We start from the raw sequence: 144,179 nt of genomic DNA, 5'->3' as shown, positions 1-144,179 counted from the left end.
AATACAGGCATCCTGAAGGATGACTACTCCTCATGAACCTAGTAACCGCACTCAATCTGGTATCGCAAAGGACCAAAACTGGTCCATCCCTACCAGAATTTGATGTAGTAACAAACTGCTCCATAATATCGAGTCACAGTTTAAGAATTAGAGCTGTTGTACTTCCAAATAGTTAAATAATCCAATCCAATTACGACTGATGTTTTCTTGCACCCAATGCAACCGTTTTCCAGTGATGAGAGATCTCTCAAGACTGGCTCGTATTGTATTTAGTGATATATCTAATCTCTCTTTAAATAAATTTGTGTTAGCTTCTCTTAGGCTGAGAAGTGTTATCTTCTCAAAAGCAGAATAATAGCTTTGTCTCCACATCACGTGATTTCTTCCTCCCTTGGCATATCATCTAAGTCCCTAGGTTTAGATGAAATGGCAGTTCTTGAATCACTTGAGGTTGCTCTTCGTCCCAAATGCGGCAATTTTACTTATTTACATACACATTGAGCCAGAAATGCTTATCGCTGAACAAAATTTGGCTGGAAAATGTCGGATGTTTTTTGAACTTTTCAAGAGCCCATAGAGCGAAGTGATGTCACTTGGGAAGGTCGAACGGCTTCGCTTTTTACACAAGCTGTATTTCGTCCTCTTTCCGTATGTCAGTCCGAGTTGCTGCGAACCGCGCCGAATCGACTTTTCACCATCTTCGTGTACATTCTCTTTTACGGCTGCTATATTTTCTTCATCGCGTGGTGGTCGTGGACTTTTCGGCCGAATATTATTCAATAATTATTGCTGGGTCTCAGGATCTCAGTAGGCTGATTATGTTGGCCATAAGTGGAGCGAAGCGCGGGAAACACATTCTTTACAGAACGTGAATTTTCGCAATAAAGTCGAATGATTTGTAAACGTTAATCAGGCGTAAGATGAAATACTAAACAATATAGAACAAAAAAAAACATGACAACTTGGCGCGATTAACGCATGCTCTGACAAAAAAAGGCTATTGAAGAAGGTACCTGTACCTGTACTTGGATCACCCGTTTCAACTCGTATTTAAGTACTTTTAAAGTTTTTTAATTGTCTATTTGAAATCTTTTAGAATGCTTCATTCGAAAGATTGCTCCAAAACGTTTCTTTTACTGAGCAATCACTTTTATTGTTTCACGGTACAACGTGACACATTAGAAATATCGAAAAAATTTATCAGCATGTACGCGCCCTTGATTTTTTTTTGGACGCATTGTATATAAAAAGTCGTATAACTTCAATTAGGATTGCAAGCAACTTTCTCACTTTATAAAAGGTAAAGGAAGGTTCCAGCAATGTTTCTTATTCAGACAAGAAATTATTATTTTAATAATAAGGAGTGTCGATGAAAATAAATTCTTTTTTTTATATGTAATGTACAAGTGGCGTTCAAAAAAAGCGCACTATATTTCGTTCGTAGTCTTTTAAAGTTTTTGAGAGCAGAGCTATGTACCTAATCCTGATAACGGCGGTTGAGTTGAATCGAGTGGATTATGCAAACCAAGAAAGTAGTTAGAAAAGAGTTAATTGTATAAATCACGATTGATTTATCTATTTGCAATATATTACCTACAAATTTAACATTATACTTTGTCTACCTAGTGGTCGGTTTATTTAACTCCAGCCTCCTTCATGACGGGTAGTCAATAAAAGAGTGCTGTTTACTCTTTGTCTACTTTCTGCGAAGCTTGCCTTCATTTGATTTCAAAGTCTCTGTCGGATAGTTAATACTCTCTGAATGCCGTCGTGTAATGAGCAAACAATGAAGGTTGTAAGTTAAAAATTAGAATGCCTTTGGACTACTTTTCCCATTATTTCTTATATTATTCCTCCAAATTGGACAACCTTTTAATTTTATACCTTACTGCCCTTCTTGTAAGATTTTTGCATTCATCGGCCCACTTCAAGCTTTTCTTTTTATTGTCATTTCTCTTACTGTTCCTCAATTTCCTTTTTTTCTTTTATGTAATTTTATTTTATTTTCCTTCTACTCAACTTCATCATTATGCGATTCGATTTGTTTGCCAATTCGTTACATGCCATTTATTTTTTACCCTTATTTCATTGTACTTTATTTTCGTGTTAGCCTTTGTTATTGTTATTGCTGTTGTTGTAATTTTATGCTCATTGAAAACTGTTTGTGCATTGTTGATAAGTTGATTTGCGGTCATTTACTGAATTGAGTGCCCATCCAGAATGACCTTTGGGCCAATGCGCATCCTGCCGTCTCCTCGTTCGACGCTCCCAGACCCTTATCTACATCAGAATATGTATGGACCAGAGCGCGTAATTTGCGTTAATTTGATTGTTGCCAGTTGACTGCTGCAATTTGGTTGCTTTTGGTGTTCCCTGGTAATTGTTGCCTTTAGTTATTGTCTGTTGTAAATTGATTTCAGCATAAAATTGCTGCCAATAAATAATGGCAAAAGTTGAAATGCGGAGAGTTCTGTTTTATTGTGAAAATTTTCGGAGTCTATTGTACTGCTACTGAGCAGTTATTTTAAAAGAGACGTTGTTGAGTTGGAAGAGATATTTACTAGGAGTGTTCGTGCGGAAGCTTCATTGTAAGATTGATATGATTTTGATGAGATTTATATGATGCTCGAAGAACTTTTAAATTATATGTGAGTGGTTGCTATCCCGTAAGTAGATTCATTTTCACATTTGGTTTTTTTTTTTTTTTATTCTTTATTTTGTTGCTTATGAACGACAACAGTCCCCATCTTGTTTACAGCAGGTTCACCATGTGAAATTTACCGTTTCGACTGTTGCTTCATTTCGGTGACGATCACGAAACGACCGAGAAATATACTGGCAGTTTTATCTTACTCAATATTTCTTAGAGGTTATGACACACGACTTTTTTAGATGCTTATTATTTATCTCTCGAGCACATTCAATTGTCGGTCTATCAATCAGAGATCGTGGGCTGTTGTCACATTATCCTGCGTGTAGTTATCAAAAATAGAAGTGTGACCAGGTTGAAACGCGTTAAACAATTTTTGACAGTCCAAACGAAGCAGGAAAATCACCTAGCCATAACTTCAAGTTCTCTTTGTTTTCCCTACGCGGTTTTCATTCTATAATCGAGAATCGAATAACGGACTAATATTGCTATTTTCTTATTTTTCTGCGAACGGCGGATACACCACATCCCCACTTTGTCAAAAAAAATGTGTCCGAAATTCTAAATAAAAAATTTAATTATTTTTCAGTATTTGTTTTTCGACGGATATTCTCACGTAAACGCCTTAATACGGTCAAATAGAACTTCTCATTGATGCCTGTCCCTCCGGAACAAATTCATGATGCACCATGCCTTGAATATCGAAAAAAACAGTGAGTATCACTTTCATTTTTGAGCGGCTGTAGCGTGTTTTTTTTTTTGGTTTCGGCTCGTTTTTTTTTTTGGTTCTATTCCGAAGATACTATAATGCTCTCCATGAATGTGGGATCGGAATGCGCACGAAAGAACTTAAATCGGGACGAGTCGAGCAACAACGCATTTTATACGCGTTATATCCACCAAAATCATTCGAACGCATTCGCGAGAGATGTCAAGCTCTCTTGCCATCAATCAATTTTCAAGCACCATATCTTTGACTTTTTTAATATTTGGAATATCTTCAACGATCTCTCGACCGTCTTTGAAGGCTTTGTACTACTCTCAGGCTTCTGTTTTTGATAAGACTGAGTCACCATCCAACCATTCGGATAGATTTCGCAAACGAAATTTGGTTAGATATACAAAATTTGAGACAAATTCTATTAAAGTATAGAGTATTGAATATCGCACTACTGAGGTAAACCGGCTTAAGCAGCTGCTGTAAAGAAACCGGTTAATAGCCGTTGTGAAAATTGACGATGGGCGTGGCCCCGCCCACTTTTTGGTGGAATCCCATATCTCGAAAACCGACAAACCGATTTTGATTTGGTAGTGGCATTTGTTTTATAGTTTTATGTAAAAAATTTTGCATGAATAATGCCTTTTGTGTGTGCCACCTTATGACCAAAAATTTTTTAAATCCAAAAAAAACTGTTCAATCCCCTAGGTACCCAGTATTTAGACCCCGTTACCTATAGCGATGTGTGATATGTATGTATAACCGAAATTAAGGCACAATCCTTTTCTTATAATCCCATGTCTCTATGTATAATTGAGTTTACTCGGACCAATAATTCCCTTAGCTCCCAGATACCTAATATAAAGATTTTCGAACTGCGGGGTGACTTTGTACGGCATATATCGGCCAATATGTGAGTTATCCTAGAAAAAACGATAGCGTGTTTTATTTAAAATAGTGTATCTTCGTGCATAAAATAGATAAATTTGAGCGAAACCTGGACTAGCCCCCATATAACTAATATCAGTACCTCAAGTATATCCATGGCTTTGATTCTTCTAAGTTGAAATAGTATGAAATGTTCGGTTGCATCCGAACTTAGCCCTTCCTTACTTTTTTGTATATGACATTGTCATTTTCTCTGTGCTCATAAGTAGGGGCATATACGTGTTTTTGGTAAGGTATGCTACTAATCCGAGAGTGTATAGATCGTAATTGTTACTTTTCCGAATTCGTTTAAGACCATTAGACGATTAGCTGTGTCTTCAGACAGAGCTTTTGGCTTTAGAACTATGCAGCACGTTGTCCACTGGGGCAAGCAGTTGAAGAGAGGAACCTGCTTATTATTTGTAAAATTAACTAGCACATCCTGGCTTCGCTCATGTTAGTCGGAAAGAGGGAATGAATAATTTTACGAACTTTGCAATGAGAACAACGAAGTTTAATGAACCAGAAATGAATAAGCTTAAAATATAGTAACATCCCACTTACGAAAGTATTCAACATACTAGCAGCATGTTAGCAGGCTGTAGTTTTTTGGAAAAATCGCGTAGAAAAGGAACTAGAGAACGGAGTGTTACTTCAACTAAGCATCAAAAATGGAAGAATCAGGTGAGCAAAAATTAAATAATAGTCAGACAATGAATATTATTACTTAGGACCTATTATACCGCTCCCTAGAAGTAGTTAGTTTATATAGTCGTGCACAACTACCAACAAAGCACATCCTCCGCTTATGCTTTATTGCTGGACGGCGCAGCAAATTAATGATGTCATAATGTTCGCATAATAATTTACAGCTATATGATAAAGGCGTAAACACTGTAGTTAAAAATAAATAAATAGAATAAAGAACGAAAATTTATACACACACACACACATATATATATATATATATGTATATATAGTATATTTGAAAAAACGCATTAAAAAGTGGAGAGCTCGGGTCTGCAAAAGAAAAAGTTTTAAGTGCGTGGCTGTAAAATAATTAAGATTGTCCACTTAATGACCGACAACACACCAGCGCGTAGAAAAACTACTACAAGCACACTTATAATTATGTTTGAGGATGAGTGCGTGTGAGTGAATACGGTACTTGTGTGGTAATAAAATAGTAATTGAGGCAAAAAATAAATGGGTCATTAAGTTTTATGTGAAGCTTTTCGCACAATATTTTATGCATATGTATGTGTTAAGATAGCCGTTATTTATTTCATGTATATAATGTGCGTAGGAATGTGTAGTAAGTTAGCTGCTTGCAGCAGGAAGATATGCAGCAATTAAAGGATTTTTAACATAAAACAACAATTTTAATGAGCAGAATTTTAATTGTTATAATTTAAATAATAAATATGCAGCTGGGCAAACAAGTTATTGTTTGAAATGCAAACACAATTAAACTTTGTTAAGTAAAATTAGGTTATGGGAAATTAACTGAGATTTATTTCAAGAAGTTTCTTGAGCGCCAGTGTGTGAGGTGGTGATGTAGTTAGTTCATATATGAAATATACTGAGTGGATTATCTCTTATGACATTCCTTTGATTTAAAAAAAGTAAACTTAACCTAAAATAAGTTTAATTTGATTCTTTTTAACTTATTATTATTTTCTTTACTAAAAAATCTTCAAGTGACAACCTTCGTGTGCTCATAGCCCTTTTGTTGCTGCTTCTTCTAACTTTTGTATTATCTCTGACGATATCGCTATGATTTCATAACGAATATTTCTTTTTGCACGATAATGACCCAAATTTGGGTTTTCAAACATCTCCTCAAATTAAATTTTAGGGTCGTCAAATATGGATTTCTGCGTCACCAGTCACTGTAAAGTATTCTTAACGTCTTAAGATATCGATTAATTTATTGTTACCGAAACTGAATATACAGATTTTTTAACAGTTCAAGCAGTTGCCAAGCCGTAAAAACACTTTTTATCCAGCAGGCGAAAATAAACGTTTTGGTATCGCTATTGTTATTGGTATCGGTATGGATAGCGATCGGCTATTTCGAATAGAAAACTATCGCTGAACTAAGGTTTTGACGCAAACGGTGGTCCCAGCGTGGCAATTATGCTTACTAAGGAGTTAGGCCAACCTGTGTTTTATAAAAAATTATACTTTTTGTTTTTATATGCAGAGTATATAATTGTACTTAAAACATTACCGAAGTGGTAGAGTAATAAACCAAATTGCTTTCTAAGCCCAGCAGGCTATAATGTCGAAACACTCCGGTCAGCAATAAAACCTTAAATGAGTTTTCTTGAGACTGTGTCTTTTTAACAAAAATTGTTTTTTAAAAGTATCAAGTATATCATATATATTTGTATATCCGGTGATCCAAGTGGAGGTACCTTCTCCAACAGCCTTTTTTTGATAGATTACGGGCGAGTCGTGTCAGGCTTTCATGTTATTTTAGTCATGGAAGAACTTTCTTCAAAAATAATACCGCTGAGAACGTAACGGTCAATGGTGATTATTATGGCGCCATGATAACCGAATATTTGATGCCAGAATGATGAAGCTCGTGATTTCGGCGACTTTTGGTTTCAATAAGACGGCGCCACTTCACACAATTCGCATCAATCAAAAGCGATACTGAGAGAACAATTCACTGAACAGATAATTTCACAATTTGGGACCGAAAATGGCCACCAAGATCGTGTGATATCACACCGTTAGACTTTTTCCTATGGGGATATGTAAAGTCTAAAGTCTATGCGGACAATCCCCCTTTAATTCAGACCTTGGAGCAAAACATCAAACATGTCATTCGCCAGTTACCAGGCGAAATGCTCGAACATCCAAAATTGCAATCAACGGATGAACCATCTGAGACGTAGCAACGGCATTTGAAGGACATAATCTTTAAAAAATAAATGCCAAAGGACGTTATTTCGAATTTAAATAAAGAATCCCCATTAATTTTGAAGTTTCTGTGTTCGTAAGTAACTACGATATACATATAACCTTTTATTTCGCAGAAATATTACCGTGTAAACTTTGTATTTTTATTTTTCTTGTTAATATTCAGTTTTATTTAAATTTGCTGATAAAAGCAATGTTGGTGAAGTACAGTGAAAGATATTTTACAAAAACTAAACTTCTATTGTTGACTATTGTACAGCAGATAGATCGGAAATAAGTTATCATGGTTCTCCAAACGACTAACAGTTTTTTACAGATGTAATTTTTAGGCCTCGATGAAGGGCGTCATTTCCAACGTCAACAAGTAAAGGGGAGCTCAGTTCGAGTAACCGAACATTTCACGCTCTTGCAACTTGCAATTTTTAAAGCCGGCGAAGTACCTTCAGGCCCATAAAGCTTGTGTTATATGGAGCATAAGGCGAGTTTTATCCCAAGTACGTTCATTCTAAGCACAAAAGTGCACCGTAGTGAGCAGAACACGTTCCCTAATTTTCATTAGGATAATTCACATGTTGGTCCATATATGAGGTATAAAGTCATATGGAAGTTCGAAAATCTTTATATAAGGTACATATATGGGTGCTAAGGGAAGTATTGAACCGATTCAACCAATTTTTGACTCACAGGCAGACTACTATCTGGAAATATTCTATCTTCATTTAAGTTATATATCTCAGACATTCACCGATATTTTCGGTCAAAAGTCAACTATAAACACTAAGTTGACATATTCAGTAGCTGGGGTTTAAATAGTTTTGGTTCGATTTATGCAATTTATCGTAATAATGTTTCACACCTAAACTGCACTGTTCGTGCAAAGTTATATCCTGATATATTAATTCATTCTTGATTTGAAAGATTCAAACGGAATTGAAAATTCTGTCATATGGGAAGTAGGGTGGCTGTAGTCCGATGTTGCTCATTTTCAGTATAGTGTTACGTACCAAATCTTGACACCAGTTATAAATCTTTATCCTATCTCGAAGGTAAAATATAAGGCCTCTGGCGTATTTAGTTATTGATTTATCACGCTTGTAGTAGTTTTTACCAATACCGTTATATGAAGAATGAGCGGGGTTATCCGACTTCATCAATTTTCACACTGTCGGTAGGACTTCTTATATTTAAAAATTTTATGCCCACAGTTACCCCTTGCTACTGCCGTTCTCTGCGCAAAATTAAAATTTTATATCTTTAAGGCTAAACAAGAAGCATCCTTTATTGCAAGCAAGTCCTATGGCGATTACGATCCCATTTCCTACTTTGTTTCAAATAGCACGAGGTGCTAGTATCATTCTTAACCTTATTGTCCCTATTTAAACAAAGCATTCTGAAGATTGGAAGACGCCCTTTAAAGCCATTACAAACGTTTAAGTAGGCATCGTCACTCATCTAAAATATATTCCGAAATTTGTTTAACTAATTTTTTTCTTATTCATATGCTGCCGTAAAAGTGTCCGCACCCTGTATATCTTCATTAATGCTATTTTATGTGCCTGTTTATATAAATTTCTGCCTGCATGCGTATATTTGTTCTACTTAAGCTAGTTAATAATCTGTCTGCTGCATTGATGCATGCTAATATGCATGGCATCCATTAAGTAAGCACTAAAGTACACTTCTTTGATTTATACTTAAGTGAGTTAAATAAATCAGGCATGAAACTTATTGCAATTTATTGCGGTCATTCGCACAACAACAATTATATGCTACAGCATATACATAAGCAAAATGTATATGGACAATGAAATTAACTTGCCAAATAAGTAATAACTAAAGCAAATACAACTAAAATGCAGCAGAGTTAATTTAAAGCGCTTTACATGTACTTACTGCGTATATATGTGCATGTTTGTGTGAATGTAAGTGTGTGTGTGCGCTGGTATAAATAAACTTATATATAATCGTTATAAATGCCGAAATTAGTTTTGTAATTAAAATGCAATTTAAGCCGTTTGCACATTCTTATGCAGCTGCAAAAACATAACCAATAATTTAAATTAATTACAAATGCGCCTAAATGCACACTGAATATTTGCCAGCGCTTCGCAAGGGGGTGCAGTGGCTAAGAAGCTGCAAAGTGCCGGAGTAGAAGGAGTGGCTGACATGCATTAGCACTGCAAATGTAGTTTAATAGCGCGTGGAGCGTGTGCGCTTAAAAGCATTACAGCTGCATAGCTGAGTGAATGTATGTGTGTAGTTCCAGTGAGATAAGGCATGTGTAGCACTATGCCGGCGCAAAATGATAATAAAACCGAATAATTCAATTAAATTTGTATGAATGTCTAATGCACGAACACACACACAAAAACACATGCATGAGTATAAACCCACACACATATGATTATATGACGCACTGCTGAATGCCGTCTGTGGCGCCCGAAAGTATGCACTTGTGCTTCAAATTAACATTTGCCGGCAGCAATGCAGAAAAGTGCATTTTCGAATTATTTGCGGCAAAACAACAGCAACAACAAAGAAAAACAATTTTAAATCAGAAAAATTTAAACAGATATGAAATTGTCTGTTCGCCACTTTAATTAGATGCTAAATAATTTAAATTGCGTAAAACTCGAAATTGAAAGAAAAGCGTGCCAACGAAATACGCAAGTATTGGCTGTGCAAGAAACGGCAGCAGCAAAAAAAAAATGAGCAATCTAAGCAGCCCAGCGGTAGCGCATAAAAAATTCAATGCATAGAAATGCGTAGCAAATTTTGGATTGCACGCCATTGAAAGGCGAGTGAATGAAGAAGAAAAAAATGAAAAAGAAGAGGAAACGTCAACTTTGGCGGCACCAATGCTATAATACCCTCTAAAGGTGCATTTCTTAAAGCATCAAAAGAATAAAAAAAACTTTATTTGGATTTCGAGCGGTCAGTTTGTATGGCAGCTATATGCTATAGTAATGTGATCCGAACAATTTCTGCAGAAATTATAATGTTGCTTTAAAAAAATTATTCGAACCAAATTTGGTGAAGATATCTCGTCAAATAAAATATTTTTTATACAAGAACTTGATATTGATCGTTCAGTTTGTATGGCAGCTATATGCTATAGTGCGTCGATACCGGTGATTCTGACAAATGAGTAGCATTTTGAAAAGAAATGCTTGTGTGCAAAATTTCAGATCGAAATCTCAAAAGCTAAGTAATTAGTTGGTATAAATACACATGGACATACGGACATGACTAAATCGACTAAGTTCGTCATGCTGATCATTTAAATACAATATAACATTTCTCTCTGTGTTAATATGGTATATGGTATAAAAAAAAAACAAAAATAAATAATATTGCTGCACATGTGGCGCTTACGTATTCACCCGGTGAAATTACGTCGCTGCGCTCTGCATTAAGTTGCTAAAAATTTATGCATTGAAAAAGTACTTTGCCGCATATAATCAACTTTATTGCAAACAGCATCAAGTAAGACAATACGTTTACGCTTTTTTTTCGTTTGCTTTTTCAGCCAAAAGCGAGTCAAAATAAAAAGGGAAAAAATGCCGAAAACATTAAACAAATTATAAGCGAAAAAAGTTGGCCGGCCAAAAAACTGCTTCCAATGAATATAAATAAACGCAGAAATGCCCGATTGCTCGCTATGCCATAAAGGATAAAAAGGCTAAAGACAGCAGTCCGCTACAGTCGCGTGCCTTTTCATGCAGCCACTCGGTTTGCTTGGCTTGTTTTTCCTGCCTTCTGTAGCCGCTACCGGGCGCTTGTTTTTTACGTTTCACTTTTTTCTTCGTTTTTTCTTCTTTTGGTACGCATAAAAATGCAAATTTATGCACTCGAAAAAAGCGCTTCCACGCCGCCGTAGCTTGCTGCACCCACTGCCACCGCAACTACTTCAACAAAGATTGAATTGTTTGAATGCATTCACTCGCGTCTGCTCATTTTGTTGGACCAAATAAATGTTTGTTGTGCGCACAAAGGACATAAAAAATATATATGGGTACATTAGGATGGTTCTTAAGAGATATGATGCGAGTCTTATAGCGGCCTCTCGGTTCCAACAAACATTATCCCAGACATTAGTTTCCATAGCGTATTTCACAGTGAACAAACAATATTAGTGCGATCAAATCAATGAAAGAAGCTTTTACAGTATACCTAAAAACGCTATTATTTTAATCGGAGATTCCATATATACAAAAAAATTGCATTTTTGACGTATATTTATATATGAAAATAAAAAAAAAAATTAGTTTTTTGCTCTGTACCTAAGCCGGTATTGTAGCAGTCAGGCATATCCTCCATATATCATGATTTTTTGTGCACAGTGATCATAGTTTATCTATACATGGACACATTGATGCTTGTACCATGTTGCTCAGTGGTCAAAATCTGTAAGTATGGTAATATCTCCTAATTGTAAATTGTACCTGAAAACGGTACTATTGTAGTGGAAGATTCCACATATAGATACTGATATTTTCCGTGTTTATATATTTTTGAAGATTTAAAAAATTAATACATAAATAAGTTATTGCATTCAAAACCGGTACAATAATAGTAAAAGGCGTCACACATGAATTTTAATTTTTATGACATGTTGCACAATGTTCAAAGTTTGCATGCATATCAAATCAAGAGTTAGAATTAATAAACTTAGCTTTTCAGTTTTTACCTAAATACTATACACTTATGGTCAAAATGAATAAATAAATTTAGTTTTTCAGTTTGTACCTGAATACGGTACTATTACGGTGAAAATGTCGAAAGCTTAGTTATAACATCAAAACTCAAAACAAATAATTCCTACATTTTGCTTTTCAAATTGTACCTAAATAATACCGAATAACGGTATAGTTGCATATTATATAGATTTTTTTTCTTGTTGCGCAGTGATCAAATTTTCCATGGAGGGTATAATATTATAATACAAGGAAAAAAATTATAATTTCTACACGTTATACCTAATTCCGGTATTAATATATATATCGACTTCATGTTTAAATATTAACGGGTCTACCTTCAAGAGTTTAAAGTAAAACTGAAATAACAAAAAAAAATTAAAAAGCAATTATATATATATATATATAATGGTATGACATGTTCCGCTCTACTCTATCGCCCAGCGGCTTGGGTTATTAAACCTGCTATTTTTCACAATTTAAGCACCACCCTAGTGCAGAAAAAAGTCGGCATGGCAAGTCTACTGCAAGTTTTTTGAGCACTCATTTCATTACTTTATTTAACGGGATTTTTTTGCCCTTTTTATTGCAAACCAGTCAGTCGTTGGAAATTGTCAAAGCGGAAATCAGCAATCAATTAATTCGATTTGTAAATGCAAATGATAATTTCGCTCGGTCAACCATTATCGGGCATTGTCTGCCTTGCTGACTCTTTATTATTCATTGTCTATTATTCCTTAAAAAAATATTATAATAAGGCATAATTATGAAAACAAGTGTATCACAAATTGATGAGTCGAAATGTGGCGAAATTAAATTAATTCTATTGGGATTGCTGCGGCACAGTGCGGCGTTGTGATTGCCAAGGAAAAAAGGAATCAAGTGGAGAATTTTTTTAAAATTGTATAATGGTGCTGGAAGAGTGCTGGACGACATGCAATACCAATATTTTAAAAATTGTAAATGTTAACAAATCATCGAAATAGAAAAAATATAAATTTAGTATGCATTAATTCATCCCTCTCTACTTATACTACTTATGGGTTACATTAAAAACGGTTTACTTTTTTTTTTGGATTACTTAAAGCGTAATGTTTTATTGAGAATTTCTGAAATGAACATCTTAATGCAGCATAGCGAAATCAGTAGATTGCCAACAAACTTAGAGAGAAAAGAAAAATTGCCAACTGTTTTGATCATACGAGGTGTGTTCAAAAAGTATCGCGAATTTTGGGTTTTTTTTCAAAAATTATTTATTTATTCATGAAAATCTATTTTGTCCCCTTCAAAGTAATTCCCATGAGATATTATACACTTGGGCCAACGGATTTTCCAATCTTCGAAGCACTTCAAAAAATCATTTTTTTTTATCTTCTTCAGCTACTCCTTCGATGCCATCTTTATCTCGTCAAGAGAAGCGTAGCGTCGTCCTTTCATGGCCCTCTTCAGTTTAGGGAACAAGAAAAAGTCAAAGAGGCCAAATCTGGGGAATACGGTGGCTGCGGCATCATTAGTGTGTTGTTTTTGGCCAAAAAGTCGCGCACAAGCAACGATGTGTGAGCAGGGGCGTTATCGTGGTGCAAAAGCCAATTTTTGTTCTTCCACAAATCCGGGCGTTTCTGGCGGATTGCTTCGGGTAAATTGCGCATAACTTGCAGGTAATATTCCTTATTGACCGTTCTTCCCTGTGGCAAGAATTCATGATGCACCATGCCCCTGCAATCGAAGAAAACTGTCAGCAAAACTTTCGCGATACTTTTTGAACACACCTAGTATATGTTAATGATAAGACGATTTATAGTTGAAAAGGAAAGGAGTCACACTTTTGCACATGTGTATTTCTTTTTAAACATATTTATTAAATTCTTTGAAAGTAAATTCAATAAAAAAACATTTGAAAATACTTTTGATGAAGGTATTGGTAGAAAGGGGTTGCCGTTGACGTAATTATCAATTATTAATAAAACTGTTTTAGGCATAAGGTTCATGTATGTTCAAAAACAAGGACAAGCATAAAAGAAAATAATATTAATAATTAGTTTTTAATGCTAAGCAAGTTCTTTCTAGACACGTTGTTTGGTATAAACAACTTTTTAATAGAAAGTAAAATAACTTCATTTAAACTAGGAAAATATATCTATTCTTATAATGTCGTTAGTTTAATTTTCATCGGCCAATTGGAACGACACATGAGGTCTGATATCAATGGGTTTGAGTAATGAGCAGCTTCTTAGATGGAAAAGGACGTGTGCAAAATGTCAGATCGTTATTCCAAAAGCTGGGGAGATTTAGTTCGCGTATACAGACATAGTTAAATCGACTCAGCTGGTCACAAATTTTATGGTTATTTTTTGCCATTTATCCTATAGTCTTCAAGATCACAAGTTTCCACAGGCCTTAAAATATTTAGCTATTTGGATTATGATAAGATCATGCAAAATGCTTCAAATACTTCTTTTGCAAACTCTATTAATCCAATTTTAGAGTAAACCAAGTCGTATGTCATGCACTGTCAATATTAACTTCTAAAGCTTGAAGAGAGTGGCTTGCTAAAGGCCAATGACTTTACATAACCACACAAAAAATAGTCTAATGGTGTTAAATCACAACTTCTTGGAGGACATTCAATGTTACTGTTTCTTGCGATAATCAAATCTCCGAACTTTTCTCGCAAAAATTTTGTTGTTGCGTGTGCTGTGTGGCATGTAGCCTTGTCATGTTGTAATCAGATGTTTTCAAGATCAACTTCTTCCAATTGCGACTATAAAAACTTGGTTATCATCGAATTATAGCGTTATCCATTGACAAAACGCTGTTACCATCTTCATTTCGAAAGAAGTACGGACCGATGATTCCACCAGGCCAAAAGCCACACCAAACTGTCAATTTAAGTAAATGTAATGGTTGTTCAAGATTAACTTCGAGATTTTCTTTGCACCAGAATTAAAAGTTTTGTTTATTTACCGCACCACTCAGATGAAAGTAAACCTCATCGAAGAAATGATCTTCTTACAAAAAATCGTTTTTGCTTTCAAGTTATTTCAAGTAAAGATCAGCAAATTCACGATGTTTATGGTGTTTCAACGGTTCTTGAGTGAGAACATTTTTACACGGATGCAGGCCCAAATCCTTTCTCAAAATACGCGAGGTTGTGGTATGAGAACGTCGCAGAATCAAGAAATAGCGGCCTTCAATAAGACTTGCCTGAACGGCAGCAGTATTTTTATTACATTTTGCGCTTCTTTGCTTTATTGGCATTGAATATTATGCAAAGAAAATGTACGCTCGAAATTTTCAACAATTTGTCGAATAGCGAGCACAAAGGGATGATTATTATGACCATTTTTGCACGAAATGTTGCAATTGGAGAACGTTTATTTTGATAATAATATTGAATAATTTGTAATCGTTAGTCTTGCGTATATCTTTCCATTTTAAAGTTGTAAACTTTAGTAAATACAATGACAAAAAAATATGAATCATGACATTAAAAAATGACCGAAATGACTGTTAGAAATAATATCATGAGTATGGAAAATCTCGGAACTTAAGTGAGAGGCAGTGCGTATAAGCAACACAGTTTTTATAAATTTGAGTTCAAAAATGTTTCATCACATACAGCAATTTTATGATTTTTTCACTTTAGTAAAAGGTGGTGGCTTGACCCCAAAACCTCTTGACCACAACACAAAAAAAGCTACGTGCATCATAGTCGCAGAAAGGCAGCAAACTAGTATTATGGTTTAGAGTTATGACAAATTACTTGACTTTCTGACAGTATACAAATTTATATTTATAATTACAATTATAACAGTAAATGGATTATTAGTACAATTATTATTGCAATAAAAAAACTTTACAACTAAAATTACTGTAGTAATTAGTGTAGTGATTAATGTATCAAGTAGCTAATGAGCACCTTAAAACGTATTAGAATTATCGAAGTAAGGGACGCAGAAGTGAGATAATTTTTATATAACAATAATGAAAGTTAGTATTTTGTGTAGTGATAGCTAAAATAATTATTTAATGATAACTCTAAAAATTATAAGCGTTTTCAAAGTGAGATGTGCAGAAATGGGAAATTTCTTGTAAAACAGTAATAATTGTAATTACGCTTCCTTTCACTATTTTGGTTACGCTTAATCCTGGACGTGCTTTGTTAGTCGATCCGACTAATAATCAACGTGTTTTGCAAACAGGAGCAAAATAACGAAGCCCGTCCATGGTTGAATATTACATTAAACTGGACACCAGTACGTATGAGTAATGCTATTTTACATGCTGATAAGTTTAATTCATATATCTCTTCAACCACTTAAGCTACAACAACGAAATTCACCTAGCCTAAATATTACAAGAACTCTCACCGACAGTGCGAAAATGGATGAAATCGGATTATAATCCCGCTCACTTTCCATATAACAGTACCTGGTGAAAACTATAAATATTGCGATAAATTAATATTTAAATACGCCAGAGGCAGTAAATTTTACACTAGAGGGTCTGAGAGGACTTTATCGAAGGCGGAGTAAAAATTGAACGATGGACGTGACACCCCGCCTTTTAAATTAAAGCACATACCTCGAGGCGCGCTTTACCGATTTCAATCAAAATCGGTAAATCGGTAATTTGGATTACAACCACACCTGCTTCCCATATAACACAACTTTAAATTTTACTTGATTCTATCACTTTCCTGTATACAGATCAAGAAGCAATTAATATAACGAGATAAAACTTTGCACGAACAATGACTTTAAAGACTTAGCCCCATATACCTAATTAAAAGATTTTAGAATTTCCAGCTGACTTATACCTTCCCTACTTTTTTTTAAATACTCTTTGTAATGTAGTTCTCGAGCTAAAATTATTTTAAAGTTTATTTGTCTTATTAAAATTCGAAAGCCATATGGGCGAGTTAAAGTTCCACGCTTTGCATATGCAAGTTTTGCTTTCTAGTCTCTTTGTGCTCGTTTTACTCATCGGCCGCAACCCGTAAATCAGCGTCGACTTGATCCTGGTCTCTAGATGGCGTTGTGTCTGTGGCTTATTGCGGTCTGCGCTTATCTGCTTATGACAGCTTTCCGCCCAATATGTGCGAATCCAAAACGAAAAAAAATAGAAAGGAAAATATTAAAATGTAGAAAAAATCTATTTTATAGCTCTTTGTGCCTGGCGTGCATTTATGTGGAGCGCATAACCAAAAATATGGTTAATCCGAAACAGACCGAAGTTGAATAAACAGACAATGGCAGGCAAAGTGGCTGATATGCTGATGGTGTGTGTTGATTTAGTATCATCAAAGGATAAAAGTGTGCATAAGTGGTTGTTTTTGTGTGTTAGAAAGAGAGTGAGAGTTAGAGAGAAATGAGAATGAGGCTTTGAGGGTTTCGAAGAACAAATTTTTCTCTAGGATCAACTAAGACTTAAACTCGAATTAATAAATTTTTGTTTTTTTTTTATTTGTAATTCATTGCAACGCTAACCATCACTGAATCACTCACTATGCTAATTTCATCTATTGTTGCATGCCATAGCCAATCAGCAGTACATAAATAGTTAATAACATTATTGCACACCACTGGATTAGCTCTATGGCATCTTGCACGCTCACAGCCAAACACACACACATTCAAAAACAACAAATATTACACGTTGCACACATTCAACCATGGCAAGTAGGCAATCAACACATAGTCAACAGCGAAATCACCGAGATTCACAAGAAATACGTGTAAAATACTAGGGGAAGCAAAAAAAAAAAAAAAAAACAAAAAAACACAGCAACAATAACCAGAATATAATAACAGTCGAGTTATTTACGAAGTAACCACAAAATCACAAACTCGCAAAACGCTTTTACATTATTCAATACTCGCTCAATCCAGATTTACAAGATTTTTTCTACTTCACTGCTGCTGTCCTCCTTATTATATGCTTCTCCGTCCATCTGCAGTGTATGTGCATCTAGCGGAATTCGCGTGCGTGCCACATTTTCGGCAGTTTCTAAAACAGTCACGTAATTCCGTCAGTAATAATCACTAAAGTTTTGCTGTTGTTGGGCCAAAATTTCGCTAGGCATAAAGCAGCAGCAATAACAATAACAACAAACAGAAATCTTCTTTTGTTGCGCACGGAATTGTTGTGGGTTTGCGCTGCTCCGTGCAGCGTGTTGCATATTGAGTCGTGAGTAGTCGAGTTTCGATTTTTCTGGGGGGCACCTCGATGTTTAGTTGTTATGTAAACGGTATGACGTAAGGTGGTCGATTTTTTATATATTCTGTACTTCCGTTTCAACGGTGTACGAGAGCGAAACAGTTATATATAGATGATGGGCAAAGCCTTTGGGTACTTTTGAAACTAAAAACAAAAAAAAAAGCGTTAACTTCGGCTGCACCGAGGCTAATATACCCTTCACAGATTACATTGGTGCCTTAGAAAATAATCTATACCAAATTTGTTGAAGATACATTGTCAAATGTGAAAGTTTTCCATACAAGAGCTTGATTCCGATCGTTCAGTTTATATGGCAGCTATATGTTATAGTGGTCCGATATCGGCCGTTCCGACAAATGAGCAGCAGAGAAAATGACGTAGGAAAAATTTCAAAACGATATCTTAAAAACTGAGGGACTAGTTCGTATATATACAGACAGACGGACGGACAGACAGACGGACATGGCTAAATCGACTCAGCTCAACATACTGATCATTTATATATATACTTTATAGGGTCTCCGACGCTTCCTTCTGGGTGTTACAAACTTCGTGGCAATCTTAATATACCCTGTTCACGGTTTAAAAATTGTCAATGAGAAACATTAAGCAAACTTGCCTATGAATGCAGGTAGCGATGATGCTGGCTACTTCGTCGATGGAAAATGGAAATTAATTTGTAAAAATTCAGTTGTTTAGCTGAAATTAATAGAAGTATAGTCACCAATTTTTTCTAACAGATCGTGAATTTCTCCGGCTGTGGCTCTTTTTAACAAAGTTTTTCTCGGACTAATTTTTTTCATCTTAATCTGTAAATCTTTAAGTTATTTCGAAATACCCTAATCATCTTTTCATTGCTTATGTTTTTATTTAACTGTCAATTTACAGTTTATCTGGCCACCTTTTTGATGTTATTCCCATCATTTCTTTAATTTCGCCAGAATTTATGAGATATTCTTTGCTTTTAAAAGGACTTTAGGTAAAGAAAAAAAGGTAATAAATTTAGAGTTCTGGTTATTCAGTTAACATTCCAACTTTTTGAAATCAGACGTTACGGTAGTTTTTGTGACAAAACAGAATACTTTGATTTGCAATATGACGTAAAAGTGACCAATAATCATCAAGAAATCTTTCACCCAATCATTTGTTCTACCATTCATTGATCTTAATCTCTATCGTCTGTTTCTGTTTGTATGAAAACATATCGATCATGATTATTTTTCTGTAAATAAAAGATTTTAGTGCAACAACCCCCTTGTGAAGTTCTATGTACAACTAAATCAACTAATTTTATGTTCCTCCAATGCGGTTACTAACCTTCATTAAATCATCATTAGTTGGAATTAGTAGGGCTTAAGATTGGATATTAGTTTTAGGATAAAAATACTTCTAGAATTGGCATGCAAATTATGTTTCCACTGTGTCGAATGAAAAATATGACTGAAATATTAGATTAAAAGAAGATTGAATAAACTTTGACTTCAACATCAAAATCAAAATAAATTTGCACCTCTACTTGTTGTTTTCAACTAAGATTGTTGTCTTTTTGGTTTTCGTTGTAACTCATACTCGGCACCTTGAAAATATGGAGAACGTTAAAGGATCACAAGAATAATATTAATTACATTTCAAGATGTTATTAAACATCTAACCTCAGAAATAGAGAGCACAATATATAAAAGCTATTTTTACATACTGAACAGGCTTAGTTTGCCACGAAGTTTGTAACACCCAGAAGTATACGTTTGAGTATTGATATATCAATCCGAAACCCTACACACCTCTTTTTATCACCAAGAGTGTAACAGATTATCACGTACAGCAACGCTACCATCTCCAAATAAGATACAATTACTATACTGATACAATGATCAAAACTTACCGATATTAGAAAATATATAATCGATTGCACTGGCCTACACTCATTTTGGTGCCTAAGATTTTATACTTGATTTTGGATGTATTTTGTGAGTTTATACGAGAAAACAAGTCACATTTTCCATATCAGCTCTTATTCATAAGAAAGAAGAAAAATCATCTAGTAGCGGGAATGTGGTTCATCCTACCTACTATACCGACTACTGATGACTATATAATTTTTTTTGTAGGGCAGTGTTATTAATAAGATGAATATCTCGTAATTTAATACAATTGTTCCCAAAATAATAACATATTTGTAAGTTTTTACAGTTTTAGTAACAGTTGACCCGTGATTTTTTTAATTTTTTGGAAATAGCTTCTAAGTTCTTTGATAATTTTTTTCTATATTTATTCTACCCGTATGACGATATAATTTTGAAAGGTTGTTTTATATGGAAATAAACTTAGAACTGTTTTACCTTAACTTTAAATAAATTAAATTGTTTCTATTCAACCATGACTTTAATAGAAGAAGACAACTTATCAAACTTTTTTTGATTTGATAAAAATCGCCGAGCGCAACTAAGTAAGTGTTTCAATTGTCAACAGAGTTATAAATCTGCAATTACTGTAGAACTTCGGTGGTTTTAACTACCAAACAAAGAAAGTTGCCATTATTTTATCAATACTTATGTATCACAGATGTGGTTCTGAGTGCTGCAAAATTTTGGTTATCTGTCTTCGATTAACATTAGTCATACCATAATTATCATGAAAACTTTAAAAAGCATAGGTTACTTTAACTACAATTTGAAAGTTATTTTCGCTTTAATTCTTTCGGAATTTGTGGGTTTCGGACAATATTCGAAAATCTTTTCCAGGTTATCTTTTTGACATATGTAAATAATGATTTGGTTTGAGTGGAAAGACCTTCAAAAACATATTTTATGTGCCACAGAAAGTTATAAATTTCTTTTTTATGTGAAAGTGAGATTCATGAGAGGTTTTGTCGTAATAAAAATTTTTATTTATAATCCGCAATTTACTTTATTAATCCTTATATTTCAAACAATTAAACATAGCCGATAGCCTTAATATATATAAATTAAATTCTGACTTGTTAATGCACTCGTCCGCGTCCAATATTTTTTTTAATAGATAAAATTAAGCTAAATAAGTTGCGTTCCAAAGTAAACAGGACCAGGACCCCTGGTGACGCGATCTATTTGTCGACTAGCGCGTTATAATCTACTATCTTTATCGATTGTCCAGTGAGATTTTCATGACATTTCATAGATTGGAAGTAAAGTTATTGCATTTTAAGTGTCAGTATATTTGTGTTATCGGTGCGAAAATGAGCTTCGAACAAAGAGCCAACAATAAATTTTGTTTTAAAATTGTTAAAACTTTTACCGAGACATTTCAATTGATGAAACATGTTTATAGCGATGATTGCCTATCCCGTAGCAAAGTGCACGAGTGGTTTTAACGTTTTCAAAGTGATCGTGAGGACATAAATGACGATCAACTAGTGGGCCAATCAAAATCCGTGATCGCCAGAAATACCATCGAAACTGTGTGTGAATTCATCAGAAATCTGCCGAAATCATCATTGAAATTCATGGAAATGGAATTGAACATCTCCAAAACATCGATTTATCGCATTTTGACCGAACATTTGGGCTTACGAAAGGTGTGTGCACGGTTTGTTCCACACAAATTGACTGACGACCAAAAATAGCTCAGAATCTAACATTCGAAGGGCGATTATTTGACCAAAAATCACATTTTAACCATTAACCACTGCCCGTATTCACCTGATATGGCACCGTGCGTTGTTCTGTTCGTTTTTTAAAGTCCTGTTTACTTTGGAACGCTCCTTAAAATTATGACAAAAAAATTTGATTAAATTATAAAGATTCAAGTTATGGGCGCAGTGCTTTGAATACATATATTCCAGACGAGTTCTAAATATTCACAACTTCTTGCATCAATTGCGATAAAATGTCACAAATAACGCACGGAGTATTCTTTACCAAGGCATCAATCGCCTCGGGCTTATTTGCGTAGACAAGCGATTTTACATAGCCCTGCAAAAATAGTATGGTGTTAAATTGCATGAGCTAAAAAGCCACGTGACAAATCCACGACGCGAGACAATTCACTCACCAAAATTTTTCTTTAAAAACTTGATTATTTGATTGGCTATATGACATATAGCGCCGTCTTTTTGGAACCAAGGGTTATTCTCTTATTCATGTAAGAAAAATTCATCAAAATTTGTGATGGTTTCGCAGCATTTCTCATTGACTGTAACATTATGTCCGTCTTCATTTTTGAAGAATTCTGGTCCATAGTGTGCTTCTGCCAATAGCGAACACTAAGCAGAAACCTTTTCAGCCTGTAACGACGTCCCAACAATGGCTTGTGAATTATCATCACTCTAAATGAGAGAATTTTGTTACTTAGCGGTCTATTCTACCAAAAGTGCGCCTGATCGCTGCATAAAATTTGCTTTTAAATCATCATAATTTTTGGGTATCTTCTCCGAACGTGTGATGCACTTGTTGGTCGTTCGACTTCAATTCAATGATGAGTTGGATCCCGGAAATAAAATTGCTCCCGCAAAATCATTTTTAAGGTGGATGGGCAGAGCTCCAATTTTTCCGCGGATGGTCTTTTTCGGGTCTTCTTCGATAACCTCCTCTAGTTACCGAATAATGAAATGGCAAGTTTTAGAACAAATCTGATAACATCAGTCAAAAATACCAACTGCGAAAAAAGTATTGTCTCGATGAAAATGACTCTTTGATAAAAAATACTCGTCATGAGCGAGCAACTTTATAAATAGGGTGAGTTTACACAAAGCAAACGATAGGTAAATAAGGCTGCAAACCATTATAATAATTAGATTATTGTGATTTCGCAGGCTTAAAAAAACATGTCACTAATAAGAGGAATATTATTCTAAAATAACGGATCATTAATATATGAGCATACATTATCTGATACATATTTTATATTAGCTGATGAAAAGCAATGAAAACAGAAACCTTACCTACCATAAACATTTATTTATGACGATGTCCTTATATTTATTTCGCTCGCCCCAAGCGTACTTGCATAATTATTTCAAATCTTTCCGACAAGTAGTATATGTTTAACTCATTAGGACACTTGCAACATTAAACTTGAATTATTAGCACAATTTGATGTACTTAGAAAGTTCATAAACATATAATATGCATGTACTAGAGTATAAGTGCAACTATTTGCAAACAACCCAGGAATAAAACAAAACTTTATACTCGTCCTTTTGATGCCATACACTTGCAACGCCGCCAAAGACACCTGCCCTAACCTAGACACAGACCAGCATCGTCGCATGCCATTTAAGTGCTGCGCTCTGCAACTTGGCACTCCGCAACTTATTTACATTTCTAGTAGCTTTGGCGCGCTTTGCAGCGCGTGATTTACTTTGAAGCTTAAATTCATTTCAAACATTATTTTATTTTATGGGCAACGAGCATTTGGCAAAATGACGACGAGTCCCAAAGACTCTTACACGCACACATGCAAACAGGCATACTAAATATTGAAAGACGTACGACGCAGAAATCGTTAGCAGTGAAAAGTAATTCCACATAGACAAGCAGCGCGAACTTCTAAAGAAGCTAGCGGAGCGCTCGACTGCCTTGCCACCAATTCTTGACAATGCCACAATCTATGCGCCGCGTCTTACACGCACACGCCACGCACCAAAGTACTATGGCTGTATGTATGTGTGTGTGTGTGGCTTTGGCTTTGTGTTGCTTGTGTCATTGGTTCGGCTTATTTATGCAACTGCACGTACGTTGAGTTTTTTATGACTCGAATGTTGCGTGATCTAAATTAAAGAAAAATTTATAGTTTATGACTTCGTGTTAATGGCTGCTGCGGGCGCTCATCGCCAGCTCAGCTCCGCTACACGTTCGTACGTCCGTCAGGCTCCGCACAATGGACTACGTAAATAATTTGTGCCCGCCACATACTTTGCACCAAAACAAAGACGTCGTGGCCTGTGTCACTCCGATTTTCACTAGTTAACACGTTCGAAACGTCGAAGTTTATGCACTTGTGTTGGCCGCATGTTTGTATGTGGAGGAAAGCTTTAAATGTTAGCTTAATGAGCTAAAAAATCAACAGTGAAAATTAAGTAACCACGTAATTGAATACGAAAATTATGAACTCAGTTAGTCGCAACTGGGGCTGCACTCGTTACTTTAATGAATTGTAGAAGCTGTTTGACAGCTGTAAGTCGTTTGCGATTTTAGGATAAAATAATAAATTGCTGGTTGTAAGAAAAATTAATTTATCTTCCATTATGGCGATCAACTGTTGGACAAGTTGATTCATGTCTTGCAGTCTCATGGTCTGTAACGTAAGTCACTATTGCTATGTGTGAGAATCCCTTTTATGTCCAAGGTATTGATATTATTCATAGCTTTCATTTAAGCTGAGAAAGAAGATTTCTACGCAAGTCTCTACCAATTCACAGTACAGAATTCAAAGCCTTTGTATTTCAAGAGATTCTTCGCATACCTTATGCCGAGGGTTTTGTCGATCGTATAAATGGATTATATGTAGATAAGTTAGCTGCTAACTTAAACTTCTTGAAAAAGACTTCCTATATCACATAAAGTGATTTCTCTTTAACTCGACCAATATTATTTACCATTGCGCACCTTTCGATACCGCATCACTACAGACCCATTGTACTTAGACTTAGAATATCTGTAATATTTGGCAGATAATGCTATATTATTTTCAAATTATTCATCCGCAAATGAAAACTTGGATTGGTTTCTTGCTTGTGCCTTTTATTGAGGAGTTTCTGGTGAAGAGATTGCTTAGCATGTGTAGCTGTGAATGTCGCAAACATCCGATTGCATTCTCAATTTTTTCCAAGATTCCCTTAAATCATTTTTTAGTCCACGAAAGTGCCAGCGCAATACGAAAACTGTGTGCCTTAGTTACTGTTGTCTCGTTTTGTGATCAGTGTGATGGCAAAATAGCTGAAACTCGTTTGCCCAGAGGATAGTAGAGCAGAACGGCAACATTTTTAGCAAAGTGAACGCCAGACTGTTTCTAGTTGGCTTATCTGCGAGAACTATTTAAATTCAATATACTGAAATTGTACTTTCCTGAGCCCCCTTATACTTAATATACAGATTTTTGAACTTCCAGGTTACTTTATACCGTGTATATCGGCCAATATATGAGTTACCTTAATAAAATTCTCATAACGACGCAGATTTTTGATTGAGAACTTGCTCAAGACCCCATATAACTAAAAGCACTTATGTACATGAAAGTATTACTCCGGCTATAATTCTTGCAAATTGCATGAGTGTGAAATGTTCGGTTACACCCGAGGTAAGGAAGGGCTAACATTACTTGATGTAGCACGATTTGTCATTTACTTCAAGATAAGTCTCAGTTTCTCTGATCGCCTTTTCATTCGTTAAACATTTCTTCCCAGCAAGCATTCTTTTGAGACCTGAGATCAGTATCTGCAGGCGGTGAATGTGGCAGCAATTCAAAGCCCAATTCATGGGTTTTTGTCAACGTTTTTAGTGAGTTGTATTTAATACGGTACATTGTTTTGGTAAACAGCAGTTTTCTTCAAATGTGGCCGTTTTATAGCGATTCCGTCCTTCAAACAGTCCTATAACGCGATGTAATCGCTGTGTATGATACTTCCTTTTTCAAAGAAGTAAAAAAAATTATTCCATGCCTATTAGAAAATACTTACACCATGACTTTGCCATCCGATTGTTGCGTTGGTCTACGCTTTGGAGCGGGTTTATCGAGTAAAGATCTCTCGGATGTCTGTCGATTGGAATTTGGAGTGAAATGCTGTTTCATCTGCTGTCATATATCCACGCAAAAACTTGGGTTTAGTAAGCTTGAACATCTCAAACATCTCTAAATTTTTGGTCAAAAGCGAGCTCGCGCGGCATCCACTTTGCACAGGGCTATTTCATACCAAAATATTCTTGAATGGCATGATATACATATACGTTCAGTTGATACCTTTAGAGAGCCTGCTATCTTGAACTACTTTAGGTTACAATTATCTAAAATTATTTTGTGGACTTCTATGATGTGTTCGTCGGCAACAAGCTTTTTTGGGCATCTAAACTTTTCATACCAAACTAATTTATATATATATAGCGTATAGATGACTATGACTAACCATTAGCATTCTGAAATGTCTCTGCATAAGTAAGACAAAAACAACTTTTTTTGAGAGAAATCAGAATTCTGCGAGAAAATCAAACGAGAGCATTCCAACAATTTTCGAGCTAGGTAGTTAAGGAGGTAGCAGAAAAGCAAGAAAAAGAAGAAAAACGAGCAAAGCAATTAAAAAAGTGCAGTAACATAGAATTGAATTTGAAGTAGTAGTTGTTATTGTTGTTTTAGAAGCAATATAAACAAAAAGCGCACTCACTGTATAATAGACGGGCAATCATGTATGTAATACGCATGTGTATGTGTGACTGCGTGTAAATGAAATTGTTACACCTGCATTTGTGTGCATGTGTGTGTGTCACTAACATGGAAGAAATAACATTGACCAATGGCCAGCGGTCAATTGGTGATGACGTCGCCAACAATAGCAGCAATGCCAACAAGAACAACAACAAGAAACGACATTGCTACTACTGCTGATAACTACTAACGGCAATGTCAACAAACACACCCACACGCTGCGGCACGCAGTTACATATAAAAGCAAATGCAAGTGCCCCATATCCACACACATACACATCTGAGGTAGTGCATAGTTTGAGTTGTCCAAAAATTTCGACTGACTGACTGCAAACGAGCGTGCAATGTGTGCACGCATGCGTACAAGTACAAGTGTGCTGGCACACAAACACACACACACGCAGCCACTCATGGAAAGCACGCGTTCGTTTGCAGTTATGTGTGCCCGTGTGTGTGTGTGTTTGTGTGAGTTATTGAGTGGGTGTGCGGCAGTTTTGTTGGCTTTTAATTAACTTTTGGCTGCAGGTTAAAGCATATTTTGTGAAAATTAACGCCACAAAACACAAACACAATTACCAAACACACACAAACGCACTACGCATATGTGTGAGTGTGTTTGGGCGCACATACATATCTGTGTTGCATGCTGAGTGCAATATGCAGTGGCAGCCGCAGGGCAACCGCTAACGCCACAACTGCTGTCGCCGCCATCAACTGTACTAAGCGCCACGCTGCGCTGCCCTGCTGGGGTCGGCGCTGCGCTGCTCGCTGCTCGCCTCTGCCAACATCATCTTTTGGTCATTTTGTGTGAAATTATGAAAACAAACGATAAATTGCTACGTTTTTTTTTGCGTTTCTCTCTCATTTTTCTGCTGCTGCCCGGTCAACAGTATAAATGTGTTTGTTATTATGTTGTTGTTATTGTTGTTGACTTTGCTGTAGCTGTTATTGTGGGTGTTATTGCTGTTGTGAACTTGTTTGCTGCTTTTTATTGGTTGTTGCTGCGGTAAATATGACAAGTTTGAAAAAATTAAATTTGTTCTTTTGAATGCCAATGGGTGGCTAGCGGTCGGCTAGTTGGTCACCACTTGCGGGCCACGGCACTGGGGCAACCGAATTTGGGGTCCATATCCATGTGTGTGTGCGTTGGTAAGTGTTGAGTTATGGTCACTGCAGGCGCTGTATTCTAATCAAACTGCGCATATATGCTTTGTTAATTTGAAAATTTTGTTAAAAATCGTAATGGAAGTTAGTTTCGGGGTAAATATATAATTTCTATACTTTTAGCGTTCCCATGAAGGCGGCTTATATTTAAGGCCGGAAAATAAAACAATGTAAGTGAGGTGCTAATGTCTTATTTGTTCTACACTTCTATTTTCTCTCAATCATCTAAGCGAATGGCAACTACTGATACTGAGTTGCCGAATATTTTTTACTCTCGCTATTTGAAACTATCATCGCTATATTAGGAGAAGTATTGCTCTGCTTGTAAGCATTTTTAACACAAGGTCACATTATTATCTGGAAAATATTATCTGAAAATTTCAATAATATATCTCACAGATTAAACGATATTTTCAGTAAAAAGTCAGTGGACACACTGAGGTCTGGTTTCTGGGTGCTTAAAATGTTTCCGGATTCTTAGAATTCTTCCCATTTTGCACTGTGAATAATACAAACATATTCTTATACATTAAATTTACTTGAAATTCTTCGAATAGTTTTAATTTTCTAATTTTACCTAAAAGTGGGCGGTGCAATACAATTTTGACAACGATTCCTATAAAGCCCTTCCGAATAATTTTGACTGTAAAATATTTCTATGTAAGAAAGTTTTCAATATATTGGGGTGGGCTTGGTTATCATCCGGGTTCGCACTGTAAGAAGAAGAGTTAGAAGGAATGGTTTTGAGCAACTTCAGTTGATTGAAATTTTGGAAGTTTGTAAGATATTAAGGGTGATCCATTTCCAGGTTTCCTACTTGTGCAAAGAAAACACACAGAAGCTTCAAATTTAATGGAAATATTTGTTATCATTCGAAAGAATCTCCTTTGGCATTTATATTTTGAAGATTATCTCTTTCAAATATTGATCACGGCTACGTCTAAGGTGGTCCAGTCGCTGAGTACAACTTTCGAGGACTCGTTCGAGCATTTCGACTGGTAAGTGGCGTCATGTTTTGCACAAAGGACTGAATCGAAGCGGGATTGTTGCATAGACTTTAAACTTTACATATCCCCACATAAAAAGGCCTAAGGGTGTGATATTATACGATCTAGGTGGCCAATCGACCGACCGAAAACGTGAATTATCTCTCAATAATGTGTAGTAGATGATCACGTCCTTCATTTTCAGGTATCACGGCGCGATTGACGGCAACATTTTCACCCGCATCATTTCTGAAGAAACATGAACCGATGATTCCAACGGACCACAAACCATACCGAACTGTTGCCTTTTCTGGATGAAATGGCAGCTCTTGAATCTTTTCAGGTTGCTCTTGTGCCAATTTTGCTTGTTTACATACCCATTGAGCCAAAAATGGGCCTCATTGCTGGATTTTCTTGGAAGTTGGAACCCATAGAGCGAAGTGATATTGCTTCAGTTTTTACACAAGCTCTATTTTGTATGCTTTCAATTTAAGATCTCGACATAAAATGCTTAAAGTCATTCCATACGTCAGTCCGAGTTGCTGCGAACGTCGTCGAATTGATTCCCCACAGTCTTCGTAGTATTTGTAAAGAGCTGGTCGGACCTGTATGGAGAACCTGGAAGCGTAGATAGCAAGCCAGGAAGCAATGAATTTGAGCGACTTTACGATTCATTCAACAATATTATTACAATAGAAGCTTCTTTGAAAGTGACCTCTCTGTTATACTATTCGTTCACGTTTTTCTGGTACAGGATTTGTCTGGAAAGTGATATGACTGGGTCGACTCAAAAAAAAAAAAATGTTTGAAGCAATCGTTACAATTATTTAAAAACATTCAAAATAGGCTCCTTCTGTGTAGATGCAGCGCGATTTCCAAGCATTGAAGGCGTCACAAAAGGCATTCTCCGGAATAGCCTTAAGACAAAAAAGTCCGGGGGACCACATCTGGGCTGTAGAGCGGCTGCGGAAGAGTTGGGATGCCGGCCTCGGTTAGGTAGCTGTTCACAACTTCTACGTAAAACTTGGCTTTTGTCCTCCTGGGCAGAACCAATTCATGGTGGACGATGCTTTTGATGTCAAAAAAGACAATGAGCATCGTTTTCACTTTGGGTTTGTTTATTTATCAGCGACCACTTTCCGGCCCTCCAAAAAGGCCAGAAATACGCCAGTTCTTGCTTGTTCATATCGAACGTCTCTGTTTCAGATTTACCGAGTTTCCCACAAAATTGAATAGCCTACCTCTGCTCTAACGAACACTGTATTTTCGGCTTGTGTTTTGTCCTGACGGAGAGTCAGGTGTTCGGAGGCAAGCCGCTGGTTCGTTAGCTATGAATGCCCTCTACCGAATCCAGTCGGTGCGCGCACGCTCTGAAATACAGTCGCGGCGAAAGAAAATCAGTTCTATTACTTTCCGGGCAAGCCCTATATTTAAATCTTTACTGCCAAAACCCTTAAAGAACAAATATAAATGTTGCACTGAGCTTGAAAACAAAAAACTAAATCAGCATTGCTCGATATAAACTGTCGAAGGCCAGCAGCATTTTGGTTAGACTTCTTCTTTTCAAAAAAACTGGGAACCTTACCTTAGTAGAGAGGACGATAGATCCATTACTGAACGCTTTCGGAAAGAAATTTTCTTAACCTATGTATGTATGACATCAAAAATTTTCAGTTATATCAGAGAAGCAAGACCGAGATTAATTTCAAAACTATCTAGAAATCTGTATGATGAATCTTCACATGTTTGGGCGTTTACCGATAAGAGTTCCTGAGTCTCACACATACTGGTGTGAATTTAACTGCAATCTTCTCCATATTTCTTGAGTAAGAGTAGTTTTTAATAAATTTTTATAATTTTACTTGTTGTTTGGTTGTTCGACAGTTTCAAAGTCATATCCATAAACCCACGTTTCGCCAACATTAGTTATGCGTTTGCGGGGTTCTCAGCTACGTTGTCATGCATTAACGTTAACCAAAATGTATTGAGTCCATCCATAACAGATGCTGAGATCTTTTGATATCTTTCAGCTGCCAACACTGCGATTTTTAAGCACTGTTTCTTAAATGTTTTCTATTTTATCGTCGTTAGTAGAGGTTGATGAATGACTCACGTAAAACAAGTATTCGGTGACTTCACGATCTTCACTGAATGCTTGGTTCTACTGAAGAACTTCTGTTTGTTATAAAGTAGATGCTAGAGAATATCGTAATATTTTCGATGAGTCCGTAGCCGTAATTTCATGGGAATCAAAATCAATTTTATTTAATAAAAATATTATCTGAATAATTTTAATTTATTTAATTTAAGTTAATTAGATAGCGCCAGACCGCAAGCACCAGCAAGCGATTGCCAATTCAACTTTTAGCTCTATATCACAAAGTAAATTATTTATGTATGTAAATGCATAGTAATTTATATAACAGTGCTTAGAGACATGAGCAAGAGCACACCCCAAATCCAATCAAAACTTTTAATTTCAAACACCGAAACATGATTGCAGCAGAATTGTGTATTTTCGCAATAAAAATATATAGACACATATATGTACATTCACATACACATGAATATTTGAAAAATAGTGGAAGAGCATGCGAGCAAAGCAGCAGTTAGCCAAGGGATTGACCCCTTCAGCAAAAACGACAAATCATAGTACTTGCCAGCAGTGGAAGCTACAAAAGAGCGGTAAAAGGAGGAAAGCGTGAAAATCCCCACAACAAATAGAACAATTAGGACGTGTAAGCAATAATTTTTAACTTGACCAACACTTCGGGCCGCAACACATAGCGCTATAACAAGCAGCAATACGTTTTATGGCAACAGCCATTTTTCTATTGCCGCTGCTCGTTGCTGCCTCGGTCACGCTGACCACCACAATTCGCTTTATCTGCGCATCGTACAGCGCCAAATGACATTTTGGTTTCTAGCTCCATTTCAATGATCGCTTTTTCATACGATTTACATTTTTTTGTATGTATTCTTTTTTTTTTTTTTTGTTTTTCCTTTTTATATTTTTGTCCGATTCTCTTTCAGTTGGCTCGAACGCCTCGTGGTTCGGGCGCTTGCGTCAACGAAACCAAAAATGCAATGACAGCAATAACCGCAGCGACAACAGAAGTGGCTACATTGCCGCATGTGGGACCAGGGTAAGGCTGTGCGAAGAGTGTGGGCTGCTACTATGTATACCCGTAGCTTGTGCGTTTGTGGCAACGTTGATTTCCCGTGGTGTCAGTTTGTTTTGCTACTAATTTTTCAGCGATTTGCCGTGCGTAAAACGATATTATTTTGTTTGGATTTTATTAATGGTTTGTTGTTGCTGTACAAACAACTTTTTCCAGCAAACTCTGAGTTCAATGTTATTTTTATGGTGTTATCGCATTTGTTGAACTTTTTATTTTCCTTGCAGTGCCCTTGTTTTGTAGTTTGTTAGTAAAATTTTTGTTTTTAATTTTGTAGTTGTATAAGCATTTTTGTTTTAATTGCAATTGGTGCAACCTTAAAGTTAATTAATTGCGTTCAACAAAACAACAAACTGTATTCAACGGAACACACATGTATAAGCCGCAAACGCACACTCTCACACACACACACACATACATCTTTATAAAAGCTCGCCAGCGTGCGAAAAGCTCGTAATGCTATTTATAATTGTTGTTGTAGAACGTAATTTTATTTTTTGTTGCCGCGTCCTTGTTGCAGCGTTCCGGCGTGACCGCTCTCCCCCATCTACCCGAGCAGACCACCAGCGCGTTCACTTTTTTGACACAATTATTAGTTACCGCTTTGTTGTTGTTTTTGTTCGGCAGCTCGGCTTGCTTGAGCAATTAATTTCTGTTAAATACCGCAGTGAAGTCATCAACACTCCACGTTGTGGTTGTTGCAAAAATTATACAGCCTGAAAAAATTATTGGTGGCAACTAGTGAGCTCACAACCGACCGACCGACCGACAAACAACTAACTTGTAAAGTTACAACAACTGCAGTGAATTATTGCTACTTCGTTTGTTGTAATAAAAGAGCCATTTGTTGTTGCTATTTTTTGTTAGTGTTTTTATTGTTACTGCAGTTTATGTGGCATCAGCAAAATTGACATTGCGGTATTGCCGTTTTTATGTTGTTTTTGCTTTCTGTGTATCTCTGTTGCTTTCTATTCAATTTGCGGCATGCAACATCATGCATCCTGTGGCTTTTTGGGTCAACGCGGTCGTAGTCGAAAATAAAGGAACTCAATTATTGCGCGTTTTTTCAGGTATTCCCGAAAAGCTGCAGTTAATTTATTAGCTGTGTGGTGTTGATGTAGTTTGCGGTGTTTTTCATCATAGATTATGAGTCATTTATTGCCTGGTTGAGTGGAAATGCGAGTTTATTACTAGGTTTAAAGTAATTTTACAGATGACGGAAGACACATAATGCCAAATTCTCTTTCAAAGCTAAATTAAAATTGGTGCTGGTAACATCTACATTTCAGAGAATCACATTCCTTATTAATCTTATGAACTTCTTCTTCTTTACTTACCCGATTATAGCCGAGTTAACAACATCGCGCCAGTCGTTCCTTCTTTTCGCTACGTGGCTCTAATTGAAGATTCCAAACGAAGCTAGGTCTTTCTCCACCTGGTCTTTCCAACGGAGTGGAGGTCTTCCTCTTCCTCTGCTTCCCCCGGCAGGTACTGCATCGAATATTTTCGGAGCTGGAGTGTTTTCGTCCATTCGGACAACATGACCTAGCCAGCGTAGCCGTTGCCTTTTGATTCGCTGAACTATGTCAATGTCGTCGTATAACTCATATGTACTCGTAACGCCGACTCATCAGATGTTATCATCGTCCATGCCTCTGCAGCAAATAGCAGGACGAGAATAATGAGTGACTTAAAGAGTTTTGTTTTTGTTCGTCAAGAGAGCACTTTACTTCTCTCCTATTCTGCCTAATTATTCCGAAGTAGCACCTGTTGGCAAAAAGTATTCTGCGTTGGATTTCGAGACTGACATTTTTGGTGGTATTGATGCTGGTTCCAAAATAGACGAAATTATCTACGACTTCAAAGTTATGACGTGGGAGCCAAGTAGCGAGTGCGAGGACTGTTTGTTTAATGGCAGCAGATATTTCGTCTTGCCCTCGTTCACCACTAAGCCCATTTTCTTCCCTGCCTTATCCATCCTAGAGAAAGCAGAACTAACGGCGCGGATGCTGAGGTCAATGATATCAATATCATCAGCATAAGCAAGCAGTTGTACACTCGTATAGAAGATGGTACCTTCTCTATTTAGTTCTGCAGCTCGAATTATTTTCTCCAGAAGTGGGTTGAAGAAGTCACACGAAGGGGAGTCGACTGATTTGAAACTTCATTTGGTATCGAACGGCTCGGAGAGGTCCTTTCCGATCCGGACGGAGCTTTTGGTGTTGCTCAACGTGGATTGGGTAGAGTGCATTTAAATTCCAATCGTTGGGCATGCTTTGGTTCGACCATATTTTACAAAGAAGCTGATGCATGCTCCTTATCAGTTCTTCGCCGCCGTGTTTGAATAGCTCGGCCGGCAATCCGTCGGTCCCTGCCGCTTTGTTGTTCTTTAGGCGGGCAATTGCTATTCGAACTTCTTCATGGTCGGGTAATGGAACGTCTGCTTCATCGTCATCGATTGGGGAGTCTTGAAAACTTCTGTTAGTCGCCGAATTTTTTATTAGAATTTCCAACACTACAGGTCAGCTTGTCAAGCTCTTCATACTCACGCATTTCTTTTCTTTTTCTGTCTACAAATGCGTCTCGCTTCCCTCTTCAACTGTCGGTGCTCTCAGAGAGCAGGAGTGCTAGTCGAGTGGAAAATCGTTCAGCTATCTGTTGTGATTGCAGCTTCTCGACGTCGAACCTTCCTTATGTTTGTTGACGTGCGGTTGTTGCTGCACAGTGGCGGGTGGGTATCTTGGCTGTAACAAGATAATGGTGCGAGTCGATGTTAGTCTCGGAGCATACGCACGTCTAAAACAAGGAAGATGTGTCTTCCGTCTATCACAGAATGATCGATATCTTCCCAAAACGCGGCACGCGAAATCTCTGAAGACAATTTTTGCTCGGATTAGGCTGAAGGATGGGAAACTCTTTTACTTTGGAAACCATCTTCACCAAATTTGACTTGGATAATATCCAAAGCAACGGTCCAATATGCGAAGAATGTTTTCAGATCGAAGCCTTATAGCCTTACCTAATGATCGATTAAAAAAAAAGCTTTTGTAAGGAAAACTTGAGCCAGCGTATGGTAGGCTTTATAGCCGAAGTAAACGTTTTTTTATTGTTTTTATTTCTTCGCTTTACACATAAAGTTCTGTTATTTACGAAACAGAACTTTTTTATCGTTATTGTAATGCTTTACACAGTACTTTAGCTCAGAACTAAGAAACTTGATTATTCAAATAACTTGTTTAAACCAATGTTAATATTTTAAATTAATTTCGTTCGACTATAAGTAAGCTTTATATGAAACAATTGTGAATACTATCGACTTAATTGTCCCTTACATTGGTTTAACGGTTTCTCTTTCACACCAAAACCATGCGCTCAATCTCTTATTTTATTCATTTTATTTACTTTCCCATACAATCAATGATGGAATTAGCGTAAGATTTAAGGGGATTTCGTATATATTATTATACGAGTGGCAACACCACCAACAAAACCAGCAGCATTCGGCAGCATCAGCAGCGTTTTTAAGGCATTGAAATAGTAGATCACTCTGTTTGCTCTTCGGCTCTAGCCTCAGTCATGGCAATAACGGCAGTTACACATATATTCATATATGCGGATTTCGGGGCAACAGCTGGCGTATGTTCAACAACAGTTGACCAGCGGTCTGCCACAAACGCTGGCAATGGCTACCCATTGCTGTTGCCGAAGCGGAATTTATTTCTTCAACGCGGTTAAGGATTAAGGATAAACGTTCGCAACACTTTATTGTTATTGTTATTGTTGCATGCCGATATTTGTTTGCATATGAAACATTCCCTTAGCTGGGGTTTCAGTTGGAAAATATGTCGCTGCCATTTCGTGCATTCCACGCCACATGTGTTTGTGGAAGCAGGGATTGTTGCTTTGGCAATTTCAAGATAGTTTTTCTTTAACTCACACACACACATACATTTTTGTTTGGTGGAAAAAAGTATTTGCAATTTTCTCATTTTTATTTGGCTTGCACATATCTACCAGCCGCTGGTTGGCGCTTTTTACGAGCGTGTGCCTTTCGCTGCCTTGGATTTTTATGTGCCACAGGCAACTATTTGGTGGCTTTGGCGCGATGCAGCGGCAACGCTGGCGCTGGGGATTTGCATTGTGGCAGCCCATTTGTTGTCAGCTATATTTTTTGTTGTTGACTTTTGTTGTAATTTTGTGCTGTTGTTGTATTTGTTGCTGTCACTGTGCGCTGTCGTTATTATTATTATTTTTGCTCTTTTTGTGTTTTTTTTTTGTCTCTGTTGCCATGGTCTGTGTGACTATTATTGCATCTGCAACATGGGCCGCATCGCATCACACTTGGCAAATTTATTGTTTTTAATTTGTGAAAAAAGTCTAGTAATTCCTTTAATGGTGCGATGTCTCAGCGTTTTCAGCTAACCCCTAACCGCGCTTTGCTCGCTGATTTCTGGCGCTACGTATGCATGTGCCACATAACATGCCACTCATGCCACGCTCGCTAGCACCTTTATCACTTGTGTTCTAAAAAAAAAAAAGAAATCTGTTGTTGTTTTTCACTTTCAGTTGCACTTCGAATTGCGCTGTTGTTGCTGTTTGTGTGGCACATAAAACACTGCGCTTGTTTATGAGCCGATTTGTGCGCTTCAAAGTCGTTTTGCGGCAACTTATTGAAAACCATAAATAAAGATTTTGCGGCACTTAGCATACGTGTCGTCGCGCTTCGTGTTGCCGCTGCAGATCTGTCAACGCTTGTCACAGCGACAGCAGCGGCGCTTGTCAACCATTCCCATTGCCACAGCAACATCCATGGCGGCGCAACAGTAGCGACAGTGGCAGCGGCAGCGACCGCGCCATTGGCCATATTGAAATTTAATTTCCGTCACAAATTGTTTCATACAAATTCCTATGCAGTCATCGTAAATAAGTTAGAAGCGCGAATTACTCAAGCGCCACGCTTGCATGGGAGGTGTTGAGGCAGAGCGAAAAGAAAAAATTGTTGCGCAATAATTGCTTTTACTAAAGCATGCACTTTGCTGGCGATTTATTAGTGGAAATTATTTCAGCTGCAGTGCCGTAACTACTTGATACAAGTTTTTTTTTGTGAAAGCCTCAACTTTATAAACTTGGTTAAGAAAAAGTGTGTAGATTATGGGACCGGTGTTGCCATTTGGAAGGAAGCGAAGGATTTTGTTATATCTTACGGTGATACAATTTTATCAAAAACAAGCCTACGAGTGGTACAAAGTCTTCGAAAGCGGTCGAGAGATTGTTGAAGACATGCCTCGTTCTGGACGACCTTCAACCGCTTCTACTGACGAGAATAATGAAAAAGTTAAGAATATGGTGCTCAAAAATTATGAGGCAAATGTTAGAGAGATGACAAGAGAGCTCTACCTTACATCTCTCACGAGTTCGTTCGAATGATTTCGATGTTAATTTTGGGTATGAAATGCGTTCGTGTTCGACTCGTCCCGATAAAGCTGAATTTTTTCAAAACGAGTACCGTAAACAGAACTCGTTAGTCCAAATACGCAATGAATATGAGCGATTAACCACCGTATTCACCAGACCAGGCACCGTGAGACTTTTTATAGTTCCTCAAACTGAAATTGCTGCTTCGTGGAACCCGTTTTCAGTCTATCGAAGGGATAAGACAAAATTCGCTGAAGGAGCTGAAGGCCATCCTGAAAAGTGCTTTTGAAAAGTGTTTCGAGAGCTGAAAAATTTTTTGGCATAAGTGTATTACAAATCGTTGGCATTTCTTTGAAGGCGTGAAAATAAATATTGATGAATAATTAAATATTTTGCGTTTTATTTACAATTTCCAGGTACATGTATGTTCCAAAGTGTATTCAGTCATATTCTACATTATGTTCGTTTCGATCGTCGGTATATATTTGCATCTTATAAACTCAGAATGAAGAGCATGGGAACATTTCTATTTACTTTAATTTATCGTCACCTTTTACCTCAACTAACAATATATTTGAGATCTGCCATATATTAATTAAAGGTATAAATTTGATCAGATTTAACCCAACGAATAAAAAAACTACATTCAAATTAGACTCCTTTTGAACGAATACAGGTCATTAGTTTATACAATTTTTTTTACTTTTATTTATGTATAAACCTCGGCTGAGACGACCTTCTGGGTCGTAAGTGAGCTCTGTTTTTAGGTTTCGGATTATTTCTTAGCACCATTTGCTAAATTTCGAACAGTTTTATCGTCGTGTTCATAAACTTAATCAATCAATGATGCGTTTGATAAATGTAGGGTCTTCGACTGCGTTAGCAAGAATCCCTTTGCGACTTCTATTAGAAAAATTTATAATAAAAAATTTGTTGTTTTTCAATGGTAGAAAATGTCCAGTTCGCGTCCCTAACAAATAGTTACCAAACATATACTAATTGCTATATGGAGATCAAACTTTACGCGAACATAAATAAACATGACCAATCCGAGTCAAGTCTGGACTTTTAGTTTCGTATTTTCGGTTTCCTTGCTAAGTGACAATCTACCTCACTTGATGTCACTTGCATAAGTAATGGACAATATATTAAAGCAGTATGCTTCGATTGATGAAGGATGATTGAAGATGTGTTAAAAGAATTATCGAAACAAATTTTAAATACACACATTGAAAATATCTCATATATTAAAGTGGATAGTTTTAATTTTACTTCACACCGGGCATATACTATAGCTTAACGTCGGCTCTATTTTAATAGTAACTGTATGAGGGGTTTAAAAAATGTTTATTGACTTTCATAATATCCTCAATATCTATCAACGCTTTGTTTTCGCTGCCCTATACATATGAATGTGTGTAAATACTGTTAAAATATTTAAATCTGCATAAAATTTGGTTACTTTCGCCTGTAATAACCCAGAGGAGATAATTGTATATCGAAACTCACTTTGAATAAAGCGAAAATACTAAATGTGAAACCAACACTTATTATGAAGATCTCAGATATTAATTTATTAGCAATTGTTTCATCAATAAAAAATGTGAAATAAAGTTTTCTTCATCTTCTCTTTGCGAGGTCACACTTCGCTGGATCATCGGATCATCGTGTTACATGAGTATGGCTCGACCTAACCGGCGCATTTATTGTATTTTTTTTGCGCTCAACGATATCGATATCGTCGTAAAAGTCTAACTGTATGACTGTATGGGTTCCATCTTCTTCGGGACTCATTGCACAACCGGATTTGAAATACCTTGCGGAGAACAATTCTCTCGAGAGATCTCGTCTTGGTTATTCAACATGGATGTCGTGTCTGCGGCGTATAATAGGACCCAAATTATAAGAGACTCCAAGAGCATAATTTTTATTCGTCAAGAGAGGGATCTTCTTCTCAATTGCCTAGCGATCAAAAAGTAGCACCTGTTAGCAAGATTTATTCTGCGCATGACATCAATGCTTACATTATTGGTGTTATTTATGCTGGTTACAAGATGGACAAATTGTTTAACTTTTTTTAAATTTATAATTGCTAATAGTAATTTAGTTCGTAGATAAATATTTGTGAACAGCCTCCAGGTATTTTGTCTGGCCCTCGTTCACAACAAGACCAGTCTCTTGCTCTTCCTAAATTAAGTTTGTCATGATATTTATACTATCGAAAGCATCTATTGTCGGAGACCTTAAAAAGTGCATATGCATATTTAATTGTGTAACGTGACTAGCGAAGTCGCTTTTGTCATATCTGTCCATAGGTCTATATACGGGTGAACTAGTCTCTCAGGTTTTAAGAAATGGCTTTGAAATTTTGAATTCGTCCAAAAATCTGTTCCTTTCTCGGAACCGCCGATGTCGGACCACTGTAGCAGTATAAAGATCTTTTTATACCTTTTTATGCCATGAAAGATGCCCTTGAAAGGTATTAGGTGCAGCTGAAATTAACTGGGAGCTGGTGGCTGTATTAAACCTTATGAGTTTGGAAGGTATATCCGTAAAATAAGCTTCACCTATTAAAAAGGAATTGGTTGAGAATTAGCCAGTTTTTTAAGAATTTTACTTAACATCAACAAATTAACTATGCAACACGCCAACCCGCAGCGAAAAACATTTCATAACTGGTTTCTCACATTGATCGGTGTCGGCTACGGCTTTGGCCAGCGTCTATGTATCCACACAATTTAGAAGCTGATTTCTTGCTTTTGTGAGCTTTGCGCTCGGCTCGGCTTTGAACGTCCACTCTGCAGATAAGTTAAGATATTCCATCACAAATATCACTCTTAATCATCTACATATATTGAAAACCTATCTGTTGAAAGGAGAACTGCTTTGACTTACCTTAAGTATAAACTTCCGTTGTGTTGACAGTTTTTCACAAGCGCTTTCTATTCATTATTATTAAGTGAGCGCAACATGAAGATGTCGCCACTTACGAAATCACTTCAATTTCACTGTAAATATTACAATTTGACTTTGAAAGCACCATTTAATTGCATGATTGGCTCGAATACCCTTATCAAAATGCTTGCGGTGACTAAGGTACCAACAACAACAACGACAGCTAAAGAACTGCAGACAAAAGTTAAAGATACTTAAACATTTCCACCGACACACGCACACACACATACACTACGGGCGCTGAGTGGAGTATCAATGCAAATAACTGTGAAAATAAAATACTTGGAAACTTTTGCAAATGCAATCTTTTCCGTGAAAATTATGAGAATTTTCAATTTGTCTGCGGCTATAAATGCCAAAGTAGGTTGAGTGAGTGCTCAAGTGCGAATAAAAGTATATATGTAAGTATGACTTTATGTCTGAGTGTAGGTGCTCCACAGCTGTGCGCGGGCAGCAAACCGTGGCGTTGAAAGTAAAATAAACTTTTTCTGCAGATTTCAATTGCCGACGCTGCGGCAGTAAGGATATGGCAGCGGCAACATAAGTCGCGAAGGAGCTTTTATTTCACAGTAATGGCAACGCCAGCAGCCGGCAACACCTACATAGACAATAACCATAAACTGATTGTGTTAGCATTCAAACATTTCAATACCAATTTACAATACGTTTAACAACTCAATATCTGGTGAAAAGGGTGGCACAAACTGACGCACTAAACGTTTTTTGGGAAGGGAGGCGGTAAGCTGTAATGTTAGGGAGACAAGCGCAGCTGGGCAGGAATAGACAAGCGTTTGTTGAATCGATGTCAGAGCTTTAGTTAAGTCAATTGCTAGAGGTTAGAAAATGTTCGGGGTTTTATGCTCTTGCAGCATGTTGCGCTAGGGTATGGAAGTTTTGTTCACTCGAACTAACGCTTGGTGGTTAGTGTTACCTTACGATAGTAGATATTAATATAGTAGTAGATATAAATATATCCAGAGGTGAGACATATAGGTTTTAAAATTTTGGAAAAATGGGCGTGGTACCGTTCCGTAAGAGGGAGCCAGGCCGGAATAATTCAGAATGAATTTGTATTTGTTAGATCAAATTATTATTATTATTAATTATTGATTATTAACGCAAGGTGGCGCAAATTAGAGATTCCAAGCGAAGCCAGATCCTTCTCCACCTGGTCTTCCTCTTCCTATGCTTCCCAGGGCGGGTACTGCGTCGAATATTTTCAGAGCTGGAGTGTTTTCGTCCATTCGGACGACATGACCTAGTCAGCGTACCCGCTGTCTTTTTCGCTGAACTATGTCAATATCGTCGTGTATCTCATACAGCTCGTCGTTCAATCGAATGCGATATTCGACATGGCCAACACGCATAAATCTTCCGCAGAACCTTTCTGTAGAAAACTCGTAATGTCGACTCATCAGTTGCTGTCATCGTCCATGCCTATACACCACATAACAGGACGGGAATAATGAGTCACTTATAGAGTTTGATTTTTGTTCATGGAGAGTGGACTTTACTTCTCAATTGCCTACTCAGTCCGAAGCAGAGATAAAGAGATCCCCAACTCGCCTGTCACTGGAAATGTGAGAACCGCTCACCTACCGAACTTTGACAGTTGACTGGATAGGGTAGGTTTTGACGTTTTGCAATTGGAATGACTGGAACGGCCAGATTGAAATTATACCAAAAATATATGTGAACGGAGGAATTTGTTGTCGTCGTTCAAGATCGCTAATAAAAAGTAAAAAAAATAAAAATCAATGAAAATGCGAAATTTAAATATATTTCATGAAACATTTTGCTATTTGATGCACAGAATAATTAACTTTTCAATTACAAATTATTAAATACATTTATTAATTGAGAACTAACAAGCTTAATTCACCTTATTAAGTAGTGAAATATCAAAAGTCAGTTGTTTTAATATATCATAAAATCATAAGAAAGGATTTAAGTAGGTTCGCCATATATTAAAAGTCCATTATATAATAATTTGCAATTGTAATAAATGCTGGGTGTTTTAATTTAAATGCCCAAAAATTCTTACTTTGTTCGAAGTGGCCACAATGAAAAATGTTATAAAAAACACTTATTTTGAGGCGTTCTCACGCTGGAATAAGTTGGGCATCCCATTATCCCTGGTCCGAAGTAGCACCTGTTGGCAAGAGGTATTCTGCGTTAGATTTCGTGGCTGACATTGTTGGTGGTGTTTATACTGGTTCCAAGATAGACGAAATTATCTACGACTTCAAAGTTATGACGTGGAAGCCAAGTAGCGAGTGCGAGGACTGTTTGTTTAATGGCTTAATGGCAGCAGATATTTCGTCTTGCCCTCGTTCACTAGCAGACCTATTTGCTTCGCTTTCATAACCATTCTGGAGAAGCAGAACTAACCAAAAACAAAATCAGCGGCTTAGGCTAGCAGCTGTACACTCTTTTAGAAGATGGTACCTTCTCTTCTTAACCCTATAAAATAGGAGTAAACAGATTTCTATTAGATTAAAACTATATTCCATGAGGAGTAGTTTATTTCGATCCGCTATTTTTTTTTTTGTATTTATATTTTAACCTTAGTCTCTTAAAGGCTGGATAATGGGGGAGAAAGTGTTCATAAATTTTAGACAACCTTCGCCCGACAAAGGTTCGTTCCTGTGTTCTAATTTATAAAGGGAGTTCCTTCCGCCTAGCTCATCGGCTTTGCACTTACCAGAGATTCCGCTATGATCGCGCACTCAAACGAGTCTGAAGATGAAGTACCTTGATGCTATTTCTAGTGAGGATGGACACTCTTTGACTAGCTTTAAACGCACAGGTATTGAGGCGTTCAGTACTTGGTTCCAACCATACTTTTTTTTAACGTTTTAAATGATTTGAGACTTGACGTTTGTTATATTGTTATGTCTTTCTCCATAATATTTTGAGCAGACAATTAGTTTTCTCTCTCTTGTAATGTATATGAATCGCGAGAGAGTTTCGTTCTGCCCGATTTAAGTTGGCCCTTATTATTTTTTTTAATTTTCGCTTTTTTATTTTATTTTTGCCTTTCTTGACTTTTCCACACTTTTACTTTACTTCAAACAGCATACACTTTTCTCTGCCGCTTTTCATCATACTCCTTGCAATTTATAATGTGAGTTCGGTGTTAACTGTCAGTTGCAGCTGTGTTTGTTTATCAACGCAACTATTGGCCGGACGAGCGTTAAAAAACTTTTGCGAAATATGCAGCCGCAGACAAGCACAAATTGACACATACACACACACAGCTACTTATACAAATATGCGAGTTATCGTGAAGAAAACTAAAAATGCATTATTGTTGCTGTTGTTGTCATTGTTCGCCATTGACATGATAACTTTGGCTTTAGCTGCTGCGCGTGTGCCCAGTCAAGCAGTCGCGGCGAGACATCTCACAGCGTTTACTGGCACGCACACTTACACACGTACATATATGTATATATATATATATATATATATATATATGTCTTTATGGATAGGTATGTGTATATATGTATTACTATATGTATACGAGTATAAGTAAACGTATTTTCTTCGTAAATGGCGATTTTCCGCTCGCCGGTTCTTTGCTCTGGCGGCAGTGCGTTTGTGGTGTCTGGTGCATCGCTGCCCGTTAGTCACTCCCCTGACTAGGAAGCAAATTTTTATCGGCCGCTTTTATGTAGTTGTGCGCGTGTAGACATCGCATGTCAGTACGTGCTTTATCTTGAACTTGTTCAACTTAAAATAGTTTGGCGTTCAAGTTCTTTTCGCCGCAACGCAATAACTTTGCACTTCACGTACTGCGAGCAATGACAGCATGTTGTTGTTTTGTTATTATGGTTATGTAAAGTAAATGACTTCTAGATATTAGTACAAAGAAAGTGATAATTATAACAAGTAATTAATTGAGAAAAAAGAGAAAGTTGGACAATGAAATGAAATAAAATTGGAATCTTCGTGAGGAACAATCTAATGCTAAATGTTCTCTCTGATAATACATATATATATGTTGAAGGCAAATACTAGCGAAACTCTTGGGGTATATGAGAAATCATGCCCCTTTAACTGCACAAATAGTTAAATAGAATGTTGGATCTGGTGAAAAACGGCGGGAATTATTAATAAAGCAAATAAATAATTCAACTCTAATGTGGAATAGAATTGGACTAAAAAATGCTAGCGGTTTAAGGTAATTGTGGTTCTACTCACTATCGCATTCGATGGAACGATGAGCTGTACGAGATATATGACGACATTGACATAGTTCAGCGAATTAAAAGACAGCGGCTACGCTGGCTAGGTCATGTTGTCCGGATGGACGAAAACACTCCAGCTCTGAAAGTATTCGACGCTGCACCCGCCGGGGGAAGCAGAGGAAGAGGAAGACCTTCACTCCGTTGGAAGGACCAGGTGGAGAAGGACCTGGCTACGTTTGGAATATCCAATTGGCGCCACGTAGCGAAAAGAAGAAACGACTGGCACGCTGTTGTTAACTCGGGTATAATCGCGTAAGCGGTGTCTACGCCAATTAAGAAGAAGAAGGTTCTATTCACTATTCACTAAAGGTATTTTCCAACATTTGCGATACCTATCAGAAAACTGGATTTCATTGTATGTTACACAGTATCCTATCCACCTCATTAGCCGGAAGATCGATCGGAGTGGATTTGGCCTGACAAAAGAAGGTTCCATACAACTGAGTCGACACCCACAACTTTGTCAGTTGCTGAAACTCAATACTGCTTTCAGCAAAACTTTGAGTAACGCGTTCGACTATGTTAAAATCGTTAAGGTCTCCAATTTGTTCAGATACAGATCTCACTGATCATTGCGTTTTTATGTTAATTGTCGGCTCAGTGAAAAAATTCGATATCTTGGCAAATAAAATAGTTAACCACATAAGAATTTGATTTTGATCGATCAGTTCGAATCGCAACAATTTGATATAAGGATCGATCTAAATTATCTGCTTGAATATTGTAGCCTTACCTAGAATAATAAACTTTCGCGAAAATATTGTTTTTTTGAAATATCTTTTTCATTTATTGAATCTGCTTTTTGTTTTAAAAGCCTAACAATAAGTAATAAAATCTTAAATCTATTTAAAAACTAGACAAGCTCAAGCAAGTGATTGAGCTGTTTTGGTGATACGTTACTCGTGTTTGATCGCAGGAATGTATCAAAGCATTATTCAATGGGCTTGTCTGTTGTCTTCTACTTCTTTCTTTACCATAGAAATACCAAGGTCTTTATGGATATTTTCATTACGCATGTGCCATGGTGAACACGTGATTGTTCTAAGCATTCTTGATTGGAATCTTTGTATTATATCAATATTAGTTGCAAAGGTCGTACCCCACAGCTGAATGCCATACACCAAATCGGCTTTATGACCGCATTATTTAAAAGCCTAGACAACAGGCTAAGTTTGAGTTTTTATTTAAAAGCCAATTTAAATTTGCAGCTCTTATCTTCTTGCAAATTATTTTACTAAAAATGTGTTTTCTCCACGTAAGTCTTCTATCTAGGTGGATACCAATATAAGTTACTTCATTCGATTGGGATACTAAAATATTGGTCATTTTTACTGCGGACAGATTTTTGGTCTTAGCGAAAACGTAACATGCTTACACTTTTATTATATAAAATTATATAAAAGGCCTTCATTCCACACCTTATCAAACGCCTGAATCACGTCCAGAAAAATAGCTCAACAGTACTCTCTGTTCTCAAATGCTTTTCTTATTTTGTTAGTAATTCTATTTACTTGCTCTATCGTGCTATGTTTTTCACGAAACCCGAGTTGGTGCCAATACCAATTATATTCTTTTTGTGGAGGAAAGGAATCATCTTTGATAGTAACATTTTTCAAATATGTTAGAATGGCAGGGTTGAAGACTGATTGGTCTGTATGAAGACGGCTGTGTTAAGTCTTTCCCAGGTTTATCTATCAAGATAATCTGCGACTTTTTCCATGAACTAGGATAGTATCCGAGATTAAGAATTGCATTGAAGAGCAAAGACAGCACTTCTACAGCAATATTTGGTAACTCAATTAGCATTTTTAGGGTAATAGTGTCGTGTCCTGCTGACTTTTTTGGGTTAAGTCCTTTTATTATTCTAATAATTTTAGAAGGAGAAGTCTTGAACTCGAGTGACTCGTTAACTCTGTTGGGTAAGCTGGACAGCTCAAAGTTGTTCTTTGAGCAATTTGGTTGAAATACCTTTTCTAGGTTATTTGTCAAAACAATTAGCCTTTTTCTCGTCAATACGAGCTCAATTTCCACCCATGTCACGTACAGGCATGTAGGAGTTAGTTGATGGCTTCAGGGACTTTTGGACTTTCCAAAGGGAATTTTGCTTGCTTGAATTTGGACACAGCTTCTTTATATACATTTCAGTGTTGAATTCTTCTTCACGTTTAAGCGATTTTTTTAATTTATGTAATAAATTGACAAATAAAAAATTTTTCTCAGAAGAACTTTTTTGATTTTAAACGACTTGTTTGAGTTGCAGCTATATGCTATATTCCGATATTGGCAGTTTTGTCAAATGATCAGGATGTATTATAGTATTTATCACTGCCAACAACCTTTTAGAGCAAGCGACAAGATTAACGGATTTTTTGTAAATAGCTTGACACTTATTGAACGGAATTAGAAAGAATATCGTCTGAACCCTTTATGACTTATTCTATGAACACAGGTTTTTATTATAGAATAGCTTGAAATCAGTAACTATAAGGTCTGCAGTGTATGAGCAAACATTGGTAAGACTTTATTCATCCTCATTGATTTCATAGACGTTAACGCGACGTGCTTTCACTTTTCTTAGGCCCAAATTATCTTTCAAAATGGTTTTTACTGATTCTTCCGATACTCCCACGGTGCCAGTAAGATCTCTGACTGTTAATTGTCGATTCTCAATCATCAATTCCTTTACTTTATAGACGTGTTGATCATCAGTTGATGTCGTTGGCCGTCCTGGTTCGTCGTCCACGCGAAGCACGTGTAGCAATTAAAAAAACTTGCTACCGCCAAACAATTATCAGCGAAGTCCTTTTCGAACATTCTGAACGTTTCGGCACCAGAAATTTTATTCCGGACACAAAATTTAATGGATATTCTTTGCTGAATAATTTCACTCATTGAAAAAATTGCCGAAGTTACTTAAAGTACTTCAGAAAGCCAAGCGTATACAAAACGCTAATGATGTGACATTTGGCACAGACCTCTGGTTTTTACTAGTCAAGAAAGAGGGTTTTGCTTTTGCCTGTCATAGAAAATATAGAAACTGAAAAGTCCGCAATATTTCTGTGAGAGACATTAAGGACTGATTCTTTATGTTTAGGTATATAGTATATACGTGACGCATGACTACCGGTGAGCTTCAATGCAAAATTAATTAGCATTATCTTTGTACAATTGCGAGCAATATGAGTGCATAAATCCCTTTAAAGTACACACATGCAAACATAAACGCATGCTCACACATACATACCGACGTAATATAGTGCTATGAGCATGCACAATTCATCACTCAGGTTTTGACCATGGCCGAGATGCAAGCGCACGAAGTGTGTAAGTACCGTTTAAATCCCCTTCAAGACATTTGCTAATTGCCTGCAGTTTCGCATGAGTAATGTACTCGGATTTATTACCTTTGAAAGTGGACACAACAACAAAAGCCATTGCAGTGAAAATGCAAAAACAACAAAACATGCACTATTGCTATATATGAGCATTTGAAATAGAACTTTTAACTTGCTTACAATTGGTGTCGTCAACTATTCGCTTTGGAGTAGTTAGTCTGAGAGTAGTTAGGTTTCAAATTAATGATTTCTCGAAAATTAATTTCAGCAAATTCAATTTCGAGCTGAGTTGTTCACTGTCCGTGTGCTTTTAGTCTGTACGTGTTAACTGCCCTTACAGTTGTGATCCAAAACCTTATCGCGATTATTCGAAGAGATTGTTCAAAACTTAGGTCGTTCGTCTTTAGAAAATCATTTTTTTTGAAAACTTAATAATACTTATATTGTTATAGACACGAGTTCTTCTAGACATGAGCTCTTCCGTTACGACGAGAGGGACTTGATTAGGACATGTACTTTGCTGCTAGCAATGAGTTATATGATTCGTTTAGGATATGCTCTGAGTCAGAATGATCTTCTAGTCTGCCAAGTACTGGTGATCGACCAATGATCACCGAGTTTACGTAAAGCTTAGTCGCTCAGTAATAAAACTCATGATGACAAAGAAGCTCTGACTCATATAAAAGAAAAGCTGACCATTATATCTAGCTTAGTTGAAGACTAAAGAAACAGAGTTTTCGATTGTTATACTATTTAGAGGAAACTTTAAATTATTTATATTTCTTCTTCTTACTGGTTCTCATGTTAATAAGATTGCTTACTAATAATATCCTTAGTATCTTCGAAACATTGCCACCAAAGTATGAAATACCTTGAAAAATCCTAACATCGATTCTTGGTACCAACTTCAGCAAGACCGTACAATTCCGCATTACCACGGGGAGAATTGCGAGCAAGTATTAATCTTACATTGTCGCCTGACTGTCATTGCGCCCGCCTTGTAGCGACCCTTCAAATTCACGTGGGTGTGCATGTGTGTGTGTGTGTGTGTGGAGCATGCAGCCATTTTGCTGCCGCCATATTTTGCTATCTTTGATTACATTAAATATGATTTACAATTAGTTACCTAGCGTTTTGTCTGTTTGTAATGCATTGGACGTGATTTATTTGGATTTAGTGCATTGTTGTGGAACGGAGAAAATATTGAGTAAGCAATATTACTTAAATTTTAATTTGTTTACACTTCATTAATTTATTAATTTATATTTATGTGTTGGAGATTTATGTGCACTCTTGATTTGTGCTTTGAAAAGCCAGTCGGATATTGAAATTAAAGTGCTTTGGTGGCAAAATCACCCATAAATAAGATAAATGTCAAATGGTTTGCTAAGTGCAAATACTCATAAATATTCTAAAATGTTTTCGTCACACATACATACATGCTTATATACATATAAAGGCGAGAATTGAAAAACAAAAGCCTTGAACTTATGAATATGTACAAAAGGAAAACTTGGATTCTACTATAATACATATAGAGAACACTAATCAAAAGCTAAAATATTACTGATCTGGAAATATTTTTGTAACTCAAAGAATCTGGGTTTTCAATTTCAATCTCATTGCCTAGATAATACTTTGAGAACGACACAATTTTTATTACACTCCTCAAGGATAACATTTGCTTGAGTCATTTGCCAATTATAAACTGAAATGCCTTTCAAAATTTCTAAAGCAGGAAATATAAACTTATAGCGGATTTTACTCGTATACATGGGAATCCCCATTTAATATTTATTTTTTTTATAGAATAAATACCTATCAAAATAAACTCTCAAAATAAACAAATGGGCTTGAAAGTTATGCTCAAAATATAATCTAGTTTCCATTAAGCTGAAGAATAAAGATTTACACTGGAAAGCCTTTGGCTGTGTATGGGATATATTTACATACCTTCAGATATCAGTAACGGTGAGTCAAATTCAGACTAAAAGGATAATAAAACTACATGCTACTACTATTTGAATGCAGTCAGTAAGAGATTACTTAAGTGTCTTCAAATTTGAGCTCCCTACGTAAATACATACCAATTAATTGCCAAATATTTACAGAATAATGGATACAAAAAGCCAAAAAGCTCCTTATATAAAATTTTGCTGAAACGAAATTTTACGAAAGCGGCGTGAAGTATTTTTCGAGATGTTGTGATTAGAATCCGTTGGACTGGTTTTTGTTCAGCTATGTGTGAACTTATAACATGATAAAGAAGCTATGATAAGAGATAAAACCGACTCTGGTTGAAAAATTTGTAGAAAATTAGATTGGATTGTTTTTATGAGATGCAGTCGGAGTGGCCATAACTCTTACTACTTGCATTTCTAACTTCGTCGCATGGGGCATGACATTGCCTTTAAATGAAGGTATTTATTATTGAAGTCGAAAATATAAAAAGTATACATACATATATACATTAGAGTGATTAAAAAAAAAAAATTTTCGTTTGGTACTCGGAAAAATAGGTTCCTAGGCACCTCTAAGAAAGCCTCTCCAAACATGAGTTCTTACTTGTAACGGGAAGGTCGTCCTACATACAGTTTTCTATTTTTTCTTATTATCAGATAGAAAAATTTATATCTCGCTTCCAACTACTTAAAAAAATATATTGTTCCTTAGATTTTGTACGAAATTGAATGCTCTACAAAAAAGGTCTATTATGATTTTTTCGTAAACCCAAACGTTTAAAAGATATTAACAGTTAAAGTTTGATTATTTTTGGGAATTTTTTTTTATTTCTTATGAATTTTATAACTCAATGAAAAAAAAATTATTAGAGATGTGTACAAATTTGTGAACTGAGATTTTAGACATACAAACAAACGTAGCTAAATCGACTCAGCCTTAGGCTAATTATTTATCCACATACAAGGTGTGTTTCAAAGTAAACAGGACTTTTTGAATCTAGCGCCCCCTGGTGGCGCCATCTATATGTCGACTTATGCGAATCTGCCATCTTTATCGATTTCCAGTGAGAATTTCATGACATTTCATTAATTGGAAGTGAAGTTATTGGGTTTTCAGTGTCAGCATATTTGTGGTATGAGCTTCGAACAATGAGCCAACATTAAATTTTGTTTTGAAATTGGTAAAACCTTCACCGAAACGTTTCAAATGATGAAACAAGTTTATGGCGATGATTTCCTATCCCATAGCAACCAGACAAGTGGCTTCAACGTTTTCAAAGTGGTCGTGAGGGCATAAATGAAGATCAAAATGTGGGCCAATCAAAATCCGTGATCATCGGAAATTCATCAAAAATCAGCCGAAATCATCATTGAAATCAAATTCATGGAAATGGAATTGAACATCTCCAAACCATCGATTTATCGCATTTCGACCGAACATTTGAGCTTACGAAAGGTGTGTGCACGGTTTGTTCCGCACAAATTGACTGACGACCAAAAATTGCTCAGAATCCAACATTCGAAAGACGATTATTTGGCCAAAAATCATATTTTAACCATTAACCGCTTTCCATTTCGGAAAAATGCATTTGCTCATGAAAAACAAAAGTCTTACTTTGTAAACTTGGTCTAACCGAAAGAAAAAATCGCAATATTAAAACACTGAAACACTGACAGCGAATCGTATTAAAAGAATGGAGCTCTCAATCAAAGGACTCCAACTGTATGTAAATGAATATAGGACCGTGATCACTTCTGATTACTTTTTAGAACTTCGTAGACATATATGTATGTGGGTTTGCTTCTGCAGATACTTCACTTAATCTTTGGTTGTCATATAAGGGCTATTTGGAAGCAATGTCAGTCGTTATCAGAAGTTTTGACCCGTAAACCATAAGTTGCATTCAGGGTAGAAGCATGATCCAGGGTCGCTTGACGAGAAGAAATAATCGCATATTATTTTGTCGATTTCTTAAACCAATAACAGTGTGTTAAGAGACTTTGGAGCCGAAACGATTGAAAACGTAAACTGAGTCATTCTTAATATTTATTTTCGTTCAATTAAGCTACAAAATCTTTGTTAAAAAGTTATAGTTTAATTTTAGGAATTATTACCATATTGTATACAAAAACTTTGAAAAATGTTTTGTTCACATTAATATCAACAGTATTTCGACTAAATCTAAATAAATTAATTAAATTCTGAGTAACTCTTGAATCAATAAACTCAAGTTATTTTTAATGATAATGTCGTTCAGTTGCGAAAGCGTAATTATTACAATATTCACGAAAACTTTTGAAGTAACTGAAGCTGGCGTATTATCAAAAATACATCAAATGCGAATGCAGTTAATTACGCGGTATTAAAATTTACCTACACCTCGCCCCGCTAAGACGACTCAAAGCGTTGCGCAATTACAAAAGTGCCAAAGAAGTACACTAAGTAATATCGTCAAGGCAACGCAATAATGGCGGGCTAAGGGCCGCGGTAAAGTGGCTGCAACATACCAAATAATCAACAGTAAACAGAGCGATTTATGTTTTCACTACTATTGCTGTTGTTGTGTTATACAATATTAATGCGCTGCGCAGAATAAAACAACTAATAAAGGGATAATGAAAATAACCACAACAAATAAACAAACAAGCAACCACAATAAACAACTCAAAACTGAGATTAAATGCCAATGTAAGTAAAACACAAGAAAAGCGAGCGAAAACACACACATACATACACGCACACTAATATCTCCTCTCATACCTCATTCATAAAAGGAGCAAAGTGTTGCAACAACGCGCTGCATGCAGCAAGCAAAAGCCGAAATTGGCTCGAAATTATATTGCCTCGTCACCCACAGAGCGCAGAGCAGAAATGAAAATCCGCTGAAATACGTTTTGGTGGGAAAGAAGTCGCTGAAAGGGCGTAACATTTTAATTTCCTCAACACTTGCTGTCCACGGAGAGACACATTCACCGCGCGGCATGCAAAAATGGCATATTTTTCGTCACTGTTTTCTTCGTTTTTGCGAGCTTAAGCGAATCTGTTTGTACGTTTTGTGACAGTTGCTGTTGCTTTTATTGTTGCTGTTGGTGTTGTTGTTGCAGACTTTCAAAACAATAACAAACGAGCAAATTTTGCAGGGATTTATGATGTTTAGCCGGTGAGCAATGGCAAGTGTAGCACCAGGCTGACACATAATAACGCTTGTAAATCTGTGTTTGTGTATGCTGCGTGGCGGCTGAGCTCAGATTGACAACAATTGTCGAAAATTGTCGCTGCTACCATAGTGATTTTCAATATATACTGAGGCACACACACAAAAAGCTTTGTGCACAAAATTTACTTAAGAACTTGCAGTGATGGAATATAAGCTAATATAAAGGGTGAAGTGGAGGCCGAATGTTGCACAGTGCTGTCTAACTTGGTATTATTTTGCAAAATTTTTTTAAGGTGCGCTTATAATAATGCTAGCGTAAATCCACCAAAATACCAAATACATTAAGTTCAATAAAAATTTTACCAGGAATAAGCGAGATTTCGGAATCTTTGGCCTTGGAATTTATTAATTTTTTAAGTGACTGAAAGTTACTGCGACCGTATCGGAAAATAAGTGGTCAACGATTGGGCAATTATTAAAATATTTAAAATGACTGTAAAAACGGTCAATAAACATTTTGGTATTAAGCAAAATTATTTCTTGATTGATTTCAATAACCTAAAGCATTTATTAAAACAAAATGTTTGTTATAGAAGATATAAATCATGACCGCTTTATGAAGTCATCAACTTTACCGTTTTATGTCCCAAACCCGCTTTGTTTTTATTTAAAATATTGGTAATCGAACAAATTTTTTCCTATTTTTTATCAATTAATATTCACTTTGATTTTAATCCACTCACGATTTCATCGAACAATGACGTTGAACCCTGTTGCTGCATTTTCCAATATAGCAAAGAGCTGAAGGTATTTAGTAGCCTGCGATCATTGCAAGTTATCATGTTCAGCTACACCCCAACTTAGCCCTACCTTACTTATTTAATACAAAGTTTTGACAGTACCTGAATGTTTTTCTCCATCTCGCAAGTTGTAGACGATCCCTACTATGAGTTTTTTGTTTTGAAATGCTATATAATCTGCTCTATTAGCCTCCATTTTGTATAATCTCCAGTATTTAAACAAAAAAGATATTTATGATTTAGAGAAAAAATTTCCTTTAAAAGTTATACGCGATTACAGCTATACTTCAAATGATCAGAGTGTTCATACAAGTGAGTCATACATTCTGTGTTCCTCATGCGACATGGTGTACTATATGAATTCAGTACATTTGTTGCATAACGTTAGTTGCTTATAAAAGAAATAACAATTTGGGGAATAATAAACACCTTAATGAGACTTGTTTAGAATTTTCATTAAGCGCTGTCTAAAGCTAAACATTCCTTAAAAATTCGCGTTACTTATCAGAGGACTGTCTTTAGTTTGCATCGACGTCGAGATTGGTTCTATTGGTAGATAATATATTTGGAAAATCCCCAATTTTATTCTATTTAGATTCTTAGTGTAATATTACTTAACTTTTAAGTACTTCTCTCGAAAGTTGAATGTGATAAATAGAGAGTTAAAAACTACATGGATTCTTACGCTTGGTTTCAGTGTGGTGAATCGAACAAACATCTGCGTTAAATCTACTAGAAAAAAATTAAAAAAAACTACTATTCTCCGCATCATATCATATTATTCAAAGTACCAGCATGGAAGGTGGTAGGTAGGACTCCCAAAAATGTTGAAAACAAAGTGATAAGGGACTTTGTTTTACTAACTTTATGAAATATTTGAGCACAGTACATAGCATATTCCTGATTTCAATTCTCACTGATTACAGGTTGGTGGTATACGTCTGCAGAATGGGGCTGACATATCAAGAAGACTGCAGGAAATATCAAGAGCGGAACACCAGGGCAACAATGCAATATCTCTTGTGCGGTCTCACGATATGAGATACTGGAAGAACTATCGTAAGTGAAATTGCAGAACCTATTGAAATTCGCGTCAAGCATTGGTATCCTGCAGGATGATTATATTTCTGGAACTACGTAACGGCACACCATCTGACACTGCTAAGGACCAAACAAGGTAAATGCTTGGCTCATTAGACTATCAACTTCGAACCACTGTATTATCGCCATTGCGCAGAGAACAGAGTTATGAATTCAAAATTGTAACGTTGCTTCCGGCAAGTTAGCAATATTGATGTGGAAGACTGGTGTGAATGTGAGGTTATGTGAATATGGTTGTTTTTGTTTGTATTTGATTGCGTTATGGTTATGTTCAAGGGATTTTCATCATTTGCACTGTCGTTTGTTTGCCAATCTTTGTGCTCACATCTTCTTATTTTCTATTTGCCGCTTTCCAACCGCCTTTGTCGCAACCATTCGGCCCCAACACTCGTTGCCTGCTGGCTCAAGCACTTGCCACCCTTTCGCGTGTGCTGTGGCATTGCTTTGGCGTTACAATATTTGTTCTTGTTAATTAAATTGTGTGAATATTACAATTTTCCATATGACTGAATGCTCCATTTATTGTCTTTCAATTTGTTAAGAACACATATGTACTTACATAAATATACATGTGTGTGTTTTTGTGCTTAAGCTTGGTGTTAGTGCTTGTGTCGCGACTGAAATCTGTTTTTGTTTATGTTTTACACCAATTGGTAATGATTTGCATGTGTAATTATATATTGATGTATATGAAATTATCAAATATTCAAAATTTTTTCTGTAACTCTGCAAAATATATTACTGTTAGATAGAGTTTTTATTTCAGTGACGTAGTAGTTTGTCGGCACCTTTTTACAAAGTTATAAGTTGAAAACTACAAGTATTGATGCTGAGCTTACATTTTTATTAAAACATGACATTTTTTGTTGGTAAATACAATTATTACTATTCTAGTTTTTAATAATTTAGAACAAAATTTTTCTCAGAATATATGAATTAAAAAATCTCAAATTCTCTTAATATTATAGTAAAATATCCAACAGAACAATATGAAATTGTATAAAGTTGCTCGGTGTGACTTCTGGTTGACTTTAACAACGACGACGACATAAATTTTGAAGAAGAAATTAAGAATTTTAAAATTATGTTTGATCAAAATCTTACTATTTTGGGCTCATAGTAGTATATGTATATATATAAATATATTAATTGGTCTTTGCTTCATATTTTGTATTGTGTGTATGTATGTATTCTCTAATATATATATACATTGAGAAAATAATATAAAAAATCGATTTTTTGAAAATTCTAACTGTATATAACTCCTTAATCAGTCAACAATATTGGCACTAAGAATGATTCAAAACCTAGAAGACCCGGCAATGTTTCTCCCGAATTTGAAGCACTTTTATTAGAGAAATCGTCGAGTCTTGAGGTTGTTAACAATTCTTGAGGGTATAAAATAAGAAGCGACGGATTTCAAAACTTTATTTCTGGGTTTGATTGGGCAATGTTTTGTAAGCTTAAAATTAAATAATACCTATCGAAATATTTTGGTTCTGACTACTGCATGCTAAACTTCAATTTCACCTTAAGCAAAAATAAGGAGAACAATTTTTTCTGATTAAAATTTATTTTTGTAGAATTTTTTCATAGTTCTCTTGTATTCAGTCATATTCGTGTCATGCAAAAACGAACTTTGAATAAAAATTCTAGTGATTTCAATATCTAAAATCTGAATTTGGGGTTGAGAACCGAAACCAAAAATATTTGAGTTTTTTACCGGTGTAGTAGGTAGTTTTCCTCAAATCTTAGCTATTTTGACCACGTACCTGTAGCTAGACATATACAACGAAAGCCAGCTGCGCCATTTAAATGACATATTTATAATAGATATTTTAAAATACATATATACATATAAATACACATTAGAAAACTGAAAAGACAACAAATAGGTACGAAATACAAAGTAAAAAGTTAAATATGATATATATACTCGTACATGGCGTATGAGTAACATTTTTGAATGTGATACTAATTAGGAAAACAGAACTGAAAATCCATAAAAAGTGTAAAAGGGCATTTAAATCTTAATTAACGCCTAGAATACTGAAGAATGGAGTCATGTGTAGAAGTTCACGTAAGTTCATGTGTAGATTGTTATTCACTTGGTAGTGGACAGAAATGATTCTTTTACATATGGCTCGAGCAGCTCACGACTTCCGGTCTTTGACCAAGTATCCTCTGGGTAGCCAAAGAATATATATTTGAAGGTGAGCTTAAGTGAGGAGGCGAAACAACCGTTTCTTAGGGTTGTGCGCTGGTTTGGGACCCGCCACGTAAAATACAATGAAAAATTACCAACCGCCTCGGATGAAATACGAGTATTTCCTTCTATTCCTACATACCCGCGTGCTCAGATGATATTAAGTGAGTTATCTACTGAAAGTGTAACAACTGCCTGCTTGCATAATCTAAAGCAATGAGACTCAGTATTGAGATAGTATATATAGATATCTACATCTTCGTTTCGCTTTCCAAAACAAGCCAAATTTTGTGTGAATATCTTATGAAATAAAAAGCTTCAATCTGAATTTGGATCGGTCAGCTGCTTATTCGGTGAATAGTCTAAAATAATGTTCACAGTACTTAAGAATTTCTTTAGTTTCAAAATTAAGTTTTTGAAAATTATGCTCGAGCTTTGCTTACAACTGTTGTTAGCCTATAAAGAAACTATATAGTGACCCAAGCACGCCCATAAAAACAAGAGCTTAGAACGCTTTTATGCTCTCACTTTAAAAAGAAAATGGCAGTATGGCAAGTATCAAGTCATTGCTGATTTTGATTGTTCTCAGAACCCACCAAGTAACTAAAATGCAATAAGTTATTGTACATGTTTATTGCTATTGTTGTTATCTCCGAAATGCTATGGCCTAATTTACAGCTCACAACTCATTTAAAATTTATTCGCACCCTACACACATACACACACACACATGTACCAACACATAAAACATTAAAAGCTTTTTGATTTGTACTTTTACTAAAATTGCTTTTTGACAAATCAAATTTATGTGCGCAAAGAGAGAAAATGCGAGGAAAAAACAAAAAAAAATCTCACAAGAAAATTGCGAAAAATGGAATGGTCATGCGTAAGCAACATTTTCATTGAATTGTTTGACCATTAAATTTTCCAAAGTGCAGCAACAGCACAACAGTGGCATGAAAATGTGCAGAGCCAAAAGAACAAAAAAAAAAAAACGAGAAAAAAACAACCGAAAAGGCAAAAATATTCTACTTACCGAGTTAGAGCAATGAGCGGCGCAGAGCAGAACAGAGCAGTGCATTAGAGGCGGCGGCAAAGTAATTGCGTAATGCCCAAAATTGTCGACATGTTGGCGACGACCGCTCGACAGTATCCACTGCAATTGTGTTAACAACAAAATGCACATGCACACACATACACACACAAATGAAGTGCGAACCTGTACGTGTGCGTGTGTGAGCCCGAGTGCAGTTGTAGCAGCAGTGAGTGTGTGTGTGTTAACACGAATGCGTGTGTAAGCACTTACTAAGCAGATAATGCATTGTAGCAGCAATAAGAACAACAACAACACACAAATACAGATATCTGGATGACAACATAATTTGAAAGCAATTTTCTCGCCAAAATGCATTGGGGAATTGAATTCAACTGCGACTGCTGCTGGTGAGAGAAATGCCAAAAGCTGCATAAGCAGCCACTGGAAGGAGGGAGAGATGCGGCAGTAAGTGTGGTATATATGTGTATGTGTTTGTGTATCAGCAAAAAACAATAAGAAATTCCATGCAAAACAAGAACAATGCAAAAAGCTTCGAAATGAAACAAGCGAAAAAGCTAGAAATTAGGAAAGTAGAATTCGGTGTTGTTGTTGTTGGCCGACACTTTCTTGAGCTGTTGCTGCTGTGCGTTTTTGCCGCATGCAATTATTTGCAGCATGTGGAAACATATCCATATACCAGCATGCACATAACCTTAATCCAGTTGAGAAGCTGCATATACAGTGGTGGTGGAAATAATGGAAACACATACCCAATTTTATACAAAAAGAATGTGCTTTTTTCATGTATGTACAATGTGTTAAAAGTTCGAAAAAAACCACAACACATTTACTTAATTGAAAAATCATTGGAAAATTTCTGTATGAATGTTTGACCTGAGTTCTTCATTGGGTTGGTTTAAATAACCCCATAAAGTCAGCATGACGCAACTAATGTTTCAGGTGATTAATAAACCGTCACCTCTTTTCCATAACCAATATAAAGGAGGTTTGGCTGGTTGATTGAAAAAGGAGGCGCATAAGCGCCGGACGCACTTAGGCATCATTAGGCTCATTATGCTCCCGGGTAGTAGTCAATACAACCCCTATCCAGCAAATCTGTGGACGTGGTAAAAACCCAAATATTTTCCCACCACAGCTGCCAATTTGCCCAATGTTTTTAAGTTGGAGTATTGTAAGCCGTCGAATAGGTACCATTTCATCCGCCTGAAGGCCTGAGTATTCGCATAGATAAGCTTCCAGCGTCTCGTCATTCTACGCATATGCCCTGTGTTTCGCCGAATCAACTTTTCCCATTTTATGAAGATGACATCTTAAGGGTAGGTGTTCTGTGAAGACCTCGACAATGTTGCTAAGCTTTCTCTTGCCTATATTTTATATAATAATTATATAATAATTACCTGCTTGCATAACTTAACGTAATGAGACTTAGCATTGGCGCTACAGATGAACCTTGAAAGTAGTTACTAGCAGCAAAACATTTATGGATATCAATTCCCATATAATGTTTAGATCTTCGTTTCGCTTTTCCAAACAAACTACATTTCGTGTAGATATCTGATCAAATAAAAAAGTTTTCCATACAAGCAGTTAATTATGGTCGATCAGTTTGAATGGTTGTTATACCCTATAGCTTATAGCTAAAGTTTCATGAGAAAAAAAGGTGGTGTGCAGAATTGCATATCAATATCTCAACAACTGAATGACTAGTTCGCGTATATACTGATTGGGCAGAGAGACAAACATGGCTAAGGCGAATGAGCTCATCACGCATATCTTATATAGGATCGCTGACGCTCCTCCCTTGGTGTTACAAACATGGCAGCAAACTTCATATACCCTTTTCAGGATACAATAATTAAACAACATACAGTTTAATATTATAAAAAAATCAAAACTTCTGTGGAATTTTTTTTTTGGTTGAATGTCTTTCAGAAAAGGGTCTTTAACTTTATATTCGTCACTCCATAAATCCGACTTTTCTTTTTGTAGGCACTCCTTAACATGTTTCTATACAAGTTTGAAGCTAATATAATTTATCATATAACTCCAGATAAGTCAGGGAAACCTGGATGGTCGAACCGGAAACTAAACTAAACCGGTATTCTTTGAGCCTCGCTTCATTGATTCATTTTGCACTAACACGTTCGTATTATTTTTCTCAACACTGTATAGATACATATAAAAATCACACATGTATGTATATACAATATAAGCGCTATATGTTAAAATGCAACATATACATATGAAATTTGGCGAAATTCAAATTTTGTCGAAATTTTTGCGATAATTTCCCCAAAGATTATATGCAAGAGTGCAGAAGCGATTAGCCTGTAACCGCTTTGACACGCAAGCTTAAACGCACACACACACACAAAGCCAGTTTAAGCACAGTTCTAATGCGTAGTATTGTTGTTGTTATTATCGTTCCCTATATTGCACATATTTGCATTGTTACAACGCAAATAGACAGTTTTATTGTTGTCGCTGCCACAAGTATTGACTGCTGGCCTGTGGGGCATGAAATGCAAATGTGGTAATGCAAAATTGCTGTAAATTGCAAGTGCATTAGAGTATTAGTGCATCCATGTATATGTATGTATGTATATACACATACTTTGTATGTTGGCTTATTGACTGATGCCAGAGTAGTCGAGCTGTTGGGCACTTGAGCCCTCACGGCCATTGGAAAATTGGTTGTGGCAATAATTTTTTGATGCCTCCAAGGATGCGGAATGGCAGTATTAAGTATGTGGAATTGTGTGTTTGTGTTAGTGATGGTGAAAATGTATTTTTCGCTTACAGTTGTGCACAAACGTAATGGTGTGTGTATGTGCCGTTATTGAGACCTCTCTCAAGCAGCAACCTTTATCTGCAACAAGCACGTGCAATAAGCCGAAGGCTCTTATGTTATATCTAACTACAAAAAAGTATTACTTGGGAAATTACTCAAATGCTCTAGTTTTAGTGCTCCTTTAGGAAAAAATATATCCATAAATTGCCAGCAGATAGCACAAGAAAGCAGTAAGACTAACAAGACTGGCAATAATAATACAAGCAGCAAGTGCAATAAGCTACAATATTTAATGCACTCATATTTACCTTACGTAACGGTAACGGTATATGTTGTGCACTAATGAGTCCCACCGGATGTGACCGATGGATGCACAAACGTATGACAAACTAATGCATTCTTGCATTTCCAATGATAAACGCATTGCTAGAGACATTATGTCGACCTATGTGATGTACAGTTATAGCTTTTACTGTAAAATCTCATATTGATATTTATATACAGTTATTATTTTTTTTAAACCAAATTATTTGTCCCTGTGAAAGACTATAATTTAATTTATTTATGAAAAGATTACTGAACTTTGAAGTACAAGGAAGTTGAACCAGATATAAGTCAAAAGGATCATGTCAAAGAACGTTACCTACGTTTGCATTAGATTCGTTAAGTCATGAAAGAAAGTAGAATTCAACTCTCATGGAAAACCCTGATCGGTTTGATACTCCAAAAATAAAGAAAACAAGAATAAAAATCGAGTGTAACCGAACATAATATTTCATATCAAACGACAAAACAAATTGAACAACCTGGTACTAGCAAAGAATTAATGTTATTCGCGACATTTTGATATTTATTATGCAGCAATGACATTCGATTGGTTCGATCCCAAATATTGCTAAGGTTTGTTCGTTTTGATGGAGCACCACTAGTTCTATACTTGTGATGTTGAGTCAATCAGTAGCACTTTACCATACATGAATTATGATGAAACACAATCTGCTAGAAACATACACGATAAAAACAGCAATAACAGGAGACAAGCAGCTATTTCCTTAGCGTGGATGAACAAGGTTTACGCAGTACATATATTCCGTCTAAGCCGGCAAAGTACGCGATTCTTGTACAAATTACCCTCTTAAAGGCAGGGCCGGACTTAAATTTTTGCCGCCCTTGGGCACTGGAAAAAATGCCGCCCCGTCACTGAAATTTCCCTCAAAATTATTTAGATTTGATATTATGTTTTTAAAAATTTAAAATATTTAACGTATTGCAAATAATTTATTATATATATAATACTTCAGTATAATATAAAAAATATAGGTTCTTGTTCTTAAAACTACAAATTTTGCACTGAGCTTGACTAATAATTGTATTAAAATAATTTTTTTCACAGGCAAACAAACCTGACTTTTTGAATTGCAAATTTGTCGATTACATCTTCACAATGAAAACGTTGAAGGACATCTGATTCGATGCGTAGAATAGCTAAGCTATTGAGTCTATTTGCACTCATTTTAGAACGTAAGTAGTTTCTAACTCTTTTCAAACAAGAAAACGATCGTTGTGCGGTACAGTTTGTTACAGCTAAAGTAATAAATATTCGATATGCAATTTCTACGTTCGGAAACTCTATATAGAGGTCGTTTGCATGCAAAAGTTTCAGAATATCGGAAGGTGAATTTTGTTCCATCTTTTTTTCAGTGCAATAAGCATGGAAGTGCACAAATTTGTCCTCCAATGAGGACCCAAGATCTGAAGAATAAACATTTTGTAAACGTTTAGCTCGGTTACGAATCTCTCTATTATCCAAATTGCCAAACTCAATAATAACTGAGAACTTTTCATGAATCTTTTCATATGCAACAGAATTTTTCGCAATTCGGAATCTAGATTGTCAGGAACGACATTAAAAGTGTTGACTCTAAAGTGGTCTCGACCTGACAGTTGTACATCTCCACCCCGTGATTCATTAGCATGTAATTTTCTCTTTTTTTTCTAGAAACTGTCGTTTTATATTCTTTTCTGAAATATTTAAAGCAGTTTTTTCATAGATTTCGAATTCTCGTATCAGCAACAACTTTGATCAAACCACTATAATCGTCGATCACGTCAGCAATGCTACAATCAATTTTCTGCAATCTTTGACTAACAGCATTGAATTGTGAGAGTAAAAAATGCCAAAGTATCTGCATAAATGCTGTTTCAAGTCGCTCCAATTGAATTCGTAAACCTTTAGCTTCTTGTCTTGTAATTGCATTTTCTTCCGTATGTTCCTCAATAGTAACCAAAGTCTCGATTATTTCGTCGAAATGTTGATTAAGTACATGAACAGCTTCATAACGAACTGACCATCTGGTTGTAGATAAAGATTGTAACGCAATTCTTTTTCCAGTATGAAATTGTAAAACTTCCCAGTGGAGCGTCGATGCAGTAAAGTTTGTACAGTATTAAAGAAAGAAGCAGCATCTGGCGCGCATTCTACTGCATGAACTCCAACTAAATTTATAGAATGAGCAGCACAAGGAGCATGTTCTGCAAGCTCATTAATTTCATGCATTCTTGCCTGTAAACCTGAATAAATTCCTGATACAGACAATGTTAGAGCACATATGACTGACTTCGACAGTCGGTGAGATCAAGATCAAAAACTCGACAGCAAATCTTCAGCTTTATATCCAGAATTTTCAATTAACATCAGAAAATGTTCAACAGGCGTTCCATCTTTTTGCACATATCTGATCTGAACGAAAGTTGGACGGCATGAGATATATCAGGTGTGGAATCTACAATAATCGCATAATATTTCGCTGATTTGACTTCTTGAACTATGATAGGATACGTATATACTTTTTCTGATAAAAGCTGTATAAATTCTTCGTAGATAGTTTTTGATAAGTAACTCGTACTGCCAGATCCTTTATTGCCAAATTCGAATATGCGAAAGAATAGTACTGGATTTCCCGGAAAAGTATCGGAGTTCAAATAGTGTATTCCGATAGTTTTTTCACATCAATCGAATTACCGAAATCTCGGCTACAAACATTCAATTTCGCCAACTTATGTCAGAGAAGAGCTTTATGGTATCAGGTGAATTTTAGATGAAATCCTATGTCGCAAAAAGTGCTAAGCTCATTTCTACTTAATTTTGTGTGTGCACTAACCCAAACATTCCTAACATATGCTGCAAAATGAACGAAATCGGATACACCTTAAAATTTCGTCCCTTCGTTCATTTCCAGTATACAATTACAACACCAATAAAGTCATCAGAATAAAAATTTAACGAAATAGTGCTCTCAAGGTATTGTACTTTAGGACCAATATTTGTCGAAATCAGACTATAACTTTTCAAGGATCTAAACACTAAATGTATGCATGCATTGTGACAAAGAAGTACCCGGAAATCGTAAATAAATAATAATAAAATAGACTTATGCAAACGATTTTTCCAGTCCTTCAGTAAATTTTGTTTTATATCTTTGATCGACTGAAATCGAATTCCATGCAACGGCAATTTCAGTTTGGGGAATAAGCAAATATCACACCTATCGGTGGGATACATTGCTTTTTTGGCTTTGAATTCAGTCACAATCGTGGCTCGATAAGATTGTGCATTTACACCGTGTAAAATCCATGAACAGTTCTTCTACAATTTTGGCGATTCGACGGATTTTCTAACGCAAACGCCTCAACACTGCTTAATAGAACTCCTTATTGTCCGTATGTGAATCCGCAACAAATTCATGATGCACCAAACCACGAATATCGAAAAAAACCTAAATTCTGGGTGTGAACAAAATTAAAATTAATGGAAAATATGTATGAATCTGCCTGCGTACGCACTTTTCAAATATTTGCTTCATAAGTGGGAATCGGAAGCGGAATCGACGATTTTATTCAAATGATCCTACATGGATGTACAACTGCAGATTGGATAGGCTAAGTTAGGTTTCTGAAGAAGTGTAAAATATTTCCATGCAAGTAAAAACATCTTAATGTTTACCTCTTATAGCGGTTAAAGCTCCATGTAGTAAAACTGCTTCTAATTGAAGACTGATTTGTGTACAAAAAGAGTGACTTAACCCATTTAGACCTACCGTCTCATATACGATACACCAGAAGTAATAAATTATTTTGAAGTACCCTTGATAAGAAATTGTTTTTTGTTGTATTATTGCATATATATATGAGCCCACTGTATCACATACGATACGGCCTTTTCTACCTAACCTGTAGAAATGTAATTTTTTTAAAAATTTTTTTTATGTTCTGTGATACCCTGGACTAATAAAAATAGACAAAAAACACTTCAATTAAAAAAAAAATAGTTTCAGGTCTAAATGGCTTACCTTTTTGTTTTATTCTTGACTGAAGCACTTTTCTTTCTTCCGCTCAAAGTTCTGCTGAGAAATCGAGTTTAGTCTGAAAATGTTTAAATTTATGGATACTTTTGAATTCTGTAGCGACCGCGATACCAACGTATCATCGTTTGTCAGGCTGTAGACGAGTAGATTTCGACGCAGGGCAACAGTTTAAGTACACTATAAAATTCTAGTGACATTGCACAAACATTTTAACAGTAAACTTTTCTTCCTCGAATACACTATGATATTAGAAAATACTGCAAATGTGTATGTTCTAACACAATGACAATGTATTATTAAATTTACATTAATGAACTGCTCTTACATAGAAAGCAATAACAAATATTTTTTTAATTTCAGTTATGCAAAACATTTGCTTTGGTCAACGACACGGCCACTGAAAGTAAGACTCTTAAATATTTTTCAGGTAAAATAAATATTTTCTCTATCAAATTGGTGCATAAAATTGTGTTTAAGCATAAAATTACTTTTAACGCCATTGTGAGTGGGGATGCTCATATTTTATGGAGTGTTTTTATAGTCACTCGACAGATGTAACAATCAAAACAATTGAGGAGCTGTCAAGTAGAGAAGTTAGTTTGACAATGTTTTGCATATTTTATGGAAAATATTTTGTGCTTTCAAAAAATTAAATGTCAGCTATTTGAATACAGAAAACAAATATTTAAAAGAACCTAAAAGCATTCGACCATAAATGCCTTAAAATGCCAAATAAAATTCAACATTTTATATTTTTTTTCTTTTTGCGTTTCAGACAGACCCTTTTCAAGCCATAATTCATCTTTACACATTTAAGCCAACAAGTTAAGTTGGTTGGCGGTGCCGCAGCCAAAGAGTTAAGTAGCGGCTAAAGTGGTGCGGCGCTTACTCGCTTGGCAATAGGTTCGCAATTCAGCTGTCATTGGCCTAGCTGGTGATATGTTGATGTACTCGCAAAGCAGCACTTAAGAAAGTAACTTTGCCTCGAGCACACGCACACTTCTAAGCCAAATGTATGCATATGAAGAGGCATATATGGTATACTTAGACACGGTTAACGTGACAGGCATGTGTAAAATATCGTGGTCCGGTAATGCCAATCTTAAAAATGCTGTCAGTTTTGGCAAGTATTTCTAGGCCTCAAACCGAGAAGAAAAGGCTTAACTTTACTTACTTGTTGTTATGACTTTACTAATATAAGGTAGTCGAAAAAGTCTTTTCGTATTTCTAATCAACTAAGTTTTATATATTTATAATGAATTTTAATAAACCAAATATGTACCAATTTGGTCGACCCCTTTTTTGCCATTTTTCCTTTAGAGACATTAAACCATCAGTGTAAAAGTTTTCTGGTTTTTCAGCAAAAAACTGCGACATTTCACATTTTCACAGGCTTCTCTTGAAGCCAACTTTACTCCACTAAGGGAGTTCTGCTTTGACCGAAGAAAATGGCAGTCCGATGTTGCAAGGTCAGAGCTATATGGTGGATGCATCAAAACTTCCCAGCCATGCTCTACCAGTTTTTGCAGAGGCATCAAAGATGTGTGTGGTCTAGTGTTGTCCTGATGGAAGACGAAGGCCTTTTTGTTAATCAGTTCTGACCGTTTTTTTCGATTGCTTGCTTCAATCTGATCGGTTGTTGACAGTAACCATTCGGGGCATCAATCTTGGCTGTGCGACCCTTTGTTGAGCTTCACCAAGTTTGGGCCATGATTTTTTTTGCATATTATTGTAGTATTTGATCCAGTTTTCGTCTCCTGTTACCTTTTGCTTTTTTTTGTAATCAGCTTTTTTTAAATGGTTCAAAACTGTTTGATGATCAATCTTAGGCTCTCTAGCGATGTCATGGTTGCTTACGTGACGGTCCTGGTCAATCTTTTCCATAATTTCATCGACGTTTTCAACGATAGGTCGACCAGGGCGAGGTGCATCTTTCACATCGAAATTCCCAGAACGGAAGCGAACGAACCATTGTTGTGCTACCCGAACTCATACAGCATCGTCTCCGCAAACTTCACAAATTTCATGGGTGGCTTGTGGTGCATTCTTCTTTTTTATACAAAAATTTCAAAATTTAGCGCATTTCGTCATTATTTTCCCCCATTTTTGAACAGCTGTAACTTTTTTTTAATGTCACCGAATTTAGTTTTTATATGGTTAAAACCTAGTTTAATATCTCACCTTTCCACCACTGTATGGTACGGCACAATGTGATTAGTAGCGAAATTTATTGACAAAATACGAAAATACTTTTTCTACAACCCAATATATTATTCGAAATCCATAAGAATAGGTGCTCCGAAGTAGAAGAGACATATAATGTGAGTATTAAGAAAACTACCGACTACATAATTCCAGGATTCTTCTTTAGAACTTTAACACTTGCCTGTGTTTACACTCTGATAAATAGAGACAATTTTTTTTTTGCTTAAGAAAGACTAATTGGCAAAAGCAAGAGTTTCAGGTTTATAAATTTCACTAATCAACATTTTTAATTCCTCGCTCCATGTTCATCTTAGATACGCACATTAGTACATGGAGAAATGCACAGTTAAATTCATGCCATAATTTTCTAGTTCTCCACCAAAACATTATTCTTAATCTCTCGCATCATGATGCAAAGTGTACAATAGTTTAATTACTTAACGGTGATTTTTATATGTTTGGTTTTGAAGAAAAAATAAAACACATACAATTTAATGCTATGGTCAAGAATTCAGTCTTATTATTAAGAACCTATTCACTAGATTTTCAGAATAATTTCGACCAAGTGATCGGTGCTTGCTCGAATAATTCCAGCGCATATGACCAATTTTCTACCACTTTTTGCAACAATTGGGGTAGTATGTCAGTAATAACCGCATATTCTCTTTCAATGCGTTAATCGTTAAATAGTCGAGTGGTGTTAAATATTGATGATCTTGGAGGCCATCCCACATGCCAAAGCCTTAAAACATTATTTGTTTCACTGGCTGCCGAGCATAGCTCCGTCCTTTTGGTACAAAAGATCATCCACATCAACTTCCTCCAATTCAAGCTTCCTAAAGACTAAAGTCATTTATCATGGCTATTTAATGCTCCATATTTCCAGTAACATTATGGCCGTGTTAATTTTTGAAGTAATATTGATTCCCTCTCTTTATGGCAGAGGGAAAAACAGAGATTTTTTAGGACGTAACTAAGTTTAGACAATGGCTTGTGGATTATGATCACTCCAAATGCAACAATTTTGTTTATTAACGCACCCATTTAACTAAAAGTGGGTTTCATCGCTGAACAAAGTTTGCTTGGGAAAATCGGGATCAGTGGCTGTCTCGTTTCGGGCCCATTTATCGAACATAGTATGCGCTGGATGGTCGTTCTGCTTCAATTCTTTCAAAAATTAGCCTCTGTAAGCCCGCAAACTAAGATATTTCCCTAAAGTTATTCATAAAGTAGATGGGCACAGTTCTAATTGTTGCGATGGCGGATGGACTCGTTCCGGTATTCTTTGATACTCTGTTCCACAAAAACAGTAGCGTCTTCGGTGTGCACTCTACCTTGTCGTTAAGAAAAACTTATATACTCAGGCAAACGTATTATGAAATTGATCTATTTTCGGGTTGCCGGCTCTGTTTTGTGGTTATGCCGACCGAATATTAAGCGCAGCGTACGATCCTTCGAGCGAACCGAACCATTATTTTGAAGGTTTGTTTACTAAGAAATGGCAAACCAAACTGAGTAAGACAAACACCGAAAAATATTGCTTAATGGAAAGCCACACGTCTAAAGAAAAACTATGAGAAGGGTCAAAATGGCAAATAGATGTCAGCTTATCAAACTGCTGGACCTGCCGACCGTTGGTATTGTAGCGCCATGAAAAAATCTTCAAATAACTTAAGGAATGTAGCCGAGTTGGAAGGCCTTAACCGCATAAAACCAGGTTCGTTATTATTAGATAGGAAGTAAAGGCCGGCATTCTGAACACTCTTACGAGTATATAGGGAATTATATCATTGCAAACCCTAGAATACTGCCAATACCATAGATACAGTATCCTAGCTCGTTTTGCTTTTACAATAGTTGGCTCATGCAAAATAAAGATATGGAACTTAAAACAAATAATATTGGATACGGGGATATTAGTAAGCCATTGACAATTTTGACTTAGAAGGAATAACTAATAATAGAACGTAATATCTCACACGTCTGTTATTCTCGCAATAACGTTCGGCTGCACTCGAACTTAACATTGCCTTACAATACTTCTGCTTAAATTTTCAGCCGCAGCAAGGTGATGACGCTGAGCTCAGTATTGCTTACTTACCGTACTTACTTACTTTTAATCACCACCTGTTCGACTGCCAGTCTACTAGCTGTCTGCTAGGCATATTGAAGCCGCTCTAACTAATTTTCCATCCTGCTCGCAGCTAAGTGCAGTAAGGTGGAAGTCAAAAAAGTAGAGCCACGTTCAGACAGTCACTCTGTATTAAGCAACGTAAAAAAGTTATGGGTTTGAGTGGACTCACAGGATTTACGCGTAGTCGTTACACGGCGCAAATGTGTGGGCGTCAAATTGGATGAGGCAGTGCGTTGGAGAATTTGTTATTTTTGTATTTGTACGCCAATGTCAACCGTCTATGTTTGTTTTTCATTTCCGCCACGATTTCAGCGCGCAACGGAGTGTGGAAAAAGCAGAAGAAAGAGTGTGCGAGAGAGCGGGGAAAGAATGCTGGCGCAGCGCCGTTTAAGGAAAGGTCGATTTTTTAGTCACAATGCTGGCACAAAATTCCCCATAAATTTGTTGTTGCGCAAAAATTGTAAGACAATTAGAAAGGCGAGTGACTAGACACAGACGCGTTAATGATTATGACCGATAAGCAGAGACAAAAATTAATGGTTGGCTGACTTGCAACTCAAGCAGCAGCGACAGCTGGGCTTTTGTTTACCGACTCACTCACTCACTCGTCAGCTGATGGAGCGAATGCCTGTTGGCTGCTTGGTTGGCGTGTCGCTTGGTTGTTAGATTGAACGCCTGCAGCAGCGACCCGCATCCTTTTTTGAAGTATGCACAAAATAAATGTTTACATTAAAAATCCTTATTTGCATAATTTGCTTAAGGAACCCAAGGCAAGGACCAGGACAAAGACAAAGTCGAAGCATGCATCACACAAGGAGTGAGCGCTCATTTTGCATAGCGTAAAGATATTGTTAAAAACTTTATCTATGCGTTTGAAAGCTTTGCATTGTCTGGCTCGACTTACTTTGTGCTTTCACTTTAACGTTATGGCGGTATTACAAGCTAATGAAAATTGAAAGTGCATGTAAAATGCCAAGAAATTGCGCTTTCTTCTCAAGATTTATGTGCCTTTAATAGAAATCCATATATTTATTGACGCTATATTTTAGGTTATAAGCACAATTTTTAAGTTAATAACATTCAAGCACATGAGTATTGTACCTGCTTTCGTAGTATATGACTGCTACTCGGAGGGTACTCAATTAGATGCGCTGCATTTTCATTTGTATTCAATTGCATTGTGTTGCAAGTGAGTTTGCAATGCATGCTTGCCATATAAGCTTGGCTTCCACATCACATCACTTAACCGGATCCGCCCTACAACCTAAATAAAAATGCATACAAATGTGTGTGCTTGAAAAATGTGCGCCATGTAATTAATTGCTTACGATTTTCTGATTGAATTCCTTACAAATTTCCTACTTTCTTCCTCTTTGCCGCTCTACGCAGCTCCAACAGTATTTGTGGCAGAACAAGCATACATTGCAATATTATCAGTAGCATTTTTTCTTTGTTGTTTTTGCAATCTAGTTTACCAATTTCCAGAGTCAACTTCACATTTGTTCGGTGGCTAATCGAATTTTTTATTTTGAACTTCAAACCCTTCCGGCTTAAAAATGAAATTCTTCGAAGCAGTGATTGAGTTGTGATTGTTTGCGAGCGGCAATGTAGTAGTTGTTGTATAAGTAGTGGTGTGGTGCGTTGTTGCTGCTGCTGCTGTTTGGTTGTAGGTAGCAATTGCTAGTAGTGCGAAATTGCGTGATTACTTCCCTTCAAGGTGAACATTGTGCACATAAATTTCTCTTCCCTGATTTCTTTTCGCTTGCTCCTATTTTTCGCTTGAGTGATAAATTTAATTTTTACCGTTAGCTAATGTTTACATTTTTACAGTTGAGCTGCAATTTCATTAGGGGTTTTTGGAGATTCAACTAACTATAAGTGTGTATAGCATATTGTGGTAACAGATACAAGTATTGTATATAAAACTAAGATTACGCATTTAATATGCTAGTTTTATGTAAAGACAGGTCATGGAATGAATTTCGTTCACGGAGCATACATTTTGCAAATTTTATTACGCAATTTTTGCTTACACTAGGAAAAATGTTTGGATGATCTTTAGATATAAAGCTGCCTCCAAAGAATTAATGGTTTTACGAGAGTTCTTATCTTAGCTGAAACGCGCTCGGTAGCTATCAACTCAACACATTTTTCATGCTAGATCGAACTGGGATCGATCATAGACTCTTAAACTATTAAAAAATAAAGTAACATAAACATGGGACCTTGCTTTGTAAAGGGTGCCACAAAATTAAGTCAAGATTGAAATTAATTACAAGGCGTCCCAAAATTAACGCAAGAATTTGCCTTGCTTTATGTACTAAGTGTTGATGACTCAAAAAAAAATAAATCGACAGCTGACTAGTCAAGCTTAGTAAAAATGGCGCTTTACACGATAGAAAACGAGACTCATTATTGAAAAATATTTCAAAAATAATGAAAGCTTGGCGGCTGCTGTTAAAAAATTTCATACAAAATATGGTCAGAATGGTGTTTTAACTTCGTCAACTCTGAAGAGATTAATTGAAATTGCGCCAAATTTAAATTGTGCATTAATTTTGGGACACACTGTATAACAAGATTTCGCGAGAGCAGTGACCAGGACTGAGATAATTTCGTGGCTGACTATGAATTGTAAAGCCCATACAGGTTGAGTAAAAACCGAGGCTTAAAGAAAATTATTCCTCTAAACTTCAGCTGACAGCTTTGGTGAGGAAGTTCCACATAATAAACTTTACGACATCAGCAATCACACTGCATTATAGAAATATTCCAAAGCTTCAGAAAACCTAACGAAGAGGGTTAGAATTTTTTGTTTTCCTTCTTTGATATAACATTGTGCTATTTTGATCTTTGAATATTTTTACTATTTGACCGAATATTTTGTATTTGAATTTTCAGATATTATTTCGGAAGAAAGTTGGATTTTTGCATAGTGTCCTTTATTTCTTAAACTTTTCCAGAAGGTAAGCGCTTATTAACGATTTAAAACTATTTTCTGCGAAAATCAAGTTTATCTAAGATGTTTGAGAATATTTGCTTATTTCAATCAAGTAATAAATGGCGGAAAATAGACTTATAGAGAGGCTTAGACTGTTGTCCATAGGAAGAGGAATGTTTGATAAGCAGAATCTTTCAGAGATTCGTTAGAGTCAATATATATGTTTGGTATTTATATCGGCACAAGTCTGGATGGATTAACATACTTTTTTGCATTGGCTTTCTGTGAGGAAGTTTTTATATGTAAAACGGAGTTTCTACGTGTATTTTTTCACCGAAAATAGTCAGTGACTATATTTCTTGACATACGCCTCATTATTTTTGTCGTTTTAACGAGGCCTCCAACCAGACGTGGTGTTATAGGAGGAATACAGCATTTTCTTTCAATGCCAATTCCAGTGATACATATATAATCTTCAGTCTTTAACTTTGTAAGATATCATCCATCCTTTACCTCAAGTGTAGCCAGCTAGCGATTTAAAGCGCTGTATTTTGGTGTTATGCGAGTTCAAATGTTGTGTTAAGTTAATGCCTATAGTAACAAGAAAAAAAAGAAAACTTTCTCCATTGAATTGCTGAGACTGCTTTCTTAAAGTTTTTAGTTTAATTTTTCTATAATCAAAACATTATAGTCATAATCTGTACAAATTTTAATCAAAATAAATTGGTTCAAATGTGTCTAATTCTAGGCTGAAATATTTCTTTTGTAATACAACTTTTGTTTAAGTTGGGGAATTCACCTTTTGGGATCAGAAACTCCCAGACCGTTAGCAACATAACAAATCGATTGTTGATCGATTTATCAACAATCTCTTCAGATCCTCCTCTATCAACAGCTCCTCTGCTATTTGTCTTCTCATGCCAAAGTGATGCCTCAAATTTAGTGGTTTTTAAGAAAAACTGAGAATCGTTGAGGAGAATTACCGTAACATGTACAAGTATTAAGCTTAAAATTTGTGATTACTGCAAGGAACTCGAAAACAAGATTTACGACATATGTATGTATTCTCAACCACTTAGTAAGGGTGTGGATGGAGTGCGTTACCTATGACTCATTTTTAATCCAATGGACGGGAGAAATTCGGAACTAGATATTATTACATATTTATACATATATGCTATTAGACCTGCTGACATTTTAAGGGGAAATCTACATAGACACATTTATTACAAAATAGGTAAATGGAATTAAGACAAGCTAGCAAAAACAGAAAAAAACATTAACTTAAGTTGGGCTTAAACAATACAAAGGATTTCATACTTGATTTAGGTCGATTTGTCAGTATGGCAAATATGTACTAGACTATTCGGAATTTCTTCGGAGATTATAACGCTGCTTTAGACAATAATCCGTGGCGAATTTCGTGCCGATACCTAGACCAATAAAATAGTCTCTAAGAGGATTTGAGTTTTTTCGGTCAGTTTGTGTGGCAGCTATAGTGGTGCGATATTAGCGGTTATAATAAATGAGTAGCTTTTTGTGGAAGAAAGGACTTATGAAAAGTTTCAGATCGATGTTTCGCAAATAAGATACAGTTCGAACATATACACACAGACACCCGTAGCAAAATCGGCTCAGCTCGTAACGCTGATCATCGTATTACAAACTTCGCTGCAAGCTCAATGCACCCTGTCAGGGTATAAATATATATAATTTTAAATCTCGACGCACCTCATACTATTTCCAAAATTCACTCTCAGTTTTGAATTTGCATCACCCAAAAATTAGTTTAACCCTGTCTTTTCCCTATCGCGTCATGCATGCACTATTGTCACAGTGTTGGCGGACGTGCTCAGATAACGTCACCGATATTGTCATAGTGTCAACGTGGACGCCGGTTTTGTGATGTTGCGAATGTCAAAAGTTCTAGCGACAATGCGAAAAATACAATAGGCCAACTGCACAAAACACAGACACACACACACCATACAATTCGTCACATTGTAGAAAAGCAGCTGAAGGTAAAATCACCTGGGCGAAGGTGCAAACGGTGCGCGCCCAAACAACAGCCGCCGACCGCATTTCCAGCTGTCCACAAAAGCAACACTGCCGTTATTCACCCAATTCGCCTGTCACATTGTCAGCACAAAGCCCAGTTTCTCTGTTGTTGTTGCTGTCGCGGTGGCATGAATGAGTTGTATCGCATTTGTTAGAAGCACCGCGTACTCACGCCCCGCCACGCCAAACTTGCCTCTCGGCTGCGCTACTGCATTGTTGTTGCTTTGTATCGCATTTGCCTCGCTGAGCCACGTGTTGGGCGCTCCATCAGCGATACAACGAAACAAGCCAAAACATGAGGCAAGGACATGCCAGAAATCTGCTCTCAGCAGGCAACACTCGGCTGTGCTCTCTCAGCGCTTGTATCGTCGTTGTATCGCAATTGCGTTTGTTGTGTTTATAATTTTTCACTTCGTCAGCTGCGAAAGCCTACAGCGCCTTGTTGTTGCATTGTATCGTTGGCGGTGGGTAGTGGTTGCCTGTGCAGTAGGTGCTGTTTATTGATAAACACGCGGTAAACAAAATACAGTGCCGTCGTGCCGCAATTTGTGCGAAAGGGTTTTTCTTTCAAATTAAAAATTTTTATAATTTTTTTTCAAATTGTTTTATACTTTTTAAAGCTGTTATCCGCCATTTTATTTCGCTCGATTATGTACGCTGTTATGTATTGTACATATAGTACGGTATTTTATGTAAAATATTTTTTCATTTGCAAGCGCCACCCATTTTTGGTATATAATGTGCTCAGAATTACTTTCGGCTGCTGACTCCGCCTCTGGTGCGCGCGCTGGTGTTTCGCATTGCATAAGTGTTAGTGCAACAGAATCTTGAATTTTCAAATATTGTTGCGTCAGTGTGTGAATAGTGTTTCTCACGTATCCTCTCTCTCTTTCAGTGTTGTATGTATGTGTTTTGTTATCGCTTCCTGAGAGTTCTCGCAAAACTCTTGTGCTGGCTGTGGTGCTCGTGTCACGCTATACGTGGCATAAGTGGTATAAGTGGCATTCAATGGATTTCATTATTAACAAATTAAAATAAAATTAAATACAATAAAATAAAATAAAATAAAATTAAATTGATTAAATTAAATCAATCTAAATAAAATAAAAATTATCGACTTTGGCTCCATCGGAATATAAAACTCTTTACAAGTCCTAATAGTGGTCCGATCTAAACAATTCGATTGTACAAGGTACGTTCGAAAGCAAACAGGACTTAAAAAAAAAAACGGAAAATTTCCCGCAAAATCAATTTATTTTATTCAAAACTCCTTCTGCTTCAATACAACTTTTTGCACGGTCCAAAAGCATGCCAACGAGTGTTTTAGCTCGGTGGCCGATATGGCTGCCAGTATGCCGGTGCAAGCCTTTTGAATGCCCTCTACGTCTGCATAACGTCCTTTCATGGGCAAATGCATTTTTCCGAAAAGGAAAAAGTCGCACGGTGCCATTTCAGATCAATACGAAGAGTGGTGAGTGGTTCAAATGTAATTTTTGGTCAAATAATCGGTCACAAGTGGCGAATCGAATGTTGATCCATGGTCGTCAGTTAATTTATGCGAAACAAACCGTGCACACACCTTTCGTAAGCCCAAATGATCGGTCAAAATGCGATAAATCGATGTTTTGGAGATGTTCAATTTCCATGAATTTTACTGATGATTTCGGCTGATTTTTGATGAATTCACGCACAGTTTCGATGGAATTTTCGGTGATCACGGATTTTGATTGGCCCACATGTTGATCGTCATTTATGTCCTCACGATCACTTTGAAAACTTTGAAACCACTCGTACACTCTGCTACGTTATAGGCAATCATCGCTATAAACTTGTTTCATCAATAGAAACGTTTGCGTAAAAATTTTACCAATTTTAAAACAAAATTTGATGTTGGCTCTTTGTTCGAAGCTTATTTTCGCACCGATAACACAAATATGCTGACACTTAAAAGGCAATAACTTCACTTCCAATCTGGTGAAATGTCATGAAATTCTCACTGGACAATATATAAAGATAGCAGATTCTAACGCATCAGTCGACTTATAGATGGCGTCACCAGTGGGCTCTAAATTCAAAACTCCTGTTTACTTTGGAACGCACCTTTAGCGCTTCACTAGCGTTTAGAAGTACTAATCAAGAATAGAACCTTTTAAGTCAACTCTGACCTGCACAGAGGCAACAAGAGTTGTTAGCTTGATAATTTGCGTTCTTAAAAAAAACTGTTTACGTGTTTTTACCGTTACATAATTATTTTTGCGTTCTAATGACTAGTTTTGTTTTTAGTTCCCTACTTTGTATTCATTTCCATATAATTCGCTATTAATTTGTATAATTTTCTTCTGTAAACTTTTGGTCTGGACATTAGTAAGTCTAACGTAGAAGAATTAAATGTGAGTATAGCGTTGGAGGTCGCTATTGGATCGGATAACATCAGTTATGCTGATTTGCTATCGGAATCGATCTAAAACCTTTGTCACGCGGTTCAAAGTCGATGGTGATACTTGACACATGACTCTTGCATGGTCGAAGAGTACTAATTACCATAACCTACCTTACCAGGTTGAAAAATATATTAATATTATGAAATTTCTTTGAGGCAGAACTCTACTGAAGTTTTACCACACAATTCAAATTTCTAAATGAAATCGAAAAAGGTTATTCAATTTTTCTTACACTCATTTTATGAATATAGTTTCTATGAAAAGCCATAAAAATTATATGTATTCAAAAAGTAAAATAATATCAGCAACTTAACGACTTTGCAGTCAATTACTTTGGGCAATAAAACTTTGATTGACTGAAAAATTATGTAAAATTTTAATGGTTCAGTACACTTTGTAATAAAAATATAACATGAAGCTCTTTACTGGATATATGGATAATGGATTTTTAAATTATTTGTTATTGAAAACAGAATTTCTTTTATTTTTGAGTTAAGAACAAAATGCAGTCTTTGTTTAAAACGGAAAAATTAGAAGAGTTTTACAATATTATTACTTTATAACTACTATATTACTCTAATATAGTAAAACTGCTGTAGTAGAACTTAAAACATAAAATGCCATCAAAATAAAACTTTACAAGCGCACATGCTTTGAAATGAGAGCAAGTGAATGCCGCTCAAATAACATTCCCCGATTATAGAGCAATTTTGTAACTTATATCCTCGCAAGTATACGCTCAGCAACTTGAGAAGCAGCCTCCTACTGCACTGTAACTGACAACATCGAACTGCATGCTGCTGGCGCAACGACAGCCTGAGCGCTACAAACGGTCGCATTAGCGCCACTTAACGTTGCTTACATTGCGGCGTGTATCCAAGAAGCACACAACAAAAGTGCACACTCATTTGCATGCCACAGAGCTCAGCAGTTGGTGGAGCCGCTTTGAATTGGCGCAACAAAAATTAGCATATTAGGTGACGTAGCCGCACGACTGTGGTTGTTGCAGCGCCAAGAGTGCAACGCCAACAACACACTTACACATATGCGTTTTTTCCTCTCATATGCGCACATCGTACGGCTCGACTCATATTTTCTATTATTTTAAGAGCGCGCGCTTGTGTGTTTATGTACGCTCGTTGGTTGCGTATACGTCACGGAGGCATGCAATGCTGCTCAGCACCACTTGGTTGCATGCTAAAAGTGGGCGGTGTTTTTGTTATGCATCGCTTTATTTTCTCATATTTTGCACTACTCATATTTCTATGAAATTTGATTTGCCTTTTCTGCTTGCGCCGCGTCGCACGCCGCTCAACGCCTTCCGCTGGGTATTTGTGGCACATATTTCTACGCTTTGACAGCGACAGCAACTGCGGCAATAACTGGCGGTAACTTACAGCTTTTTATTATGCATTTGTGTGTAATTGTGTGCGTGTCTGTATGTGTGTGTGCGCGCGCTGTGGTGGTGGTGAGGCTGAGCGAATGAATTTTGCCGCGTAGTAGGTAATGTCAACCTCAGCGCCGCACATTGTGCGCTCATTGTATTTGTGCGGCGCTTAGTTTTTTCACCACTGGTCCTTGCTTGACGAGCCTGTGAATGGTCTGCGTGTATGAAAATTTCACTTTTCTTGTTGCTGCGCTGTACTCAGTTGCCATTATATACAATAAACGCGCATTTGTGTGTGTGTGGGCGAGTGTGTGTGCTACCACAACTAACGCCTGACACCGATTGCCGCGCTCTTACACCACTTTCCCGCGTATGTGTGTACGTGTGGGCATGTGGCTGCATGCGACTGTGTTTGTGCGCTTAGCCCAGCACTTGCCCAGCAACATTTCAGTGTTAATTCGTCGATTCGAGGCGTTTCAGTTGCGCTCAGATTCTTACGTGTATTTACTTCGCAATTTTTACAATCGCTCGGTTTTGTGTGTGCTATCAGTGCGTTTCAGCGGTTAAGAAATATATTAGAACGCATCCAAATTACAGTTATTGTGTTTAACGGAAAAAATTATAATTTCATAGCCGAGCAGCTGTGTGAAGACCACACACAGCTACACACGTAAGTGTATTGTGCTTATTGTGTATTGTTTTTGTTGTAGGCCGAAAGCAAAATTCGATACAGCTGTTTTGTGTGTGTGAATGTTAGTGCCGGCGTTGTTATTGCTTTTGCTGGCCGTGTTGTTTCGTGTATCGTGATATGCTTATTGTTTAACCGTGTCAGCTGGGGTGGCCAGCGTGTACACGCTGCTGCCGTGTACTGGTGTGAGTGCGCTGAATTGAATTTCTTGTGACTGCAGCGAGCTTTTGTTGCTATTTGTTTGTATTATTTTTGCTCATCGTCTTCGCCGTCTTGACAGCTGGCCACGTGCGGTTTGTTTACTATTTAGTTATTGTTGTTGCCTTGTATCGCAAATATGTTGTTGTTATTGCATTGTATCGTATTGTGGCAGCATATGCAAACGCCGAAGGACGAGCTGTCCTTTGAGATTAGTCTTCCGTTTTGTGCTTCACGAATGACGTCGCTATTTGTGAAGCTCTCTGTTGGTATGCCACTGCGCATGAGTGACTTATATTATTTATTTCGGAGACATAAGCAATTTAGGCTGAAAGTCTGGAGGTGTCTTAACCAATTTGTGAATATGAGTATCTAATCTTCTGTCTAGTATACCGCTAATAGTTTCCATCGGCATTTGGACTTAAATATAATAAGTAAATTCAAAAAATGTGCCCTGCCAGTTAGCGTTGAAAGCGGTTGCGAGAAAATTTTATTTGATAAAAAAAAAAACTTTTAGTAATGGATAAGTTAGCCTTTTGACAATAGATTTGTTTATCCAAGAGAAAACAACCTGCACCATTGTCCAAAGTGCGGTTGGCCCAATCCTTGCATCAATCACCCCGCGTCAAATAGAACGAGAAGTACGAAATCCGGCAATTTTTATACTCTGACAACATTTTGCTACAGAGTAATAATACCTTTGTTGGAAAGCACTTGACGCTAGTCGAAATAGATATAGAGTTATACATACATATTTAAATAATCTGGATAATGAGGCGAGTGAAAATAAGCTTGACTGTCTGTCCGTGCATCTGCCTGTGCAGGTTGTACCTTGATTAAAAAAGAAGATATGGTTTACAAAATATTAAACTTACTATATATTATCCAAATTTGAAAAGAACAAATCTTTTTAAAAGTTCATACAAAAGTGTGTAAAGGGGTGAAATCGGATGATAACCCCAACCACTCCCCATAAAAAAATTATGTTAAAAACTACCAAAAGTGCGATAAATCAATAAATCAATGCATCAGAGAGATCACATTTTACATCCAGGAAAGCACCAGAACAACAAATGGTATTACTTGCTGACAGTTTGGCCGGTCGGAAGGAATTCGGAGTGCCCTACACCTCGATACTCAAAGAGAACTGCCAAAAAAACCTTGATTTTTAACCAGCTTTGGTTGTTGTTGTTGTTTTAACGGAGTTACTAATCCCCGTGCGTGTGGTGAGGGCTATCTAGGTTGCCGTCGACGTCTTCTAACGGAAGGCCCAGGAAACATGCTGTTTCGATGGGGTCGGGCCAAAGGGAAAGGGTTACAGATGAGTGGGGTTTGCAGGGCATGCGAAGAGGTGGCCAGTATCATGCGGAGATTCATTGCACGCAGGACATATGTTGGATATGTCGGGGTCAATTCTGAACAAGTAGGAGTTTAATCTGCTAAAATATCTAGAACGAAGCTGCGCAAAGGTCACTCGCGTTTCTCGCGGCAACTCGGGCTCTTCGTCTGCAATAGATAGTGATTTGACTCCAAGAACGCCATTCACTGGAAGAGAGTAAGTGAAAGCGTTGTTAGCTCCACTGTGAATGGCGGTCAGTACCTGTCGGAAGTTAGTTGCTTCCGAAGTCCGGTCGGCGTATTGTTCGATGTCTTCGACGTAGTTAAGGAAAGACCTCTTGATGTTCCTTGTTGCGGCTCTGTACCTTGGCGATAATCGTGGTTATATGAGAAGTGAAGGAGTATGGACTATCAAATGTTACACCTAAACTTTTATGGTTATTGACAGTCGGAATCTTGACGCCATCGACTGCAATATTAAGCATAAGTCTATACTTCTTCGTCCAGTTCGTGAATATAGTCGCTGTGGATTTGGTGGGGAGAGTGTTAGGTTCCGTGCAGAGAAGAAGAGAGAAAGGTCGGAAAGATAGCTGTTTATCTTTGAACCCATGCCATCGATTCCATTGCCCGACGTCAATATCGTGCAATCATCAGCGTACGAGGTTATGGAAACCCTCTCTGGTGGCTGGGGGAGTTTCGAGATGTAGAAGTTAAACAGGGGAGAGGACACCACCCTGTGGAACCCCCTGTTTAATTCTTCTCAGCTTCGATGTTTATCCTCGAAATATTACGGACGATTGACGACAATGAAGATAGTTCATGGGCCACCCTTCAGTCCTGGACAGAGCGCAGTTTGTTCGATGTCCTGCAGTAGCGTTGTGTGATTGACAGTGTCAAAAGCTTTTGACAAGTCCAACGCTTCGATGATCGTTCTCTCGCACTTTTCGTAATCCATTCTGGTGGTTGGCTAGGTTCAGGTGGTGAGTGAAAGTTCGAAGTAGAAAGGCCTCAAGTGTCTTCACCGCTGGGGAGAGGAGAGTTATCGTTCGATAGGACTCCCCTTACTCCCAGTTTTCAGTAGTGGGAGCACTCTTCCGATTTTCCACACATCGAGTATATGAAGAGTGGTCAGCGACAGGTTGAGGACCTTGGTGAGATATTTTACTCCCGTCGAGCCTAGATGCTTTAGCATGACTTTGTAGCATGACTTTGGTAGTTCTTTCGCTCCGGCTCACCTTTGGCATGATGTTCGGCTGATTGATCGTCTGTTTCGTGGGGGTCGCTTCATGACATCAAGGTGGTCGAAAAGCATTGCTCCACAGATGTTAACGCGACAACTTTTTTCGAAAAAATTTAGTGACATTGGAACGAATCGTGCTTTCACTTTTCTTAGGCCCAAATGATCTTTTAAAATGTTCCTTCCGACATTCCAACTATGCCAGTGAGATCCCTAATTATCAATTGACGATTCTCAAGCATCAATTCCCTTATTTTGTTGGCGTGTTGATCATCAGTTGATTTCGCATTAAAAAGCTGTCGATGCAATGGATGCCGAGTTTTCTCAGTCCAGCCAACAAGCGCAGCAACGTCAGCTGTTCAATTACTATCATAAAAAATGGTCTCAAGGTAAAATCTACATCGACTACGTAGAGTGCCGTATCATTGGACTAAACGAGTTGCAGATAAATCATTTGATAAAAAAAATTCTCAAAGCTAACAGGAATGACATAACACATTCTATATACATGACCTAGGGAGATATATGTAACGACTTTCTACTTTGTTGTATATTACTAGGTCAACTTATAAATATTATCTCTATACGCACCAAGCAATGCTATACTCAAGATATGGTTTTTAATTAATTTTCTTACGATATCTAATATTGTGACTGAGAAATTACACGTAACAACCGCACGGATGAAGATTCTCACAATTCGCAACATAGAGTTAGCCGTTTGATATAATGGGTTGTCAAAAGAGTCTTGCGGTATTTTTATTGAATTTCTTTTTATTGAAATTGAAATGAATTTTTGAAGACTCATGCTCAGCGCTTGACCGATGCTACGGCTGCTACTATGCGGGTCTCTTTCGACCAATTCAGCGATTTTATCGCAATTTTCGACGGCAGGCCTTCTGGAGCGTGGCGCATCTTCGACCACCTCTACACCAGAACGAAAACGTTGAAACCATCGTTGTGCGGAGGAAATGGAAACTGTATCGGGTCCATAAACTGCACAAATTTTATTGGCGGCTTGAGATGCATTTTTGCCTTTATCGTAGTAGTACTGTAAAATATGCCGTATTTTCTCTTTATTTTGCTCCATGTTTGCGACTCTATAGCTCACGAACGACTTAAAAGAAACGACAATCAATCTAGCACGAGTTAGCGCGTGAAATGAGCTTTCCTAAAAGGTATAGCATGAACCGATGCGACGAATAAAGCTAGAATTACGCGCTTTCAGCGCCAACTAGCGAAAATACCGCAAGACTTTTTTGACAACCCATTATTTGACGATACTGATGCTTGTCTGAGACCAGTTTGTCCCATCGGGCAAAATTCAGTTTGTGATCCAATTTTGAAGTTTTAGGTTTAGAAGAAAGTCATTTTACTCGAGGCCAATACTAACTATTTGCTTCCCCAAAGTATGATATTTCATTAATATATCTTAAACTTTTTGGAAGGTATAGGAAAGTGGAAACTTATTTTAAAGGAACTAGACACGGATCTTATTTATTTCGCACTCAATCCAAAATATTCTCTCATAATAATGGTACATTTTTAGAGATACAATTCAATTGCGTTTTCTGAACCACACCAGGATTGCACTTACTGCCACAGCAACCATCGTGTGTTGACGAAGCCAACAGGCCAGGAATAAGCATCATCTGAGAAGAAGAGTTTCCTACGAACGTTTTTTGCGTAATAATCTAGAAAAATTTCTAAACGTTGTACAAAAGTGAACCGTGACATGATAAAAAGGCAAACCTTACTTATCACGTGATCTCTTTTGGTAAACGTTGTATGCATATTACAAGGAGCGTTCCAAAGTAAACAGAACTTTTTGAATCTAGCGCCCACTGGTGGCGCCATTTATATATCGACTGGAGCGTTAGATTTTGCTATCTTTATCTATTGTCCAGTGAGAATTTCATGACATTTCACCAGATTGGAAGTGAAGTTATTGCGATATAAGTGTCAGTATGTTTGTGTTATCGGTGAGAAAGTGAACTTCGAACAAAGAGCCAACATTAAATTTTGTTCTAAAATTGATAAAACTTTTACCGAAACGTTTCAATTGATAAAACAAGTTTACGGCGATGATTGCCCCAACATGTAGCAGAGTGCACGAGTGGTTTCATCGTTTTCAAAGTCGTGATCACATAAATGACGATCACATGTGGGCCATCCGTCATCACCGGAAATTCCATCGAAACTGTGCGTGAATTCATCAAAAATTTGCCGAAATCATCATTGAAATTCATGGAAATGGAATTGAACATCTCCAAAACATCGATTTATCGCCTTTTTTTCCGAACATTTGGGCTTACGAAAGGTGTATGCACGGTTTGTTCCGCACAAATTGACTGACGACCAAAAATTGCTCAGAATCCAACATTCGATCGACGCTTGTGACCGATTATTTGACAAAAAATCACATTTCAACCATTAACCACTCCCCGTATTCACCTGATATGGCACCGTGCGACTTCTTTCTTTATGAGGCAGCAGAATATAGAGTTACACCCCTTAAGTGCTATAGTACGTATAGTAAGTCTATCAGAGAGCGATGTCCTGCCGTGTTCAAAAATACTTTAATTCCACGTTTGCTGCTCATATCTTACTGTTATGAGAAAATAAGTCCAATTGTTCGATTTATTAAGTATTAATTTAATACTTGTATACACAATTCGATGTATTTCCCGCATTGTTTGATTTGTTGGTTTTAAAGCCGACGTTTCCTTTTGATTAAAATACACAAATAAATTCATGAAAATCGCCGTCGAAAATAGTAAAAGCCGGCAGTCAAATGTGCGGGTGCCCGCACTTAACACGTCAAAACAGCAAGAAAAAAAGAAGAGACTTCAAAAACGAAAAGGCCGCTTGGTCAGTGACAATCTGTTGCCGGGTTAATTTTGAGTCGGGTAAAGCAACTGCCGACGCTTAACTGCCGGCCGTGTGAGTGGATAAATGAGAGATTTACAAGCGAACAACCAAAAAAGTGTCAAAAACTGTTGGCCAAAAAACATATGGCAATTATTCAGCACAATTGAAGATGAAGTGCGGTAAATGAACAGCATACCGCTTGAAATCGGCCAACAACAATAGCAACAACGAGGTGAACAACAATGCTGGCATGGTGGCAATAAATAATTGGATGAAGTAGTAATTGTGTTGAAAAGGCCGGTAACACCAGACAAAGATACAAATATTCATACAATCATACACACACATACACACCCACACACATATAAATATGTAGAGTAATGTGTACCTCACTCAAACATAAGCCGTTATAAGCAAATATTTATATATGAATTCTACCCACCTTATGTCACTATCCTCCGCTTTCCGCAGCACCGTTTATTCTGTCCGATGCAAGACTACCGCGGACCGGTTCAGTGAACGGTTCGTGCGATTTGTTTGGCAGTCATCAGCGCTACCGCCGACGCCGTCGTAATCCTGCACTCTCTTTTCAACCCAGCCACCAACCTTGCGGTACTTCATTTCTTTTTGCAGTGCAACCGCTTCCATTTCATATTCAGCTTTTTGCACCCGACTCCTTGATTTGTTTCACTTTTTGCTGTTGTTGTAACAAACAATTTTTCGGTGATAAAATATTTAAATTTAATTAAGGGCAACGGACAATACCAGCGCAACACACACACTCACATGTATATATATTCAGGGGTGGAGTATTAGGGAAGGAGAGGAGTTTGTGTGGCGGACAGGGTGCTGCCTTGAAAGGCAGGGCTGTGAGTACAGCTTGTATGAAATGCTGAGATGAATTACACCCGCACCACCTGTAGTGCAGCTATCACCACTCACCACCTTCAGGTCCTTGTGTGTGCTTGTTTTCTTGTTGCCTTTTGTCTGCGCTGAATTTACGGTCAGTTTTGCGATTTGCTTTCATTACTTTTGTTTTACAAAATATTGTTTCACTCTCTAGTACACCTTCCTTGTTTGTGTTTAATTTTAAAGGGTTGTCATTTTTTATTTTGATCAAAGCATATCCACCGTAAATTCCTGTTTATAGAAAATTCTGTTTGTTGAATTTTGCTTAAACTATGCGATATTTGGTATTCTCTCTGCTATTTTAATATAAATATTTGGATTTTGGTTGGTGACAAATTGCGCTGAAGGATCAAGGGTTTCTGGTAGATTTAAAGGATACCAAATAAAATGCGAAAATAATAGTTTTAGAAATACAAAGGAATAAACATTAAAAAATACCTCAAAAAATATTTGTTAAAATAAAAATTAATTTCGTAAATGGGATTTTCTTATAGAATTTAAAGGGTTATAGGGTAAAAGGTATCGATACATTATTATTACAAATTGTTATAAGTCGCGCCGAAAAAAGTAATAGAATACAATACATAATACTCATTACTGCAACTCGGAAAGAAAATATGTAATAAAACTTATTCTTCTTAGGAATTAATTACTTTGTAATCGTTTCTCAGTTATGCACTTTGCCTTAGGATTGCTCTCCTGATTTTAACCTGAAAGCGTGAATCGTTTAAGCCAAGTGCACGAATAATCTACGTGATTAATAAAGTGATGATTATTAAAGGTTATATGTGAATTTTGAGATATATAAAATTGAGAAAGAGATGAAATGGGATGCTCAAAGGGGTATGGATATGGAGAAGTTGAAGGGTAATCTTATTACAAATATATTATAACTGATGTTAGAAAAACACCTCTCTCAATTTTATTACAATTTCTCACGCATTTGCCGATATATACGGTATAAAATCAACTGCACTTTCGAGAATCATTCTATTAGGTATATGGGAGCTAAAGAAATTGTTGATCTGATTCAAGCCATTTTAATATACAGGCATTTCTTTATTAGGAATGAATTCTCTACGAATTTCTATAATATATCTCGCAAATTGACCGATATTTTCCATAAAAAGTTCGCAATTGGAAATCTGATTCACATTTTCGGTATCTGGGGCTTTAAATAGTTTAGGCCCAATTTGGTAATTTTCGGTCATAAGGTGCCCCAATTAAAGTGCATTAATCGGGCAAATATTTCTTTCGATATATTCATTTGTGCCTAATTTGCGTTTTGGAAAGTAAAATATTGAGAGAAATTTAAAATTGTGTTAGAAAAGTGGTATGGCTTTAGTCCAATATATACTATGTTTTCGCTATAGAACAGAGGAAAGTCAAGATGACATTTATACCGTATAGTCAATATCGTTCTATCAGGTCCTGAGATATGATGTTTCAAAGAAAATATACCCAACGCAAATTTTTAGCCCCGCTTCCTATAAAGTTCTCTTGTATCAACCCAGGAGTAAAATTTAATGCCTCTTAAGTATTTGTTTATTGATTTTTTTCGCTTTTAACGAAACCCTTAAATGAGGTCGATTAGGGTGCTTAAGTAATTTGTCCTGAAGGAAAATGGATGTTGTGCCCTAAGTGGCTTAGTGTACATATATTAAATATCTTACAGGGCGGTGTCATTTTTTTTTGTTTGCTCACAGTTGGCCTGCTACTGCGAACCCCATGCGTCAAATTAACAAGTTTTCATTAAGAAGCGTTTTGTGAGCACGGCAATGGTCCGACTACATCCCTTTACGAACTAGTTAGCACTCATTAGTTTTTGTGTACCAAGTTTCATTATGATATCTTAATTTTCGCTTGCAAAGACGATCATCATCTCGATCATTTGTTTATATGTTAGTTTTAGGTGTAACAAGTATCCGTTATGTAATACGATCCACCAACATGTTGCAAGAGAAAAATGAATTTGATCAAAAGCATGTTGGCTAAGGAGATATCGAGTCCCAATGCAGGCCTTATGTTTTATCATTTATTTATTTAAATGTGTTTTGCTGAAAATGAATATAAAAATATTCCAAATCTGTGTTGTTGCCGACTCACAAAACACTTTGCTGTGCAGTCTGTAGAAAAAAATTTTATATCGAAAATACAATTGATCGTAATTGACAGCCTTTCTATAAAGGCACAAGAAAAGTATTGCAAATGATCTTGAAGAGCTTGAAGAACTGAGGATTCTCGGAAGATGAAAGTTAAGGCGATCTTTACTTCTTTTAATGAATATTCGATATCCTACTTTAGATTAAGTTTTTTGACTTCCTCAGAAGTAAGTACCCAACAAGTATCCATCTCTTCTTCCAATAACTAATATTCTGCAATTTACTCTATCCGATGTAAATGAGGACTCGTTAGACTCTTTTGCTATTTTTTAACTCTATTTTTCCAGATAGTGTTATTGTATTACTATGAGGCATGATTCTGCTAGCCAATACTAAGTGCAAAGCTCCCTTTATAACTTCATAACTTTACAATAATTGACGGTACCGATGCACCCATGCTGAACAAATTCTCAATAATTTTACCAGCATGAACAGAGGGGAAGGGAGGGAGAAGAAGGGATAAAAGTTACTCTTCACTATTACATGTTTTATCTTTTTACCAGTAGTAAAAAAATGTTATTAAAATTTTAGGTCGAGCTTATGGATATGATCTGATTCTGATCGAAAAATTTTACCTGTTTCGTTGTGAAATCTACTTATATTGATGAAAATGAACCGTAAGAAGCTTGGATGTATTTTACTCCCTTTTTACATAAAATATTGATGCTTTACTGTGGTTATTAGAATTAATTTGAATAAAAATGCATTTTATGCAGAGCAATTTTTTCTTGGAAAAAATATCGGCCAGTGTTTTCTATACAATATTTACCACGATATTTAATTTAAATATTTTAACTAAATAGCACATTTGTAGCCCCACTTGATTGCAATCGGAGCAGCTGTTGTTCTTTCCTTTCCGAACCTTTTTTGATGGTCAACTCTACTCTTATGAGTTCTGACTGATTTCTATGTTCTGTATTTAACTCTTGACTTGAAGCGAGGTTGTACTCGTTCATACTCTCACATTGCTTAGTCCATTAAATACCATTGCCATTATTTGCCGTAAAATTTTTATTTAAAATATAATAATTTCGGTGGACGAACAAAATTTCGCACAACTCAATAGGCGAAAAATTGTTTGACGCAAACTATTTTATATGAGTACTAAAGCATTTGCCGGCTTCTCTCTTGCATTACAGAAAAGCATTGAAAACATTGTGGTAGAAGTTTGCTAAGTAAACAATTTACGATGTGGTAAAAATTTTGAAACAGCCTATCGGGAATCTGTCGCAACACATATACATATATGCATATATACGCATATGACACCGCAGCCTTACACATATGTACATATGTATGTGTTTTTTTTTTATTGCTTTCAAGCGAATTTCCTTCCTACACCACTTGACTGTCTCTGCCGACAGATTTCCTAACTTTTGTTTACCGAAGTTTTCATTTGTGTGCTGTTTGTTATTCAATACACCCACACATGTCTGCATACATACACACAACACGCCATACGCGCGCTTGTTGCATTGAAACTATGTAGTCTCCGATACACATGCTTGAGTTGTGGCAGCTTGATTGGCAGCCGAGTTATATTCAACGCCGAATAGAAAGCGGAAGGGTGCGGAAAGGGGTTAGCGCAAATTTGCAACAAGCCTCAAAACAAGTTGAAATCTGGCCGAATATGCCGACGAATTGTTTCAACCAGTGTTGTACAATTGCATTGCGGCTAGTTGCGGAGCGTTTATTCCTGCTGCTGCTGCTGCTCTTGTTGTTGTTGCGTTTGCCGTCGTTGTTGTTGTTAATTTCATAGTTATTGCGTTGATTGTTGTTTTTGTGATTGCAGTTGCTTGTCATGAAATGTTGCTCGCTGTTGCACGACGAATTGCGTTGCCAACGATTGCGTCCCAAAGCGTCTTGCCGCAATTGCTGGCTTTCTTTACATTTGCTGTTGTTGTTGCTGTTGCTGTTCCTTTTGCTCTGTTTTAAATGGAAATGGCCTTTTTTCCTGGCTTGTTTTTGTTTACTTGCTTTCTTTTAGTTTTTGCGGTGACGCAAAGTGTATTTGGGCTGACTGCTGGTATGCCTGTGTGTGCGTGTGTTGGTATGTGAGGGGCACATCATCGTAGGTACTTTAAATTAAAATTCACTCAACTGAAAAATTGGTTTCTTGTTTCTTGATAAACTTTTCAATGAACTTACTTCACCACTGAATCTTTCAACAATACGATGACACCAACAACAAAAATAATATGCATTGTTCGCTTTTTTGTTGGATCTTTTGTTGAATATATACACATACCTATACGCATACGTACTTACGAATATTTAATAAAAATTATCTAAACTTTATAATATTATTTTGATTATTATTTGGTGGTACACATAAGCTATCTTTGAATTGGATTTTTTAATTACTGTTCTGAGGATGCGATTAAGGGTGGAAGGTTAGTTATTGTTGATTAATATTGCAGGACACTACAGTTCCGATGATTTCCGAATCGGAAAACTCGTTCAACGCACATTTATTTTCTGAATAATAGTACTTCCTGCTTGGGTCAAGTACCTAATATAAAGATTTTCGAACTTCCGCTTGGTTTTATATGTCGCTCAATATGTAAGTTTTATAAGAGATAATATGGAACTTTTATAAGAAATTCAAATTTCCGGTTTTTATTAGCAAAGCTAAATATTATATATATAAACCCATAACATAATGCTGAAAATGTATGAATACGCTCTAAAAAAAGTATGAAATTGTAAATACAAGGTGTGTTCCAAAGAAAATAGGACTTAAAAAAATAACAGAATAAATGGTTTTCTCGGCAAGATCAATATATTTTATTCAAAATAGTCTCCTTCTGCTTCAATACAACTTTTTGCACGGTCCAAAAGCATGTCGAACAAGTGTTTTAGCTGGTTGTCCGGTATGGCCGCCAGTATGCTGGTGCAAACCTTTTAAATGGCCTCTACATCTGCATAACGCTTTTCTTTCATGGGAAAATGCATTTTTCCGAAAAGGAAGAAGTCGCACGATGCCATATCAGGTAAATACGGAGAGTGGTTAATGGTTAAAATGTGATTTTTGGTCAAATAATCGGTCACAAGCGTCGATCGATGAGAGCAATTATTGGTCGTCAGTCAATTTGAGCGGAGCAAACCGTGCACACACCTTTCGTAAGCCCAAATGTTGGGTCGAAATGCGATATATCGATGTTTTGGAGATGTTCAAATCCATTTCCAAGAATTTCATTTTAGTGATGATTTCGGCTAATTTTTGATGAATTCACGCACAGTTTCGATGGAATTCCCGGTGATCACGGATTTTGATTGGCCCACATGTTGATCGTCATTTATGTCCTCACGACCACTTTGAAAACGTTGAAACCATTCGTGCACTCTGCTACAGATAAGCAGGATCAATTGAAACGTTTCGGCAAAAGTTTTACCAATTTGGAACAAAATTTAATGTTGGTTCTTTGTTCGAAGCTCATTTTTGCACAGATAACACAAGCATACTGACACTTAAAACGAAAGTGAAGTTATCCAAGCAATGAAATGTCGTGAAATTCCCACTGAACAATTGATAAAGATAGCAGATTCTAACGCATCAGTCGTCATATAGATGGCGCCACCAGGGCTAGATTCAATAAGTCCTGTTTACCTTGGAACGCACCTTATGAAACGCAAAATATTTAAGTATTCTTAAATAGGGCAGGATTTAACCCCTAGTTGACCAAGCTCAGGAAAAATTAGTATGTTTAATTTATTTTTGAATTATGGCATTCATATGAGTATTTTCTTAACAAAAAAAGAAAACTATAAATTTCAAAGATACCGTAGTTTACAAAAAGAATATGGTACTTTGAACTACAGTTTCTTATTTTCATAGTAGCCTTCTAATGCGGTTTGAACTGAAGCTTTTTTATGCTGCACATCTTACATCTTCCTCGGCTTTCAACAAATATTGGCCAATGTATTCCCAAGCCGAACATCAGTTGCAACCGACGCACCCTTACCACAACGTTTTTTGCTTGATTGTGTTGCCGTCTTATTCAAGCTTTGTTTATTGGCACCAATATCCTTTTGCATCATTAGACCTTGAGCAACGGACCGTCTATATTCCAGAAAAGTGATTTTTTCATGTGTTGGACAGTATACGACATAATAATTAAGGAAAGTTATTTCCAAAAGCCCCCATAACAATCTATGCCACCATTTTTGGAATCGCCTCCCTATGCTTATGCCCGCCTATGGCGATTGATATGCATGGTCTGCTCCGCCCATGAATGAGTTTTAATTTTTTCAATCGCTTCCCTTTACTGTATTTTTCTTAGTGCCATGAAAAATAGACACCATAATATTGTTTTATTATCTCTCCGTTTGTAAACAATTCGTTCTTGATCGTGAATCAAACTCGCCTCCTTTAATTTGCTTGTCTGGTTTCCTTTCGAAGTTAAAGTAATTATCAAAGTACACATACTTGTTATTGCCCCACTCATCTCCTATGCTTCTTCATTTTAATTTTTTGCTTGATATTTTTGTAACTTTTTAATATAATCATATTGAGCCGACAAACACCACAATTTATAATCACGCTTAATTGATTTCATGGGGCGATATTGTTTGATGGAGCTTCTGCTCTTGAAAATAACCACTGATTCCATAATTTCTTGGCTCCGTGTTACACATGCTGAAAGCGTTTGTTCAGAGCATCAATCATAGGGCGTATTTTGAATAGCCGATCTTTATTATTTTCCGAGATTTTTGAATTATCGTTAACATGGAAAAATCTTAGTATTGAGTCGAAGCTATTACGGGAAATTGTTTTGAATATTATGAGTACAGCTAACTCTTCACTCGTGCTCCTGTAGTGTTTAATTCATTATCTATGATTTTTCTAAAATTAAAGCAACTTCATCTTTCTTCAAAGATTTGCCATAAGAACGATCAATGATTGTATTTATTTGCCCAGCGGCACAAGTCTTTAAGAGAAAACCGATCGTTACCGTCAGACAAAGAAGATAGATATTTCCTACTTTATTATTTATTGTTTTAATAATGCACGAAACTAATACCTTATTTTCAATTTGAAGAAAAATATTGAAAACTTTGCTGGAAATAATTTCAAGAAAACGGGTCTTTTAATTTGTTACTGCACTGTAGCAAACGTCAACTTGCAATGAGCACGTGGAGCGAAAACATAATGCATATACCAAAAAGTGAAGTAATACAAACTTTTTAGATTGTATTGTAGAGTACCGGTAGTCCGCAAGCTATAAAAAATTCTTCCATTCCGTTTAACTGAGCAAAACGTTTGATGTTACTTCCAAGTACTGTAAGACGACAATGGGTTAAATATGATAATAAATTTTGTATTTGGGAGTGGCCTCTTATTACTCGTGCTTTGAGCAGGGATCGAATCGGAAATGTTTGCTGCACTTACTGCAGAACATCCAAAATGTTTCATGCCTTTTAATCCTTCAACAGATGTATGTACATATACTGCTTACCTCCATTTCGAGTGGACTTAAAGTTACTGCGCTAAGAGACCCACATTTGATCCACAAACCTACTTCATCTTCGCACTTATTAAAATAAAGAAAAAAACTAGTTTATATGTATGTGTGTATGCTATTGAAGGTATATCTATTGGTGTTTTACTCAATAGTTTTTGATTTAAAAAAAGAAAACGGTATTCTATAATTTTGTATACCCAAAACTGAGAGGGATGAGGTGATATGATCGCGGCAACGTGTAACAAATCACTGTCTTTATCGAATGTCTGTGATACCTCAATTGTCTGTCATTTTATTCTTATTTGTGTGAGGAATCTGATGACGTGATTTATGTGATATTATTGTGGTTGGTGTACTTGTCTGTGGATGTTGATGTAGGTACTATAGAGAGTAGTGCATAATGTGAATTGTGAGTGGTGATATTGTGAGTGATGTGAAGGTTTATGAAAATTCCTTAAACTTGGTTGCTATGATATTCTTATCTTCCTTAAATATAATATAATTGTCAAATATCTCCCTTCCGTTTTTTGCTCTCTATTTAAAGATTTATAAACATACATTTATCGGATAAAACCTCCCATTCGAGCTCCTGTAGCTTACGACGAGTCATCAACGAAGTTCTGGACGCTTCTGGTCGATCGCCTGCTTCAAGCGCTCCAGTTTTTCGCAGTAGGTGGTAAAATTAAGCCTCTGGCCATATGGGAGCAGCTCATAGTGGATGATTCCCTTCCAATCCTACCAACCACACAGCAAAATCTTCCTGACCGTCAGGCCCGGCTTTGCCACTGTTTGGAATGATTCACCGGCCTTCGACCACTACCGTTTTCACTTGATATTGTCGTATGTGATCCATTTTTCGTCGCCAGTCAATATCCGCTTCAAAAATGGGTCCAGTTCATTCCGCTTCAGCAGTATATCGCAGGCGTTGATTCGGTCCAGAAAGTTTTTTTGCGTCAAATCATGCGGCACCCAAACATCAAGCTTTTTTGTGTATCCTGCCTTCTGCAAAATGGTTTAAAATGGTTTGGTGACTAACTCCCATCTTGTGGGCGATGTCACGAGATGCCACATGCCGGTCTAACTCGAGGTTTTCCATTATTTGATCGGTATTCGTCGTCACAGGTCTTCCGGCGACTGGCTTATCCATGGTGTCGTTTTTACCTGGCCTGAGTCGTCGAAACCATTCCTCCGCGGTTCGAAGTAATAGAGTACGATCCCTCAAAACACCGTCAATCTCACGGAACGTTTCTTTAGCGGATTTGCCTTTAACGAAGGAAAACTTTAAAATAACGCCAATTTCGGCGTTAGTGAACTCCATGTTTACACGTCTATAACTGTTGAACGTAATATCCAAACTAATCATAACGCAGTTTTGTAGGTTATGTCAAGACCTCTCAAAGATGTATAGTATTACCAGATACGAGCTTTGTAGCGCTTTAAACATAGTACATATTCAAAAGACAAAAAGGCGGAAGGGAGATATTTGACAACCTATCTGAACCTTATGTACTTTATCACTATCACTATTACTATCACAACCTTATGTACTTTAAATCGATTTTTGTTTGTGTGTTTTTGTCTTTTTTCTCTAAAATACACATTTTGTTCTTATTTAGGGCGTTCTTAGCAATATTTTCATATAAATTCTTACAACTTCTCATTTTTTAAGTTTTCGCAATTCGCTCACCGACGGTTTTGACAAAAATTCTCAATTTTGTGGTTTTAATGATTTCGTAATTAGTACACTCTTTTAGTCACTGTGATGTGATGATGTAGTGACAATATGATGTGATATTCTGAAAATACGAGTACAAGTTATGCTAACAAATCAACCATTGCGTTTGTTTTTTTTTCAGGATAAAATAAGAAATAACTGGTGAATTATTGCTTCAAAATAGCTGCCCCAAACCTGAACGAAGCGAGCCACCTTGGTGGCATGCAGCTGGTGGGCTTGGTACCTTGCGCGCTGCAATGCTGGCACGGGCCAAAGGCGCCAAAGCAGTCCACTGCAACGAGTGGAGCGCGGGCCACTCCTTATGCACAGCCAACCACACTTAATGGCAACACTAACAATAACACCAGCATTAATACAACAAATGCCAGCAAGCAAACGATATGCGCGCAGTGCCACGAAAAGCAACAACAACAACAGCGTGCAGTTTTGCATGCGCAGGCGCACTACCAGCCGCAAGCGCCGACACTTCAGGTGCAGCCACAACAACAACAACAGGTGCACATGCATTCATCATGTCAACCAATTAATTGCGTTGCGACGCTAGCTGCACCAAATCCCCATACTAACTGTTTTGGCGGACACTGTGCTGCCACAACAGTAGGCAACAACACTGCGATGCCAACGGCTATGCTTACTATGCCCACTTCGTTTACAGTGCCACCCCCGCCAACACCGCCACAGCCACCAACAATGTTAAACGCGGCGCAACTACCGATGAATGCGTTTATGCCAAGCAATATCACAGCATCGCAGCCCGTAACCACAGCTACAGCAACGGCCACTTCAGCGCAAACGCCACACTACGCTTCCGCAAATTGGTTATGTGACAGCTACTCCACCAACATCACCGGTGCGCCTGTTACCACGTCCGCTTCAATGCTGACGAGCATGTGCCCCGCTGCAGCGTCTAATTCGAATGCGTCAATGAATAATCAAATGTTTTTATTACCGATTAGTTGTCAGCTGCCAAACGTTATGCAGCTACCGACAATGGCACCAACGGTGGCGCCCCTAGCTAATTCATCGGTTGGATTGCCTCCTTTAGTATCGGCTGCGCCGACATCAGCAGCAGGCTGTGCTGGCTCAGCACCTGCGGCGTCAATTCATATGCCACACACATGTCCGCATATGCAAAGCCCTGTCAGCAGTAATGCAATGCCAGCTGCACATTTACCTCACGCTAATTCTGCAGTCCCACGCATGCGCCCCCTTAGCGCCCCCAAAATAAAAGGCTTGACTGGCGTCTTCGCGGAGCGTTTGAGAAGAATGAAGCGCAAAGTGTTACCGCTGAAGAAAATTGCAGCTGCCGCCATTTCGACCTATCAAAAGGTGAGTTTCAAAAGGTTTACTGAATATTACGAGAAAAATACTCACATATCATTTGACTATTATCATGTAACACATGAAACTAAGTCCTTTTAATCTTAGTGCTTCCAACTAGTATATCTGCCGTTTTCATCTCTTAACACCAACTAATAACAGAAGAGATTGCTCCAATTTAACTATTAAATTTACGATCTTAGAAGATACTGCTTAATCAAACTAGTCAATAACAGTTCTGATTTCTTTTATCTCTCATTCTTTTCAATTTACTCCTTTCATGTTCTCTCAACTTTATATTTATGTATTGGAAAAAGAGAGCCAAGTCGTAGTTAAGGTACATCACTATTTCATTAAATAGTTCGGTAAAAAGACAAATTCTCATTCAGGTTTTTACCAAAGGTGCATTTATAAATTTGACAGTTTTCATCATCACTTTGGGAATTATATAATTTTAAGTGAAGCAACTCTTTATTGTGTTATTGTGAAAAAATTGGATAAAAAGAAATTTCGTGTATTCACAATATGTTTTTGGAAGGTACAAAATATAGTTGAAGCAAAAACTTGGCTTGCTCACAAGTTTAGACGTGATGAAACGAGCACCGAAGACACAAAAACGCAGTGGACGCACAAAAGAGTTGTTACGGACAAAAACATCAAAAGTCCACAAAATATGTTTAAGTGATCGTAAAGTGAAATTGTTCGAAATAGCAGGCACTCTACAGATATCAACTGTCCGTGTATATCATATTATTCACGTATACTTTGTTTGTGAGAAAGATCTGTGCAAAGTGGTTGCGGTGCGAGCTCACTTTTGTCCAAAACCAATGACTAGTTGATGATTTAGAGATGTTCAAGCGTAATATACCCGAGTTTTTGTCTCGACAATTAGAGACTAGACAATTTGAAGAACTAAATCGGCGAAAAACGACCGCATTTGAAAAAAATAAAGTGCTTTTTCATCAAGAAACTGCACCGTGTCACAAGTTAGTAAAAACGATGGCAAATATCCATAAATTGGGTCTCAAATTGCTTCCACATTCACCGTATTCTCCAGATCTGGACCGCAGTGATTATTTCCTGTTTTCAGACCTTGATAGAATGCTCGCTGAAAAGAAATTTTCGTCGAAAGAAGAGGTGATCGCAAAAACTAAGTCCTATTTTGAAGCAAGGGACAAATCGTACTATGAAAATGATACCGAAACTTGGACTGTCGTTATAATCAGTGTATCTCCTTTGAGGGGGACTTTTCAAATGACTTGTTACTTAAAATCTTTTCTAGGTACAACATCTCTTAGCCGCAGGTGGTCTTGAAGATAACCGTTTTATAAAACGTTTTGGATATCAAGGAAGTCATATTTCAAATGAAGGAAAACGAGTTTAGATGTTAATATTGCATTGTTTTCATGAAGAAATTTTTATTCCAACCAAAAAAATTGAGGTATACTACATAGAACCAACCTTACGAGATTATTTGTTCGACAGATATAGCTGGTCGTAGGAAAAATATTTTCCTATTAGCTTCAACGCATTTGTAGAGAAAAATATTTATGGATCCTGGTTGAAGTAGTTTAAAGTGTCAATATTTTCTAAGTGCAGCTTTATGGGTATTGTTCTGAGCTGTGATACTTTAATTACCAATAGCTCTTGTATAGTTGGAGACCTTAGAGTCAATATTAAGTAAAAGTGTGTGTGGAACTACCTATATATCATATATACTAGTCTTAAATCACAGCATTGTTATTTTCAAGGAAAAAAAACTAATTTGAAAAGATTTTCGAAGATTTTTTTTAGATAAAATATTACAATCGGAACGAATCTCTGAATATGAGTATGACTTTTGATAATAATATAATATTAAAAACTAACGTGACTATAATTGTGTTTATCTTTTACTATTGAAATTGAGGAAACAATAATAATATATCGAGATCGCTGTTTCTGCATCTCCATAACACCTGATTAATAAAACTGGATTAGTACAGTCTCAGTCACGAGGGTTGAAGGCGTTTGCTTAACTGCAACTACTTCAAAATTTTTAAAAATAATTTAAATTCTTAATTTTAAGTACCCATCATTTTATAATGTCAAAATATATTTAGAACAGTTTATAAATAACATAGCCAACCAACTTTTGCTTTTAAGAAACAACACCAATTTTGCAAAATACATTGTTTTCAACACAACTTGCCTTGTTCTCGCATAAGAAATTTATTGAAAATTCTACAAGTTTGCAATCTGCATAATTTGTTGCATGCAACGAGAGGTGTTTGTTATTAAATGGCACTGCAACACCTGCAGCATGTTCAACCATTTTTCGCAGCTACGATTTCCCATGTATATACATACTATGGCGACAAAGTCTAATATGAGTATACACGAGGGGGTTGGCCGGTTTGGAAAGCGAAAACAAGTTAATGCATATCCGAGTGAGATCATCAACACGATTTTTTACGTACACGTCGTCAAGTGCATGCCGGACATTTCAAAACGGTCAAGAGATGCTAATGCCAGGGGATAAACCGGTAAACCTACCAACACACATACATGTTTGTAGTTTTATAAATAACCCGTTGATACTATGCGCTGGACAGCAGCGAGCGGCCTGTTAGGCTGAGTGGCGCAAAGGTGTGGAAAACGCTTTGAGTATGCAAAGTGTCGGTGTTTTCTCCATCTTCTTCTTCTACTTTTTTGCTTAGCTACCTATGTCCAGTCTTGTTTACAATGACTTTTGCATTGCATATGATTGGCAGGCAGAAATGGCTGAGAGCCGTGTCCATTGTTGGCGCTAGAAATTTAGAAAGCCAACGGAAAGTGCATAGCGAAAGTGAAGGAAAGTGGAATAGCGAAAAGCGAGGATAAAAGCGGCAGAGCGATATGGTAGCTTGTAGGGATGGACCAAGTTCGGGCATCGTTGGCGATATATATCAAAGAGAAGTTAAGAAAAAAGTAACCTGAACTAACCATAGTAAATATACTGGTAGGTGCGTTTAAAAACATTTTTTTTTGTTATATTGTTATTTAATTTGGGGATGTCATTTATCTAAATATCTTGTCTAATAAACTAATAAAAAAATTGACAGAAAATAGACTTTAAATTTAGTGACTTTAAACAATGTTTTTGGAGATAAATAAGAAATAATAAGAGTTCACAGCAAAACTTCTTTGTCGAAGCAAAGCGAACTTTTCATCAGAATTCCACAGCTCAGAGAACTTTAGAAACGTCTCTCGGCTTGCAATTGTTTTCTAGGCATCGCATTGTCGATGGTTACATCGGCTTACACGAATTTAAGAAATACATGTTACAGCAGTTCTTAAAGACTTTTGATTTTTTCTCTCAAGGCCTGACCTAACTACTTCTCCTACGGTAACAAGTTTTTGAAATTTTATTTCAATAAATCTGTTTATGTGCAAAGATATACATTTTTTCACACCGAATCAGACGATAGACAGTAACAAGAGAAATTTTGCTAAATATAAAATCTACATGGTATAAAAAAAAAGGTTGTTAGACGACGAACATCGAAACCACAATTTTTTCTTAAAAATTGGTCTTATTAAATCCAATTCAAGGGTAGTTGTCGCAAATAGAAATATATATCTCTTCTAGTTAAATAGAACCGTAGTATTTGACATCGTCTCCTTATTTTCTTTGTACACCCTTTTAAGACAGAGCCGAAAGACGGTTTTCTCTGAAGATACTGATCGATTACATACAAGCCTACAATTCTTATGTTAAGTTCACATCACCTAAAGAGTTTACCTTATTCAGTCCAGTAAATATCATTAACTATGAACAAAGTTGAAATACCCAAACGTATAAAGTGTCGCAGTATAAAATACGGTAAAAATTCTTTTTAAAAGTTTTGTTTCAGGAAAATCGTTGCCCTTAAATTAAAAGCACAGCTTGGCACTTTTCTTGTGTCACTCTGCAATATTTTCTCATTTGCCAGCGAAAAGATACTTCCGAGAGCGCAGGGCCGAAAAAACGCTACAAGCTAGTACATAACGGCTACTAAAGTATGCTGTTGCTTCATCTAAGCAATGCATCAGTTACGGTACTCGTTTTCTTTTTTATTTGAGCATTTGATGTTGTTACTTGACTAACTGGCAGATTCATGTTGTGTTGTATTAATTCTGCTCGCAAAAGCATCTCTTCGCTTGTTGTTGTGCATAGCTGATAAGCATCCGTAACAGGTGAATGACAGGCAGCAACATAAAAATGTGAAAAAATTTTCGAAATGAACGTATCATTGTTGCTGAGAAAAGTCTTTAAGCGAACACACCAATTTTATGGATCCAAACTTAGCTGCTGGACATCTGTTCTCTTGTACATTTTGATGGAATTGAATGTATCTTTAAAGCGCCTCTCCAAGGAAAGAGAATAAAGACATGTCATTTGAGGCAAGCTAGAACCAACCAAATTGAAATGTTGGTCAGCATGACAAAGATGTTACGAATATAGAAACAGCAAACATATTTTAAAACACATTCAGAGGAGCCAACTCGCTTAATAACAATGTTTCTGAGAAAGTGAACGAGTAAATAAGCCGAAAATTTGAGCTGAATATTTTCCAAACGAAAGTGTGTAGTACTTTTGTTCACTTAACGGATGTATGTTTTACATGACACTGATCGAGATAGATATAGAGGTATATGTATATATATACTATAGTAGTATATATAGGGTAGTCGAAAAAGATATTTTGTCAATAGATGTCGTTGCAGTCGTATATATCCAGTGCTACCAATAACATTGTGTCATGCCATATGGTGTTGGAAAGGTGTGATTTTAAGCTTAATTTAACCAAAAAATTAAATTCGGGGAAGTTGAAAAAAGTTACAGCTGTTAAGTAAGTGAAATACAGAGAAAATAATCACGAAATTCTCTTTATTTTGAAATTTTTGTATAAAGGAAGACTGCCACGCAAGCCACCACTGAAATTTGTGAAGTTTACGGAGATGATGCTGTTCGTGTAGCACAACAATGGTTTGCTCGCTTTCATTCTGAAAATTTCAAAATTTCGATTTACACTCAAGAAAGTTGCACACTGATGGAATAATGTCTGTAGCGAAAAAGTGGCAAAAAAGTGGTAGAAAAAAAAATGGTATGTACATTTGTTTATTTATTTAATAGCAAAATATAAAAAAAAATAAGTTGAAGTTTGATTAGAAATACGAAAAGACTTTTTCGACAACCCAATATATGATCGCGATGACGAAACGAGTTCAAATCCGTGTGATTATCTGTCTGTTCGCGCAAGGTTTTCACACCGCAATATAGGAATGTGAGAAAAACTACACGACTTAAATTTATTCGAAATTAGTCAAGCGAGTCCCGAAATATGGGATTTAACCTAAAATATTTATTCATTGATTTATTGCACTTTTACCAGTTTTTAACAGTACCCTTATATGGGGAGTGGACGGGCTTATCTTCTGATTTCATTTATATTTACAGTGTCGATAGGGGGGCTAAATCGATTTGTTGTGAGCGAATTTGGCAATTGTAGCTACGTGGTTTAGAAGATATGTACATAAAACCAAATATAGGGCGATGTCACTCCCAGTTTTTAAAGTTACACACTTAGGTTCCAATCGTAGGGCATGCTTTCATCCGAACATATATGATAATGCATCACCTTTTCAGTTTGCAGTATTTGAATAGCTCGCCGGCAATTCACAGACCACCGCCGCTTTGTTGTTTTTCAGACGGGTAATTGCTATTCGAACTTTTTCATGATCAGGCAATAGAACGTCTGCTCCGTCGTCATTGATTGGGAAAGGAATAGCATGTATGATATACAAGTAGTTTGAAACATTACATGAAATTTTTGTAATAAAAGTATCAAATCTCGGAACTGTGTCCATAAAACTGAACTTAGCAAATATTGACTATAAACTACATCAACCAGGATCCATAAATTTTTTTTTTATACAAATGCTTTAAAGCTTATAGGAAAATGTTTTTCTTAGGGTCTGCTATCACTGTCGCTTAAGTAGTAGGTGTAATATTCATATCAAAACTCCTTCTCCTTTATTTGAATATTAGGGATCCAAAACGTTTTATAAAACGGTTATCAAAAAGACCATCTGCGCCTAAGAGATCTTTTACCTCGAAAAGATTTTAAGTAGCAAGACAATTGAAAAAGTTCCCATCAAGGATGATACACTGATTATACCGATCGGCCTGCTTTTCGCTATGATTTTTGTAGTACGCTTTGTCGTTTGATTCAAAATAAGCTTCAGGTTTGGCGATCACCTCTTCATTCGACGAAAGGTGCTTCCCAAAGTGCATCCTTTTAAGATCTGAGAACGGGTGATAGTCATTGGGGATCAGATATAGATAATATGGTGATTGCGGAAGCGATTTGAAGTCCAGTTTTTGCATTTTTGCCATCATTTTTACTGATTAGTGACACGGTGCATTGTCTTATTAATAAAGCGCTTTCTTTTTCTTCAAAAGCAGCCGTTTTCGGATATTTCGTCCTTCAATCTGTCCAATAATATTATGTAATAATCGATGTTGATGATCCTTTCTTTTTCAATATGGTCAATAGAAAATAACACATTCAAATTTATAACCTTGCCAGCCGTCTGTTTTGTTTTTTCACCCTTTGGAGCAGCTTTATTGATGAAATGAGCGTGTGGATGGTAGAACTATGTGTCCTCAATTGTCATATACCGACGCACAAACTCCGGCTTACTGCTCTTGAAAGTCTAAATTCATTTCTCCGAGTCATCAACTCGTCGTTTTGTGAGCTTGCGCGACACCCACATTGCGCAGAGCGTTCTCATACCAAAATATCCATGAATGATGTGATCTTCACGATCGGTTGATATCTGTACAACTTTACTTGACGATTATCCAAAGTTTTTTTTTAGACTTTTTTGATGTTGTCGTCGGTAAAAACCAATTTTAGGTATCCAACGCGTTCAGCGTCTTCGGGGCCCTTTACACCACATACAAACTTGGTACAAAAATTCTTGATGATTCATTTTCCTAGAGCAGAATCCGGATACTCGTGATCGTGCCACTTTTGCTTGAACAGTATTTTTGATGGGTAAAAATACTGTTCAAGCAATATTTTAGCAACACGCGAAATTCTATTCATTTTTTCTCAATTACAAAAGTTGCTTCACTCAAAGTGATAGTGAAGCAAGTTTTGTCGAATTTCGCGTTCATCATAACTAGTCAGTCGACTGCTGTAAAATTTATGCACGCGCATTTTGAAGGTTAGGTCTAGGAAGCCATCTATATGTCAAGTCTGGAAGGTGTCGATTGACATGTTATTGTGGGCAAGTCGTGACGGGTAGCTTTCTATTTAGTTTCGAGCGAAGAATATTAGAAAACTAAAATGGAACTCTGTTGTAATTATGTAACATAACACAGAATTAAACTTAAACTTAGCTTTATTGTGTCTGTTAAAAAGGAAAAAAGTTTGTTGCTACAAAGCGCTACACGCGAGTTCCATAAACGAAACTGCTTATATTTGCGCACATAATACTCACTTTTATATTTGCAACCTTATGAGGTCATGTGTTTACCCACTACGTCTCTAAACGCACACACTCGTATATACATACATACATGTAGCCGTATCACTTTATAAGCCAATACTCAGCATTTTTGATATGAAATACTTGACTGCTTCGGTGATGCTTCATAATGGCATCCTCTATTATTTGTAAGTGCATACAAAATCTGCTACTACTTTTTACTACTTTAATATTACCTATAAATGTATGCATTATGTGAGACGGCGCTCTTGTCGTTGTTATTGTTATGACTACTTTCAACTATTCGAATATGAGGGTTTTACTACGTATATACATACAAATGTGTGCATGTGAGTGTATGTGGCATAAACAGTGTTGTAAAGTTTAACTATAATACACATGAATTGCTCGGTGTTTGTTGTAGTTGTTGATGTTGTTGTTACGTTTTACTTTTGTGAATGTTGTACGAGAAAATAAAGATGCAATTTGAAATAGAGATGAAACTCATTCACTCACTTGACCATTAACTCGTTGCGCTCGAGTGTACACGGATAAGCAAAATAGAAGCATGTGTGGGCTTCACACACACACAAATACACGTATTTATAACGGTTCTTATAATAACACATGCAAACAGCGCACTTATGCTGTAACCGGTCGGCGAGTGTGCGCTCAAGTCCATTATAACAATAAGAAAGCCCACACACACACACCTCATCGACACACGCACACATACAAGCATAAAGTAAGGATTTTGTAAATATGGCTTTGGGTGTTTTTAGAAGCTACGTCCATTGGAACTGCCCAATACATTCAGCAGCACTAAAGGACAACAAAATAAACGGTTTTTATGATGTCATGTGTGCTTAGTGCACAAACGGGGGGCAGCGGTAGGGGGCTGACCACAAGAAAAACAACCGCATTGTTATGTTATGAGCACTTTCCTAAGTACAAGCGACTTCTCGGTGTGAGTATACTCACATATCCGGTAGTGAAGCGCATATAAGTGATGTGCAGTTTGTCGGTCGGTTAGTCACAATAACCGTTCCTTATGCAAACGCACACATGCACGCTGTCTGAAATATAGTTCCTCTCTACTCTTATTTGCAGTGTGAGGCTACATAGCCTTTCTGCATGTGTTTCTGACGTGGTATTCTTTAAATGCGTTCTCCCCTTTCGGGTTGTCTTCGAATTCATAGATGGTACGGGTTGATCTGTTTTTGTTATTTTTGTAAATAATGTTTGCGGTTAGCACTGTTATTTGTTTGTCGTGCTTTTTGGCTCTAGAATCGCTTTGGAGAAAGACATCTCACACAAACCCTGTAGGAAATCTTTCAAATGAGTATAAATTGACTTAGGTGTCAATTTCATGTGACCCTTCGTCCCATACAACGTCGATTTTGTCGATTTTAGAAGTGCTCGTCATCTTTCCAAAATGATCTGTGAACGGGAATTTTTCAATATTAACTATATCAATGTAAACATTGCAGTCTACTACGCGCTCAGCCGATTGGGGGCAAATTTGATCATGAATAGACACAAATTTATAGGTTGAACGAACCCATTAGCTTTATAGCAAAACATATTTTAGGCTAATCACATTTTAGCTTTATCTATACCGATTTCATAATTCAATGTAGAAACAATATCATAATAATCAACATAGTTTTGGCTCAACATATACTCCATGTCTACTTTTGCATCCCACCGAAATTCGCTCCAGTTTCGTGAGCTATTATCGGATGTTTTCTCTCATGTTAATGTTTTCTTACCTATTAGAAAGCTAATAAACTTGGCAAAAGAAAAGGATACCAACTTAAAAATTATTTCATTCATGTGAGAAAGAATGAGATAAATTAACAGGTGAAAAATATTAAGCGATTCCGCATAAGAGTGGTTGTAAAAAACTCTATTCTTATGATCGTTGCACCGATGTAAATATATTATATATTACAAAACTACAGATAGCTACACCAATGGGTTCAGTCGTTTTTTTTTCATAAAGACTAGGCAGAATGCAGGGTCTTCAGCTACAAATAAGTATGGGAGATTTATAGGAGAACGTCGTTCATACAAAAAATGCAAATCTTTAAGTACGAGTCTATCATTGACACGTCCCATATTCAAAACATTACCAAATATCTTTTGAGCTGATCCAAAATGAACGTTGCTATCTCCGTGTTAGCAATACGACATTTTCAAGAACTGCATCTATAGCGACTTGCACGAAGCTGCAATGACCTCCACTTGATGCTTTGTGCCACTTAAATACTTATGTATGTTCGTGATAAAGTAGACTCCTCAAAACACATGTAGAACATTTTCAACGATCCCGTAGCCGTGTTTTTTTGTTTTTTTGAAAACACCAAATTTCCAGCAAAATCGTTGTTTAATTTGTTATTTCATCCTAAAAGTCATCAGACAAAGTCGCAATCAAGCAGCTGCAAAGCACACAATAATTGACGTAAAGAGATCAAAGTCCACACGAACATTAATAAAGATGGTACCAAAATCAAAAACAAAAAAATATATATCGATACGGCTTGCGCGTGCTGTTTGTATGGACCAGTTCGAGTCAAGTCGGGATTTGGCTGTCTATAATGCATATACGCACGCTACGCTACTTATTTACCTAAATCATTTTTGAGCGTTTTCTTCAAAGATTAAATCGGCTTGAAGGTAGTTTTCTGCCTTGGATAGTGATGATATTGACGTTTTGCAAAATTTTCCAAAAATTTAAAATTTTTTACAATCCAACAATCAGCAATTGGTTTTTGCTTTGATGAGAGGAGTTGAACGAGTTGACTTTTATATAGAAGGCATATTTTAAAATTCCACAAAAAAAGTACATATATATTAATTAGACTACTATATTTTAATCTCAACACCCTTGAGAACTTCAATTATTTTGCTCGTTATATCCAGGTAGTACAATTGGATATTGGATTTGAAACCTGAATATGAAATAGTACCCTAGCACACGTTTAGTAATATTTTATTTCCATTAAACACTTATGAGAACGAATTATTGGAAATAATAATTATTAATCCAATAAATGTAGTAAAAATAGTAAAATTCATTGATGCAATTAAATCCCTACCGGGTACTCTGGTTATTTTATACATATTCATATTTAGTTAGATGTATTAGCACACAAAAAGGTTTCATTTTCATGAAAGATTTAGTATTCAAATGTGCAGAAAAAGTTTCATTTCTTCCGCTTTTGCACTTTTTGTATTTACATTTGTTGGCTTAGATAAATAAAACTACTTAAGCAGATGTGAATGTAGTCATCATAACACAAAACAAACCCCCACGCGCACTCGTAAAGTTAAAAAATTAAACGTTTTTTCTATAAGGTGTAAGTTAGATTTTATTTATTTTTTTCGTATAGTCAAAGTTTCGTGCTAAAGTCGACAAATAGATGCTGAGTGTTGAAAGTTCTACGGAATAATTACAACGACAGCCAGTTCTTCGGTACCGAAACTGATCCGAATTTTATACGACCAAAGCTGCCATTTTGGCGATATAACCGTGCAACTTATCGACATTAGTTATTTCAGGTACAATTCTCTGTTGATAAAGTGTGCCGATTGGGGTGTAAAATTTTTCATAACATGTTGCTAAATGAAGAAATCTATATTTAAATTCACTAATCAACTTTCTAGTAGTTTGCTGTATATTTTATTTCTAAGCGGTAGGCATGTTTCACTCCAATCATAATTTGTAATAGACTTGATGTCTACATTGGTTTCAAGTCTGTATCCTTGAATGTATTAACTGCTCAGTAAGCTTTGTTATTTTTCAGCTGCTCGAGCTTCCTTACAATTGGTATCTGAACTATGTATATACAGAATATGGAGCTTACGGTGCCTGTGGTAATTTTCAAGCACTCCATATTAATTTCATGGCAAGCGCTTGATGAAACCTTCAATTAAATTGCGATAACTTGAGTAAAGATAGAAATATCTTTATAAAAGTTTGAACATGCCTTCTCCATTACTAAAAGAAAATTGGTATTGCACTTCCAAGCCATGCCCACAAAATATCGTTAATTAGAGTCACAATCACCATATAAATCTTTAACTGGATACAGGGGATCATACATAGTAAGAAGGAACATTTGCGCTTTGCTCTAATAAGTTTGAAATAAATCTCGAAAATAAAGGTGAAATTTGAATGACCTCTATCATGGACAATGCCAGTACTAGGACCGTTTTAAGTATGATCGCAGAACGTTCTGTTTTAGGTGATCATAATAAAATATTTGGTGATGGCGTAGATGATCGCTGCTTCCATCAGTTCGTAGATAAACTTACTATATATTTAACTTTCTTAGAAATTCTATTCATTTATTCATTCTAAAATATATCGCATAACTTGATTTTAAATAAATGACACTTTTTGGTTACTTCATAATAGGATTGTGCTATTTTATCATATCTCACACCTTCTTTCTCATTTAGTTGTTCGTCAACAATAGATTCAAAACTCTGGAAGCGTTTGCAATGTTTTTAGTTGCTTTAGAATTCGCTGGATAATGGCGAGGTTGTGATATGCGCTTCTCTTGACATTGAATGTGCTTTTGATAATGCTTCTCATACAAGGCATTGGAGAAAAGAAACGTGGCGGCTCGTATGCAGATGGATAGAGGCTTTAGATTACATTCCGTCTTGGTGCTACGAGGTGCTGTCCACAAGGTGGATTTCTATCCCCACTGCAAGCCAGGTATCATAAGATGGATATATACCATGATTGTAAGGACATTGTCACTTATGGAGCGGTTGCTTAGGTATCTAAGGCAACGTAGCCTTCGACTATCGAAGTTGCAAAGGCTCGCCTACTACTGAGAGACAGAACTATGCAGTGGTACACTGACGGCTCGAAAACACTGCAAGGCATTTCGTAACCGCATACTAAACTATCCAAACCAATGGTATTTTTTTCGAGTGTTCGAGCGGGTACACCAAATCTGGGTGCCGTGGCATTAAGAGGGAGCTGGAAATGAGCTGTCCCGAACTATAAAGGAGCTGCTCCGCACGGGATATGTGAGGGTATAACCTTGCAAGGTCCCTCGAGAAAAATTCCGTCTCCTTTTCGAGCTCTCTACAGAGCATTGCAGGATCAGGAAGCACTTGTTCAAAATGGGCATAGTCTGTTGCGCAAACTACCGGTTCTGCGACATGGAATAAGAAAATCCAGCACACCTGATTCTGGATTGTCCAGCAATTTGAAGAAGCAAGCTCAAGGCGCTAGGTTCCATCTACGTGGTCAGGGATCACACCACCTCAGTCGCGCCCAGCAGGCTCCTAGAATTATTCAGGATGCTGGACCTTAGTAACCATATGTGATATGGGGGAGGGCATAACAGACCATTGGTCACAGTGCAATGCCCCAAGTTTCATATCTATCTATCTATCTACTTTTTAGTTGCTGTACTGAAAAATAGTACGCAGTTAATTTGCTCCTTTTCTCACGCTGAAATATAGTATATGTATTAGGCCGGCTCGATTTGTGGGGAGGCAAAAAAATCGCCCATTGTTCTATGAAAATCATATTGTAGGGATCAAAATAAGAAACATTGCCGAAGGAACCATACCTCTGAAACAAATTCTGATGTCTCCCAATTTGGGTCGAACTTTTGGGTAGGGGCAAATTTTGAAATTGAATTGAAATTACCATTTCATTCTTATTACCTCTGAAAGTGAGGAGAGCTAAAGCAATAACCACTATGGTACTTCAAAAAAAAAGTAATAAGTGATGTGACCATTCCAAATCAAAAAGTTTACAATGAATCCACCATCCTCTACACCGTAAGATGAAGCAACTACATCAACAACTATCGAAAACCCAATGAGTCATATACCCAAGCATGATGTTACTGTTTTTGGTGAATCTACTGATTTGACTGATCTTAATTTACCAACCCATCTGGATATCTTGAGATATTATTTTTACTTAAGCGAACGTGATAAAACAGAACAAAAAAGTTTTCCCATAAATCATTCACTATTCAAGTACAAGATAAGTTGATTCGAATTTGGGAAAAACTTGGTATGGAAATAATGCCGAAAAAAAGTGTATGTAATAAATTGAATAAATTGCTTGACAAGTATCAAGAACAAATCAAGAGAAGAAACAACACCCAACAATTTACAGAGTATGTAAAATCTCTGGAAACAATTTTTTACATTGGAAAATGTAAATGCGATTTGAAGTCAGCTCCATGTCCGCACGCATGCACATGGGTTCCCGAACGCCTCAAAGGGTTCATGCACGATCGACATAATCAGAGAAGACTAACAATGAATGCATTTATGATGGAAACTGAAGAGCAAGGAGCAACGTCTATGTCATCAATGCCAACATACCAAGATCCCGATGATTCAACATACGCACCGCCACCGGTTCAAGAAGATATTGATAGAAGCACAAGTTCACAATACACAGAGAGATACGATTGTTTTAACTTTGCCTTGGTATGTGACAGATTTGGTGTGCCTGACAGAGTAGCATCAGCATTGGGAACCGCTCTTTTGCAAGATTTTAAAATTAAAGATAAGAATGGGAAACCTCTGATCATGGATAAATCGAAACGGGTTATACCGGAAAATGTAGAGGCTGTTATGGCGACGACATTAGAGAGCCGTGCGAAATTGCCCAGACTTGAAAGTAAAAAAGACTTCAAACAATAATTTTTTTTAATTTCTTCTCTACAACTTACTTAAATAAATTTTTTTCATTTACATACATATGTTCTGACTAAATAAATTTCTTAAGAGAAAAAATAGATATTATTATAAATAAATAAATAAAAATAAAGAAAAATCAAAGCAATTTAGCTGATTTTTTCATGTAAATCACCAAAAATGGTGATTTTTTGAAATGATTGTATGGGGAACCCCCCAGGGGAGTTCCAGGGGGTGTGCCACTGGCATGGGTGGATCGGCCGTCCAATTTTAGTGGGGGTCGGTCCCACATTTGGAATCGATTGAAGCACTCTAAATGTGTCAAAGTGGGATTTTTCAAAATTTGCCCCACCCAAAGGTTCGACCCAAATTGGGGGACATCAAAATTCGTTTTAGAGGTATGGTTCCTTCGGCAAAGTGTCTTATTTTGATCCCTAGAATATGATTTTCATAGAGCAATGGGCGATTTTTAAATCGACCCGCCCTAATATGTATACTCTTTATAAATTTAATTAGTAAAATAAATATTAGCACAGGTTTTTTAACAATAGTAATATAAAAAATCAAGTTGGTAATACACATATAATCTCACAACTAAACTGATACAGCTACTTATATACTACTACTAATATATCATAGTGACCTTACCTACATTCTGATGAATTCGTAAGCCTTGAAGGAAAGTGGCAACACGCCTTCATGTACCTGAAAATGTGAGCATATCAAAGAATCCTTACAAATTCGATATTTACAGTATGTGTGCATTACATACTCATTTGTTTCGCGTACTTAACACACAGAAACAGCATATGAAAGGAAACCCAGTCAGTCAGTCATTCCTACAAGTAAAGCGGTGTTAAAAAGCCAGGTGGCATGTGCCATATAAGCTCAGCTTGCACCCCACAAAAATGCGCACCTCATTACCGCTACCAACGACTATCAGCAGGGACCATACCACCACACAAGCGGTCATCGCTTGAGTGTGACGGCTGTGCGCCTAAAAGTAGATAATACAAGAAGATGGCATAATTTCGTGAAGCTTTCATCTCATTATATGGCAACCGTGTATGTGTTTTGCCTTTGTACGCCGCGCCACGCTACGCGGCGTCATCAATGAGTGGCAACCGAAAGAGCTTCAAATGCATTTATTCGTCTTTCACTTTATGAATCTGTGAGGGGGAAAATACCTCTAGTGCTGGCAAAGTAAAGAGAATGAAAACAAAGAAAGCAACAAAAAGTTAAGTGGGCGAAAGAATATTTTTTCATATTTTCGACGCGCTCAAAGACAACACAAGCCGACACATATATACATATGTATAGTACATTACTGTTGGTCGCCAACTCTTGTGTATTTATATAAGTATGTGCATTTCTGCTTATGCTTTATGCGCGTTGCATATGAAATATGAATTCACTTACAGGTCCTAGTGGCACCCATGGCCATTAAGCGCCGAACTTTCGCTTTAGCTGAAAGGTTGCTGCTTTGAAACACACACACATACATACATTGCGGTATATGGGTGTGTGTGTTTGTATTGTGCTGGGGTTTTAAGTGTTAAGGCGAAGGATTTTTCATAAGCGTGAGAGGGGATTTCAAAAATATTATGGCTTTTAACAGAAACAAATAGCAAAAAAACAAGCAAATCGCAAATGCTTGGGGCAACTGGGATGCACTGTAATAAAGAAAATTATTGGAAATACAGCATAAGTCGAATATTGCTTATGACACAGGCATAGCAAAAAAACATCACATATTCATATTCACAAACATAAAAATGCCACTTAAAGGGTCACTCCTTTAGGTGTGAGTGGAAATATACTGAGCTTGGCAGTATCTGCAAGACTGAATTTTCATAGTATTGGGTTGTGTTGTGAGAAGGGTTTCGGATTATCAGAACACGCAGATTTTTTTGTATTAGTCTTATTTCGTACAGCTTTTAAACACTTTCGAAAAGGATATGGTATCTTTGAAAATAATAATGAATTCATGTAGATTATATCCAGACTAACTAATTCTACCATTTCCAATGTCTCATTTTCTCTTTACGACTATCTCCGCGGATGAAAACATGAATTCATACCGAGCAAACTGTTTTGAAATAAAACCGGAATGAAGCTGGATTTTTTTTGCTAAGGACTTTCAACTCTGAACCACTGCCTAAGATTTGGAAAATGCTTTCTACCGCTACAACAAAAACACGAGCAGATCCTTTATAACATCAGCTTTAATTTAAATCGGATTTAATGAACAAAATTTTTTTATTTTCAAAAGTTAGGAACCTCAATACGTCTGCGAAAATCTATCCAACAAACAAAGAGTAACAAAAATTTAATCTAGAAAAACTGAAAGAGAACAACCAAAATGTTCAAATCAATCAAAATCACAAATCTCTATAAAACGCAAGACTTATTTTTCTTCTAAGAAATTTACATTAGAATTTTTACTATGGTTGAAGTACTAGGAACAACTTCGGGATTGTAGTGTAAAAGCAATTTTCAGGAACTAATTTGAAAATATTTCGGTATGAAATGTGCAACATGATGCAAGAAACAAAGATCTGTATATGAAGTTGATGTAAGGGTGGGAGTGTAAAATTTATGAAAAACTTATAGAAAAGTCTTACAAATACGAATTACGACTCACTCAATGTTTAACAAAATTAGGTCCAGTTAATGGCCATGTCAGGTATAGCACCGGAAGTGGTATTTTTTGTATAATATTCGTCTTTTACTGGAAGGAAAGAAAGTTCAATTTCGTCACCTGTTTTCTGAACTGTCTAGAGACTGATTCTCTTAAGGTCAGATAGCAACATTCGACTTTTGTGCGTTCTCGAATTAAATATAATTCTTGTCGGCTTAATACTGAAACGCTTTAAACACCTCAAAAATGAAGTAAAACGTGAGACAACTCGTTTCTACAAGGTGCGATCCAAAGTAAACAGGACTTAAAAAAAAAACAGAAATGTTTTGTTTTGCAAAATCAATTTATTTTGGTCAAAATAGTCTCCTTCTGCTTAAGTACAGCTTTTTGCATGGCCCAAAAGCATGTCGAACGAGTGTTTTAGCTCTTTGGCCGGTATGGCCACCAGTATGCCGGTGCAAGCCTTTTGAATGGCCTCTACGTCTGCATAACGCTTTCCTTTCATTTCCGAAAAACTTCCGACACTTAAAACGCAATAACTTAACTTCCAATAAATGAAATGTCATGAAATTCTCACTGGACAATCGATAGCAGATCCTAACGCATCAGTTGACATATAGATACCGCCACCAGAGGGCGCTAGATTCAAAGAGTGTTTACTTTGGAACGCACTATGTACGATTGAAAATTTAAAGTTATGTATAGTGAAATGTCAGAAATCTTAACGACTAATATATTTTTCCTGAATTTACTTTTCTCTAGAAAAGAAGCGGAACCAATCTTGCTAAGTATTGCTGAGTAAGACAGAAACCGAAGTCGAATACATTAGTTATAACCTCAAGTTACATTACCGATCATTTCAAAAAATATGATATTTCCACTTGATCATTTGATGAGTTCCACTAATTTAAGCTTTTTCAGTTCTGTTTTTTATTATTTATTCTGAACGTCTGCTTTTTACTCGCCTACTCTTTTCGTAGCCGATCTAAAGCATTTCCAAGTATTTTGCATGGTTTACCCACATTTTGCTTTTATTTCGCATTTTCGTGTGATTCTTTTAACATTTTTTATCGCCAGGGTCATTCGTTAGTTCCCGGTGGGTTCGAACATTTTTAGCTTAGTCTGACAGACAACATTTTTTCCTTTCTACACATTTGACTTTTTGTGGCATATTCTTCTTGGTATTTGTTTGTTGTTGCTTTAAAGTCAATGTTGCAACTTTCGTGCTTACAACAGAATCTTGTCTCGTGTTTCGATTTACTTTTTTGCTGCATTCGTTGAGTAATCCCTTATTGACGATATCCTGCGGCATTTACCGAATATGATTTTGGCTGCCAATGTTAACGACAACATTCACTGCACAGGGATTACTCTGTTCGGTTTGTGCCGTTGTAGTGAGGCACCGAAGAGGTGGAGCGTGAAAAGTTTAGGGAATAAGCGCACCGGAAATGGCTAAATCTATTTGACAACTGACATTGCTCGAAAGTTTTTACTTATCCGCTCTTTCATTCTCTTTTCCTCTGTCGTATTATAAGAAAAAGCGCTTTAAATGGAAATGTTCAACATTTTGTGGTGATTGTTTTGCAATTTACGAAAAATAAAAAGAAATCATTTGAAATAAATTGTGTGTTATCTCTTGATTCTAAGCTTATACAATGGGATCTCATTAAGATTTTTTTGATTTCAAGTAATTCTGTTCACGCATTTTATTATATTTATTAGTCAATCTCCAAGCGTTTGTGTGCACTAATAAATACATCCTTCAATGCTTTCTAAATTGTCCATTCTTCGATTTACTATTTCTTTGGAATTCGAATATGTCGGTGTGTGTATGAGTTACATAGATGTATAATTGCTGGCATTCCAATCCTCTGGTTGAAATGTGGCACCTTAAGGTATTTCCATGAATTTTTCGCTTGGAAGTTACATGAGCCTAAAATGTTGGGTAGCGCACGAACCTATTCTTTCCTTACTCGTTTGAGTATGTTGCGATTCACGATTAGATTTGTGGTATTTTTTTCTTTCAAAACATGTCCTTCCTGTATTTACTTACGTACCTGGACCGAGATAATGGTGATTTCGAGTCCAAGTAGCTGATTGTTTTAGCCTGAACAGCGTATATTAAATTTGTCATGAAATTTGCCATGGTTTATGGTTTAAGGCAATATCTTAAAAAATTATCCCATCGAACCCCTATAGCATTTAGCTGCTATGTATATAAACTAACTGATCGAAATAAAAATACACATTTTTAATACTCCTGCTTACTACAAAGAATACATATGTGAGGGGTATTATCCTTATATAAATCCTTAATATAAATTAACCCATTCGTTCACCAACAGTTCAACTTGATAGTTGCTTTTCGAGTTTGGAAAGAGGATGTTGAGATCTTAGAGAACATCCCTTAACCCTTTCATAAGTCTATTAGGGTCGGCCTGTTTTGTGTTATGCTTACGCTTTAATAACGTACTCTAAAAATTGATAGGAAAATAAAATAAAGGAAAAAATGATAACTTCGGCTTCAACGAAGCTATAGTACCCTTCACAAGTGCATTTATTTTAAAATAAAATATATAAACAGATCCATTCCTTTTTGGTCGGTCATATTGTACGACAGTTACATATATACGCTAGTGGTCCGATCTGTATACTGTGTTTGGTGATTGTATTGTGTTGCCTTGGTCCAATTTTATCAAGATATCTTGATAAATAAACAAGTTTTCCATGCAATGATGATTTTTGATTTATATGACAGTATATAAAGTGTACGATCAATAAAAGCAAAAAAAAAATCAGTTTTGGTTTTGTAACTATTGCGTATAAAGAATTATAGATGAAGGCAGAGTACATTTATTAGAATTCAATTCATCAAAAAAATCAAACACTAAATAAGACTTGCAAAAAAAGTTGTTATGATAAATACATACATACGTGATATATGCAAGTTTATGTGTGCTCATGCAATTTTAATGAATACATTTGTTTTATCTTTTCATTTTCCATTTCTTGATTAGATTTATTATGTTATTGTCAGTGCTGTATTCTTGTCTTGACTACAATAGTAATACTTTGCATTCATAATGCACCATAAGAGCAACACAGAAATAATGCTCACAGAAAGGATGTTCTAAAAAATTTACATTATTTCGTAGAAGTCATTAAAATAATGTTCACATAACGGTGAAGAGCTGCAAGAACATCGCATTTCAAGTTAAGTTAAATAAAAAGTACAGAGAATCTGAATGCTACGCCAAAATGAAACCAAAGTATTTCAGAAGCATATGAGGTAAGTGCAATGAGCACATATTCCTTTTACATCAACAGTGAATATCACATACATTAGTGCCTTAAGCTAACCAACAGCGGCAACAGCGTCATTATTGTCGCACGACTAACATCATTATTAGCTGTTGGCTCTTGCTGTAATTTTATTCACGAATTCGCCAAATTGTCTTTGTCCTTAGCAGCGTCCTTAATAACATCTCCATATTATGCTGGCAACAGTCCGTGTGAAAGAGCTGATGCTGTAGCGGCACTTTGCGCTGATGATTTTGTCATTTCTGTCCGTTTCATGGTGACTTTCTGCACTTCCAGCTCGGGTGTGAACCTTTCAACACTCAGCTCAAATGTTTGTATATCTATGACATGTGTGTGTGTGTGTGAGTTCCAGCATGATACTCCTTGGTATTGTCCGTTATGTGCCAATCGCATGGTTGTCCTCCATTTTACGATTCTTCTACTTCGCTTCGGTTGGCGCATTATGTTGGCATTCCCGTTTGAACGGCTCTGTTAATTTAATCCGCTCTGTGGACACTAGATGGCGTTGGCATTGTCTTACAGTTACTTAACGAATGTATGTGTAGATATTGGTGTAGTCTCACGGAATTTGTTAGTGAATCAGATTTTCGCTTTCGCTTTTGTCCTTCTGTTAAAATTCGTTGTTATTGCTGCAGGATAGCGAATGATAACCAGGAAGGAATCAAGGCAGAACCATAGGTATTTAAAATACTGAATCACTCAGCAGTCGCCCCGGGCGCAACGTCTTGGGGGCGGCAAAACGATCTTCGCTGTTTTTTAATATTCAGAAAAATACTTCAACAATTTTTTTTACAACATTTATTATAAAAGACAAAGAGTTGTACTCTCACAATGGAATAATCTGAATAACTTAAAGTTACCATATGCTTTGAATGTAACAAAAACTTTTATTTCTCCAAATTTTTAAAAATGGTATTTAAAAACTCCAATTCGGGCAAAAATTCCTGCAAATTGTGTCAAAAGTGTACAAGATATAGGGTGAAAAGGGGTTTTTTCTTTGGTTTTTATAGAGAGGCCAATTTTACAATATTATTACCCGATCCGACAGCAGCTAGTGTTGTAACCTTTGTTAGCGGAAATCGATACAAGGGTTCGATGGGAGATAAGCTATCTAGTGATATACAGTATATCCCCTTCTAAAGCAATATAATATTCGATATTAAGCCAAAAATCCAACATATCGATATTTTTTCGACATATTTTTATAAATTTTGTCACAGGAATTTTTCAAATCAGCCTTTTAAACTATAGTCGATCTAAATGATATCAAAAAAAAAAAAACAAATGGACTTCGTATTCATTTTGTATACTGAAAACTTTTCTTGTGAAGCAAACGTTACCTAAAGAAGCTAAAGAGCAACGAAAAGGATGTGAAAGATGGACTCTCTGAAATACAATTTTTGCTGCTTCGAATATTGTTTAGGGAATTTCAATATGTTAGAGACAACTCGCCAACCATTATTATATTATTATTATATTATTTAGATGTGGAAACTTATCCATCTACACCAGGGTTTGTAGGCTGTGTGTAATTTGGAGACAACTTCGCTTGTGAGGGATGAACTGACGTTCTCGATTTTATTGTTTGTATGTATTTTATTTTTATGAAGGAATAGTAGTCTACAATAAATTATTCCAGATCCATAGCAGTGACCTTTGTTGGGTACCATTGTGCTTAACAGTGCATGTGTGATGTATGTTCTCTTCACACCCCATTCGGTCGGAGACAATCACGCGTTTTTTGTTAACTAGTTTATATAGATGTTGCCATATCATGGAAAGTTAAATGAGTATAGCTTAGTTTCGAATCGAAGAAATAGTAAGCCTTTGTAGAACCCAGAATTACTAATAAAATTGGTATTGGTGTCCACTAGTACCAGAAAGTATGTGGAAATATTTTGTGGGTGTGCTCAAAACAGTAAGGGAAATGAGGAAAACTGAAACTTTTGCGCCACAGAAAATTTCAATGCGGGTCGGAAAATCAGGCAAAAATATGCGGAAACGCAAAAAATGTCAATCAACAACAACAAAACGGGAGTGAAAAATTCGATAAACAGCACCTAAGATGCAATAACATTCCGCTAGACATCTCTAGTACGGCTTAGAACTATAGCTGCGTGCAACTATCGCCGCATTTTTGTACTTGCCGTCTTTCGATGTTGCAACACAGTATGCCATATTAACTAGGCGGAAGAAGGGGAGAGGCGCACAACAATCCTAGGCGGACTAGCACTCCCTACATAACTGTTCCTGAAAGCGTGAGTGCGTGGGAGATCCACAGTTGAAATGTTGCAAAGTGGTATGCGCTTGAAAAGCGTGCAAATGCGTAAAGCTGCTTAAGATCCAAACGCCGAATAGCCGCGCCGCCGAAGCAAGCTGCACACACGCCTTAATGGCAGCGATTTCCGCGCGTCAAGCGGCGAGCAATGCGGCGCATACACGATTTCGAAGTACACTCTACCGAAAGACTTGCGAAACAAGCAACAACAAGACAAGTGTAGACATCGCAATGCGTACAGCAATAGAGGAAGAAGCAGCCGGAATAGAAGAAAAAGCAGCGAATTTTTTCGCGATTTATTTTCTGAATACACTTGCGGCTGCCTTAGCGCGGATTTAGATTCTTTAAATATCGTTTGATACGCAATCCTTGCCATACTTGACAATGGAGATTTTTCGCTTTGGATTTTCGGCAATCGAGCTATGGTCTCGAGCTTCTCAATGCATTTTCTAGCTTTACGGCTTCACTTTTTGCTGTTTTTTTTTGCTTTCCTTTGCGCTGATATTCGATGCGTTGGTTTATGCTGAAAGCGAAACAATCAGCGATGCGTGGTTCACTGCAACCACTGTGACATTCGGGGATTTTTGCTGCTTGACAGTTGGCTCGAAATTGCAACTGTCAATTGCATTTAATTCGTTTGCTGCTTTAAATGTTTGGCGGTTGTGACCTTCAAATTATTTGCCACAATAGTGGCAGTAACAAGGAAAGCAGACATTTTAGTTAATATATTTGACGTGAAACAAAATAGCGAATCGCCGAAGGAATGTGCGTGGCAGCAAATTAAATATTGTAACAAAAGAAGTTTTGAAAACACTGAAGTAACAGAGTTATTGTTTTTGCGATTTCTAAAGAGAGTACCCCGTAAAGAGAGTGTCAGTAGTATATGTATATTTTCCAATGCATTTAACTATCCAATCAGAGAAGTCGAATTCGTATTTTTGGTTTGACCGCTTGTGGAAGCATGGCTTACACTTATAAACAAACGCCTTCAAGATACCTCTTCACTACAGTATCTGATGCTGTTTAAGCGCAATCTGAATGAGTGTGTGCACAGCTTCGTGATCGCAAACACGGATGCAGTGGTGCACCCCAGAGACTAAGAAACGGCCGAAAAAAGATGCAGTTACTCAGGAAGACTGTCTTGTCGGCTAGAAAAGGACTCCTTCCAGAAGGTGGTGGTGGGTAAATTTTTCAATTTCTTGTTACTGTCTTCTGGTTTTCGACGAAGCTTACCAGTTAGTCCCCGCACTACTCTCACCGATAAGATTAAGTGAGGTGTAAACAGACAATCTGATGGCTGCTCCAATTACTGCTTTTCTGCGTTATTTGAATTTACCTCGTTTATGCAATCATACACGTTTGGTCATCATATAAATCACTGAAAATTAACTTTAAAGCAGAAACTGTAAAGAGTGATCCAGTAGGTTCTTCACTTTTTTAAAGAAAAAATGGGGACTATTTATTATCATGCCTGTTCGGAATTTATGTTTGGAAGATTATGTCTTTCAAATGTTGGCCGCAGCCACGTCACGTGAATGGACCATCTATTCATCAAGTCCAAGTTTTGATGACTCACTCGAGCATTTCGTTCTGCTTTTTCCAGACTGCACAAGAAAGCAAAGTAATGGACTGGGCTCTCACGTCACTGTTGACAGTCATAACAGGTACTACTTCGGACTGAGTAGGCAATTGAGAAGTAAAGTCCTCTCTCCACGAAGAAAAACCAAATTCTACAAGTAACTCATCATCTCCGCAGAGGCTTAGACGATGCAAACAACTGAGTTTTCGAGAGAAAGGTTCTGCGAATATCGCATTTGATGAAACGATGAGCTGTATGAGTTATACGACGACATTGACATAGTTCAGCGAATTAAAAGAAGAAGATTCCCACAGGCAAAAGTCTAACGGTGTGATATCACGTGATCTCCGTGGCCAACCGAGCGGCCTTAAACCTGAAACTATCTGCTCACCGAAGTGTTCTCTCAGTAAATCTATTGTTTGATGTTATATGTGGAAAGTGGCGCCGTATTGTCGTAACCAAACCGACGTATCCATGGGCTCACAAACCACACTTAACCAATGTTTTTTTGAATTAAAGGACAGCTATAGAGTCTTCAGGTTGCTCTTCATCCCAAATTAGGCAATTTTACTTGTTTTCATATCTATTGAGTCAGAAATGGGCCTCACCGTTGAACATAATTTAGCTTGAAAATGTCAGATTTTCTTGGAGCTTTTCAAGAGCCCAAGCGCGAAGCGATGTCGCTTGGGAATGTCAAGTGGCTTTAGTTCTTGCACAAGCTGTATTTTATAACTTTCAATTTAAGATCTTGACGTTAAACGTGCCAAGTCATTTCATACGTCAGTGCGAGCGAACGGCGCCGAATAGATTCTCCACGGTCTTCGTTTACACTCTCAGCTACGGCTGATGGACGGTGTGATGGACGTTGTCTACTCGGTCGAATATTATCCAATAGTTAATGCTGGGTCTCAAGATGGGTGATGGTATTGCGAAGAGTATGCTCAGTAGGCCAATTATGTTGACCATAAGTTGAGCGAAGCGCGCGAAACTCATTCTATGCAGAAAATGAATATTCTTAATGAAGTTGAATGATTTGTAAACGTTGTTCAGGCGTAAGTCTTTCTATGATAGTATGGCAAACAACATAGCAATAAAAACAATAAAAGTGACACGAAGCTTGACACGACTGTTGCGGGATCTGTCAAAAAAAGGCTATTGGAAAATGAATAAAAGTTTACGAAATTTATGTTAACAAAAACAAATTTTGTTTGTATTTTCACAATATGCTTAAAGGAATTATAATTTTTATAATTATAAATGATATAAAATTTAACTTTATTAAAATAAGCGTCGATATACGGTGGCGAGAATCCTATTTCGACTGGTGGAGCCGGCGATCGCGTGGTTTTACCAAAGGAGGCTCAAAAATTATAATTGCGGTAGAGTAGAGGTGTTGACGCGGCGCAGTGTCTCAGCGAATGTTGTGCAGACGGATTGTTTAGAACGCATTGAATTTCTCATCTCGATGTCCATCCTTTTTGTTGAGTGGGTAGAGGTGTGGTGAGTTGTGTTGGTGTGGTGATGTAAATGTATGGTGCCATCGGATGTGGTGTATTAAGCTGTCTTGCTAGGGTGCGCCAGTTTTTCGCAGGTAGAGTGGGATATACATGCGGGGAGATGCTTAAGTCATTTAAACAGTAAAAGTGCCTTTCTTTGGATCACCCGTTAGATATGGTCCTATTGCCACGAATTCCAATGATACCGTCATAATCTACAAATCTACAACAATCTACAGTGTTGTTATCAAAAATATCGATCAATTCTAAATATAGTTACTTCAATAAAATTTCTCAAGAACGTTCAACCGAATTGAAATGATAAATTTCTGTGTTCAAATGCTGAGAATTTCATTGAATTCCAGTTTTGTGCTGACCAGTTGCCAATTACATTTCATCTGTATATCACAAGCATTTTGCCCAAAAAGACATACAAAAGTGACACACGTTCACAATGAATTTCTAAAAATAAAATATTGTACTTTGAAAAGTTTGTTTCTTAAAATTTGTTACCTCAAGTTCACGCTGTGTCCAACATAATTATCCATGTTCTACGTGAGCGCAATTTTTCCTTAACTAAAAACAAAGAAAGAAGCAGCAAGTAACACATATTTTCATACAGAACCAAAGAGATAATTTCGCCGGCGCATTGCCATTGCTGGCATAAGGCAAACAACACCGGCATGCAGACAGCGCCATAACTTGTGCGAGAAACATCAACAATAAGAAATTTGAAACATTTAGCAAGTTAGCAGCGTGTCTGTTTGCTTGCCGTCAAATAGGGCGAATTGACAGCGAAACATGCCGCCAAGCGCTGCGCCGCCGAAGAAAGCATACAAGCCAAGGTAGTGACGGTTTTTGGGTGTTGCTTGTGCTCCCCATATTTTGGTGCACTTAATTGAGCGTATAATTGATTGGACTTTTCTGCTCTGCCTTGTTATTGTTGTTGTACTTATTGTTCAGTGCCACCGTTGGAGGCATGTTTTTCTCGAATTCCTAACATCGTTTGTCTTTAAGATTTTTTCATCGACTTTTCTTTTGTTTTGTTGCTGTTCTTCTTCTGTGTTGTTTTTGGTGTCATGTTTTACATGTTTCTTTAATTTTGTTGTATTTTTCCATTTTCGCTTGTATTGATTTGTAGAACTATGCTTCGCATTTGTTGTGGCAAATATAATTTCGCTAGGTACTTGTTGTTATTTTTGTTGTTGTAATGAAATGTTTACCTTTCTTGTGCTGGAATTTCGTGCTTCATTCTTTTGGCAAATATTTCATGCGCCTCTTGATTATTTTCTTCTATCTACGGCTGCCGGTGGAGGCACTTAATTAATTATATTTATCACAGTTTACTGCTGTCAGTTCTCGGTCACTCCCCTGAAAGTATTACTGCCGCACTGCCTTAGAATTTTCAAACGGCTATATGAAGCTTTTCTGTTTATTTGCTTTTGTGTCGGTGTTGTTTTTGCTTGTATGTGTATGATAATAGCTTGTTTGACATTAATTGATTTATTTGCCTTTTAATAAATTAAGCGTGTTTATTTTTCATATGAATTCTAGTGCACTTCGAGGCGGAAAAGAGTTTATTGAATTAGTGGTTTGGTTGAAAGTGTGGGTTATGTAAGTAATTACTTGTTGAATTTGTTGCACTCGCTCCACTAGTAAATGATTTGGTGGTGTAAGCTCTTGAAAGAAAAAGCTGTTCAACTGAAAAGAAAATGTTTGACTGTCTAAGAAATATTATTTTCCAAATACCTTCATTCAAGTGTATAGAGTATTTTCTAAAATCATTTGGTACAAAAATTGCTACAATTGCACATCGGAAATTGCTCCGACACTCCTAAAGAGTATAAACCATATTTCCCTTACCACCATTGCGTATAAGTAACTTAATTATTTCATTTTCCTGGTATTAGCAATGAAACATGTTGCATCCAAAAGCTTAAACGATGTGATGTGGGATGTGCTTACATACATGTATGCGTGTATGTGAGTTGTTAAAATTTTGACAGCGCAACACGTAGCGCAAATTACAGCTGTCAAAATGTCGATTACACGATCAATTCGATTGTATGCAATTATTAACTTGCTTGTAAAGATTAGCCGTGGCTTTGCATGTTTAGGCTTGGCATTAGAGGGAGAGAGAGAGTGCGATTAAATTTAATTGAAATATCAGTTGATGGGAAATCTACTGCTTAAACTATATAAGCTTGTCTTGCAATACCGCAGCAACGGATAATGGCATTTTGTCTAGTACTGCATATGCATATAAATAAAAAAAAATAATTTAATTATGAATGTTCGTTTCTATACATTCACACTAATCCCTCTGTTTCTTAGATACCGATCTGAAATTTTGCAATCGTTTTTTTTTTCTCCAAAAAGCTGCTCATTTGTTGGAACCGTCGATAGTTTATACATAGCTGTCATACTCGTACAAACTGAACGACCAATATGAAGTTTTGGTATGAAAAACTATTTTATTCGACAAGACGTCTACGAAATTCGGCATGGATTATTGTTTAACTCAAAGCTATAATGCCTGAATAAGTATTTCAGGTCGGCATACTATAGCAAATAGTTGCCATATAAAAAAATCTATCAAAATGTAAAAAAGAACTAACATTCGATTTGTTTAAGGTCGCCGTAGAACACATGTAACTTTGTTACGTAGCCCAAATTGCGCACATTACGATATCTGGTAACTGAGAATGACATTTGTTGACGAAAAACTTTTAAAAGTTCATGCACGGTTCTCATGTGTAGAATATGGTTCTTTCAGTATCATATAAAGCAATCAATATGTGAGATAAATGAGTGGTATTTCAATGACAATTTAATTATGTAAAAATAGATGAAATTGTTAGGAAAGAAATGACAAGCCCAATTATAATCATTATTTAGAAGGTTAATTTTTCACGGTTGGTTAGTGGTACAGACATCCTAGCAAAACTAGACGCAAATATTTTGTTTAGTATGGTGTGTCTCGATGCTATTAAAAATCAAATTGGTTCAATCATTCATTGATGATTCGAAATAAGCTGTTTGTCTTCCAACAAAGAAAAAAGTCTGCTTAAAAACGTGGAATACTTTTGAGATAACTACCATTAGACAGCAGTCGATGAGAGTTAACTAGATGTACAGGTCTTCCCGGTTTAGGAATTAAAATAACCTCAGCACATTTTTATCGCGATAGGAAGTAACAAAGCCTGAGCATTCCGGTAAAAAACGTGAAAATCAAGTGCGAATGAATTTATCGTGGTACAACTTTGCGCGTATAGTATGCTGAAAGCCCTCCTTATGACCAAAAATTGTCAAAATCTGACTAAAACTGTTCAAGCCCCAGATACCATCAGATCAAAAGCCTTGGAATCGAAATATGAAACAAAGCATTTTTATCCAAAAATAATTAAAATTATGACAAATCTTCTAATGAGCATACCCCGAAAGGCTAAGCTTTGTTAATAAAAAATAATACATTTTTTTAATTTCTAAACTAGAATATATGGGATATTTTTTCCTTGTTATAGCGAATCACACAAGAGAATTTTAGAAAACATTTTCATAATAATTTTTTTAAATTTATGTAAACGATTTTCACTTAGTAAAAAAATTTAAAATCTTTTTCGTATTTTTTTGATAAATAATATGTACTACCTTCAAAGCACTTAAGTGTGGCTCCGGAAGCTATGCTACAAAGTTGACATTGAGTTCAAAATTTCTTTTGATTATCTATAGTTTTTATTAATTATGTTTATTTAACATGAATTTTATAAGCTCTACTTGTTGCTGCTGTCGGAATGCGACGAGGGCCTTCCCTTTTCTCTTCAACTTCGTGTCTGAAAAGTTTGTTTGTTTATTTACATAGAGAAAACAAGTGCCTTTGCTGCTATCAAAATTATGCTCATTTCCGGCCACAAATTTGTGTGTTACAATTTATAGTCGGCACAAGGCAGCTATGGCAGTATATCCTTAACAGCGTACCATATCTAATAGACAACGGTGCGATATGAAGGCAAATATATGGTACATATATAGCTGGCTGGTGTTTGTGTCGGAGCAGAGCCAATCGTCATAGACACTTTGTCGAACTAATAAATTCATTCAAATTGATATAAGAAAATTGCATCTGAAAGTTTTATGAGGCAATAAAAAGTGCAATGCACGAACACTACAATCGCGCCTGTATGTGTGTGTGTGAGTGTGTGTGTATTTCGACGGCAGTGTACAAACAAAGAAAACTGGTGATGAAAAATATGCAAAAATACATAATATGATACAACGTACATACCAGCAATGCAGGCAAGCGAATGGGTAGGCGGGTACGCGGAAAGGCATGCAACTGGCAAGCAAATAAACATACATGAAAATGAGTTGATATGAAAGACAAAGCGGCACTGTACCAGTCGGTTGGTAGGTGCGTGTATATGGGTGTGTGTGTTCCTACACTTGGCTGGGCGATATTGGCATCCACAGCTGCTATTGCAGTTGCATACTTCAGTCATTCGAACAACATCAACAGCAGCAACAACAACACAATAAGTCAATTTGAATATTGGCTGCATTTGTTTTTCGGTTCATTGCCGCTTGTTATACGCGTGTACTTGGCGTATACGTAACATTCAGAGCAAACGTTCTCATGCACACTTGTGAATGAGGTATCTGCATACGTGTGTATGTGGACGTGGCACGATTTTGCATTTACAAATGGCGCTGCTACAAAAGGAATGCGTGTCTGCCTTTTTCCATAATCTACTAGCGGCAGCTGGATGCTACTCGCACTCGCACTATCTCCGCCACACGCCCGGCATATGAGCAATCAGTTGCATTGGCATAGCGGTACATGGGCCGAGATATGTCACCGGGTATGCGTGTGCAACAATACGACGAATTCAATTGCGAATTATGAACGTTGCAATGTGGCTAATGGTGGCTGTTGCATATCGATGGCATTCTCCGCCGACGTTGTGCTGGGGATTATTGCTGCGAAAATTCCATTATTCTGCTTTTCCTAAATGGCCAGTCGTGCGTTCGGCAGTTCGAATGCTTCAATCCAAAACACTCGCATGACATATCTAATCTTCAACCAAGCATTGGCTTTTATCTCATTTGGCTTAGTGTTTGGTGGTACTTCTTACATTCCGTTGAATTGTCATTGCAATGTGCTCACACAACTGTTGACATATTTGCGTCTCTATAGATTTGAGATCTTTCGAGCTGCTATTATTATTGATACTAAAATTTTTAGTATTATCGAGAGGATCTTACTTGCGGGAAAATCCTTACGTGTTTCTGATATCCACCTAGTCAATTTGTAGGAAATAATATGTTAAATAATTAAACGTGATCGTAAAACCATAAAGTTACATTGTTTAAATACAAATGAATCCATTGTGATGCCGAAAAATGTGAAATATTCTCATCTTTCGCGTATTGACAAATCGTCTGGAGCATACCACAAATCTGTTAAAACAATTGATTTTGATTATAGGTAGTTCAACTGAGTGAGACTTAAAGAGCCATGATAGCTTAATACTAATCTGGCAAAGACAGGAAAACCATGAAGGCCGAAGTGATTTTAGCCAATTCATTCTTTACAACGTGAGGAATCGGTATCTGGTCTCCAGTCTTCCTACATGAGTGTCGATTGGATACTCCTACTATCTATATCTTAACCTCTGCAGTCAGAGAAATATGAATATTGTTGAAGGTAACGTGCAGACTTCTTCCGATTAGCCATGACTACAAATGCCTCTGCACAAGCGGATCTATTGTCAGTGTTACAGCGGTCGCCAAGCATACGCTAGCTCTAATTCTCCACCATTTAACCGCAAGACGACAAATTACAGTATGTTAATTATGAAATTTTATTTCCGTGCAAGTTCACCGTCTTTATAATTAAAATCTATTCTGTGACCAGACTTTCTTATATTTGTAGTTGCGAAGTATTTTGTTGCAACTGATGTTAGGATTAAGTATTCCTTAACCAATGTCATGTTAATGGACAACGAAGCCATTAAGTCTCTAAAAGAAGTTAAAATCCGTAGCGTAAACGTTTTAAAAAATTTCCTAAATATAAATTTGTGGGGGACTGAAGATAAAATATTTTGTCAATAATCTTCCCTGAGCGGGAAAGCATTCATAAAGAAGCTTACTGTTCCAGCGGCTCAAATGTCTTCCATATGGCTGCTGCGGTTTGATGGCGGACAGGATAGCGCCAAGAATGGACTTAGTGTTGCTGTTGTTGCTTACTGGCGTAGACAACGCTCTCGCGGTTACAGCCGAGTTAACAACATCGCGCCAGTCGTTTCTTGTTTTCGAAATTTGGCACCAATGCGAGATACCATGGAGAATAGACTCATATGTAGAAGTTCACGCAAGTGAGGAAAGTTCTCTGAACGTCATTCACTTGGATAAGGCAAGAAACGATTCTTTTCCACATGGCTCAAGCAGCTCACAACTTCCGGTCTTAGACCAAGTATTCTCTGGGTAGCCAAAAAAACATCCATTTGAAGGCGAGCTAAAGTGAAAAGGCAAATATAAGCCCCCCTCTCAAGGTTGTGCGCTGGGTTTGGGACCCGCCACTTAAAAACACTATCAATGAAAATGAGTTGACTTAGGCGCACTATGAAATCTTAGTAATGAAAGATTATGTATGTATTTACTATGAAATTTTACTTAATCGAACAACTTGTTGAACAACGTTAATGCTCACTACTTTTATTAGTAGATGTACGTGATTTGGCAAGTAGTCCGTCAATTGAACAAATGTGACTATTTCCACTTTTCGAAGATGGATAATTAAATATGGTAATTTTCTCGCTGTTTATAGAAGAATTTTTCTCTTCTTTTAATTCTTTTTTTATACCCTTGAACGAGATGGGCTGGGTCCATAATATTTATATGGAAAAAATCTTTTGTTTCTGTGTTAGTAGGATTTGGGGTTAATTACAATGTACTGGTTCACAACAGTTGCTTATGCGTTGTCGGCAGACCTATCCTGTGTGGACAAAGGCAAGTATAAAAAGCCTGGTCTTTGGTTATTTGATGTATTTTGTTAACACAAAATTTTGATTGACTGACGATTATTTATATAATGCTTTCGAAAATTCTGCCTCAGAAATCTACTACTTAAATTCATGTAATTTCTTACCAAACACAAATGGTGTTTAGGTTTTTTCCAACCACATCCGTATACTTATATGATTGGCTCAGTTTATTTGTTGTTAATTTTTTGTCTAAGTAACTGTTGAATCTATACATTTTAAAGTTGCCTGTAAAGCACTATTCTCCTAACAAGATAATCTTTATATTTGTTTCATTGTTCGAGCGACATGAACCAAGAACTCTCCAGAGTGCTATTACGCCTTCAAAAAACTCTACTGCATTTGTCTTCAGTAACCTTGGCTATGCTATTTAAAGTAACCACCACTGTTTAAAAGAATTTCCCATAAACCCCCAACCAAAACCAGGGTTTACTTACGCCCCTTTTTTAAGTTAGAAACTAACGACCTATTAAACTTTGAAGCTAATTGAATGCACCGCTAGTGGGCAGTTCGAAATGAGATTGCTGATTGGAAAACTGTATAAAAATATGCAAATGTTAATGGCTTCATTTAGCAATCAAGCCACTCTAAAGGCCAAAACCATTGCTCGTTGTTGCTATTTTCAATATCGTACGCTCACGAAGTTCATATAGAGGTCATTTGAAAGTTTTCGATAATGTGAAATGCGATAGCCTATTAGTGTGGTTATTTACATTATTTTCGCATTAACATTTGACGATTGTAATGTACCCAAACATAGAAGTACTTATTGATACAGAATATCCTTTAGAGGATATTTTTGAAAATTGTTCCGGCTTATGAAATCGTATAAATTCTTTAGCACCAAAGTAATGTGTTCTTTTATGTTACTCGTTTACTTTTTAAGGGAGTTATGTGCACTAATATGCATATATGCTGCCAAACAATAAATAATTAAAGACTAAGGACTGAAAAATTAAAAAGAAATTCAAAATAGACACCTGATAATAAATTCGGTAGAACCAATATAGCAACCTCAATACTGAGGTCAACTGAGGGTAATCTTGAAACTGTTGGCTAGCAAGAATTCAATACGAATGAAAGCTGAAACCTAGGAATAAAATACTCAAAGCAAATAGTGGAGTTATGATAATCTAGAGGAACTATTGAAATAGTTATTTATTTATATTATGTTAAGAAGTAAGATCTACAAAAAACAATCATGACCTAGGGTCTAACTAAGATTTCAAATAATAATTTTAATTTCCTGAATATTAAATAAAGTAAAAACAGAGCAATAAATATTGAGTTATGCACTGCGGCCTGGTCTATTGTAACGAGTAGGAAACACAAAGTGATAATAGAGAACTGAGACTTGATGTCTTATGAAAGAAGTTGAATGTTGAAAACAGAAATGAAGGATAGGAAATGAAGTTTAGAGAGGAACATACAGCCAGCTGGAAGTGCCGGATAGTCAGACATACGGAATTGGACTCTTTTCGCTGTTCTGACCGCTTTGGCATATAAAATTCCATATCTTTATTCATTTTAGGTGTTACACACAATTGTTAAGTAAATAAAACTATTATACTATATATCACCACTAGGATGCTTAAAAATTTTTTTTGAATATTTTTTGAATATTTTTTGAATTTTTTCTTCAACCCCCCTACCCCCCTTATCCCCTGAAATGTTAGTGATTGAGAAACAAAAAATCCTCCCTCAAGCCAGGCGCTGTAGCTTAAATCAAAGGGGTCGCTAATTTTTTTTAGGTTCCCATACATTTAACATAGGAATTTTCGTTTTTTCATTCAAATAAAAATTTCACTAACAAATTTTCGTTTCTCAAAAATTACCATGTCATATTCATAAAGTTGGATTTTCAAACTTTAAAAATTCCCGCGACAAAATTATTATTTTCGGAAACTTTTTTTATTGAGATAATCAAAAAAAATTTTTGAAGCACACGTAGCGTGGGTGTAACCGCAGAATAACCGAAACAAAAACAAAACAAATCAAATGGAAACTTAAGTATAAACCCAGAAGTTGAACAACGTGCAGATGACTACATCCAATACTCAACGCAAAAGGCGATCGCAATAAAAGAGTTGAAATCATAAGGGCTAACGGGGAAAGCATGCGTGTGGTTAGACCGTGAATATGTTGTCAAAAGGAAAAAAGAAAACAGCAAACGCAAATAAATCATCGCTGCATTTACCGCATTTTTTTATTAAAAGCGGACACTTATGGCAAACATATGAGGGTCATATGAGTGAAATAACGGTAAACATTAAATTAAATACAGCTGTACAAACGCATATTCCTGGGGTCTTGATACGAAGTTATGTCCGCATGCGTGTCTCTTATTTAAATTGCGAGCCTGCGTGTGTCTTTGCATTGCGGTCACTTTTATAAGGATTACCTTATGCTTTTCTCCTCCTGCTGGTTAATCATAGTACGAGTGAAAAACCAACAAAAAAGAAGGCATGAAAAAAGTGATTAAAACCGTAAAATATACGGACAAGGCAACGCTCTGCCGTAATATTATTTGCTCATATCTCCTCCTTTGTCACTTGACGTTGAATTATTGCTTGAAGTCGCTCAAAGCTCACACGCTTGACGTTTGCGTTCTTTGCATACTTTCGTGCGTGTGGCCGACTGCCCTCTTTTATGGTACATACGTATGTATGTGTATGTGTAACGTAAACGCATTTCCGTTTTGCCGACTTGCCAATGGTAAGTATGGTGTTCACAGTTTCAAGTGGCTTAGCACAGCTGGAAATACCAAGAATGTTACGGAAGTGGTAAACGGTTATTTACATATATTTTCTAGTATGATATCAAATGTTATATTAATACAACTACGTCATTAGAAATTGCAGAAAAGTATATTACAAAGAAGGAAGCAAATTATCTGCATAATACTTCACAATTCGTTGGACTTATAACACAACTCCGTTTATTCGTTATTTTCTTATGACAACTCATAATATATACCTCGTACTTAATGATGGTCTCGAATGCGATTAATCCCAATAACAAGGAAATGAAGGAATTTATTGCTATATATTTGAAGCTGCAACGAGACGTTTGTTAAAAATAGTACCGGATTAGACGCATTATATTTATACCCTGAACAGGGTATATTAAGTTTGTCACGAAGTTTGTAACACCCAGAAGGAATCGTCGGAGACCATATAAAGCATATATATATATGATCAGTATGTCGAGCTGAGTCGATTTAGTCATGTCAGTCTGTCTGTCCGTCTGTCTGTCTGTATATATACGAACTAGTCCCTCAGTTTTAAGGTATCGTTTTGAAATTTTGCAAACGTCATTTTCTCTTCAAGAAGCTGCTCATTTGTCGGAATGGCCGATATCGGACCACTGTAACATATAGCTGCCATACAAACTGAACGATCAGAATCAAATGCTTGTATGGAAAACTTTCACATTTGACAAGGTATATTCACAAAATTTGGTATATGTTATTTTCTAAAGCAACAATGTAATCTACGAAGAAATTGATTAGATCGGTTAACTATAGCATAACTAACTACATTAGCTATAGCTGTGAAGGGTATTTAGCTTCGTTGCAACCGCAGTTAACGTTTTTTCTTGTTTTCCTCTTCCTTATTGACGTAGACACCACCTACGCAGTTATAGCCGCTTGGCGCCTACTGGAGATTCCAAGCGAAGCCAAGTCCTTCTCCACCTGGTCTTTCCAACAGAACAGAGTGGAGGTCTTCCTCTTCTTCAGCTTCCGCCGATGGGTATTGCGTCGAATACTTTCAGAACTGCAGTGTTTTCGTCTATTCGGACGACAGGACCTAGCCAGCGTAGGCGCTGTTGTTTAATTCGCTGAACTATGTCAATGTCGTCATATATGTATCTCATACAGTTCATCGTTCGTAAATATTCCGCAGAACCTTTCTCTCGAAAAATTGTAACGCAGGGGATGACAAGGGATATTTTATCTCCTTCATTCATGTTTAGACTCATGAGCTTCGCTTCAGCTGTTATGGCTAAAAATATCGATGTTATCGGCATTCGAATTATTTTCTCCAGCAGTGGATTGAAAAAGTCGCAAGATAGAGAGCCCCCTTGTCTGAAAACTCGTTTGGTATCGAACGGCTTGGAGAAGTCCTTTCCGATCATAACGGCGCTTTTTGTATTTCTTATCGTCAGTTTACGCAGCCCCATTAGCTTGGCGGGGGATACCAAGTTCAGGCAGTTCCTTTTCGAGTTGTAGAATTTGGCTTTCAAATTTACGGGGTGGTGTGTGTCGACCCTCCTTTCACAGGTCTTTGTCAAGATTTAGCACATGATGAAATCATATTGTTTGTAGATTTTTCAGGTCTATAGCCACACTGATAAAGTCCAATTAGTATGTTGACGGTGGGCTTCTGTGTTTCACACATTAAAAGTACATTCGATAGAGCCTTATATGCGATGTTGAAGGGGCTTATCCCACGGTAGTTGGCGCAGATCTTGCCGTAGGCACGTCTAAAACACTGGAGAATCAGATATGACAACTCTTGAAAATGTTATGAAATCATAACTAGTCCGATGTGCTTTGAGAACAATTAGTGTTCGCTTTCGTCCTGTTTCATATATAAATCTCGAGTATGACGAGTAATTGCTCTTATTTATTGCCAGGTATCAGAATTTAAAATTTCCTTTTATGTGTACTTTTTATTCTCTTGCAACCAGTTGCACAGGGGTTTATAGTTTTGTTCACCTAACGGTTGTATGTATCACCTAAAACTAATCGATATAGATTTAGGGTTATGTTCATATAAATTATCAGGATAACGAGAAAAATGGAAATCCGGTTGATTATCTGTCTGTCTAACTGTCCGTCCGTGTAAGCTGTAACTTGAGTAAAAATTGAGATATCCCTATGGAACTTGGTATATGGGTTCCTTACTACAAAAAAAAAAAAAAAATCCAGTTCATAGATGGGTGTAATCGGACCACTCCCACGCCTATAAATCGCCTTAACCGAAGGCATGTAAAGTGCCATAACTAAGCACTAAATTAAAGTACAAAGCTGTAATTTAGTACAGAGGATCACAGTAGCAAGGGGCACCTGTGGGAAAAATCTTTTGAAAAGTCTTTAGTGTGTGCCACCTTATGATCCAAAAATTGTTTAAACCCAATAAAAACTGTTCAAGTTACCGAATTTATAGACCCCGGTACCTATAGTTAACGTTGGATCGAAAATGTCGATCATTGTGTGAAATGTAAAACTGATATTAAGGGATAATTCTTTTTATATAATGGTATGTCTGTATGTTAAAAATGGGTTGAATTGGACTTGAATACTATTGAATACTTCTCTTAGCCTTCATATACTTAATATAGAGATTTTCGAACTTCAGGATGACTTTGTACTGCACACATATATCGGCCAATATGTATGTGAGTTATCTAAATAAAAATTAGGGAGCATGTTTTACTTTTAATAGTGTATCTTTGTGACTGAAATAGATACAATTGGGCGAAAAGTTGACCTAGCCCCCACAATAACTATTACCAGGATTTTCGAAAATCCGGCTGACTTTACCCTATATGATTGGTTTTACACATTAAAGTATTTCCCACACTGTGATTCTTGCAAGTTCCAAGAATATAAAATGTTTAGTTGCACCCAAACTTAACCCTTCCTTACTTGTTAGTAAATAATTTTGTGACTCAAGAATTTTTAATTTTGCTTTTTCCATATCTTTCAGTAGCCAAAAAGTTAAATGCAAACAAAGCAAACAGAAAATTTCGTTATTGCAATTACGCACCGGATATGAAAGAATAAAGGTAAAATAGCCTTTTGTTATTGCCATTAGTGCAGTTCCAGTAAGACTTTATTAGATATGAGTGTACGCAAAATTAAGCGTCGGTATAACTATTATTGACAAGACCAACGTCTGTGTATTTTGTCTTTAATATAAGAAAAAGACTGTGGAAGTAGTAGTTTTTATGTGACATCTTCTGAGTAATCACATAACTTTCTTTGCCACGCAAGCAACAATTAGGGATTCGAGTCTGTTGTTATAGGAAAGAAATGACCAGTCTGACACCTCACTGCCAAATGCTTATTTAATCAAAGCCTCGGTGTACATTGCTGGTTAATATGCACTACTAACGATGTAGATGTGGATGGGAGAAAGTCGCTGGAGAAAAGGCGCAGTGAGCTTATTCACGGATGGGTCGAAGCTAATAGGGAAGGTTGGAAGGAAAGTTTTCTGTAAGGAACCTTAACTGTAGACTACTAGACCACTACTTATTTACCACTATCAAGATGACGGTAGACGTACTATTACGATGTGCAGCCGCTTTTAGGGAGGTGAGCATTCACTCCGATATCAGAGAGGCATAACTAGCGCCTCTAACGGTACACTCACAGCTGGTCAAGGAGTGTCTATGCTTACTAAAAATATCATCAAGCTACCTCAGCATCAAACATGTTTGGATGCCTGGTCACAGCGCAATTCCAGTAAAGGCGATGAGCTAGCCAGAGAGGTCACCCCAGCACCGCTCAAATCGGAATGGGACCAAGTTGGATCTACATTGACGTTTTGCATTCTAGCATTGGACCTATGGACTTTATGTGCACCTACTAGACGCTGGTCGTGGTCCTGTGCGATTACGAGATCGTTCTGATCTAGAGTAGAACTCAAGAGATCTGCTAAACGACTAGCCTAGAATAAAGTTTATCAGGCCGTAATTGTAGGAGTGCTTACTAGACAATGTCCCATAAGCATTCATACGGTAAAGCTTTAAATCTTGCCGGACGCTAGTTGTCAAAGTTGTGTGGAGAAGGGTGAGGTGAAAACATCGAGGAACTTTCTTTTCCATTATCCAATTTTTACAAGACTGAGGCTGTAACACGTCGGTTATATTACCTTCAGAGAACCAAAAGACATATCCAAAACTTATATCGGCAGTCTTAACAAATGTGTGATACACTCTAAGCGCTTTTCGGTCTTTAAGAGTACATTGCTCCAGTTTTTACGAGTCTAAAGCTATCACAATGAACCGATGCTTTAATCTGTCTAAGTGATATCACTCTTGTGATCGGTCTTCTACCCTAACTTAACCTTATGGTCTTTCAATGTGACAGGAAGCAAGGTTAAAAGCGATCTGACTGGAAATTGCACTCAGAAAATAGAGGTAATGAATAAGCATTTCTAATTTTTGGGTCACTAAAAACATTCTCAGTCTCTAGTCAGCAAATTGCTATACATAGATTGGTTACTTGCCACTTAACAAAACCAAGAAAAGATCGCTTTGAAAGCTTCAGTAGAAAATTGCTAAACTGTTTCTTTTTTTTTTGGAAAATTTTAAGAAGACCATCGCAAATACGAGAAGAAGCAGAATTTATCCTGTAAAAATATATAGATTTGTATAGTTGAAATTTGTGCAGCCAAAAGCTTTTATACTCTGAGCAGGCTATATTTAGTTTGTAACATTCAGAAAGGATAATGGGAGACTAGTTCAGGTATATACTTATGTATATAATGATGCTATGCATATAAATGATCAACGTGACATTTGCCTGTTCTTCTGCTTGTGTATACGTAGCTAGTCCCTCAGTTTCTGAGATATCGCTCTGAAATTTTGCACACGTTCCTTCTTCTACGAGAAACTACTCATTTGTCATACAAACTGAACGATCCAAATCATGTCATGGTATGGAAACGATTTTATTTGAAGAAATGGTTTGAATCGGATCACTGTTCGAATATGGAATTTTTTGTATTTGCGAGGGCCAAGGGAAGGTTTGGTGCAGCCAAATTTAAGGTATTTTTTTTTAAGTTAACAGCTTTTGAGAAGGAAATACTGAGTGGACTTAAGTTATTTTGTAAAATTTGAGCAAATATGAAACATAAGGGGGAGATGTGTAAGTCTATACATTGGAAACGTCGTTTAGATTCAGTAGAGTTTAATAAAAATTTAATAACTGTTAGTACTTCGACTTACCGCAATGGTATATTTGAATATATTTGTGATATTGTTTGCATATATGTATGTATGTATGTATATTTTGGAACATATGTATGTATATAGTTGAATACATTTGTTGGTCGCACATACAAGAATTCGTAATTTGGCGAAACACAGAAACGACATTTGCACTTTCGGTGCTAAGAATTTACTATAGCAAAGCATAACACTACCCTTTATTTATCAGCACAGACTTTACTGCGTGTCATCTGTTTTGCTTGCCATTGTTTGTGTATGTTGCCTCTTGCGCTTGTTGCTTACTGTTCGCTCCTTTAACGCTACGCTGCACCCACACACACACGGTCACAGAGACAGCGCCCAACCAAATAGTGTATTTCATCGAAATTCTAATTTGTTGAGTTCTTGCGGTTGACCGCAATTGTCCTGCTCGGCCAAAATAACGGACTGTGTCCCAAGATAACTGTTTGTGCGAGTCTTTAATTGTGGCACTGTCACATTGGCAATGATGTGCTCGCTATTGCTAATGTCCTTATTATGCAAGAGTGTGTATGTGAAAATTCTGTGTGTGCGTCTGTGCGTTTATGTGAGTGTGTGTGCGCGTAATTGTTGCTGTCCTCTGTTGTCTTCTGCACTGCTGCTCCGTGTCATTTGCGTAATTTTCTGTTTGTGCGTGGTTGTTGTTGGTGTGTTGGTTTTTTGCTTTGTCTGTTGACACATAAAAATTTCACACAGAATGTGCACGAGCAGGACACGCCCTTTAATAAACTCAAGTAATGTGCACATTAACCAAATTCATTTGCCGCCCGGCCCCTCTCCCCCTGCGCTGCTTTTGTCACCGTGTATACGCTGCTGATAAATTAATGTGCCTGTGTGCGTGTGTAGATTATGCGCATCTGTATGTGCATGTATGTGTGTGTGTTCTCGTAGACAAATGAGCAGGCGTTTGAAGGGCGTTTGCGGTTGGCCATTGCAGATATTTGACCTAAAGCATATTTCCTGTCTTCCAGCAGCGCTCTAATTTAGCTTGCTTCCACTGCCATTGCCAAGTGCTCTTGTTTTGTTTTCCTTAATACTATTTATTTTTTATGTGCAACTCCCCTCTATTTCACTTTCGCATAGTTTAACTTTTGTTTGTTATTTAGAAATTTCATCTCTCGTTTTCCCTCATTCCGAATGAAAATTGTTTATTGAGCAATTTGGATTTTGTCTGTTGCATTCTTTGGTTATTTGTTTTCATTTTCCGTCTTCATTTCGCTTATGCAGTTGTGCTTCGTTTGTGTTTTTGTTCGAGTGTTCGTTTTATTTTGTGTCACTGACAGCTGCTAACGGTATTAGCGGTTGTTACCCAGTGAATCAAAGTGTTTGAATTTTTTGTTCTTTTCTTATATTTTTAGTTTTTGTTTTAGTTTTTGCAAACGTTATCAAAGAATTAAATAAAATCGAAATATCTATTTTCCTTTGTACCGGCAGTTGGTTTATTTCAATTTTGGAAGTTTTTGTCGAACAGTTTGAGTTGATCTATAATAATTAGAGAGGAAATTAGAATATTTGGAGTATTCTTTGAAGGAAGCTAGAAACAATTTAATTTGAATGTGGAATACATGAAAATAGTTTTCCGTGGTTTTGAGTGCCTGAAGCCACTTTAAAGTTTGAACACTCGAAAAGAATGCCCCACTAAATAGTTCATATATAGTTCAAAGTAAATATCGACCATTTTTAAGCAGCACATACTTATGTTATATTCCAAAAGCTTTAGTTCTCCAAATTTTCAGGTTTGTATTCACACCATTTTTTCCGATATTGCATTCAGGCATTAATACATGAAAACAAGAAATCAATACATATATACTAGTGTGAATAAAAAACGAGTACGACTTTTTAATTTAAATTACGCGCGAAAACCCATTCGTCGAAATCTTTTGTTTTTAGGTGGGTTTGTCGGTGACATCTCTATCATATTTCACATCAAAATAATCATCAGTGTTTAGTAAACGCTTGTCGTTCTGAAGTACATAAAGTACATTCGGCAATTTTTAGGAAGAGTGAAATTATTCAACAAAGAAGTCATTTAAAGTTTGAGTGAGGAATCAAATTTCTGGTGTTCAAACGCTTAGATTGTTAGAGAAACCTTTAGTGATAATTATTTGTCGCTAGCAAGTGTTTTTGATTGGCACAAATTATTCGAAGAGGTTCGAGAACGCGTTGACGACGAACCAGGTCCAGGACGACAATCAACATCAACTGATGATCAACACTTCAATAAAATTAGAGAATTGGTGCTTGAGAATCGACGATTAAGAATTAGACATCTTACTGGCATCGCTGGAATATCAGAAGGATCAGTGAAAACCATTTTGAAAGATATTTTGGTTCTAAGGAAAGTGAAAGCATGATTGGTTCCATAATCACTAATTTTTTTCAAAAAATAGAGTCGCAATAACGTACATATGTGAAACAATACTTTCCGACTACCATAATTTCATAAAACGTATCATCATCACCAGCAATGAGTCATGGATCTATGACCCGTAAGCAGGCGAGAAACCGGTTGAATATCGTGGTAAAAGTGAGCCGAAACCAAAAAACCACGTCAAAGCAGATCAAAAATCAAGGTTATTTTGATAGTTTTCTTCGATTGTCGAGGTGTGGTGCACTCCGAGTCAAACTATTTATTTGGGTGTTATGAGTCGTTTGCGCGTAGCTATTCGTAAAAGAGGTCAGATTATCTTGGTTTTGCATCAACTTAATGCACCGCCGTATATTTGATTCTTTATAAGTTTTCCGCCAAATTTTCAACTGCTATCGTGCCGCAACCACCGTATTTGACTGATTTTGCTCCGACATATGGCTATTCAGCAAACTTAGGCGACCGCTTCGGTCTATTTTAAGGCAACTGTAAACATTAAACGGTACTGGCTACGCACAATGAAGGCTATTCTGGAAATTGTCTTTAACAACTGTTTCGAGGATTGAAAAAACGTTTGCAGAAATGTTTTTGAGCTAAGGGTGACGAAATAGATTTTAAAAAATAAATTGTGAACAAAGTCTTTCTTTTTGCTCATAGTAATATGCTTGGGAATTACAATTGTATGACATCTCTTAGCTATTATGCCGAGACGTAATTTTCAAAGTGAGACAAGTTTAAGGAGGTAGCCTGTCTGAGGTATACAGTTATTCTTTTTAGCTTACGCTTCGGCCGTAATTGTACCTATTTCGTATGGGAGTAAATCATTCAAGCTGTTCATATACTGTAGTCAAAGGATTTAAGATTATATATGTCATAGACTTTTAAGACTCCACTGAATGAATACCTCTACCATCAGCTAATAGTATAGTAGTATTTCACTAACCACTATTGCAAATAATTATTGAAGTTGCTTAGGATTAAATTCATGCAATATGAGTGCTTTTACCGTATTCTTTAATTCGATTTCTGTCAAGGCACTAATTTTAGCTAAATATTTGTGATCATTTTCTACTGAAAATTGTTTACCAAATATTTTGTAGTATGATTTTCTCAGAATTTTTATTAAGAATTACTAAGAGTTTCTGAACCTTTACAACCTTGTAAAGTACTGAAAGCCTTCCAATTGCTTATATATTTTAATAAAGAAATTAGTGGAATACAAAATTTTTCGCCTGCTAGCAATGTCGATATATTCGTTTTCGATGACTCTATCGAGTATTATTGTTTCACCCTCAGTACTGTTCTGAAAGGATGGTAAGGCTTGCGACAACGATGAACACTTTTGTTTAAAGGGATAATGATCCAAACAGAAGTTCCTAAAAATTAAAAATTTGGAACGAAAGATAAAAATTTTCACTTAAAAAGAAATAAGAAATGAAGACATAAAAATATCTATCCCAAACATCCTTAAGTATCGATGAGGAAAAATTTCTTTGAAACTCTATTAAATGTTAATTATAAATCAGCTTAATGAGCACTTCTACAACTCAAAAATTTTACTCAACTCTGTTTCTACAATGTTTCTTTCATTGGATATATTTTTAAAATCAGCCGATACATTATCGAAAGCGAACTCTTAGCCAATGCACACGATCTCACTTCTTCTCACACATATGTGTGCTTCGTACCTTGATGATCGTAACGAGCTTTAATGTTTCAATTATAAACAGCATCGCAACTGTATTTCTCAAATCTATCCTCCAGACATATACATATGTTTGTATGTATCCCATTCCTCAATATACTACAGGTTTGTTTTGCTGTTTTCTTTCGAGTCACTTGCCGAAGTTTTGGGACGAGCTGTGCGGTCCAGCGCAAAAGTCATTTAGACATACAAATCACATTTATTATGTATGACCTCGTATTAATGAAGCGATGAGTTTGGGTTAAGCGAAATAGGTAGAGGTGTCACTATATTAGGGTGTCTCTCTATTTGTAGAACATCAGTTAGAAAACGAAAGTCGATTTTCGAAATGTGTTGTCTATTATCAAAGTAGTGCAATATAGGAATATGTGTAAGTAAATTAACACTTTATTGCCAATCAAAGAATTCAGTGAAGTTAAATATAAATATAGAGAATATTAGTACTACACGGTTTTCAAATAAAGGTGAAATTATTTACATTCAAAATAAAAAAGAAATACACCAGAATCGACACAACTAAGTTCTGTATATAACATCATTCAAATGGCCTCCACAATTTCTTTGCAGGAACGAATTCAATGATCCCAATTTTCCAGTACTTTTTCAGTTCCTATGTCCTGAATAGCACGTTCAATATTGACTTCTAAAAATTGAAGAGAGTCGGGTTAATTGCTACAGACCGTTGACTTCAAATAACCCCGCTAAAATTAGTCTAAGGAGTTAAATCACAACATCGTGGAGGCCATCCAATGTCGCAATGTCTTGAAATAATCAAATCTTCATACTTCTCTCGCAATATTTCGGTTCTTGCACATGCTGTGTGGCCCGTATTGTTGGCACCAGATATTGTCAAGATGAACTTCTGCGATATAAAAAGTTTGTTATTCTGCAGCTACATATAAAAAGTTAGTTATCTCGATCTATATCACCCTCCATTGACAGTAACGGTGTCGCCAGCTTCATTTCGAAAGAAGTGCGGACCTATAATTCGAAAGTTTTGTTTATTTGCCCCACCACTCAGATGAAAGTGAGCCTTATTGAAGAAGATGATTTTCTTAAAAAAATCTTTATATCGTTATTAAGTCATTCCAAGATAGATCAGCAACGGTGTTCCAATGGCTGCAGTTCTTGAGTGAGAATATGTTTTTCAAAATCCGCCAAATTATAGTTCGAGACAGTTCCAATTCTGGTTTCTGGTCTTCAATAACACTTGCCTGAATGACAGTAATATTTTCATTACCTCGGACGGTTCTTTGTCTTATTGGCACATGAACATATTGTAAACAATAAACGTATGCTCGAAAATTTCTATAATTGTAATAATATTAATAGACATCACAGATAAGCATATTTGTTTCATATACCACTGACCATAAATATGTACGTATTTTGGTAATTATATCGGGTGATTTTTTTGAGGTTAGGATTTTCATGCATTAGTATTTGACAGATCACGTGGGATTTCAGACATGGTGTCAAAGAGAAAGATGCTCAGTATGCTTTGACATTTCATCATGAATAGACTTCTACTAACGAGCAACGCTTGCAAATCATTGAATTTTATTACCAAAATCAGTGTTCGGTTCTGAAATGTGTTTCGCGCTTTACGTCCGATTTATGGTCTACATCATCGACCAAGTGAGCAAACAATTAATGCGATTGTGACCAAGTTTCGCACTCAGTTTACTTTATTGGACATTAAAGCAACCACACGAATGCGTACAGTGCGTACAGAAGAGAATATTGCGTCTGTTTCTGAGAGTGTGGCTGAAGACCGTGAAATGTCGATTCGTCGCCGTTCGCAGCAATTGGGTTTGTGTTATTCGACCACATGGAAGATTTTACGCAAAGATCTTGGTGTAAAACCGTATAAAATACAGCTCGTGCGGTTTTTTGTGGGGCTACGTCAAGTCTAAAGTCTACAGAAATAAGCCAGCAACTATTCCAGCTTTGGAAGACAACATTTCCGAAGAAATTCGGGCTATTCCGGCCGAAATGCTCGAAAAAGTTGCCCAAAATTGGACTTTCCGAATGGACCACCTAAGACGCAGCCGCGGTCAACATTTAAATGAAATTATCTTCAAAAAGTAAATGTCATGAACCAATCTAACGTTTCAAATAAAGAACCGATGAGATTTTGCAAATTTTATGCGTTTTTTTTTAAAAAAAAGTTATCAAGCTCTTAAAAAATCACCCGATATTACCCTGGCGCCATATTGTGTTAATTTTTTCAATTCAAATTATTAGATTTAATACTAAGCAAATTAAAAAAAAAATATTGTTAGTACTTTCATAATTTTCCAAATCTATCGAAATTCTTGTGAATTAGTGGCAGCTTCTGTTCGAACTAAAATTTTTGAATTTTTAAATACTCTACAGTATACATCCTTTACTTTCAACATTTTTACATTAAAATTTTTTTACTTTTACAACATTTTCTCGCATCTTGCGGAGAGCAAGTCATCATTTATATGTACATATGTACACATAAGTACATTGTACATATGTATATTCATTTCACTGTAATGTAAATTGTAAATGTTTCATAGCTTTCTTTCATTACCCATTTTCTTATTTGTTTTAATTTCTAGAATGGAAAATTGCCCACAAACATTCCGCTACTCGAAACATCGTTACGCAACAACAATTGGGGTGAAATGCTGTCAGCGCCAACGGACGACGGTGTTGGCGGTGATGTGGACGAAGCGAGCAACGAGCCAACTGAGGTGAAAAGTGAGTATGCCATGTAAATTTATTTGCACCTTAAGTAGGGTTATAAGTACACACGGTTCCACTGAAAATTGTAAATATACCAGCGCAATACATACACACACACATTAGTATTAATTCGTTCGAGCGCTGCTTGTTCTGGTGGTTGGTACGGCTGGCAACAGAGGTATTTTTTTAAGGGCAATATTTGTGTGTAAAACATGGAATTCGTATTTGCGTTGGTTTTTAATGAGTGCGCTGCAAGTATGTTAGTTTGTGTGTGTATTAGTATATTAAGAGCACAACATTCTGCCACGGTGTAGAGTGATTGGATGAAGGGGTTTTAATATTACATTATGTTACCCTAGTGGGCATTACAGATGGGTGGTTGGTGGCATGGAAAAGGGTTTCACTCATCTATATGGATGGCATCATTACCTATGGATGTCTGTTTCGGGCACAATGATAGAAGTTTGTAGATAGAAATGCGCTATAAATTAAATAAGTAGTTTGTGCATT

At 36.6% G+C, this 144,179-nt stretch overlaps 1 protein-coding gene across 1 annotated transcript; it reads left to right on the top strand.

Annotated features, from left to right (window-relative positions):
- The first annotated feature begins 79,051 nt into the window (after positions 1 to 79,051).
- Positions 79,052 to 143,701, top strand: LOC120773468 (mucin-2-like). Its single transcript, XM_040102427.1, has 3 exons — positions 79,052 to 79,097; positions 95,152 to 96,359; positions 143,543 to 143,701. Exons 2-3 carry the CDS (start codon positions 95,232 to 95,234, stop codon positions 143,699 to 143,701), a joined length of 1,287 nt encoding a protein of 428 aa, XP_039958361.1. The 5' UTR covers positions 79,052 to 79,097; positions 95,152 to 95,231.
- Positions 143,702 to 144,179: the final 478 nt, after the last annotated feature.

This window comes from Bactrocera tryoni, chromosome 1 (assembly GCF_016617805.1).
Source record: "Bactrocera tryoni isolate S06 chromosome 1, CSIRO_BtryS06_freeze2, whole genome shotgun sequence".
In the NCBI taxonomy this organism is placed as follows: domain Eukaryota; kingdom Metazoa; phylum Arthropoda; class Insecta; order Diptera; family Tephritidae; genus Bactrocera; species Bactrocera tryoni.
Note: the sequence above shows the minus strand (reverse complement) of the source record. Positions and strands in the feature narration are given on the sequence as shown.

Excerpts from the sequence above, each read along its gene's own strand:
- LOC120773468 (XM_040102427.1), top strand. The coding sequence starts at position 95,232 with ATGCAGCTGGTGGGCTTGGTACCTTGCGCGCTGCAATGCTGGCACGGG. Across the intron at positions 96,360-143,542 it reads CCATTTCGACCTATCAAAAG|AATGGAAAATTGCCCACAAA; the intron begins GTGAGTTTCAAA and ends TTTAATTTCTAG.